The 125,763-nt window shown below is 38.3% G+C and overlaps 1 protein-coding gene and 2 pseudogenes across 3 annotated transcripts; all 3 read left to right on the top strand.

Moving 5' to 3' along the window:
• The first annotated feature begins 9,432 nt into the window (after window positions 1-9,432).
• On the top strand, window positions 9,433-105,585 carry SMC5 (structural maintenance of chromosomes 5). Of its 3 annotated transcripts, none has more exons than XM_036117910.2 (25): window positions 9,433-9,740; window positions 14,187-14,328; window positions 21,691-21,743; window positions 36,590-36,752; window positions 37,949-38,083; window positions 39,827-39,967; window positions 41,294-41,455; window positions 42,402-42,473; window positions 61,625-61,880; window positions 63,682-63,836; window positions 67,081-67,194; window positions 69,871-69,965; window positions 70,587-70,719; window positions 72,656-72,829; window positions 72,916-73,085; window positions 84,374-84,497; window positions 84,847-84,969; window positions 96,274-96,399; window positions 99,118-99,162; window positions 99,566-99,661; window positions 100,094-100,198; window positions 100,418-100,537; window positions 101,767-101,946; window positions 102,029-102,124; window positions 103,234-105,585. In XM_036117910.2, the coding sequence occupies exons 1-25, from the start codon at window positions 9,544-9,546 to the stop codon at window positions 103,375-103,377; spliced, it is 3,321 nt and encodes a 1,106-aa protein (XP_035973803.2). In that variant the 5' UTR covers window positions 9,433-9,543; the 3' UTR covers window positions 103,378-105,585. The 3 variants fall into 3 exon arrangements, with proteins under 3 accessions (XP_035973803.2, XP_077918123.1, XP_077918124.1); XM_078061998.1 differs by lacking the exon at window positions 9,433-9,740 and adding an exon at window positions 35,970-36,024 and having other exon boundaries at window positions 14,249-14,328; XM_078061997.1 differs by lacking the exon at window positions 99,118-99,162.
• Window positions 15,593-16,507, top strand: LOC118551839 (complement component 1 Q subcomponent-binding protein, mitochondrial pseudogene; annotated as a pseudogene).
• LOC144380126 (circadian locomoter output cycles protein kaput pseudogene) lies at window positions 75,843-80,270 on the top strand (annotated as a pseudogene).
• Window positions 105,586-125,763: the final 20,178 nt, after the last annotated feature.

The following is a 125,763-nucleotide window of genomic DNA, read 5'->3' on the forward strand; positions in this document are numbered from 1 at the left end:
GAACAGACTCTATATTTACATTCACTTCCTACCACTGCTGCAACAAATTACCATGCTTTTTGTGGCACAAAAGAACACATTCATTATCTCATAATTCTGGAAGTCAGAGTCCTGAAAATGAGTCTCATGGAGCTAAAATGAAGGTTTCGGCAGGGATGTGTTCTTTCTGGAGGCTCTAGCAGAAAATCCGTTTCTTGCCTTTTCCAGCTTTTAGAGTAGCTTCCCGCGTTCCTTGGCTTCCCGCATTCCTTAGCCGCCCTCCAGCTCTGTTCTCCCTCTAACATCTGCTTTCATTTTCACGTCCCCTCTGATCCTGACTGTCCTGACTCTCTCTTTTAAGGACGCTCATGATTATATGGGTCCTCCTGGATGACCCAGGATAATCACCCCATCTCAAGCTCCTTACCTCAATCACGGCTATAAATTCCCTCTTGCCATGTGGGGTAACCTATTCACAAGTCCCAGGGAATACGATGTGGGCATCTTTGGGGAGCCATTATGCTGCCTACAGCAATTCTCTTTTGCTGTTAGGTCAGATTTCTTAATAAAGCCAGTCTTGGTTTTCCTTTTTTAACTTCTCTATCTGTTCAATTTTCCTAACTGAATTAGGAGGTTAGGATCTCCAACATAGTGCCTCAATAGAAGAAGTAATAGAATCGTCCTTGACTTGTTCCAGAATTTAAAATAATATTTTTAAACATCCCATCATTGGACATGAGTTTGCTAAAGGGTTCTGGAGTCACCGTTTCCTGGTTAAAGGGAGTTTTCTTCTACTCGTATTTTCCTAGAAATTTCGACCATGAATGTGTGTTGAAAACAATTGAATGCTTCTTTTTCTGCTTTGATCTTTGTCCCATAATCTTTTAATATGAAGAATCATAGTGATTTATTTGATTTGCTAGTATTTAATCAACCTTGAATTCCTGTGACAAACCCAAATATGTCATGATATATTTACTTTTATTAACATGGCTATGTATTTGCGCATATGTCCATGAGTAAGATAGATAGGAAATTTTCATTGCCATTAATTTTCCAAGAAGTTTGGGGATTTACACATGGTGAGACTCATAAGAGGAGCCGGAAAGTCTTCCTTCTTTTTCTATACTCACAAAGTGTGGGTAGGATTTGAGCGGAGCTTCTCAACCTGGGGCGGGCGGAGGAGAGGGGGCAATTTTACCCCTTAGGAAACATTTACCAATGTCTGGAGACATTTTTTGCTGTCGAATCTGGAGAGGTGCTACTGACTCTTAGTGGGTAGAGGCCAAGGATGCTGTTGACTATCCTACAACGCACAGGACAACTGCCTCCTCTTTCCTCAAAAAGAAATTTATCTTACCCAAATGTCAGTAGTGCTCAAGTTGGGGTTTCTTCTCATTCTGGAATAAATGATTACTATCCTGATTTGTAATTTTGTGTTTTTTTCAGAGGGGCTTCAAAACTTAGGTAAGCTTCAGGGCCCCCACAGAACCTGGATCCTGTGGGAAAAAGAGAGACCACTGTGTAGAGGACAGGGGTGTGTGTGTAAGAGAGAGCAACAGACAGCGAATAGCTATTGAGCCAAAGTCAATACTGGAGAGAGATGGACAAAAGAGAGAAATTTTGTTTTGACATAATTCTCAAACAATCAGTTACTAGAAATTGGCCGCATGTAATAATGTCAAGAAACTGAAGGAAAGTAATTAGTGTGGTATATAGTCTAGCAATTTTAATTCTTGGTATCTATCCTAGAGAAATGCTAGCACCTGTACACAAAGACATGTTTGAGGATGTTCCCTGAAGCAATGTTTGTAAAAATGAAAAATTGGAAGCAATCTATATGTCAAGTCTGTAGAGTAATGGATAAAGTGAAATATAGTCATACAAAAACCCTACAGCAGTTAAAAAGGAACAAGTTTTATCTATGTGTCACCATGGATATATCTCAAAAATACATTTTTGCATGAAAAACAAAATTGCATAACTATTCTTACCGTATTTTATTTATTTTTATTATGTTCAATTAGCCACTTGTATATTAATGTTAATACATTTATATGCATGCATGTAATATATTATGTCTTTACATAACACATTTATGTAATGTAGATAAAATGCATGTAAATATAAAAATGGCCTTAAAGGACATTACATTACACACTGAACATGTGTATAGGGCAGTTAGCTCTGGGGAATAAGAGACACAGCAGCAAGATTGAGGAAAAGATGTCAAATGCACACTAATTTGATCTGTGTTGTTCTAATTTTTAAGAGGAGAATGTATGCATGTGTTTCATGTGTAATTGTTTAAGAAGTAGGTAATAGAAAAAAAGACGATAAAACCATGCCTAATTGTTAACAGTGTTAATTCCTTTTTTTTTTTAATGTTTTGAAAACACCTTTAATCAATCCCTTTTGGATATTTAAGTTAATTCTAGTATTCTGTTGAAATAAAACATGCTCTGATGAACATCTCATCTTCCCATCTCTGAATATTTGCTTAGGGTAAATTCATAAAAGGAAAATACTGACTCAAGAGGCATGAACAATTTTGGTGCTTTCATCTATATTTCTAGATTATACCAAAAAAACTTGCTGAACTGATTTCCTCTAACATCAGCAATTTTCCTTTTGGTGCCAGAATGACAATTTTGTTCATCTTTCACCAACATTGGATGAAAGATTATCATTTTCAATTTTTGACTAATTTGAAAGGCTAATTTTATATTTGCTTTGTAATAATTTGCACTTTTTTATACTTTGTGTGAATATTTTCAAATATTTGTGGCCATTTTAGCTCATTTTGTGATATTGCTTGTTTTGTTTTTCTTTTCAAATTTTTATTTAAATTCTAGTTAGTTAACATACAGTGCAATATTGGTTTCAGGAGTAGAATTCAATGATTCATCACTTACATACAACACCCAGTGCTCCTCATAACAAGTTCCCTCCTTAATGCCCATCACCATTTAGCCCATCCACCAACCACCTCCCTCCATTAACCCTCAGTTTGTTCTCTATCTCTGAGAGTCTCTTATGGTTTGTTTCCCTTTTATCTCCCCCCCCCATATGTTCAATTGTTTTGTTTCCTCAATTCCACATATGAGTAAAAGCATATGGTACTTGCCTTTCTCTGACTGACTTATTTTGCTTAGCATAATGCCCTCTAGCTCCATCCATGTCGTTGCAAATGGCAAGATTTCATTCTTTTTGATGGCTGAGTAATATTCCACTGTGTGTGTGTGTGTGTGTGTGTGTGTGTGTGTGTGTGTACACACCACATCTTCTTTATCCATTCATCAGTCAAAGGACATTTTGGGCTCTTTCCATAGTTTGGCTATTGTTGATAATGCTGCTATAAACATCAGGGTGCATATACCCCACTGACTCAGTATTTTTGTATCCTTTGGGTAAGTACTTAGTAGTGCAATTGGTGGATCATGGGGAAGTTCTATTTTTAACTTTTGAGGACCCTCCACAACAGTGTTCATTCTTTTTTAAAGATTTATTCATTTATTTTAGAGAGCAAGAGAGCAAGCGTGAGTGGGTTTGGGGCAGAGGGAGACAATCTCAAGTAGACTCCCCAACAAGCGTGGAGCTGGACTCAGTGCTCAATCCCATGACCCATGAGATCATGACCTGGAGCTGAATGCATGAGTCCAAAGCCTAATTGACTGAGCCACCCAGGTGTTCCTGTTAATTCTTGATTGTAGGAATATGCATACATGGTTGTTGGTTTCTGTTTTGTGTTTTGGGGGTTTTCAAAATTCATAAAATAATAACAAAAACACAAATGCAATTTCAATTATAAAAAGAATGTTATGGCTACCAATCAAAACGGTAGAAGTGAGAACTTAAAATCAACAAGTTCATGGGAGAGTTTACTTTATACTTTATGGAGCTGATTTCAAAAGATTTAGCATGGTTCTGACAGTTACCAACTTTCTTTCTTTTGGGAAGCATCACAGTGTGAGGGAAAACACTCGCTCTCCCCTGAGATACCTCTGACCTAGCCTGGGCAAGGAGGACTATCAGTTCATTTTGCAAGGACTGGCAGAGAGGATTGCTCACAGTGCTTTAGCACCTTGTTCCTGATCTTTCTGAAATTGAAGGTAAATTCCTTCTGGAGCAATTTAATAACTGTTTTCCCATTTCATATCCTCAAAAGAAATGAAGGCACATTTAGCTATAGACATTCTATCGTGACACTTTACAAAGAACGTTTGAAACCTGATATTAATTCCTAATAATTTTTTCAATCTTTCAGTTGGTTTTTATGTCCGAGAGATGGAAATTTGAGAAAGATGCAAATCTGTTGAGATATTGATCCAGAATATAAAAATGAATTATGAAAAAGTCCTTAGAACAGTATCTGGTATATGGTACATGCTCTTAGTATCAGCTATTAATAATACTATAGCTATTACTCCAACCAATTCCAAGACTACTGCCACCATGGTAAGAAGCAGATGTTTTTATTATTTGTAGCTTTTTTGGGGGGCGCCTGGGTGGCTCAGTCATTAAGCATCTGCCTTCGGCTCAGGTCATGATCCCGGGGTCCTGGGATCGAGCCCCGCATCGGGCTCCCTGCTCAGCGGGGAGTCTGCTTCTCCCTCTCCCTCTGCTCCTCCCCCCTGCTTGTGCTCTCTCTCGCTCTCTCTCTCAAATCAATAAACAAAATCTTTTTAAGAAAATAAGGCTTTTCTATGATGTTAGAAACAACTTTTTTTTAAGTAAAAACTTTAGAGATAAAGCATCCTTATTTCTAGCAGAAGCTTGCTGTATGAGGTGTTAGTTCCCCTGGGGGAAGAGGGTTCATTCTCCTCAGAACCCCTCATCCCTCCTTACATCTTCCCTGTTCTTTTTTTTTTGGAGAGAGAGTGCGCACAGGTGCGGGTGGGGAAGGGGCGGAGGGGGAGGGAATGGGAGAGACACTCAAGCAGACTCCTGCTGAGTGCAGAGCCAGACCCGGGGCTTGATCTCACGACCCTGAGATCAATACCTGAGCTGAAGAGTTGGCCGCTTAACCAAATGAGCCCTCCAGGTGCCCCTCCCCAACTGTTCTTTAACAAGGTTAATTAGAAAGTGTTGGTGTGAGGCATTGGGGAAAAGAGGTTGTTTCTGGGTGCCAAGAAGATCAGTTTTAGCCTCTTTTTCCCTCCTTTCCAAACCATGAGGGCTCACTTTTCCACTTTATGAATTTGCCAAAAGCAAAAGCAGTATTTCCTCTCACTTGGTATATAAATGAGAGGAGATCATCCCTGTTATCCTGTAAGGCTTCTTACCAGAACTGGAGGAGTAAACCGTCTTAGTCATCGGTGGCCTCGGCACGGTCCTAGTCCGTGTATCTTGCCCCACCTTCTTGTACCATTATCAAGGGCTTGCGGAGTAAAGCTAAGAACAACAACACCGAAGATAGCATTCCAAGGGTCAGGTGGAATATATTTACAATCCTCGACCCTGCCCCTTTCTCCTGGTTTTTGTTTGTAGCAGTTTTAAAGTTTCTGGAGCACTATAAGGCCATCACTCAAAATAGCCCCTGGTGACTTACTCCTTGGTGAGTAGTTTAAATACAATTGCTCGGCTGCATCTATTAGCTAGCAAAAAACGGCGTGATGAACTCCCCTGATGAGTGGACTTCCAATCCTGGAAGTGTAGATTTAGCTCTTGTGGCTCACTCACTCATTCACAAGCATCAGGTTCCTGTTAATTGATATTCTATTTCCAGAGACCATCTCCGTCTGCCTCTCTACCCTCACCCGTTTCGCGACAGTGTTCACTAGTGGAATTAAAGAAACCAGGTGTGACAAGATATATGTGTATACTTTAATGGGTGCACGAAATTATTAAAGAATGATAAGCACGGAGCTAGTATAGTCAGCCAGAGCATCCCTGGTTCATGCTAACGTCCAGTCATAGAGTCCAACAAAAAAGAAATATTTAAATCAATTATACTATATCTGCTTGATGGAATACTATATGGTTACTTAAAACTATGTCACGGAGGGGCGCCTGGGTGGCTCAGTTGGTTAAGCGACTGCCTTCGGCTCAGGTCATGATCCTGGAGTCCCTGGATCGAGTCCCGCATCGGGCTCCCTGCTCGGCGGGGAGTCTGCTTCTCCCTCTGACCCTCCCCCCTCTCATGTGCTCTCTCATTCTCTCTCAAATAAATAAATAAAATCTTTAAAAAAAAAAAAACTATGTCACGGAAAAATATTTAATGGCATGGAAATACATTCATATTATTGAGAAAAAGAGGGTTATATATATGTATATATATATATATACATACACACACACACAATAATATAATTTGTGCGGCATCATCCTGGTTTTTTCTGCGGGGTGGGGGGGCAACAAAAGGAGCATATCATACATACACAAGGAAAAAAGATAAAACATACACCCAAACCCTAACAGTGATTAGTTTGGGTAGAGGAATTAGGAGTAACCTTTCGCTTTGTGTATGTTTTTTCTGCGTGCTCCCAAATTTTCTATACTTAACATGCATTGGTTTTGTAATTAGAAGCAAAAGCAATAGTATTTTCCTTTTTAAAAGGTGGTGGCACCAGCCAGAATGGCAAAAATTAACAAGACAGGAAACAACAAATGTTGGCGAGGATGTGGAGAAAGGTGAACCCTTTTACACTGTTGGTGGGAATGCAAGCTGGTACAGCCAATCTGGAAAACAGTGTGGAGGTTTCTCAAAAAGTTAAAAATAGATCCACCCTACCACCCAGCAATTGCACTACTAGGTATTTACCCCAAAGATACAGATGTAGTGAAAAGAAGGGGCACATGCACCCCAATGTTCATAGCAGTAATATCCACAATAGCCAAACTGTGGAAGAAGCCGAGATACCCTTCAACCGACGAATGGATAAAGAAGTTGTGGTTCATATATACAATGGGAATACTACTCAGCCATCAGAAAGGATGAATACCTACCATTTGCATCGACATGGATGGAGCTGGAGGGGATTATGCTAAGTGAAGTAAGTCAAGTAGAGAAAGACAATTATCATATGGTTTCCCTCATATGTGGAACATAAGGAATAGTGAGTGCGAGGACCAAAGGGAAAGGGGTGGGGGGGAACTGAATGGGAGGAAATCAGAGAGGGAGCAAACCATGAGAGACTCTGGACTCCAGGAGAAAAACAGGGTTACAGAAGGGAGGGGGTGGGGGGATGGGGTACCAGGGTGATGGGTATTAAGGAGGGCACGTGTGGTGATGAGCACTGGGTGTTATACACAACTAATGAATCACTGAACACTACACCAAAAACTAATGATGTATTATATGTTGGCTACTTGAACATAATATTAAAAACCAAAATAAAATAAAATAAAATAAAAGGTGGTGGCAGAGTATGACTGGCTGGCTGTTTAGAAAAGAACTCTTAGGTTGTGTGCATTTGTGGGGTCATCTTAAGTTCAGGGACTCATTCTCAACTTTCAAGTTTATAAGCACAATTTGATTAATTCACTAAAGAACTAATAATGGTACAAAAATGGGTTCCTGCCCTCAACTACCATTACTCTGCCTATGTTATTTTTCCATTAGGATAGATTCCCCCAAATGTAATCATTTCTTCAAAGACTTTGACTCTTCTAAGGTTCTTGAAGTACGGTAACAAATTACTTTTCAAACAATTTGTCACAGTTAAATAAATAAAATCTTTAAAAAAAAAAAAAAAAAGGGACGCCTGGGTGGCTCAGTCAGTTAAGCGGCTGCCTTCGGCTCAGGTCATGATTCCGGGGTCCTGGATCGAGTCCCGCATCCGGCTCCCTGCTCTGCAGGGAGCCTGCTTCTCCCTCTGCCTCTGCCTCTCTCTGTCTTTCATGAATCAATAAATAAAATCTTAAAAAAAAAATTGTCACAGCATTGCAGGGAATGACAGTATAGCACCCTCCTAAGCACTGCCTATTTTAACAATTCTAAAATTATTCTTCTGTAATTTGTACTTTATTATTTATTTCTAGTAACCATGGCGAGTTCATATGCTTTTTCCTCATCCTATTTTCTTTGATAATAACCTTTAGAGAGCACTGATTCCACTTGTGTGAGAGGAAGACTCGGGCACCTGGGAAAGGAGCACTGGTCCACGAGTCAGGAGTCAGGGTTCTACTGCACCCGTTTTCTAAATGGCCTCCCCACTTCCACGCTTGACCCCCTCCAAACAGCAACCAGAGTAATTACTTAAAAACTTTAATCAGATGATGTCTCTCTCCTGCTTAAAACCATCCAACGGCTTCCCAGCGCTTTAAAAAGAAACAGATCTGCGGTGATGGGCAAGGCCGTGCTATGCAACAGTGCTTCCGCCCCCCTTCCGGGCCGCCACACCGGCCTTCCCTTTGTTCCTCAGACGTCCCACCTGCTCCCACTCCAGAGCTTCCGCCCTTGCCCCGAACGTTCTTTCCTCATTAACGCACTTGGTTCCTTCTCACTTAGGGGTTAGCTCAAACATCACCTCTTCCGACGGCCCTTCTGTGCCTCCCCCATCACACTGGTTCTTGTTTATTTTTTTCCCAGAGCGCCCAGCACAGCCTGGAATGATCCCGATCCTTTGTTGCTCCACTGGTTCTTTTTCTGTGTCCCACACCAGAAAGTAGGGGCTCAGAGCCGCATCCCTGCCTGGGGCCGTGTGTGCCCCGCCCCAGCCTCCTGTAGGTCAGGCATTAATTATTAGGTGCGGGAAGGAGGCGCTGCGGGAGCCTCGGTGCACCGCTTGCTCAAGGTTAACCAGATGCGCGTGACCAGGTTTAAGTGGAAGCACGCACGCACTGAAGCCGGCGCATTCTAGCTCGTGGATTTCTAGAAACCTCGGGGCAGGAAGCCTTAAAAGGGAAGGAGGGCGCGAAGGGGGCGGAGAGTCTCTGCCTGCAGAGTTTGTGTGGTGTCGCCTGTTCGCAAGTGGGAGCGCACAGAGAACTTAGCAGGACGCGGAAGACAGACGCGGGCACAGGGCCGTTACTAGAGGTTTCTTTTTGGGACACCGGGACGTGCTTGAAGGCAAATAGGGAGCCAACGGAGAAAAGAGCCGAAGACAGGCGAGTCCGGATCCGCTCGGGCGGTGTCCGGACAAGGCTGGTCGGACGTCGCCCGCCTGCGGCCCCAAGTGCCACCGCGAACGCCTCCCTCCGTCCTCTGGCGGGTCGGCTTCCTGGGAGCGCTGAAAGGGCTTTCAAAGTACTAGATGCAATGGACATCTTTTTCTGAGTTAAAAAAAAAAACCCAACTCTGGAAAAATGCACAAACGCTCAGAGAGGAAGGTCGGAGAGCCGCCTACCCGGAGGCCGTCGCCCGCCCCCGCCCGCGCCCGCGCCCGCGCCCGCGCCCGCGCCCCCGCCCCCGCCCGCGCTCGCGTCGCCCTCGGCGGCCCAGGCGCGGGGCTGAGGGGCGGGGCGGCCCGGTGACGCCGCCGGGCCGGGACTGCGCAGGCGCAGGGCGGGCTCGCGGGCGGGGTCGCGCGCCGGGTAGTTCGCGCGGGAGCCGGGCGCAGGGGCCCCGAGGCTGCAGGTCGGTGGGAACGGAAGCGCCTGTGGCGCGGCGGGGAAGCCAGGATGGCGACTCCGAGTAGGAAGACGTCGACCTCAAGCTCCCTGGTCTCCAAGAGAGCTCTCCCGAGGGATCCCTCGTCGGAGGTCTCGAGCAAGAGAAAGAGCTCGGCCCCTCCGGCGCCGCCGCCGCCACTGCCGCTGCAATCGTCCAGGCCTTTCGTGGAAGGCTCTATCGTCCGCATCGTGATGGAGAACTTCTTGTGAGTGGCCGGAGGCCGCGCCGCGGCGGGGAGGCGAGCGGGCCTGCGGGCGGGGGGCGCCGGCTGCGCGGGCGGGTGAGGGACGGGAGTGGATGTGCGCCTGGCCGCGGGCTCTGGCCGTGAATTCAAGCCGGGGTTACCGTGAGGATTGACGTCTGTGTTGGGCGGCTTAGGTGTGCGCCTGGTGTGCTGCGGGCTTTTTATTCATTCAGGCAACGTTTTCTGAAGGCGTCATGCGGCGGGCGGTGGACGCGGTGGGGAATAGGTTTGTGCCCGCTGGGGGTCACGGCCTACGGAGGGGGCACCTAGCCTGTAATTCACAAAAGTGCGGGCGCCGGAACTCGGGAGGAAGCAACAGTTAAATCAGAGTAGCCGGATGCTGTGGTAGATTCGTCAAGAGTAAGCAGTTGCTAGGTGGACAAAATGGTGAAGGTTGTCGCGGATGGAGGTGGAAATGTACAAGAAAATTAGACCTTCCTCTCAGTTGTGCCTCCCAGCGGACCCTTGACCCCTCCAAATCCAGCTTTCCCCCCTGCTTCCTTTTCTGTCTCTCCAGACAACTAATAATCATCATAATCGTTTTAGAATTTAGTAAATCTGTTTTAACACAAATACTGTGTATCTAGCACCTTACGGGGTTTTTTTGGTCAGGGTCTTTTTTTTTTTTTTTTTTTAAGCTTACACACGGTAGCTTAGGATAACAGAATTGTGGTAACAATACCAATGTTTTTTTCCTCCCCAGGTAGCTACCATGTGCCAGGTATCGAAGTAGATGCTTTATTTACACAATACTCTCATTCTCTCCTTATAACAACTCTTCATCTCTCTTGATGAGATGAGCTCAGAAAGGTTCATTTACCCATGTTTATACTGCTAATAAGTAGCTGAATTGCTGTTTGAATCCAGATCAGGAAAGAGAAATAAAATCAAATGAGTTACTTGCCATAATAAAATACATGTGTATATATATGTTTCAGGATGCCTTAGGGGCAAAAATGATGAAGTGTTTAATTTCATCCCTATGAGAAAGGGCTTTGTACAGGAGGTTTACCAAAGTCTTAAAAGAAGGGAAGAGCCCTGTAGATGAAGGAACTGCCTGAAACCGTTGTATTTAGGAAGGGTCTAGTATTGGAGTATGGGTAGAATGTAGGATGTGAGTGACTTGGACAGAGGGGATACTGAAGAGGTAGGCAGCTACTGAGGATCTGTGTTTTCTATGCTGAGGAATTCCAGTTTTATCCTGTCGGCAACCAGGATGCATTTTTTTTTTTTTTTTAAAGATTTTATTTGAGAGAGCGAGAGCATGAGAAGGGGGTGGGTCAGAAGGAGAAGCAGACTCCCTGCTGAGCAGGGAGCTGATGCGGGACTGGATCCTGGGACTCCAGGATCATGACCTGAGCCGGAGGCAGTCGCTTAACCAACTGAGCCACCCAGGCGCCCACCAGGATGCATTTTAAGCAGGGAATGACATGTGATTTCCATTTCACACTGGAAGCCGTGTGAAGGATGATTTAGAAAGGGTACAAGACTGGAGGCAAGAAGACTTTTTTACAACAATGAGAGATGATCGGAGTTTGAACCTAGGAGTAGCAGTGGGAAGTGGTGGAAAGAAGATTTGACAGGATCTGGCTACAGATTAGGAGGCCTGAAGGTAAGAGAGTTATGCAGTATTTACCTCAAGTTCTGTCTTGGCTCTTGGTCAGATGTCCTTTTCAGAAGAGGGAGCAATTTGGGGAGAGTAATAATAATAAATGCTTTTTGTATCCTGCGATTTGAAGTTTCCTATGGGGTGTCTAAAAAAGAGATCTTCCATAAGCAATATTTTTAAGGGTCCGGAAAATGCAAACAGGTGAGCGATTTGGAAGTCATGCATATAGGTGATTCTTGAAATTGCAGAAATGGTTGGGCTTGCCCAAAAGGAAATATAAATAGGGATAGAAGGCCAACTACGGAGTCCTGGAGGAATGCCAACATGTAAGGGTGAGCAGAAGAGGAGCTGGGACAGAGAAGGAACTGCTCAGGGAGGTAAGAGGATAACTGTGGGAGACTATTCTCTAAGAAGCCTAGGGGTAAAGTGTTTCAAAAATATTATCTGCTACATTGGAGTTGGATAACAGGACTGCGAAGAGCCTATTGCATTCTGCAATTAGGAATTCTTTTACCCTTTGAAGCAGGGTAAGCACAACATTTTGCAAGTCCTAGAAGAATGAATGAGGCTGCAAAGTGCAGAGCTACCCTGTTTATTTTCATGAGAGGACGTGGAGTTTTAAGAATGAGGGAGGAGGGGTGGGCTTAGAGAACCAAAGTGGCCTGAGAGTAGTTACTGGAAGAATTCCTAGGAGTGAACCAAGTCCAGTGGGATTGGGAATGGAGGGAGAGGTTTCTAGGCTGACAGAATAGCTTGTGCATAGGCTTGCAGAATAAATAACCTAAAGATAGTCAAGAAACTGAAAGAAGTTCATGATGGGTAGAATTTGGAGGTCTGATTAGAGAACGGGAAGGAGGTAGAAAGTAGAAAAAGATGGTCAAGAGTGAAATTCTGAAGAGTCCTATTTTTTCTTATTCTTTTTCTTAACGAGTGATCTCAGAATTGCATGCCTACCAACATGACTTGGTGACTGATTGGATGATGGGGGCCAGAGGGGAAGGAGGTGATAGAATCAAAGATGATGCAAAACTGGTGCCTAGGTTTCTGATTTGGGCAATGGGATGAATGATAATACTGTTCACTAAGAGACCACAAGAATGGTTTGGGATTAGAAAGATAGCGGGTTTAGTTTTGAATGTGGGAAATTTGAGGTGACTGCAACATCCAGATAGTGTTCTGGAAGTGGTAATTGCATGTGTAGGTCATGTGGGCTGACTTTCAGCACATAGATCCCACCAGAAGTCATGGAGAGTATATGAGATACCAGGCAAAGTACATGGAGAAGAAGGTGGGCATTTGACAACAGCTCTTTTCAGGAGGAGCTCAGAGAAAAGGAAACCCACAAAAAAGGGAATTCCTAATAAATATAGAGTCAGACCAACTAATTTTTTTTAAATGTGGAGGCTTTGTTTTGTTGTTTGCTTTGTTGGTGTGGGTTGGTTTTATTTTGTTTTTTGTTTGTTTGTTTTTTTTTTTTTTTTGGCAACTCTGTTGATATCTATGTGTATGTTATAGGCCGGGAATAATTCTTCCTCTTTGGTTTTATTGTTATCTTAAACATCAGTTACATCACTGTTTTAGTAAAACAGTGGCACAGAGATTTTACAGCAGGAAATTCAAAGAGTTGAAAAGAACGGGGCTTCATGTTTTGGAATTAAGTTCCAAGGCTGGTCATTTTCCAGATGCCTGAAGTTCCCAAACTAGTTTCGTTTTAACCATTATATTAAAAGTTTCTTTATGATCCAGCTTTTAACAGAACAAAGCATTTGAAAAGATAAAGTAGATAGATGCTGTGCTGAGATACGGGGTTGGAAACCTGTCAGAAAATACTTGTTTACTCCCTGTATTTACTTTTATTACCACATGGCATTTCAAATTAATTTTTCTTTGGGTACTGAAGTGGAAGTGTGCTTGGCTAAATTATTTACATACCTAGCAGATGAGTAGCAGGGTAACTTTTTATCAGGATATTATTTATGGGTTCTAATTCAGGGTATTTAGAGACAAAGTAGAGGATTATCTGAGTCCGTTTATTTCACATTTTGCCATAGTTGTCCTGGTGACTAATAAGGACGAGGTGCTATTGTTACAGACAGTTAATTAAAACTGCTGGATAGCAGGCAGCTTTCTGGTTTGAGAATGTTATGAAAGCGCTTGGTGATGATGCGTTCTTGTTTCTTCCCATGGAATAACATTTATTTGAACATGGACTAACAATGGATCTTTTGGCGAATCTCTGGCAGCATATTAAAAGAAATGGATTTTTAAGAAATTAATAATAAAATGAAACCATTGAGTTGATATCTTCAGTTTTTAATTAGAATAGGAATTTGGATTGTTTCAATTAGTAAAATGTGAGAAGTTGCTATTAAGCATTTTAATTCAAGAGAAATATAAATGTAAAATTCACAGATTTAGGATGAGCCATGGCTTCTCTTACATAAAAGTAAAAAAAAATTATTTGTGCAGTGGTTTTGATAAATTTTTTCATGTGTTCTAATTATTAAAAAGGAATAAATAATATCAAACTTTGCTTCATTCAACAGACTTCTATTTGAAAAGGGCCTATGAAATCTTCTTTTCCCACTGATACTCTAATTTCAGATATGCATTATTTTCTCATTTCTTCCATTGATTTTTTTCTCTAGTTTATTAACAGTGTATAAATACATTAAAATGTAAGGTCACCTGGCTTTGAAAGGAATTCAACGAAGCTTGTAGATAACGTAAGCAAGAATAAATATTTTTGTAAAGAAAATATTCTTATGTCTTAGTAATTTCATCTCTTTATAATTCAGAACGTATGATATCTGTGAAGTATCTCCTGGACCCCATCTGAATATGATTATTGGAGCTAACGGCACAGGAAAATCTAGCATCGTGTGTGCCATTTGTCTTGGATTAGCAGGCAAACCTGCTTTCATGGGACGGGCAGATAAGGTGAGTTAACATAAGTACTTAAAAAAAATTCAGAGTTGTGACTTGCTTTTAGTAACAGATCACTTTCTCTCATTTCCTTGGGTATAACAAAGATGTCGAGCTTGAATGTAAAGAATGAAGTTGGTAGGGAGAGCTGCTGGGAGGAGTTGCCATTTCTAGAAGTATTTTGGACTATATACCCAGAGAATTCTTCAAGTATATAACACTTAAAATTCTTAGGAAAGGTGTAAAATGTCGTCTTAAATGTATTGCTGGGCTTGTGGAAAGGTGAAGTAAATTTACCAAGGGCAGAAGCAAAATTGTGTGGATCCAAAGACTTAAGCAAGCTCTGGAGTTGTTTCCCCAGGGACATTTGCTTGCTTTGCACCCTGAAGGCATTTGGTTGCTCTGAATTGGGGATCCTGAGTAGGGGAAGGCTAGAAGATAAAACTAGAAGTCAAGCACTGTGTTAGTAGGAAAAATAACACTGCAGAATGGGATATAGGGTTACTTACTTACCTGATTGTTAGCTCTGAATATAGTGGAGAAAAAAAATCTTCCAGAGAATTACTATTTTTATTGAAAAATAATTGACATATATTATTAGTTACAGGTGTACAATATAGTCAATATTTGTATACATTATGAAATGGTCACCACAATAAGTCTAGTTGCTGTCTAGCACCATACAAAGTTGTTACAGTATTATTGACTGTAGTCCCTAAGCTGTATATTACATGCCTGTGACTTACTTTATAACTGGAAGATTGTACCTCTTAATCTCCTTCGTCTGTTTTGTCCACCCCCCCCTTCCCCCCCCTGCCAAAAATCAGTAATTTCTAGAGAATAAGGGTGTGGGGGGTAGATAAAGTAGAAAAAAGGAATGTAAAGAAAGTAATAAAGATATGTTAGATGGTGGTCAAAACAACCCTGAAATTTAAGTGGTTTAAAAATATAGAAGATTAATTCTTCTTTTTGCTACTTATCCAGTATAGGCCGTTTGTGGTCACTTGGGTACCTAGGCTGATGGAGTCTTCATTTCAATACATAGTCCCGTGATTGCCACCTTGGGAAAGGGAACTGGCTATTACAATTTCTTCAAAAAGTCATAGATACTGACTTATATTTTCAGTGGACAAAGCCAGTTAAAACTCCACACCTTCCATCAGAGGGAATGAGCAAATGCAGTCCTACCATGGGCTTGCAGGAGAACTGGAGTTTTCATGAACTGCCGGGATGCATGCCACCAGGGCATTACCAGATTGCAGCAGAGATTTAAATGATTATGAGACAATATTATGGGGCCCCGCCCCTGTCAGCCACTGCGTTGCTGCTTCTGCCCTATGCCAAGTGCCTTGCATGCTGGGCTCCGTGGCCACTGAGTGCCGCGCCCGCCCCACTACCTCAGCCCGCCCTGCACACCCAGGGGCACAAAGCTTTTGTGGAATTGCTGAATGATGAAATTGAGGAGGAAAAGGAGATACCAAGCGTAAATCCCTCTCCAAGATGTCTGGAAGGTGGGAGCTGGAAGTATATGGCACACTTCCAGTTTTGTGGTTGAAGTTGTAAAGACTAGTGGCAAGAAGCCCCTGGTGCTGGACTCTGACTATCCAGAAGATGAGGCTGGGCAAGAAGAGGAGGTCCAGAGTGACATTTTCTCTGTAAGGGAAGTGAGCTTTCAGTCCATTGTTGAGTCTGAGTGGAAGGATCTGAATTACACACTCAACACTGATCCCAGGGACTGGCCTTGTTTGGTGGCCACCTGATGGATTTCCCGGCAGGTGGATAGGTGGGTAGCGCTTTTGCAGAGGAGTTGGTAGAGCTCAGCACAGCCCTGGAGCGCCAGGAATACATTTCTTTTCTTGAAGATCACAAAGGTTTTGTCAGGCTTTGGCTAGGGAACAACCTACTCTGAAGCTAGGCATACATGTATTTTGAAATAGTTTTCATCCTAATATCATGGAAAATATTTCAAATGTAAATTATTTCCATTGCCCTCTAATTTACTATTCCTTTATTCTCTACAAATCTGTTGTTCCTAGATTTTTGTATAACAAAATGATGGACAATAAAATTGGTCTATCTCCTCCCAATACAAAAAATATTATGAACAACTTTATGCTAGTAAAGCTTAAATTCTTAAAGTTGTGAATGTATAGGTTTCTACAACTATATAAATGGTCAAAACCGACTCTTAGGAAAAAAATCAGCTGTTAATTTTTTTTCTTAGAACACCAAAGATAATTATCCATTAGTTCTAACCGCAATCATTTCCTATTTTACACAAAGAATGACTGTACCAGAATATGACGGCACCAGAATACATCAAGGATAGAATGAGAAAATTAAAGATAGTCTCACTTATGAATATAGGAGCAAAAATCTCAAGAAAAAGAAACTTTAGTCTGTTGAATCTAATAAATAAACTGCATAATACATCATGACCAAATAGAATTTATTCAAGGAATGAGAGATTAAACATTAGAAAAAAATTAACATATCAGGTTTTATTTATTTTTTTTTTACATATCACATTTTAAAGGAGAACTGGATGATCCTCTCAGAGAAAAAGCATTAAATTCCACAGTAATTTATGATAAAAAAAACTCTTAGCAAATTAGGAGTAGAAGATGCCTACCTTTTAAATTACATAAAAGACAAGTGAAAATACACAGCAAATTCAGGAACAAGTCAAGGTTACCTAATAGCACTGCTATTCAGCATTGTACTAGAAGTTCTAGATAGTATAGTAAGGTAAGACAAAAGATACAAGTTGGAAAGAAAACCGTCATTTACAGGTTTTATGAAAGTTTGCAATGAAAACCACAAAAGAGACTCCAGATAAGCCTTCTGATGAATTAATCTGGAAATTTATCAGGATTGCCAGATATAAGATGATATAACAAAAATCTGTTGCATTTCCCTATGCTAACAGAAAAATGCAATTAAAAATAGATATTATTTACAGTGGCACCAAAAGTGCAAATTACATAGCAATAAATCAACAAGACATGTAAGACCTATATTTAGAAATTATAAAATTTTATTTGAAAATATTGGAGTGTGATTAGATGGACAGATATACTGTATTGGGCAGGAAGACCTATAAAAATGTCATTCTTCACATTGATATACATATTGAGCATCATTCCAGTCAAAATCCCAATGCTGTCTATAGCAAATTACAAGCTGGTTCTAAAATTTAGGTGAAAAAAGAAATGGCCAAAAATAGCTGAGATACTCCTAAAGAAATTCAACAAAATAGGAAAACTTGCCTTATCAGATACCAAGACTTAACACAGAGTTATAGTAAATGAAAACGTTGTATAGAATATTTAGCCATAAAAAATAATGAAATCTTGACATTTGTGACAATATGAATGGACCTAGAGGGTGTTACACTAAGTGAAATAAGTCAGAGAAAGACAAATAGCATATTTCACTTGTATGTGGAATCTAAAAAACAAAACCAAAAACCCAGAAATAGACTCAAATACAGAACAAACTGGTGGTTGCCAGAGGGGAAGAAGAGGTGGGTTGGGTGAGACAGGTGAAGGGGACTAAGAGGTACAAACTTCCAGGTATAAAACAAGTCATGGGGATGAAAAGCATAGCATAGGGAATATGGTGAATAGTATTGTAATAACTTGCATGGTTACAGATTATACTTACTATGTTGAGCATTATGTAATGTACAGAATTGTCAAATCATTGTTATACCTGAAACTAATAATATTGTTTCTCAGCTATATTAGAAACAAAGACCTGTGGTATTGGTGGGATATACATTAGACCAGCATGCTATGACAGAATGAAAAGCCCAGATCAAAACCATGATGAGTAGACTCTTGATTTATGATGACTGACATTGTAGATGAATGGGGAAAAGAAGGGTAAATAGTACTGAGACCGTTGGTTGCATAGGAGGAAAAGAAATTAAGTTCTGTCCTCACCCTTGAACACAAATCAGTTCCAAGTGGATTGAAGATCTAAATGTGATTGACAAAGGTTTTAAGAGATACTGGTGTGGAGGAGATTATCTTTGTGACTTTGGGTTAAATAAAAATTTCTTAAGTAAAAGTATAGGTTGAAAAGGAAAATACTGATAAAATTAAACTTCTCTCAAAAGACACCATGATCTCACTGATATGAGGAATTCTTAATCTCAGGAAACTGAGGGTTGCTGGAGTGGTGGGGGGTGGGAGGGGTGGGGTGGCTGGGTGATAGACATTGGGGAGGGTATGTGCTACGGTGAGCACTGTGAATTGTGTAAGACTGTTGAATCACAGACCTGTACCTCTGGGGGAAAAAAAAAAGACACCGTAAAGAAAAAGACAAGCCACAATTGGGATATAACCCATATAACAAAAGATCGGTATTTAAACTTTTTAATAAGCAAAACAGTTAACAATTAAGAAAGGACAAAACGTGCTCAGACACCTCAGAGAAGAGGCAGCTCAGACGGCCAATAAATACAGTTGCTCTTTGAACAACTTAAGTTTGAACTGTGCAAGTCCACCTATACGCGGATTTTTTTCACTAAATACAGTACAGTACTGTAAATGTATTTTCCATGTGATTTTCTTAGTAACTTCTTTTTGTACTTGTAAGAATACTGTATATAGTACACATAACATACAAAATATATATTAACTGCTTATGATATTGGTAAGGATTCCAGTCAACAGTAGGCTATTAGTAGTTAAGTTTCGGGGGAGTCCAAAGTTACATGCAAATTTTTGAGGGGGTTGGCACTCCTAACCGTTGTGTTATTCAAGGGCCACCTGTATCTGCAAAGATACTCAGCTTCATTAATTATCAGAGAACTGCACACTAATCCTGGCAAGATACATTCCTCAGAGTCACAAAAATTCTGGCGATGCCATGGACTTACAAGGATATGGAGCAGTGGGAACTGTGATGCACTCTTGGTGGGAATAGGAATTTGTAGTCTTCGAAAATGGCATTACCTAGTGAATCTGCAGATGCATATATCCAATCACTCAAAAATTCTACTCCTGGACAGCTCTTGTACATTAATACCAGGCAAAAGTATTGAAATATTTATAGCAGTATTGTTTTTAAATAAATCCTATTATAGTCAAATAAAATTGAATATTACATACCAGTGAAAATAATCCTTAGCTCACTGGTTAAATCTCAAAAACGTAATTTTAAGGAAAAATGCTATTTTGGAAGAATACTTGTAATATGAATTTATAGAATGGTCAAAACACAAAATAATGTATTTAATATTTAAGGAGATGTATGTATATAGCAAAACTAGAGAAAAGCAAAGTATGATCAAGTCAGGATTACATTAGTTGAGAGAGGATACAATAGTATTGAGTTCTACAGGGAATGTCAGAGACACGATTAATTTTCAATTCCTTAAATTTGTGGTAGATGCTTGGTTGTTTTACTGTTCCTTCAAGCAGTATATGAAGCTTATATATAATGTTTGGTGTATATTTCACATAAAATTATGTTCTGAAAAGGGAGTTTGAGAGTTGAGTTAACACACTGTAAAATAGTTGTAAAAGTTTAAATGATTCTTTACATTTTTCTAAAACTACTGGGAATATTGCAATATTATTAAAATGGTATTATAGGTTTCTTAGCCAGGCTTATAATTTAATTTAGGATTACAAGATTGAAGCATATACCCTTAAGATTACAAATAAGCCTATTCAAAATATGTGTGTATGTGTGTGTTTTTTTAATGCTCAATGGGAGGCATTTATGAGGTAGAATACTCATAGATACTGCTCTGTTAATTTATGACCTTAGCCATTTGTCTAGACTTCAGTTTTTCTTTATTTTAAAGTTAAGGGGGTTGGAGTAGATAACTTCCAGGGACCAGATTTTTATAAATATTGATGTATAGTTTTTTAATTGTTAAAAATCATTTATTAAATCCTTATCTCTAATGGTCTGCTGGATTGTGCTCCAAACTCTGTACAGTCAGAATGGATTGGTTTGTAACCATTTCCACCAACCTTCCATTTATTTTTGGCGTGAAGAAGACTGATCTTACACTTGAGTGGTAGGGTTTTTGAAGAAGGTTGTGGAGTGCAGGGTTTCTTAGGTAACAGATTGCAGACCTTTAGGTTTCCCCTAAAGAAATTCAGGAGCTGTACAAGTTCTCAGTGAAAATACTTTTAATGTTGTATTTATAGTTAAATCTTAATATGAAAATGTAACACTAGCATGTTCTGTACCATCCATATATATATATTTTATAATAAGAACTGCCTTGTGATTTTTTTTCTTACTGGTATTTTAATTGATGCAAGCTAATGAGCAGATAGCATTCCTACAAAAATGCCATTGTTTTTCCTGTTTATGAAGCAACTAAAACAGTAAAACAGAGAGGTTAAGTTAACTTGGCTAGAGTCAAGCAGCTTACACTTTTATGGCAGGATTGAGATTGGAACCTGGATGGTGTGTGTTAAAGCATGTACTCTTAATCATTAAGCTGTACTTTCTGGTTATGAGGGCAGACCTCCTTTGTCATCTTTCTGGGCCTCAGTTTCATCATTTGTAAAATGGATATAATACATACCTCCTAAGGTTGCTCATGAGTATTAAGAAAGAAAATTATAAATTGCTTAGCACAGTAGCGTATGGTAATGCTTAATCAATGTTCGCTTTTGTTTTTCTAATTGTTGTCATCACTGCTGTTACCACTATTAAAAAGATAACTATTTGCAAGGTGTGTTTTCCACTTTTTTTTAGAATTACTATTATAGCCTGATTGAAGATCCAATCTAATTTTCTTTAGGCCCAGGGTCTCTCTTCAAGTTTGTGGTTGTGTATGTATTCAAACTAGACTAAGTAGGTCTGTTTTACCATGTAAATTGTACTTAAATTGTATTTACTATATTCTTTTTAAGAAAATGACAATTATATCCTCATTAATGACGGGATGGGTAATATTAGAGTGATTGTTAATACTTAATCTATGTAACTCCAAAGAAGTCTCCAGTGGTAATAAGATCTCTATGATTAAACTGTAGAACCTATTTTCCCACTGGCTTTTTTTGCCTCTACTGAGAGTATTTAGTATAGATGCTAAGTACACAGACTCTGGAGCCATATTTCGTGGGTTCAGTTCCTTGCTCTGTATCACCTACTGGCTTTGTCACAAGCTTTGTAAGAGGCTGTCTGGCACATCGAACGCTCAGTAAATGGTAACTAATAGTATTGTTACTTGTGGGAGGAAACAATGGAAACCATTTCCCAAATCCGGGAAAGTGAGGAGAGTGGACAGAGAAAATAGTTATTGAAAGGATTTTAATTAGACAAATAATAATGACTTTGCTGAATCTTTGATAACCTGGGAATGTCATCACTCAGTGCACTTTGTCTTTTTTGTTCTAGGTTGGTTTTTTTGTGAAGAGAGGATGTTCCAAAGGAATGGTTGAAATTGAATTGTAAGTGTTGAAAGTGCTGAAACCCCTTTTTCCTGTACAATTTCTTTATGTTCATGCTTTTGTGATGACTTTAGAAAAGAGTAATAATACAGCATTATGGCATAAATATTAGAAATCATATTTAAAGGGTGTTTTATCCAGATAAGTTATTTTTTTATGCATCTTTTAAAATCTAAATGGTAAGATTTTTCTTTCAGTAGATTTCTTAAAGAAATTACCTCTCTTGGCAGCCATTTCTGATGTCTGAGAGTCAGTATTCAAGATGAAACCAGTTAACCATCTTCAGTATATATGCTTTTCAGTCTTTTAAACACAGATAAGCTCATTGTTTTAGTTGATTTTTGGTGAGTGGTGTTTTTTGGAGTGTTCATAGAAAGTAATGAAATTTTTGAGCTTAAGTGGCTTTTAAAGATCATCTGATATAGCGTCATCATTTTATAGGATATGGGGAAATGATCTTTTTACTCAAAAACTGTGGGAGAATGTTTTATTTATGTAATGATGAGAAGTAGGCAAAAAAAAAAAAACCACATAGAAATAAAACAGGTAAGATTATACTTAATTTATTAAAATATAATGATATTTTACTGAAAGATACAAAACCGAGACCTGAATAAATGGAGAAGTATACTATGTTCCTAGAAACATAAAGTTAATACTCATTTTCAACATTTTCAGTCCTTTCAAATTAATATGTAAATTTGATATAGTTCTAACCAGAGTATCAACAGGTAAGTTTACAAGTTGATTCTAAAGTTCATTTGGGAGAATAAATGTGCTGGAAAACCAAGAAGATTTGGAAAAGCAGAATTACGAATAAGACATCTGTGTACCAGATGTTAAAGTATACTGTAAAGCTGTTGATAATGGTATTAGTTCAGAAAATTAGAGTAGCAGGATGGAAAAAGTAGGGAGATCTAAATGTCTATGAGCATTTATTGTAAAGATAGCAGTTTAAATGTAGGCTATAAATTACTCGAATTGAGGCAAACTAATTGGCTTTTAATTTTTTTAAATAAATTTAGAGCTTTATCAAATACCTGACTCATAAATCTAGATATGTTAAAGGCTTAGTGAAAAAATATGTAACTTTGAAAATAATAGAAAAAAATGTATATTATTTTTTAAATCTTAGGAAAGGGAAAGGCTATTTCAAGCAGAATAGGATACCCAATAACCATAAAAAAGAAGAAGGAAATTTAGATTCCATACAAATCCAGCTGAAAATAATGGTACCACAGTTAAAAATGAGTGACAGATAGGAGAAAACATTTTCAGCACAAATAACATGTACATGTCTTAAAATTACCAAAATACCAGTGTCTCATGCAAGTCAGTAAAAATTACAAACAACTTATAGAACATAAGCAAAGAAATTTAACACCAAGTAAAATAAATGGCCAATATGTATAAAAAGTATACAGCTCATTAGTTATAACTCATCACTTTTGAAGGAAATCAAAATGAGGATTTTTTTCCTTTTTAGCAAAATTTTTAAATAAAACTTAGTAATATGAAGTTATAGAGAAGTGAATCCTGTCATGCACGTAGGAATGTAAGCAGTATATCTTATTTGACAATAATATCAGATTTTAAATAATCTTTGATCCAGTTACTATTCTAGAGAATGTTTACTCATTTGCACAAAATTAGCTTTTTCCTAATTTTAATAGTGAAACTTATGAACATCCCGAATGTGTATCATCTGATAAATGGCTAAACAAAATGTGATCTAGTCATACAAGGACATCTTACTCAGCTGTGGAAAGGAGTGAAGTACTGATCGATCCGACAACATGTGTGAACCTGGAAAGCATGATTTGTGAAAGAAGGCAGACACAAATACTATGTACTGTGTGATTCCACTTCTATGGAATGTCCAGAATTGGCAATCCATAGAGACAGAAAATAGATGAGTGGTTGTTTGGGGAAGAGAGAGTGGGGAGTGACTGCCTAACAGGTTTGGGCTCCTTTTTGGGGTGTTGAAGACATTTTGGAATTAGATGGTGGTGATGGTTACAGAACCATGTGCATATGTTAAAAACTGTTGTTGATACACGTATTCCTTCAACAGTACACCTAAAAATGGTTAAAATGGTAAATTTTATGTTATGTACATTTTACCACAATAAAAACATTGATTTGTACATATGAAATGGATTATATATTTTTTAAATTGCCAAAGTTGGGGCGCCTGGGTGGCTCAGTCGTTAAGTGTCTGCCTTCGGCTCAGGTCATGATCTCAGGGTCCTGGGATCGAGTCCCACATCGGGCTCCCTGCTCAGCGGGAAGCCTCCTTCTCTCTCTCCCACTCCCCCTGCTTGTGTTCCCTCTTTCGCTGTGTCTCTGTCAAAAAAATAAATAAAATCTGAAAAAAAATAAAAAATTGCCAAGATATTCTTGTGTTAGCCTTGGTGCTGTTGATAGATCACAGTGGTTTCTTAGATACTGCAAGTGAAACAAATATACTAAGCCAGGTATTTTTATAAAATACAGAGGGAGTATTAATATATAAGTTTCAAAGTCTTTTATGGATGGCTGCAGGTGTTAAACACTCCTGATTTTCTGCTCTGAATCACCAAGGCCCAGTTGTTTTCTTAGTTATCAAAGAGGTACACTTTTTGGTGTGTACTAGCTAGTAGCTATAATAATCTAACTGGTGACCATAAACCAGAGTTCTGTTGCCAGAACTACAGGGGAGGTTTCCCTTTCCCCAAACTCTTTTAGTTACATTGTGGTCACTTGTTGGGAATACAAAATGGCTTGTTGTTGAAATTGTTACTGCTGTTGAACAAATGTGTTAACTGGTCACATACTCTTTGAATGGAACAGTAGATAGAATAATCTCTAGCATACATTTATGTAGTCATTTTCAAATATTTGAGTACATATCCATTGAGGGGGAGGAGAGATAGAGCATTCTGGAATTTATGGTTAGGGGCGGGAGGGAAGGGCAGATAAATACATAGGTAAAATACATGCTACATTGGATGGTGATTAGTGTCAGGTAAAAAATTGAGCAGGGAGGGAGTGCCAGAGTGGAGTTTACAGTATTAAATAGGGTGATCAGAAAAGTTCTCACTCAGAAGACAGTACCTGAGCAAAGACTTGAAAGAGATAGATGTTGAGCATGGAGATACTTGGGGAAACAGCATTTCAGCATCTGCAGATGCTAAAAAAGACTGAAGTGGTACCCAGTGTGACTGCCTTGCACTGAACGAGAGAATAGTAAGAGATAAGGTCTAAAAATATCAAGGAGCCAGCTCATAGGGCCTTTGTAGGCCAGTGTAAGGACTTTGCATTTATTTTGAGTAAGCTGTGAACCCACCACAATTTGAGCAGAGAAGTGGCATAACCTAAGTGTCTTCTGTAGTAGTGTTAGCCTCCTTGGTTTTTTCTTTCCCCTTGATTTGAAAAAATTGATTTGTCAGTTACATTAGTCCTTTTCAGTGAATGACTTCTGCATTGTTGTTTCTGTCTTACATCATGGTTTTCTGTTTCACTATTTTTTATACTCACCTTTACTAATTCTTGAAACTTTTTTTTTGTTTTTTCCCTAATTTCTTGAAATGGCTATTTTTTTGTACAAATTTTTAGTCTTTTGTTTTCCCTCATGTAGAAAGTTAAGGTTAAAAATTTCCCTCTCAATATTGCTTGAGCTCTGTCTCCCAAATTTTGGTATATAGCATTTTCCTATTTTTCAGTTCTATTCATTTTCTTTGAGTTCATAATTAGAAGTTGTTTCAAATTCTGATGTAGTAATTTTCTTGTTATATTTTAGTATTGATTTCCACTTTGATAGTTCTGTGGTAAAAAATATATATATTATAAAAATAAAATTACACTTTATATTTGTTACTATACACATTATGTATTATAACTATATGGGCCTATATATAGTAATATATATAATATATAGTAATACTATATATAGTATATATAATACAATGTATAATACATAGTGGAATTATATATTGCTGTATTATACGTATAGTGTATATTGTATGTTTTACTATAAATCTGTGACCTTATAGTAACACATAGTTTAATATATAGTAATATATTTAAACATGTGGTCATGTTACCAACCCTTTGAAATTTGTCAAGGCATCCTTTTTGTAGTGAGCTTACATAATTGTTACCCACTGGGTTGAAAGAATGAGTATTCTGCTCTTGTTATGTGCAGTGTTCTCTGTCCATTCAGTTCAAGCTGATTAACTATATTGTTAAAGCTTGTATGTTTTTGCTGATTTCAGTCATCACATCGATTCTTTAATTACTGAGAAGGGTGTATTACATTTTCCCTCTATGTAGATGTGTCAATTACCTTTGTCCTGTCAATTTTTGCTTTATGTATTTTCAGGACATTATTAGTTGCAGCTAAGATTCAAATTGTTTTATCATCCTAGTGAAGTTGAAGTTTTTGTTGTTATGTACTGACTTCTTTCTTTTTTGATGCATTGCCCTTAGAATGTGTTTTAATTTGCCATTAGTGTAGTTTGCAGCTTTCTTTAAGTGTTTTCCAGATTATCTTTTTTTATTCATTTATTTCAAGTTTTTTTATACCTTTTGTATCTCATTTCAACAAGTATAGCGGGGTGTTGTTAAATAGCCTTTTAAATAGTGCATATCTGTTACATTTATTGATTGACTTACATATTGGGACTTATTTTTACTGCCTTATTCTATGCTTTTTATTCTTTTTTCAGTATTTCTTTTCTCTCTTACCCTTGTTTGGATTTTTGTTTAATTTTTCTTTACTGTTTTGGAAATTACTCATTCTTGTTTTAGCAGTTGTTAGAATTAACACATACACTTGAATTTGAGTCTAGACTGAAATGGCTGTATCTTCCTATTGAATAAAGACCTTAGAGTACTTTTATTTGAATAACTTGTCTGAACTATTTTAATTTTGTCTTTTAGACATAATAACTACTATTAATTTATATTGTCAGTGTTTGTTTAGAATTACCTCATGTGTTTTTGGTTTGTCTTTTTATTTTTTCTTGCATTTTTGTTATTTCCTTTGAGATCACTTTCTTGTCACCAGAGGATATTTTTAAAAGTTTTCTTTAATGAGGATCTTCTAGTGGAATGCTCAGTTTTTATTTGAAAATGATGTTCTTTTGCTCTGAATCTTGAAAGATGTATTTGCTGGATATAAAAGTCTACATTGATAGATGTTTTCTCAACACGTACAAAGTGTAATTCCATTGTCTTCAGATGTGAATCTAATCTTTTTTTTTTTTTTTTTTCCAAGATTTTATTTGACAGAGACACAGCGAGAGAGGGAACACAAGCAGGGGGTGTGGGAGAGGGAGAAGCAGGCTTCCTGCTGAGCAGGGAGCCCGATGTGGGGCTTGATCCCAGAACCCTGGGATCATGACCTGAGCCGAAGGCAGACACTTAATGACTGAGCCACCCAGGCACCCTAGATGTGAATCTAATCTTAGTTTCTTTGGTAGTATTTCTCTTTTTCGCAAGTGACTTTTTTTTTTTTGTCATTAGTTTCATGTGGCTCAAGTGGCTTTTGAAATCCTCTCAGTTTTTGGTGTTATATGATGTGAAACTATAAATTTAGATGTGGCTTTATTTTTATTTTGCTTGGGATTTAATGAGCTTCTTAAATTTATGGTTTGGAAAATTCTTATCTACTTCTCTTTCTATATTGCCACTGACCCATTGTGTCTCCTTCCTTTCTGGAGCTCCTATTAGATAGATATTAGGTTCTCTTAATCATCCATATCTCTTAACATCCTTCATATTTTTTCATCTTTCTATGTCTTTGCACTGCATTCTAGATCCATTTCCCTTTGGTTCTTCAGATCAGATATAAGTAAATATTTTCAATCTTCTATTTCTTGAAATATAGGGAATATACTTATTCTATACTTGCCCATTAATTCAGTATGATTCTACTTTGTGATTTCTGCTAGTTCTTACTCTTTTTTTCATTTTTTTTATTATTTTATGTTAATCACCATACATTACTTCATTAGTTTCTGATGTCGTGTTCCATGATTCATTGTTTGCGTATACCACCTAGTGCTCCATGGAGAACGTGCCCTCTTTAATACCCATCACCAGGCTAACCATCCCCCCACGCCCCTCCCCTCTAGAACCCTCAATTTGTTTCTCAGAGTCCATAGTCTCTCATGGTTCGTCTCCCCCTCCGATTTCCCCCCCTTCATTCTTCCCCTCCTGCTATCTTCTTTTTCTTCTTCTTTTTTTTTTTTTTTAAACATATAATGTATTATTTGTTTCAGAGGTACAGGTCTGTGATTCAACAGTCTTACACAATTTCACAGCGCTCACCGTAGCACATACCCTCCCCAATGTTTATCACCCAGCCACCCCATGCCTCCCACTGCCCACCACTCCAGCAACCCTCAGTTTGTTTCCTGAGATTAAGAAGTCCTCATATCAGTGAGGTCATATGATACATGTCTTTCTCTGATTGACTTATTTCACTCAGCATAATACCCTCCAGTTCTATCCACATCATTGCAAATGGCAAGATTTCATTCCTCTTGATGGCTGCCTAATATTCCACTGTATGTATGTGTATATATATATATATATATATATATATATATATATATATATATACCACCTCTTTATCCATTCATCTTTTGATGGACATCTTGGCTCTTTCCACAGTTTGGCTATTGTGGACATTGCTGCTATAAACATCGGGGTGCACATACCCCTTCGGATCCCTACATTTGTATCTTTGGGGTAAATACCCAGTAGTGCGATTGCTGGGTCATATGGTAGCTGTATTTTCAACTTTTTGAAGAACCTCCGTACTGTTTTCCAGAATGACTGCACCAGCTTGCATTCCCACCAACAGTATAGGAGGGTTCCGCTTTCTCCGCATCCCTGCCAACATCTGTTGTTTCCTGACTTCTTCATTTTAGCCATTCTGACTGGTGTGAGGTGGTATCTCATTGAGGTTTGATTTGGATTCCCTGATGCCGAGCGATGTTGAGCACGTTTTCATGTGTCTGTTGGCCATTTGGATGTCTTCTTTGGAAAAATGTCTGTTCATGTCTTCTGCCCATTTCTTGATTGGATCATTTTTTCTTTGGGTGTTGAGTTTAAGAAGTTCTTTATAGATTTTGGATACTAGCCCTTTATCTGATATGTCATTTGCAAATATCTTCTCCCATTCTGTCGGTTGTCTTTTAGTTTTGTTGACTGTTTCTTTTGCTGTGCAAAAGCTTTTTATCTTGATGAAGTCCCAATAGTTCATTTTTGCCCTTGCTTCCCTTGCCTTTGGTGATGTTTCTTGGAAGAAGTTGCAGCTGAGGTCGAAGAGGTTGCTGCCTGTGTTCTCCTTTAGGATTTTGATGGACTCCTGTTTCACATTTAGGTCTTTCAACCATTTTGAATCTACTTTTGTGTGTGATGTAAGGAAATGGTCCAGTTTCATTCTTCTGCATGTGGCTGTCCAGTTTTTCCAGCACCATTTGTTGAAGAGACTGTCTTTTTTCCATTGGACATTCTTCCCTGCTTTGTCAAAGATTAGTTGACCATAGTGTTGAGGGTCCATTTCTGGGCTCTCTATTCTGTTCCATTGATCTATGTGTCTGTTTTTGTGCCAGTACCATACTGTCTTGATGATGACAGCTTTGTAATAGAGTTGGAAGTCCGGAATTGTGATGCCACCAGCTTTGCTTTTCTTTTTCAACATTCCCCTGGCTATTCGGGGTCTTTTCTGGTTCCATATAAATTTAAGGATTATTTGTTCCATTTCTTTGAAAAAAGTGGATGGTATTTTGATAGGGATTGCATTGAATGTGTAGATTGCTCTAGGTAGCATTGACATGTTCACAATATTTGTTCTTCCAATCCATGAGCATGGAACGTTTTTCCATTTCTTTGTGTCTTCCTCAATTTCTTTCATGAGTATTTTATAGTTTTCTGAGTACAGATCCTTTGCCTCTTTGGTTAGATTTATTCCTAGGTATCTTATGGTTTTGGGTGTAATTGTAAATGGGATCGACTCCTTAATTTCTCTTTCTTCTGTCTTGTTGGTGTATAGGAATGCCACTGATTTCTGTGCATTGATTTTATATCCTGCCACTTTACTGAATTCCTGTATGAGTTCTAGCAGTTTTGGGGTGGAGTCTTTGGGGTTTTCCACATAAAGTATCATATCATCTGCAAAGAGTGAGAGTTGGACTTCTTTGCCGATTTGGATGCCTTTTATTTCTTTTTGATGTCTGATTGCTGTGGCTAGGACTTCTAATACTATGTTGAATAGCAGTGGTGATAGTGGACATCCCTGCCGCGTTCCTGACCTTAGGGGGAAAGCTCTCAGTTTTTCCCCATTGAGAATGATATTTGCTGTGGGTTTTTCATAGATGGCTTTTATGATGTTGAGGTATGTACCCTCTATCCCTATGCTCTGAAGAGTTTTGATCAAGAAAGGATTCTGTACTTTGTCAAATGCTTTTTCTGCATCTATTGAGAGGATCATATGGCTCTTGTTCTTTCTTTTATTAATGTATTGTATCACATTGATTTGTGGATGTTGAACCAACCTTGCAGCCCAGGGATAAATCCCACTTGGTCGTGGTGCATAATCCTTTTAATGTACTGTTGGATCCTATTGGCTAGTATTTTGGTGAGAATTTTTGCATCCATGTTCATCAAGGATATTGGTCTGTAATTCTCCTTTTGAGTGGGGTCTTTGTCTGGTTTTGGGATCAAGGAAATGGCCTCATAAAAGGAGTTTGGAAGTTTTCGTTTCTATTTTTTGGAACAGTTTCAGAAGAATAGGTATTAATTCTTCTTGAAATGTTTGGTAGAATTCCCCTGGGAAGCCATCTGGCCCTGGGCTTTTGTTGGGAGATTTTTGATGACTGCTTCAATTTCTGTAGTGGTTATACGTCTGTTCAGGTTTTCTATTCCTGGTTCAGTTTTGGTAGTTGATACATCTCTAGGAATGCATCCATTTCTTCTAGATTATCTAATTTGCTGGCATAGAGTTGCTCATAATATGTTCTTATAATTGTTTGTATTTCTTTGGTGTTGGTTGTGATCTCTCCTCTTTAATTCATCATTTTGTTTATTTGGATCATTTCTCTTTTCTTTTTGAGAAGTGTGGCCAGGGGTTTATCAATCTTGTTAATTCTTTCAAAGAACCAGCTCCTAGTTTCGTTGATCTGTTCTACTGTTCTTTTGGTTTCTATTTCATTGATTTCTGCTCTGATCTTTATTATTTCTCTTCTGCTGGGTTTAGGCTTTATTTGCTGTTCTTTCTCCAGCTCCTTTAGGGGTAGGGTTAGGTTGTGTACTTGAGACCTTTCTTGTTTCTTGAGAAAGGCTTATATTGCTATATACTTTCCTCTTAGGACTGCCTTTGCTGCATCCCAAAAATTTTGAACAGTTGTGTTTCCATTTTCATTTGTTTCCATGAATTTTTTTTAATTCTTTAATTTCCTGGTTGACCCATTTATTCTTTAGTAGGATGCTCTTTAGCCTCCATGTGTTTGAGTTCTTTCTGACTTTCCTCTTGTGATTGAGTTCTAGTTTCAAAGCATTGTGGTCTGAAAATAGGCAGGGAATGATCCCAATCTTTTGGTACTGGTTGAGACCTGATTTGTGACCTAGGATGTGATCTATTCTGGAGAATGTTCCATGGGCACTAGAGAAGAATGTGTATTCTGTTGCTTTGGGATGGAATGTTCTGAATATATCTGTGAAGTCCATTTCGTCCAGTGTGTCATTTAAAGTCTTTATTTCCTTGTTGATCTTTGGCTTAGATGATCTGTCCATTTCAGTGAGGGGAGTGTTTTTCTTTGTTTTTTGTTTTTATTTCACTTATTTTAAAGATTTTATTTATTTGACAGAGAGAGACACAGCTAGAGAGGGAACACAAGGAGGGGGAGTGGGGGAGGGAGAAGCAGGCTTCCCGCGGAGCAGGGAGCCCAATGCGGGGCTTGATCCCAGGACCCTGGGATCATGACCTGAGCCGAAGGCAGACGCTTAACGACTGAGCCACCCAGGCGCCCCTGTGAGGGGCTTAAAGTCCCCCACTATTACTGTATTGTTGTCGATGTGTTTCTTTGATTTTTTTATTAATTGGCTTATATAATTGGCTGCTCCCATGTTAGGGGCATAGATATTTACAATTGTTAGATCTTCTTGTTGGATAGACCCTTTAAGTAGGATATAGTGTCCTTCCTCATCTCTTATTATAGTCCTTGGTTTAAAATCTAATTTGTCTGATATAAGGATTGCCACCCCAGCTTTCTTTTGGTGTCCATCAGCATGGTAAATGGTTTTCCACCCCCTCACTTTCAATCTGGGGGTGTCTTTGGGTCTAAAATGAGTTTCTGGCAGACAGCATATCGATGGGTCTTGTTTTTTAATCCAATCTGATACCCTGTGTCTTTTGATTGGGGCATTTAGTCCATTTACCTTCAGGGTAACTATTGAAAGATAGGAATTTAGTGCCATTGTATTGCCTGTAAGGTGACTCTTACTGTATATTGTCTCTGTTCCTTTCTGGTCTATGTTGCTTTTAGGCTCTTTGCTTAGAGGACCCCTTTCAGTATTTCTTGTAGGGCTGGTTTCGTGTTTTCAAATTCCTTTAGTTTTTGTTTGTCCTGGAAGCTTTTTCTCTCTCCTATTTTCTTCCTTTTTTTTTTTTTTTTTTTTTTTTAAGATTTTATTTATCAGAGAGACAGAGGCAGGCAGAGGGAGAAGCAGGCTCCTTGGATCAATGTGGGACTCGATCCCAGGACCCTGGGATCATGACCTGAGCCGAAGGCAGACACTTAACCGACTGAGCCACCCAGGCGTCCCTCTCCTATTTTCAATGACAGCCTAGCTGGATATAGTATTCTTGGCTGCATATTTTTCTCATTTAGTGCTCTGAATATATCATGCCAGTCCTTTCTGGCCTGCCAGGTCTCTGTGGATAGGTCTGTTGACAATCTAATGTCTGTTGACAACCATTGTAGGTTACAGATCTCTTCTCCCGAGCTGCTTTCAGGATTTTCTCTTTGTCTCTGAGACTCCTAAGTTTTACTATTAGATGTCAGGGTTTTGACCTATTTTTATTGATTTTGAGAGGGGTTCTCTGTGCCTCCTGGATTTTGGTGCCTGTTTCCTTCCCCAAATTAGGGAAGTTCTCTGCTATAATTTGCTCCAGTATTCCTTCTGCCGCTCTCTCTCTTTCTTCTTCTGGGATCCCAATTATTCTAATGTTATTTCGTCTTATGGTATCGCTTATCTCTTGAATTCTGCCCTTGTGATCCAGCAGTTGTTTATCTCTCTTTTTCTCAGCTTCTTTATTTTCCATCATTTGGTCTTCTATATGACTAATTCTCTCTTCTGCCTCATTTATCTTAGCAGTTAGAGCCTCCATTTTTGATTGCACCTCATTAATAACCTTTTTGATTTCAGGTTAGATTTTAGTTCTTTTATTTCTCCAGAAAGGGTTTCTCTAAAAACTTCCATGCTCTTTTCAAGCCCAGCTAGTATGTTTAAAATCATCATTCTGAACTCTAGTTCCAACATCTTACTAATGTCCATATTGATTAGGTCCCTGGCAGTCGGTATTGCCTCTTGTTCTTTTTTTTTGAGGTGATTTTTTCCGTCTTGTCATTTTGTCCACAGGAGAATAGATGAATGAGAGGAGAAAATGCTAACAGGGTAACAACGTCCCCAGAAAATATACACTAAACAAATCAGAAAAGACCTGAAACCAGGGGAAAAGAAAGGGAAAGAAAGAAAAAAGAAAAAAACAAAAACAAAAAAATCCAGAATATGATCAAATATGATCAGGCTGGTGCATAGATCAGTGCCACACACTAGATTTTGGGTGTATTTTGGTCTGTTAGAAGAAAGTGCCTCCCAAAATTTTAAAGAAAAACTTACATGTGTACAAAAAATAAGGGTTAATACGATTAAGGGATGGAATATGACTGTAAAGATGAAAATCATAAAAGATTTTATAAAAGGAATTGAGAAGAAGCTGGTTGAAAAAAGAAAGAAGAGGGCTTAAAAACAAAAAGGGAGATAATGTGATCAGGCAGGAGACTAGAACCAAGCCATACCCTAGAGATTTAGGGTATATTTGGATGTTAGAAGAAACTGTATCCCAGAGTTTTAAAGAGAGAACAACTTGTATATATATGCCAAAAATAAGGGCAACTACTATGAAGGGATAGAATATGAATCTAAAAATGAAAAAAAAGATTTTTTAAAAAAGGATTGGTAAGATGTTGGTTGAAAAAGGGAAAAAGAAAAATTCAAAAAAAAAAAAGACCATTAAAATAACTTTGAAAGACTAAAGAATCATGGTAAAAAAGCCATGGATTCTATGTGTAGTATTCCCCTAGCGCTGGAGTTCTGCTGTTCTCATTGATCGGTAAACTTGGTCTTGGCTGGCTGTTCTCGCTGATCTTCTGGGGGAGGGGCCTGTTGCCGTGGTTCCCAAATGTCTTTGCCGGAGGCGGAATTGCCCCGCCCTTGCCGGGTCCGGGCTAAGTAATCTGCTCGGGTTTGCTCTCGGGAGCTTTTGTTCCCTGCAAGCTTTCCGTGCAGCTTTGGAGGCGGAGAGTGAAAATGGCGGCCTCCCAATCTCCAACCCGGAGGAGCCGAGAACTTGGGACCCCACTTCTCAGTGAGCCCCCAGAGAAAAGCAGTCAGTCACTCCCGTTTCCCCGGTCTCCGGCCGCACTCCGTGCTCACCCAACCTGTGACCGAGCGTTTCTATCTCTGGCACCCGACTCCGTGTGGAGTCTCCAAACCCAGCACATCCCTGCCGTGCGCTCCTGCACCGCTACTCCTGGGGGAGGAAGGGGAGTCTCCCCGGATCTGCCGCTTGTTGGGTCCCTGTTGGAGGAGAGGTGGCCCGACTGTGTCGCAGATCACAGTTTATGGCAACCCCGAGCTCCGAGCCCACTCCTTGGCTCCGTCTCTGCAGCCGGCTTCCCCGCTCAGATCCCTGGGAGCTCTGCCGCACTCAGGCACCCCCGGTCTTTCTGTGACCCCGAGGGTCCTGAGTCCACACTGTCCCACGAGGGTTCCACCCCCTGCTTAGCCACTGGAGCGACGTCCCTGAGCGGAGCCGACTTCTAAAAGTTCCGATTTTGTGCTCCGCGGCTCTATCACTTGCCAGTAGCGGCTGATGGAGGCCCCCTCCCCCTGCCGTCTATCCTCCGAATATCACCTGGGATTCACTTCTCTGCACGTCCTACCTTCCAGAAAGTGGTCGCTTTTCTGTTCAGAGAGTTGTTGCTATTCTTTTCTTCGATCTCCTGTTGAGTTCGTAGGTGTTCAGAATAGTTTGATCCCTATCCAGCTGAATTCCTGGGACCAGACGAAATCCAGGTCTCCTACTCCTCTGCCATCTTGCTCCCTGCTAGTTCTTACTCTTGATGGTTTGTTTTCATGTATGTGTGTTTCCAATAAGCTGCCCCTTTATCTTTGAACTTTGTTTTAATTCTTTAAGGGTAAAGGTAGATTCCTGCTGAGGGAATTTTCACTAACTTATGCAACAGACCATTGGATACTTTCAATCCAGGATCAAAATATACACAATTCTCAGTTCGTGCATTTTTGAACCTTAGGTATGTTATGTAACTAACTTCAGTATACTAATCTGTTTTAGATTGGCTTGTGGTTATTAACTGTCTTTAGGAGAAATTGGTTTTTTTGCAATTCAAGCCATAGTTTGAGACAGGCAGTTTACCTGTCGGTGGTGATGGTGGAGTAGTTCTAGTTTACCCTTACATTGAGGGTATAGTCTTTTGGGGATTATTTTTATTAGACTCTCTACCTTGGGTAGTTTGGGGCCTTATCTGTAACCCTTCTCCTGGGAGATTATGAAAATGAATGTGTAAGGTTATTTGGTGGGACAAATGGTCCCAAGGGGAAAAGCCAGTTTCATTTTTCAACTTCTGGATCTCCACCTGCCCTGGGATTTAGGCCAGATTTACTTACTTTCATGCTAACTCATAAATGCATTTATGAACATTTTAATATTTCATTATTTGTAGTTTATAGCAAGAAGATCAGAAAGTACTTCATTAGTCATTCTGCTGGAAATGAAAATTTAAAACTACCTTTTTTTTAAGTTCTAAAATCTTAATGTTTGGAGTGTTCTAATTATAGTCTGTATACACAACATTTACAAGTTATCATTGTCATTTAGCCATTGAATACCAATAATTTATCTTTCTACCACATGCTGCTGATTCCCAGTGAAGAAGATGGATGGGAGGTGTGGAGCAGTAGTACTTCTAAAAGCAAGACCTAAGTAAATACCCTTCTTTCAGATTCTGTATTGCTTAATGTTCCTTTAAGAGGGTGTATGATATAGTCCCCTCTGAATTCAGAGTGGAGTACATGACAAGGAAGGCATGGGCTTGTATGACCGGGCTAGTTTTGATGTCTGAACTGCTTATGCAAGAATTGGTTTTCATTCATATATTTTCCAAGTAGAGGAAGTTTCAGCATTTAATTTTATATATACCACCCCATTTTGAATTGCAGTCAACGCATGTGATTGGAGAATAATAAAGGATAAATAAGTCCAGATATGTAAATCCTCTGTCAGCGTTTGGAAATTAGTATTGGCTTTGTTTTTAACAGTTAAATAATTGTGATGTTGAATAAGTGGTAACTTACATGTGGTTAAGTATGTATTATTACCAATAAAATATCAAGGTTTCCTTCTTTGGAGGGGCCAAAATATCAAAAGGAATAAAAGTTATAATAATCCTGTCTGGAAGCCTTTGTTGCAAGAGAATTTTGGAAATTATATTTCTAAAATGATACATGTATTTCGAACATAAAGATTTTTAAAATTATTTTTTAACTAGGTTCAGAACTTCTGGAAATCTTATAATCACCCGTGAGATTGACGTGGCAAAAAATCAGTCTTCTTGGTTCATCAACAAAAAATCTACAACCCAGAAAGTAGTAGAAGAACAAGTTGCAGCCTTAAACATTCAAGTGGGCAATCTTTGCCAATTTCTACCTCAGGTATGAGAGAATTAAATGTACACACGGGAAAATTTTGTGTGTTTCCTCTTCATGCCATAGAAGAATGTAAATACTTTTCAAGGGACATTGTAATGGAGGCTATTTAAAGTAAGCCTCATAATGTTAATACTTTCTAACAGTCCTTTGTAAAAGGTAACATCTCATCTCCTAATCTTACAGTAATTTGGAAGATTTCAATTAATAAAAAGTTGGAAGTCTAAACTACAGAAAATGGTAAAGGAAATAAAATTATATTGTTTTTAGGTAGAGTGACTTGCGTGGCCATGTGCTACAATTTGTAGGCACTTAAAATTTTGTTAATGAACAACTTCTTACTCGTGTTTTTGTATAAAATACTTGATACACTAAAACTCTTAAATCTATAGGTGTGCATTCTAAACCTTTGTCATATTTTAAGTTTAGTAAAAATATGCTGAAAATGCACATTAAATGTTAAAATTCTTTGCTGTCTAGTGACTGAATTATAGTTCATTTTTTTCAATTCAGAAACAGTGACTTGATTACGTATGTCCAAATTCAAGAAAAGTTTAAAATTTGAAAGCATTGTTAGCTGATGCCTGATATCTCCAGAAGTAGATGTTAAAAATATCCTTTTTCTTAACTTCTAACATTCCAGCTGATGTGTGGTAGTTAATGATCATTTCAATCCAGGGAACTGTTTTTTCTTTTATCCCCAAGCTATTTATTATATGTCTATAAACACTTTACCCTAGAAATATTGACCTAGAAAATTTTAAAAGGGTCTCAGAAAGATGACAGTTCATACTCTTAGTTTATCTTTATCATTTTAGGGAATAATATATGAAGGACAGAGTTTATATATATTGCACATCTTACGGTTTTTTTCTTTTAAATGAGTTTCATCTTAACAAGTGTGATCACTGAGTGAAATATGTTTTGAAGATATTTATGAATGGTAATAGTTGCGGAGTGCCTGGGTGGCTCAGTCAGTTAAGCGTCAGATTCTTGGTCTTTGCTCAGGTCATGATGTCAGGGTCATGAGATCAAGCCCTGTGTCAGGCTCTTTGCTGAGTGCAGAGTTTGTTTACGTTTCTCTGTCACTCTCTCTCTCTCCCTCCTCCCCATGCTCGCTGTCTCTCTCTCTCTCTCGCTCCCTAAACAAATAAATCTTTAAAAAAAATAATAGTTGCTGATATTTAAGTTTTATGCTCTAGGATAAAGTTGGAGAATTTGCTAAACTGAGTAAAATTGAACTCCTTGAAGCTACTGAGAAGTCTATTGGTCCTCCAGAAATGCACAGATACCATTGTGAACTCAAAAACTTCAGGGAGAAAGAAAAACAACTAGAGGTATTTATAAACAGACAACTCATTTTTATGTCCCTCACTGGTTTCCGTCTTTCACAGTGTGGTAGAGTGAATAGTAGCTCTGATTCAAGTGACTTCATATATTTATGATTTTTTTTCCCCACCTAGGGTTGTATTGCTGACATTAATTAAACTAAGTCACAGTAAATGAGAATTGGGTTTGAAAAAAGTTTGAAAAATTTGACTATCATTTCATCAAATATATGTTATTAATTGAATTTCTAAGGAACCAATGATAGTATTTTAAAGTATTTCTCTCAGGAAGTTTCAGTAGTTATTCTTTCAGCATTTCTTAAACACCTGCCATGTGCCAGGACGGTACAAGGCTTTGGGTAATATAGCAGTTACCCTGTAGATTTTGATGTAGTGTCTCTGTTGAACAATTCTCATATTTTTTCAGTTGTAGGAGGGTTGACTTTGTAAGAGAGCTTTGTGTTTAGTTGCAGTGTTGTTTTTGATGTTCACCTATAATAAACATACACATTACAATGTTCTTTTATAGCATATCATTTGAAAAGGTGTTTTGTTTAATGAATCATTTTCCATGTCCCAGCCACTAACATAAATTCAGTAAATTTTCATAATAAAATATCTTATAAACAAATGCTTTCTCTTAAATTGTAACTGTCCATAGTTAATAATAAGCATATTATTATAATTTAATATTTATTAGTGACCAAAGGAGTAGTAATTACTTTATACTGCTTTAGATACTCTGTCAGTCTTCTTACCCTTTCCCCAGTGGAACAGTCTGATACAGTAATCCCCCATTATTCACACTTTTAGTTACCTGCCATTTCAGTTACCCACAGTCACCTGCAGTCCAGAAGCAGATGATCCTCCTGGCGTACGGTCACAAGGTCAACAGTAGTCTGACGTTATGTCACAGTGCCTCACTTCATCTCATCACATGGCATTTTATTATCCCATATCATCACTAGAAGAGGGGTGGCAACTGTACGATAATATATTTTGAGAGAGAGGCCACATTCACATAACTTTTATGACCATTTATTGTTATAATTATTCTCTTTTGTTCTTATTAGTCTCTTACTGTGTCAGATATACAAATTAAGCTTTATCATAGGTATGCATGTTTAGGTAAAAGCAGTACATATATATATATATAGGGCTTGGCACTAAGTGGTTTCAGGCATCCTCTAGTGGTTTGGGACTATATTCCCCACAAATAAGGTGAGGGACTACTATACTCGATCTGAAACACTCTGAAATTAGTGCTCTCCTCTGAAGGAATGCAAACACATACCCTACTAGGTTCTGAGTACATCTTTGCATTTGTTAACTCACAGTCTAAAGGCCAGATTTTAGCTTCCTTCATCTCATTTCTAAGTCCTTAAGCCATGGGTGTTCATAACGTACTAATCGTAATAATACTACTTTCATTTGTATATCACATTAACAGCTTTTGTTGAACTTGCACTTAAAGTAAGTACGTTGCTTCTACCCTTGAGGTGAGTGGGGCAGAAATGTGTCTTGTCTTTAGGCAGGAAGAGGCTAGGCTCAGAGATGTGGTGGGGCTTCCTCACAGTCACACAATTAATAAATTGCAGGGCCTAGACCAGAACTCAGGTATGCATGTTGTACAGTTCTTAAGAACTGTGAAATTCTTCATTGTGAAATTTTGCTAGCATTGTACATTTTCATCATTATAGAGTTTGACCTGTTGTCTTTTCAGTTAAACTAATCGTTAAATATTTGTTTTAGACCTCATGCAAAGAGAAAACTGAGTATCTAGAGAAAATGATTCAGAGGAATGAAAGATATAAACAAGATGTGGAGAGGTTCTATGAACGTAAGCGACATTTAGATTTGATTGAGATGCTTGAAGCTAAAAGGCCGTGGGTGGTAAGTCTTAATTATTAGAGGCAAAAATAGTGATGCTTTAACTAGCAGAAAGGCTATAAAGAAGGCACTAATTGCTCTGTATTCAAATTAGATGCTTTTGTTCATTTTTGCCTTACATATCATAATAAAATTGGTGTTATGATACAGCTGTGTACTGTTACTCTTACTGTGTAACAAATAACAGTTGATTGTGCTCTTAATTCTTCCAGGTTTGAGTCCTCAACAGATAGTTTGTTTTATAAGATATCAATGATCTAAATATGTTTACATATAAAAATTAAATCTTTGAGTGTCCTCAGGTCACAGAGCATTTACTTGGCATGTACCACTGATAAGTTCAGGTACAGATGTAGCTGAAAGCTGTGGACTATAATTCTTTCCTCCTGCTTCCTTGGTTTATTGAGGCTACTCTTTCCTTTTAATCGCTCTGCAGTGTATAGTTATTAGTTATGACCACAGTTTGAGCTGAAGAGTCCATTCGCTCAGTGCATCTCTTCATGATGGGCGGAACAGAATAAGGAAGTTTTATGTTTGTTCCAGGGTTAGGATGGAGGTAATTGTTAATAGAACATGTGGCTGTATTTGTGGCCTTTCTCCACCACCCCTTCACCCTACCCTGTCCCATCAGTCCATAATTCTTAAACTTTTTGCTTTTCAGCTTGTTTTGACTACATTTTCCTATGCCCATTATTCTCTTAACCTACTTTATCTTTCTCCTTTAAAGTCTTTTGGTTTATCCTTTTCTTTCTGAGATTGATTTCAATCTTTTTTCATTGTTTTTTAATTTATTCTAATGTTTGTAATCTTTTCTTTTCTTCGTCCCATTCCTTCTTACTATATGCTCTCTGAGCACTCTTACTTTTGTTTTCTAGCAAATATTTATTAAGTCTTGTGACATGACAGGCATCATTTTTACCCGCATTTTTGTTCTCCTTTTGACCCATTTTTCCTTTGTTTTGTTTTTGCATTTTTACTTTTCATAACTGAGTTTCTTTTATTTATACATTCTCATATCCCTTCTTTATTGAGAGACTAGAGGAAGACCTCATTTTAGTAGCAATTACTGTGTAAGTTTCAGAACCATGGAAGTCGGAGTCCAGCCTAGTGATAGAGGTAAATACTGAGTACACGGTTCTTGATAAGTCATTGTGGTATTCACTATTTCTTAAGTTGTTTCAGAGGGTAAATTTTATATTAGTAGACCTGCCGAAAGGATATCAAAACAGTCTTTTCATAGATTTGGTTTCTGTCTGCACCTTGATTTTAGGAGATGTGTTAGTTTAAGCTAGTAGTACATTAACTTTTCTTTCTTGAATTAATTGCAAGGAATATGAAAATGTTCGTCAGGAGTATGAAGAAGTAAAACTAGCTCGAGACCGAGTGAAGGAAGAGGTGAGAAAACTTAAAGAAGGGCAGATCCCTATGACCCGTCGAATTGAAGAAATTGAGAGGCAGCGTCACATTTTGGAGGCTCGAATCAAAGAGAAGGTACTTTTCTGGCTCTGCTTAGGATTTTCTGTATTTTAGCAAGTACAGGACCTACTCTGCAGGTTTTCTAAGTTATTTTGTGCATTCACTTGTAGCTTTCATTCCTTTTTTAACTCAATTCTACCACCATAGGGCTTTCAGGGTCCTAATCGTCACTTTTTGCAGGTTGCTACTTAATAGGAATTCCAGCATACAAAAGAGAAAACTGAAATGTGATTTTTTTTTACCCCCCAAAGATTTTATTTATTTGAGAGAGAGCGAGCGAGCATGAGTCGGGGGCAGAGACAGGGAGAGGGAGAAGCAGACTCCCCTCTGAGCAGGGAGCCCGATGTGGGGCTCGATCCCAGGACCCTGACATCATGACCTGAGTTGAAGGCAGATGCTTAACCGACTGAGCCACCCAGCCGCCCTGAAATGTGATTATGTTTTAATGATAAGAGGATTCAGAGTAGTATTCCTGGAAACATTGAATTTCTTTTGTGAATTTATCATTGAAAACCTGATGTTTCTTAGAATAAATAGTATAATGGCATATGGAATATTCCATTTATTAAAAAAATTATTTAAAAATTTTAAACTTAAAATTTTTATGGTCATGGCTTTTGACCTTTAGAGAGATTTTGGGAGTCCCAAGATTTTGAGAACAGTTTGAACTATGGACCCTGCTATCCTAATAGAATGGTTTCTAGGATCAGATGAAATACCACAAGATAATAAATGTGAAGGGATAAAGAAACATGTATGCATCCTGCTATGGCTATTTTTAATATCAATGAATAAGCATTTATAGATTTGCAAGTAAGTTAGTATTTTTGTTGGTAACTATAAATTTGGTATGAAAGAAATGAAAAGCATTGTGGGTTAACTTGATATTTGGATGGGTGGGACCACATAATTTGCTTGCTTGAGATTTTAACTAAATTCTCCTTCTGGTTCAATTTTACAGGCAACAGATATCAAGGAGACTTCTCAAAAATGCAAACAAAAGCAAGATATTATAGAAAGGAAAGATAAACAGGTAAGATTTTGTATTGAAATTTTTACTATGCTAATTTAACCTAACTTCTGTGTTCAGGTCTGAATTGTGGGACAACTTTTTGTTTGGAAATTGTCTAAGGTCCTGCTCAGTAGAACAGTTGCACAGATGATAATGAGGAAAAATTCTCAAAACTACTCCTAGTAGATAGGCACTGTGATCTTTGTAACTGAGTGGCTATAGTTTAACAGGGTGATGGTAAAATTGGATTTAGTTATCTCAGTAGCAGAAGTTAAATTTTAAGAGATTTATTCTGTTGATGTTAAGAGTAGGACGTTAAAAAGCTGATTACAAATTCTTTATGCATAGGTGGGGCTTGATGGCAAAATCATTTTAAGATGGCTGTGCAAGAAAGTAGACTTCTTAGCTAAGAGATCCCCAACAGTATGTGGGGTTTTGTTCTTCAGAACCATTCAGAAACTAAAGTTTGAATTACCTGTCTTAGGGATAGACTCATAACTTGAAACATTCCCGGTGGTTGAAACACTTTGTTCATCTTCCATTTTTCAACCTCACCCCTTTTTCTGTGCCTTTATCTTCAGATCCCAGGTGCCTCTCATTTAATTTCTCCAGAGAATAAACCTCAAATTTCCGTGGCAGAGGCTAGGCCATCAGTGCCGAGTGCGCACGGTGTCTGTGTGGACGGGGTGCAGGAGCAGCGGGGTAGGAGGTGTAGGGCAGGGCAGTCCTGTTGTGTATCTTTTATACTTGTTGACATCTCTGAGTTTTTGAGAGGCTCTGGCATTGGTTTTTTGTTTTGAGAGGGTCCTCCTTTCCCTTTTCTGTCATCGTCTTTCACACTGTGGGTCCTATAATAGGGTACTAAATTAGTTGTCCCTCTGCTGTGTTTCTTCTTCTGAATGCTGTTGAGGTCTCCAGTCGCTGACGTCTCCTCCCTTTTTCCCTCTGTCCTCGTGGGAGTGAACCCTTTGTACTCCATTTCTAATACTTAGAGTTTAGGAGGGAAAAGGCATAAAGATTTCATCTTTAAAACCCTAAGCAGGAATACAGGTTGATAACATGTGTAACACTGAATCATCTTTCTGTTTCTGTCGCACATCGTACTTGATATTTTAATACATTACTGGATTCAACTAGAAAATCTTCTATGTACAATTTTTTGCACCATGTGAGATTGGCCTAAAATTTTATTTTGTTTCATCCTTAACTGGTTTTTCAGTGTCATGCTGACTTGTTATGTAGTTTAATACTCCTTGGACTAGAATTTTCTATTTTTGCCTTAGCATATTTACCAGGGCTTGCACTTTCATAAGTTATTTCACTTTTAACTTTTATTAACTTTTAATAAATACATTTCAGGGCATAAATATTTTTATTTATCTGGTTATCACTTGGCTGCATCTCGTGTGTTGATAAGTGCTTTTATTGCTTTTCTGTTTAAGATTTCATATTGTCAGTTTTTAACATTTTCATTCATTTAAGGTTGTACAGGAGTAATTACTGTTTTAATTTCTTTGGATAATGGAATTTCAAAACCTGAATGTAGAGTTCTACTTCTGTTCCTTTATGGTTAATAAATGTGGACTTTATGACTTTTAGATATTTTGAGATCTCTTTGGACTTTCATATTTGGTTTTGTATATGTTCTGTATGTATTCAAAAAGAATGTATATTTAGTCTATATATTTATATGTATGAATATATATAATTATGTATATGCTAGAACAGGTTTACTATACTTACGCAGATGTTTCACATACTTTTTTACCTACCCAGTTTATCCATTTTTAAAGTGACCTTTTGCTGTGAGGTTTCTCTATTTTTCCTAATAATTATATTTTTGCTTCCTATGTTTTAAAGCTCTACTGTTTTGTTATTTCTGCATCATGTTTTGATTTATCTGCTGTGAGAAGTATGTACTGGGTTTTGTTCTGCAGTTTTTGTCATTGTGGTGTCATGACATGTCATCAGGAAGGGAATTTCACCACGTCCGTTCATGGTGGTTTTCTACTCACTGTGCTTTTAGTTCGATTCCTCCTGCCTGCTTTCCTTTCTCCTCTTTTCTGTTGCTGTTGATAAAGGTTTTATTCCATTTTTTCCCCTAAAGTTACATATTCTAAGCCTATTCTGTTGACTACTCTTAAAGTTTAAGTAACATGTATTTTTTTTAAGTAAGCATTTTTATTCTTCCATTTAGTTCAGATACTTTCTCTTCCTCTACTCCATATCTGTACCTTCAGAAATTTTACTTGTCATTTATTTAAAATGTTATTTTTTTACGGTCTGTGCTTATTTAGACTTAAGATGTTTTATTGATCATGTTACTTGTTTTATCACACTTCTGCCTCTTAGGAGGTAGCCTTTTTTCTTGCTGGATATTTTCTGTGGGTGTTTTAGAGACACTCTTTGGGTGATGAACTTCCTGAGTGCTTGTATGTTGGAAAATATATTTTTTTGCACTCATTCTGGAATATTAATATTGCAGAATTTTAAATTATAAATTCTAAATTATTTTTTCTCAACACTTTGACAGTCTTCCCTCTGTGTCCCGTGAGGTCCAGTATTGTTCCTGAGAAGTAGCAGATATGAGAGCTACGCAGAGACCGTTTTAGACCCTCAAAGAAAAAAGAAAGGAAATTGAATTTGATTCTAAATGCAGTGAGAAATGGAGAAGGCTTTCGAAGTTTTTAAGCTGGAGAAGAATAGTATTTCATATGCTTTAAAAGCACTCAGGATTGCCTTATGGAGAGGGGACTGTATGGGACAAAAATAAAAGCAGAGGGTTCCGTTAGAAGGCTGCTAAAGTAGGTGAGGCAAGTGAGGATGCTGGCTTCTCATAGGGTAGCAGTGGACAAGCAAATTTAGAAAACTGAACCACAAAATTTGCTCGGAGTAGATTGAAGAATTGTGGAAGAATCGAGGATCCCATCTCATCTTTTGACTTCACAATTGGAGGGATAGTGGTACCTTTTACTGGAATGAGGATTGCCGGGAGAGGGGAAATGAAGAGTTCTATTTGACTATATAAAATTTCATCCTTTTACTTTAAACCTGTATCTTTGAATCTAAAATGTGTTTCTTGTGGCTCATGAGTTTTTTTTATTGAAGTAAATATTAACATAAAACATTACATTAGTTACAAATGTACAACACTGATTCATTAATTCTGTGCACTACTCATTGCTTACCATGATAAGTGTAGTCACTGTATTATCATACAGTGTTTTTCCAATATTATTGACTGTTTTCCTTATGTTGTACTTTTCATTTCCATGGTTTATTTTATAACTGGAAGTTTTTTATCTCTTAATCACCTTATTTCACCCATCCCCCCACCCACTTCCCCTCTGGCAACCAGCAGTTTTTGTACTTGAGTCTATACGCACGCGCACACGCACACACGGACACCATTATATACATACACATGCACACACACCACATCTTGTTTATACATTTACAGATGGACACTTAGGTTGCTTTCCTACTTAGCCTATTGTAAATAATACTATAATAAACATAGGGTGCATATATATTTTGAAACTGGTGTTTCTGTTTTCTTCAGGTAAATACACAGTAGTGGAATTACTGGATCTTACACTATTTCTATTGTTTAAGTTTTTGAGGCACCTGTATACTGTTGTCCACAGTGGTTGCACCAACTTATATTCCCAACAACAGTGCGCAGTGGTTCCCCTTTCTCTACATCATTGCCAACGCTTGTTTATTGTCTTTTTGATACTAGCCTTTGTGACTAGTATAAAGTGATTGCTCCTTGTGGTTTTAATTTACATTTTCCTTATGATGAGTGATGTTGAGTATCTTTTTTCTAAAAGACTTTATTTATTTTATTAGAGAGCAGGGGGAGAGGCAGAGGGAGAGGGAGGGAATCTCTAGCAGACTCAGTGCTGAGCACGGAGCCTGATGTGGGGCTCTATCTCACGACCCTGAGATCATGACCTGAGCTGAAATCAAGAGTTGGATCCTTAACTGAGCCATCCAGGCGCCCTGAGCATCTTTTTATGTTTCTGTTGGCCATCTATATATCTGCTTTGGAAAAAAGTCTGTTCAGATTTTCTGCCCATGTTTTAATTGGGTTGAGTTTTTTTTGTTTGTTTTTTGGGGGGTTTTTTGTTTTTTTGTTATTGAGTTACATAAGATCTTTATATATTTTGGATATTAACCTCTTATCGGATGTATCATTTGCAAATGTCTTCTCTTATTCACTAGGTTGCCTTTTTGTTTGTTGATGGCTTCCTTCACTGTGCAAAAGCTTTTTATTTTGGTGTACCAGTAGTTGTATTTGGTACACCAGTAGGCCCAATAGTTTATCTTTTGCTTTTGTTTTTCCTTGCCTGAGGAGACATAGCCATAAATATGTTGCTAAGGGCAATGTCAGAGAGATTATTGCCTATGTCACCTTGTAGGAGTTATATGGTATTCAGTTCTCACATTTAGATCTTTAATCCATTTTTAGTGTATTTTTGTGCATGGTGTAAGAAAGTGGTCCAGTTTCATTCTTTTGCATGTAGCTATGAAGTTTTTCAGCATTTATTGAAAAGATTGGGTTTTTTTTTCCTTTTGTATATTATTGTTTCCTTTGTTGTAGATTGACCGTAAAGGTGTGGGTTTATTTCCAGGCTCTCTCTACTGTTCCATTGATCTATGTGCCTGTTTTTCAACTGGTACCATACTATTTTGATTACTATAGCTTTGGAGTATACCCTGAAATCTGGGATTGAGATACTTCCAGCTTTGTTCTTTGGCTATTCAAGATCCTTTGTGTTTCCATACAAATTTTAGGATTATTTGTTCTGTGAGAAATGCTCTTTATTTATTTTTTATTTTTTATTTTTTGCTCGATATTTTGATAAGGATTGCATTGAATCTCTAGGTTGTTTGGGATAGTTTAAACATTTTAATGGTATTCTTCCATGAGCGTGGTATATCTTCCCATTTGTTTGTGTCACTTGGTTTCTTCCATCGATGTCTTATAGTTTACAGAGTATAAGGCTTTTACCTCCTTGGTTAAATTTATTCCTAGGTATTTTATATTTTGGGGGTGCAGTAATAGATGGGATTGTTTTCTTTATTATTAGTGTGTAGAAATGCAACAGATTTCTTTGTATTTTGTATCCTGCAACTTTATTGAATTCACTTATCAGTTCTAACAGTTTTTTTGGTGGAGACTTTAGGGCTTTTTATATGTAGTATACCATCTGCAAATAGTGACAGTTTTCCTACTTTTACCAATTTGGATGTCTTTTATTTATTTTTCTTTGATTGCTGCAGCTAGGACTTTCAGTATTATGTTGAATAAAAGTGATGATAGTGGATGTCCTTTTCTTGTTCTTAATCCTAGAGGAAAAGCTTTCAGTTTTTCATCATTGAGTATGATGTTAGATGTGGGCTTTTCATACATAGCTTTTATTATGTAGAGGTAGGTTTCTCTCTAAACATGAATGGATGTTGTATTTTGTCAAATGCTTTTTCTGCACGTATTGAGATGGTGATATGATTTTTATCCTTCCTCTTGTTAATATGTATCACATTGATTTGTGAATATTGAACCACCCTTGCACCCCTGGAATAAGTTGCACTTGGTCATGGTGAATGAGTCTTTGAATGTATTGTTGAATTTGGATTGTTAATACTTTGCTGAGGATTTTGCATCTATATTCATCAGATACTGGCCTGTAGTTTTTTGTTTGTTGGTAGTCTCTTTGTCTGGTTTTGGTATTCTTGTAATGCTGTAGAATGAATTTGGAAGTTTTCTTTCCTTTTCCAGTTTTTGGAATAGTTTGAGAAGAATAGGTATTTACCTTTTTTTAAATGTTTGGTACAATTCACCTGTGAAACCATCTTGTCCTGGAATTGTTTGCTGGGAGATTTTTGAGTAGATTACTACTAGATTCATTACTAGATTTTGGTCTGTTTAAATTTTTTGTTTCTTCCTGATTCAGTTTTGGGAGATTATATGTTTCTAGGAATTTATCCATTTCTTTTAGATTGTCCAATTTGTTGGCCTATAATTTTTCATAATATTTCTTATTTCTGTAGTGTCAGTTATTTCTTTTCCTTCATTTCAGATTGTATCTGAGTCCTCCCTTTTTTTTTTCTTGATGAGTCTGACTAAAGGTTTATCAATTTTTTTATTGTTTCAAAGAACCAGCTCTTGGTTTCTTTTTTCTTTTAGTCCATATTTCATTTATTTATGCTTTAATCTTTATTAAATTTCCTTCCTTTAGCTAGCTTTAGGCTTGCTTTGCTCTTTTTCTTGCTCCTTTGAGTGTAAGGTTAGCACTTGTTTGAGATTTTCCTTGTGGAGATAGGCCAGTGTTGCTATAAAATTCCCTCTTAGAACTGCTTTTACTGCGTCCCAGAGATTTTGGCTCATTGTGTTTTCATTTGCATTTGTCTCCCATGTATTTTTTTTTAATCTTCTTTAATATCTTGTTTAACCCATTCATTGTTAAATAGCATTTTGTTTAGCCTCCATGTATTAATGTTCTTTCCAGATTTTTCTTGTAATTGATTTCTCGTTTTATATTGTTGTGGTCAGAAAAGGTGCTTGATATGATTTCAGTCTTCTTAAATTTGTTGAGACATGTTTTGTGGCCTAACATGATCTCTTTTCTGGAGAATGTTCCATGTGCACTTGAAAAGAGTGTGTTTTCTGTTTTGGGATGTAATGTTTTGTGTATATTTGTTAGATCTATCTAATCTAAGTGATCAAAGCCACTGTTTGTTGTTTTTTTTTTTGGTCTGGATGATCTATCCATTGATGTAAGTGGAGTGTTAAAGTCCTCTATTATTGTATTGTCAATTTCTCACTTTGTTAATATTTATGAAATAATTTAGGTGCTCCTATATTGGGTGCATACATATTTACAATTGTTATATCTTGTTGGACTGATCACTTTATCATTATGTAGTGCTCTTCTTTGGCTCTTGCTTCAGTCTGTTTTATTGTCTATTTTATCTTATATTCTTTTGCTACCCTTGATTTTTTTTTTTTTCCCCTGCTTCATTTGCATGGGATATCTTTTTCCATCCCTTCACTTCAGTCCATGTGTCTTGAGGTCCGAGGTGAGTCTCTTGAAGGCAGCATATATATGGGTCTTGGTGGTGGTTTTTTTTTTTTTTAATCCATTTAGTCATTCTGTGTCTTTTGATTGGGGCATTTAATCCATTTACATTTGAAGTAATTATTGATAGGTAGGTACTTACTGCCATTTTGTTTATTTTCTGTTTTTTTTGTTTTTTTTTACTTTCAGGTTATTTTTTTTATTAACATATGTATTATTTGTTTCAGGGGTACAGGTCTGTGATTCTTCAGTCTTACACAATTCACAGCTTTTTGTAGCTCTTCTGTTCATTTCTTCTTTTGCTCTCTTACCCTATGGTTGAAAGCTTTCTTTAGTGTTATGCCTGTATTCCTTTCTGGGTTATTTTGTGTCTATTTTAGGTTTTTGATTTGTGGTTACCATGGGCTCATACATAACAGCTTATGTCTGTAGCAGTCTATATTAAGTTGCTAGTTGCTTAAGCTTGAGCACATTCTAAAATCACTGCATTTTTACTTCCCCTCCACATTTTATGGATATGATGTCATGCTTTACATCTTTTTGTTTTGTGTATCCCTGACAAGGTTTTGTAGCTATAATTGATTTTACTTCTGTGTTTTAAAAACTGGCTTTAAAAGTGACTGATCTACTACCTTTAATGTATGTTTGCTTTTACCTGTGAGACTTTTTTCCTTTAATAATTTTCTTCTAATTATGGCCTTGTCTTTGCACTTAAAGAGCTTCCTTTAAATTTAATGATGAACTCATTTAACTTGTTTGTCTGGGAAACACTCTCTCTCCTTCTATTCTAAATGATAACCTTGCTGGGTAGAGTATTCTTGGTTGTAGGTCTTGTCTTTTCAGCACTTTGACTATATCGGTGACACTCCCTTTTAGCCTGCAAAGTTTTCTGCTGAAAAATGAGCTGATAGCCTTAGAGGGTTTCTCTGGTGTGTAACTGTTGTTTCTTGCTCCTTTAAAAATTCTCTCATAAAAATTAATTATTATGTATCTTGGTGTGGTCCTCCTTGGGTTCATCTTGTTTCCTAACCCAGATTAGGAAATTTTTCAGCTAGTATTTTTTAAAATAAGTTTTCTGCCCCCTTCTCCCTATAATGTGAATGTTACTATGCTTGATGATGTTGCTGAGTTCCCTTAATCTATTCTCATTTTTTTAGTATTTCTCTTTTTGGTATTCAGCTTGATTGCTTTCTATTACCCTGTCCCCCAAATCACTGATACATTCTTCTGTGTCTTCTAATCTGCTGTTAATTCTCTTAGTGTATTTTTTTATTTCATTATTAAATTCTGATTCTATCTTATATTTTCTATCTTTGTTGAAGTTCTCATTGAGATCGTCTACTCTTTTCTGATGTCCCAATTTCTATGACCATTATTTTGAATTCTTTATTAGGTACATTGCTTATCTCCATTTCACTTAGCTCTTTTACTGTGATTTTCGTCTTGTTCTTTCATTTGGGACATATTACGGTCTCATTTTGCCTGACTCTGTGTGTGTTTCTCTGTATTAGGTGGGTAGCTACATCTCCTAGTTGTTAAAGTCATGGCCTTGTGTAGAAGAGGTCCTGTGGTACCGTGTAGCACTTGCCCTCTCTGGTCTCCAGAGGTGCCCTCTGTGTGGGCTGCATATACCCTGCTTTTGTGGCCGAGCCACTGTTGCCTTCAGCCTAGCCGACTGCCATGACCCACATTACATGCTGTGGGTGCACTAGGCAGGGTTTGGTCTCTGTGCTGTTGAGAGGCCTGAGGTTGCCTCAGGCTTGTTGGTCGGCAGGGCTGGCCATCAGCCTAGGAGTCTCCCATTAGCCTCTCTGCCATAGTTGCAGGAGCATCAAAGGGCACAGCTTGCTCCCTGCACAGCCAGCTAAGAGTCTGGGCTGCTGGAATTGCAGGTGTGCCAGTGTGTGGGGTCATCTCCCCCCCTCCCCAGGCAGGAATCACTTTGGAGTGGCACCAGTACCTGCTCGGGCTGCCTCCAGGGTGTGGTGAGGCAGGAGCAGTGGTTTGGATGGGTCAGTCGTCGGGGGAGTGCTTGGATGGAGCACATGCTGCTAGCAGGATAGATGGGGGAGAGTGTTAGCGCTGGCTCCTGCAAGTGTCCGGCTATGTAAGCTGGTGGAGTAGAAGAGAAGGGGCATCTGCCAGCACTTTTGTTCCTGGAGAGATCTCCTGAAGATCCCTGTTCCTTCACACATTCTAAGATTAGTCAGTAAATCCCCTTCACTTATACCCCAGGTGCTTTTCAGACAGCTACTTCTGTGCTGTGTCTTACACAGAGTTACTTGTTTTGCTGAGTCTTTAAGGGCAGCAGCTGAGTTTCCTATTCCCCTCTGGCTCTTTCAGATTTAAGTCCCACTGATTTTTCAAGCCTCATGTTACAGGGATTCATCTTCCCAGTGCAGGCCCCTGCTGCCAGCTTTTCCTGGTGTGGGGTCTGATCCTCTAACTTCTCCATGTTTGTAGTGTCCTCCCCATTTGTGGTTACTGCCTCCAGGGCTTTACTTTCCAGTAGTGTCTCTGTCCTTCCTATCCTTTTCCACGTGGCCTCCTCTTCACAGTTGACTGTGGAGGATCTGTTCTGCCAGTCTTTAGATTGTTTCCAGGGTTACTTGTATAGTTGTACCTGTTACCTTGTTGTGTCCATGGGAGGAGATCAACTCAGGATCCATCTTCTGTATCCATTTTGCCTCTCCCTGCCTTTAAATTGGAGTGTTTAATCCATTTACATTTGATGTGATTCCTGGCGAAGGTAGCATTTACGTGAGCCATTTTGCTAATTTGTTGTCACTGCGTCTTAGGACAACAACTCCTAGTTGTTAAAGTCATGGCCTTGTGTAGAAGTTCTCTAGTTCTCTAGTTCTCTATTATTACTTTATGTTAAATATTTTCTGTTGTACCATTTTAATTACCTTGTTTCTTTTCTTTTTTTTAAGATTTTATTTTTATTTATTTGACAGAGCGAGAGCAGGAACACAAGCAGGGGGAGTGGGAGAGGGAGAAGCAGACTCCCCGCGGAGCACGGAGCCTAATGCGGGGCTCGATCCCAGGACCCTGGGATCATGACCTAAGCCGAAGGCAGACGCTTAACTGTAGTTTTTGAGCTATTTTCTTAGTGGCTGCCTTTAGAATAACAATATCTTAATTTATAACAATCTGGTTCATATACCAAATTAATTTCAGTAGTGTGCAAAATTTTGCCCCTATATAGCTCCATTCCATTCCTCCCTCCTTTATGCTGTTATTGTCATACAAATTGTATTTTAATTATTATAAGCCTATCAGCACAGCTTTTATAATTATTTCTTCATATAGTTTTGTTTTTGTAACAATGTTTGATTCTCTGACACCAACCAAGTGTCTTACAATTCAATTCAATTCTGATACTAACCGCCTGGAATTAGGGCAGATTAAGGGCTTGGTCCCACAGGACAGCCCTTGCTTCATACATAAGTCTCAAGGACCCAGGACACAGGCTGCCTGCACTTCTGCCTAACTTGGCTTCAAATTCAGGGGTTCCCGCAGCCCCTCTTCAGGTTTGGTATTTGCTACATCAACTCCTAGAACTCAGGAAAATATTATACTTAACAATTGCCAGTTTATTATAAAGGATGCAACTCCGTAACATCCATATGGAAGAGCTGCATAAGACAAGGTATGGGGATGGAGTGTTCAGAGCTTTCATTCCCTCTTCTGGGTGCATCACCTTCCCAGAATGTTGACCTATTCATCAAGTCAGAAGCTCCAGAACCTTATCATTTTAGGATTTTTTTATTAAAGTTTCATTATGTACGCATGATTGATTAAATTTTTTGGCCATTGGTAAATGAACTCAATCTCCAGTTCTTTCCCCCTCCTTGAGGTCAGGGGGTGGGGTTGAAAGTTTCAGCCCTCTAATCCATGTGGTTGATTCTTCTGGCAACCAGTCTCCATTCTGAAGCTATCTAGGGGGCCCTTCCAAGAGTCATCTTATTAGCATAAAATCAGGCATGGTCCAAAGTGCTTGGGTGCTTGGTATGCAAAACAAAAGATGTTCCTGTCACTCAGGAAATTCCAAGGGTTTTTAGAACTCCAAGCCAGGGACTAGGGACTAAGAAAATAAATATTTTTTATTAATACCATAACAGTTGTCTTTTAAGTCAGATAAGAGAAAAAAAGTTACAAACAACAGATACAATTTTACTTTTTTTTGTATTAACTGTGTAGTTATCTTTACTGGTTCTCTTTATTTCTTTGTATAGATTCAAGTTACTGTCTAGTGTCCTTTCATTTTGGCATGAAAGACTTCAGGATTTCTTGTAGGGTACATCTGCTAATGACGAATTCTCTCAGTTCTTGTTTATCTGGCAATGTCTTAAGTTATCCTTTGTTTTTGAAGAATAGTTTTATTGGATAGAGAATTTTTTTTTTTTTTTTCCCCCAGCACTTTGAATATGTTGTTCCACTGCTTTCTAGTTCCATGGTTTCTGATGAGGAGTCAGCTTTTAATCTTATTGGGGATCCCTTGTACATGATGAGTTAACTTTTTTCTTTCAGCGTTTTTTCAGCAGTTAACTATTATGTTTTTCAATGTGACTCTTCCTTAAGTTTATCCTACTGGGAAGTTATTTAGCTTCTGGGCCATGCAGATTAATGTTTTAGATCCAAGCTGGGAAGTTTAGGGTTATTAATTTCCTCAAATATTCATTCTGCCTCTTTCTCTTTTCTTCTTCTGACACTCTTGCATAGTTTGATACACAATGGTATACTTTGATACACCTTTTAATCACTTTTTTCTTTTCATCATACTAGATAATCTCAAGTGACCGATCTTCAGGTTTCCTTTGTTTTGCCTGTTCAAATCTCTTTAGCCTTACTAGTGAATCTTTTATTTCAGTTATTGTACTTTTCAACTCCACAATTTCTAGTTGGCTCCTTTTTATACTTTCTTCCTCTGTTGATACTCTCTATTCAATGAGACATTGTTCGCTTCCTTTCCTTTAGTTCTTTAGACATGGTTTTCTTTAGTTGATTTAGTTCTTCAGTAGGTTTAGTTCTTTAGTTGATTGACTTTACTTTGTAAGTCTATTTCTGGGCTTCCTCAGGGATATTTTCTATTGACTGCTTTTTTTCCAGTGTGTGACCCATACTTTGTTTTTGTTGAAAGTGTTGTAATTTTTGTTGAAACTGGCAGTTGAAGTAGCATGATGTAGCAACTTTGAAATCAGTTGTCCTTCCCTCCCGAGGCTTGTTGTTGCTGTTTGTGTAGTTACTTTCCTAACTAATTCTTTGAAATTTGTATTTTTTGTTGTATGTGACTACTGAAGTCTCTGCTGAGTTTGTACTGGTCAGATATTTCCTTAAATGACTGTAACCAGGATGTTTCCCTGTCTTTGTTGAGGGTCTCTTCATGCATGTTGGGTCACACCTTCAACACACAGCAGGGTAGTGTTTTAGTATACTGTGTACCAAGATTCAGTAAGTGCTCTCTGAATTGTTGCAAGCTTTGGTTAATATCCAATGCTAGTTTACAGCTCTGTTTTGGGTTTTACTTTCTCTTTGCGCATAGCCTCAAGGAGAAACATTCTTTGTGTGCCCTTAGCCTCTGTGAGAGCTTAGGGCCTCTTCCAGTCTTGAGCATGTGCACAGTCCTAGGCATAGATACTGTCTACTCATACATGTAGCCTTCTGGATTCCCCAGAAGTTTCCCAAGTCTCCTACGGGGTGTCTCATTCTCCAGCTTAAGTTTTTTTGATTAGCTTATTGTTTGCCACAACTGTTATTCCTCATGAAACAGCAGTGGTATTAAACACTTGCCACTGATTGTTTTTAACAAATGCCTTCAGGGTAAAGGCTGCAAGCTGTGGAGTCATTTCAAATAAAGATAGGCCTTGTAGTAAGGTTTTCCAGGAAGTGCAGATAGATCAGATAATGGTAGTTTTCTGAGAATGAGAACCTGAAACCTTTTTAACTTTGTTCTGACCTCTCCAGTGTTACTATGTTGCTGATTTCACTGTGATTGTGGGCTGTTGATTTTCAAGGCTGCCATGGAACTGGGGAAGGGAATGGGGACATGTTCAGAATTCCACAGGGTTTGCTGTTTTTAACCAAGATTGAGGCATTTTTCTTGAATAAACAGTCTCTAAGTAATTATAAGCCTTTGATTAAATTTCAGAGTTGCAAAAAAGTTAATTTTGACAGTTTTTGTCAGTGTTTTCATTGCTTTTATGGAGGAGAGGATTTTCATAGTTTGATTTTGCCATTCCTGATGACATCCAAATCTTTTCTATATCTACAGAAAAATGTTGCTGGGATTTTAATAGGAATTGCATTAAACGTGTGTATCAGTTTGGGGAGAATTGAAATCTTTACTGTGTTGAGTCTTCCAATCTTTGAACACGGTATGTCTTCATTTATTTAGATACTTGATTTCTTCAGTGAGCGTTTTGTAGTTTTCAGTATTCATGTCCTCTATGTTTTGTGAGATTACACCCAAGAGATTCTTTTCTCTCCCTCTCTGAATTGTTTTTAAAGAAATAGAGACCTTGGGATTTTCTGCATAGGCAAGCATGTCATCTACAAATGGAGACAGCTTTAGTTTTTCTTTTCTGATTTATATGCCTTTTATTTCTTTTCTTGCCTTACTGCGCTGGCTAGAACTACCAGCACTGTGTTGAATAAGAATGGCAAGAGTGGACATTCTTATCTTGTTCCTGATCTTAAGAGGAAAGCAACTGGTTTTTTACCATTAAGTATATTGTTAGCTGTAGGTTTTGTATAGATGTTTTTTTAATCAAGTTTGGGAAGTTTCACTCTATTCCCATGTTTCTGAGAGTATTTATCATTGAGTGTTGGATTTTCTTAAGTGCTTTTTTTTTTTTTTTTGCATCTATCAATATGATAGTGTCCATGTTCATCTTTAGCTTGTTAATATGATGCATTACATTGTTTTTTTTTGTTTGTTTTTTTACCATCAAGTAATCTTACATCCCTGAAAATACTTCTTGGTTGTGGTATATAAATATACTTTTATATGTTGTTGAATTCTGTTAATAAAGGATTTTTGTGTCTATGTGAGGGAAACTGTTCTATAGTTTTTGTACTGTCTGTCTGCTTTTGGTGTCAGTACCAACTAGCTTTATAAAATGAATTGGGAAGTGTTCCCTCCTCTTCAATTTTTTTTTTTTTTTTTTTTTGGAAGAGAATGTGTAGAATTGGTGTTAATTTTTCTTCAAACCTTCCGAATAATTCTCAAATGACACTATCAGGGTTTTTGAGATTTCTTTTTTGGGGAGTTTTAAAATGACGAATTTTAATAGAGAGCTATTCAGATAATCTATTTCATATTTAATGAGTTGTGGTAGCTAATGTTTTTTGAGGAATTGGTCCATTGTGTCTAAGTTTTCAAATTGTGTGCATAAATTTTCTTACTATCCTTTTGATGTTTGTAGTGATACAATGATAACCCTGTTTCATTCTTGATATTGGTAATTTCTGTCTTTTTTGGGATGGGGGGGCAACCTTTCTAGAGGTTTGTTAATTTTAATTGCTTTTTTTCAAAGAACTAGCTGTTTGTTTCATAGATTTTTCTGTTTTTCCCTTTTCAATTTTATTGATGTCTGTTCATATCTTTATCATTTCCTTTTTTCTGCTTGATGTGGGTTTATTTTCCTCTTTTTCTGGGTTCTTGAGGTGGAATCTCAGATTATTGAGACTTTTCCTCTTGTGTATATACTTAATGCTATAAACTTTGTTCTCATCACTGCTTTAGCTGTGTCCACCAATTTTGATAGGTTGTATTTTTATTTTTAATGAATTTTTTTTCCCCTTGAGACCACAGTTTATCTTCTCACCAATTGATGGACATTAAGGTTATTTCTGGTTTGGGGCTATTACCAGTAAACTGCCATGAATATTCTTGTACAGGTTTCTGTATAAATATGTGCTTTCATTTTTCTTTGATAATTTCCTAGGAGTAGAATATCCTAGGTATACAATTCACTTTTGAAGGAATTGACAAGCTCTTTTCTGAAATGACTGTTAATTTATTGTAGTTGTAATTGATAAAGTTGACTTTTGATGGCTTGGAATTTTTTAAAAATAGGTCCTTCAGCATAAGTAATTAGAGAAACACTGCTTGGAGTAGCCTTAGTTAGATTTAGGTAGCTTTATTTCCAGTGTTGGTGTCATGGTTTCTAGATCCATGGCTTTATTCCATCTCAGTTCGCTTTTCGGTTTATGGCACCTACATCCTGAAGTAGATGCCTAAGAAATAAGAAAAAGAGTAAAAGGTCTGAATCCTTGCATTTTTGAAAACATCTTATTCTATATTCAAATTTTGTAGACAACTTAGCTAGAACTAGCCAGAAAAGAATTCTAGATCAAAGATAATTGCCCTTTGGAACTTTGTCCCACTGTGTGCTAGCATCCAGCAGTGCTGCTCAGAAAGCTGATGTCTCTCTTACTCCATTTCTTCAAGAGTGCTGTTGTTCACCATGCTGGCTTGTTGGGGTGTGTATATGTCCATGAGTGTATTTGTGTGTATTTTGGTCTCTGGAATTTGGGGTGGCTTTTTTTTTTTAACTGTAGGTGCTGTGAAATTATAAAGTAGTGAGATTATGTATGTCTTATTATGTATGTATAAACCAGTTATTTACTAATTCATTGTGTTTTTATACTCTGATTTCTTCTCCTCCCTCTCATGAGATATAAAATCTTCTGGATTATGTCTCTAGTCCTTTCTTCTCTGAGATACTCTGTTTCTTTGTATTTTTGTTCTATCTTTAAGAAAATTATTTGCATTCCAGATTATTTATAGACCAGGTACAGAGGAGTTTCCCCATATTTAAAGATGGAATAATGGCACTCACTTCATGGGGTTGTTGTAAGAGCTGAATGGGTGACTATATGAAAAGGACTCTAACAGTAACTGTCAGCTATGTAAATGCTAGAAAGGATTTTGTGCAGGAGATTTGCTTCACACATCTGCTTCACACGCACAAACTCTCCTTACATTGTACAAGATAAAATGGAGTGAGTACAGATGGAAATAGGGTGATAGGTTTTAAAGCAGGAATAGTACTCTGTTCATAGTACTGATTTTAACTATATGCTATTAATGAAGTATGAGACAAAGTCCTTAGCTGAGTGAGTAGAGGGCCTGCAGCAATAAAGGACTGAGGAAGGGTGGAGGCCAAGATGTGAACTCCTTTTAGAATGAGCACACGTATTTATTAGAGAAATGTAATAGGTTTTTCTAGTAGTTTTGAGTTCCTATTTAAATTTTGTGGTCATAACTTCAAAGTGAGATGTGTATTTGGAGACTTAGGTCAGCTGCTTGGATACAGGTACATAGAAGGTATATAGTTAGGTTTAATAGAGACTGTGCTTTTTTTCCTGGCTGATGTGACATAGGAATGGTGGAGGGTCAAGAGTCTTTCCAAGGGAGTGGTTCTTGTGCTGGGTTGTAGAACCTCAACAGGTTAAAAAAAAGAAAGAAAGAAATGAAGGGGATGATGGATTGTGAAAAGATAGAGTAGGGTCACTGGATTGCAGGACTCTGTGGAGTCAATAGTTTGGATACCACAGTAAGTAAAATGGAAGTAAAGGGGACTGGCAGAATAGAATTGTAAAAATGGTTTTCAGGTGTACGATTTTTGGTGCTTTACATGATCTGAAGTATAACCATAGGAGAAGGTAGCTGAGGAGGGGTTTAGGAAAAGATGGTTAAAGTTGAAGAAGTCCAGGAACACAGAGGCCAAAGAGTTAGATTGTGGGACTTCAGCATATGGAGAGAAAAACAGTGAGTGGCATGCTAAAATTATCAATGAATGGAGGAAGGATATTGAGGAGGTATTAACATAGCAACAGAGATAATGGGTGGTAAAACCTGATAGCACAGCCTTCAAGGGACATTAAGTGGGGCTCAGTTAATGGAGGAAATAGTACAGTAGGGATTAATGAGGATTAACACCCTCCCCACCTCTGAGTTCTGAAGCTGTCTGAAGGATTGTGGCAGGAGGTCACCTTAGAGAGGATACTAGGGAGAAGTGTCTTTCAGGAATAGCCAACTGTCAGAACAAGAGAGAACATTCATGGAAACTGAAGATGATAGGTGATCTAGGAGTTTGGACCTATGATGTCTGAGCTAAAACCAGAATAGGATGGGATTAGTCTTGGAAGTGTCTTGGGTGAAAGCTGCTCATGAATTAGAGTTCAGAAAACTTACCTGGAAGGATAGGGATGACTGGGCTGCTTCCTAGTTTTTCAAGTCAGACAGACCTAGTCGTACAGATTTCTTCAGTAGCCCAGTGATATTTGGTAGCTTGGTGGGTCTCTGTTTTGCTGGGAGTACAAAGGTTTTGTTTGCTAAATTTCTTGTCCCTTTTTCATGGAGCTGGACTTCTTCATGTGTTTGGTGTTTTGTTTTTGTTTTTTGTTTAAGATTTTTTATTTATTTATTTGAGAGAGAGCACAAGTAGGGGGAGTGGCAGGGAGAGGGAGAAGCAGGCTCCTTGCTGAGCAGGGAGCCCGATGCGGGGCTCGATCCCAGGACCCCGGGTCATGACCTGAGCTGAAGGGAGATGCTTAATGACTGAGCCACCCAGGCTCTGGTGATTCTTAATTCTATACCTATTTATTCCCTTTGCCTTGGACTTCATGGGTTTCCTGGCTGGACACTGTGGCTTCTTGTCCCTTTCCTTCTTTTAGGTCCATTGAACATTGTCAGCTTTCAATCACAGATACGTATTTTAACTTTTTAAATAATTCTTTCTTCTGCATGTTTGGTATAGGAGATGGGATTTTGGGTATTTCAGTTCATTTTCTTGACACTGTCAAAGTTAAATTTTTAGAAAGGAAAAATTGATATCAACCCAAATGTCCAACAGTAGGGAATGGGACAAAATGTGTTATATCCATATAACCAGACATTTAGATAACAAAATTTTATTTTGCTAAGGACATGGGAGAAATGAGAAACTGCTCTCAATACATTTTAGTGATGCCATAAAACTTTATGTTCTATAGAAAGATATAAGTAGGTATTAAAATGTAAAGGTTTAAGGATATTAAGATTATAAATGATTATTAAAAGTTAGTGTACTTTCCATATTTTCTATAATGAATTTGGTCCTACTTTGATAATGGGGAGGGTGGAAGGGTAAGTAAATCGGACTTGGAATGAAAGGAAGCTAACAAATTATGTGATTTGTGTTAACAGTACAAAATTCTATTTTTGTAAAAAAATAGGGTTGTATAATGTGTATTTTCGTGTATGTATGTATGTGTATCTTAAAGTCTTAACTCTTAGGTAGACTTTATAAGGTTTTGATAAAAATCCACTGGCATCTTATATGATCTGGGTTTTTTAAAAATAATTTACCTTGAATATGTCAACAAATCTAAACATATAGTTGGAGGAGTAATCTCAAAATACTAATTTCAAGTATTAGTAATTCTGTTCAAAGAAAATAGTTTCAGGGGCACCTGGGTGGCTCAGTCAGTTAAGCATCTGCCTTTGGCTCAGGTCATAATCCCAGGGTCCTGGGGATCGATCCCCGTGTCAGGCTCCCTGCTCAGTGGAGAGTCTCCTTCTCCCTCTCTCTCTCCCCCTGCTCATGGGCGCTCTCTCTCTCTCTCTCTCTCTCTCGCTCACTCTTTCTCTCAAATAAATAAAATCCAAAAAAAAAAAAGTTTCAGTTTAAAATTAAGAGACATAATCTTCATTGTCATTTCTATTACTGCTTTATTGAAAGTTTGTCATATACATGTGAATGCTGTTTTAATTGTGGTCTTCTGGTGTGTAATATGAATTTCCTGTCAGTATTCAGAAATCTGTGAATTGGCTTTATAGATATTTTGTTTATTGAGCATATATTTAATAAGTGCTAACTATATGCTAAGCACTACTCTCGGTACTTAGGATATGTTAGTGAACAAATAAAGATAGCAGGTGGTCTGGTAGGAGTAACACTCAATTATAGCAGAGTACCTTTTAGTGAGAACACCCATGCTTAGGTTGTTCGCATTTTAAATACTGTGTTGCTATAAAAGCCTTACAAAGCAAGAGAAAAAACAATCTCCAGTACCATCCTTCTTTTGTTTTATTAGATTGAGGAACTGCAGCAGGCGTTAACCGTAAAACAGAATGAAGAACACGACCGCCAGAGGAGGATAAGTAACACTCGGAAGATGATAGAGGATTTGCAGAATGAACTGAAGACCTCAGAAAACTGTGAGAATCTTCAGCCCCAGATTGATGCCATTACAAATGATTTGAGACGAGTTCAAGATGAAAAGGCATTATGTGAAGGCGAGGTAATTGATAAGCGAGGAGAGAAGGAGAGCCTAGAGAAGGAGAGAAAGAGTAAGTCTTATGAAACTTAGGGTGAAGAGATGTTTGTAAAATGGAGATCTGTTTCTGTTGATGGGCTTTCTTCTTCCCATGGTACCGTGTCTTCTTTAGCTACTCACATCCCCTTGTTGAGGAAGCTCAGCTTGATTTTTCCAAGTTAGTGCCTTAATCACTTACAGGTAGCATACACCGTGCTTTGCCTCTGGCTACCATTGCCTTATGGATGTCAGATTGTGACAGTTGATTTAATTCTCTAAAAATGGTTTCCTTTGTTTTCTTCACAAAGTCACTCACTGTTATTTATCAGATCAAATTTAAGCTCTTCATTCTAGTCTTCAGAACCTTCCATTAGCTTTGCCCCTTTGAAACCTATCCAATTTCATCTCTGCTTTTCTTTCCTGTGGACCATGAAAATAGATTTATAACATTATTCAGATAGAAGAGGTCTTAAGTTCTGTCCACTCAGTGTATACGACTAAGATCAGTGAAAAAGAAAACAACCTCAATTTTATATTTAGCAGAGTGCCCTCCACCTCTTTCAAACCTCCACACCCACTCTCAGGTGTGTGCATTTTTAACTCAGCAGTTTTTTCCAGTAGATCTTCATTTATATTTTTATTATGTTCTTATTTCACCATGCCTTGATTAATCTATTTTAGATACTATCTTTTGATATTTTGTAATTTGAGATACAGATTTTGGCTCATAACAATTCCCATCCTATTTGAATTCCTCAAGTGGGATTATTAATATTAGTTACTAATCATTAACCTTTATGATTATCTTTATATTTTGTGTCATTAAATAGTTGTATTGCTTGAATACACACTTTGACTCATCCTTTTTACTTTCTGCTCTTCTGACATTCTAAGTCCTCTAATTCGTACTCTGGTTTTTATATTTTCAAGGCTGAAAACATTTTACTGAGAACCACATCAAGTTTTATGTGCTATGTTTATGAGTTAATTCTAAAAGCTAGAAATATTAAGTATTGTTGTTACAGCAGTGAAACTTAGTTCACAGCAGAGCCAGGTAGTGCATTTTGATTGGATCTCCTTTCACTGATAGCTATTTTTTTTTTTTAAAGGTTTTAATTTACCTTTTTAAAAAAAAAACAAAAAACCGTTTGCTTTAACATTTCCTTAAAAAAAGAGTAGGCATTCTCTTGAGGTCTGGAGCCTTCCATCCACTTCCTTCCATCTAAATGGATTGTTTTCAGAGCTGCCTGTGTGGCTGTTGTCTGGGATTTGTCGGGCTTTGTCACAGATCCTTTTCTGTGTTGGGTAAAGCTATTCCTGAATTCCGTGGGCTTTTTGTTTTTCTTACATTACTTAGTATTTTCTTACATTACTTCCTTACACATCTTTAGGTAACCTTGTAAGAAGAGATATTTGGGGATTAATTTCAGAGTCTTTGCATCCCTAAAAATACCTTTATTTCCTGATCTGCTTTTCTTGGTTTTGTTATATATGTGACTCTAGGTTGAAAATAATTTTTCTCTCAGAATTTTGAAGGCCTATTGCAATCGTCTCATGTTAGGAAATGTAGTGTTTCCTCACTCTTTTTTTTTTTTTTTTTTTTACATGACCTGTTTATTTTTGTGACCTGTTTAATTTTGGTAGCTTAAAGATCATGTTTTATCTGAAATGTTTGGAAATTTGATAGCCGTTTGTGCAGGGTGTTGCTTTCTCACGGTGGTGGGTACTTGCTGAGTGGTGTTGCTAACTTGTGGATCTAAGATACCCTTTTGTATTACTAGTGGATTATTTCACGAAAGTTTTCAGAGAACTAATACTTTATTTTCCTTTTTTAGGTGTGGGTGATAATATTGTACGATTTGACAATCTTATGAATCAGAAGGAAGATAAGCTGCGACAAAGATACCGTGACACATATGATGCTGTTTTATGGCTAAGAAGTAACCGGGACAAATTTAAGCAAAGAGTCTGTGAGCCTATAATGCTCACGGTAAGAAGTTTTGTTCATCTTGGTTGTATCTGTTAGTTTTATAATTTATAATCCTTTTATAATCTATAAACTTTATAGATTTTTGTTGTTTTAAGAATTCCTAGTCTTATTAACACCTTGGTTTTCCATTATCAGACTTGTGGCTACTGGTTGCTGAATCCATACCTGAGTTGTGACCAATAAGTCTTTGAACTTTGTCTAGAAAGAGAATGAAACTGTTAGCTTATTGACCAAGAATCATGTAGAAAATTAGTTTGGTTAGCTAGTTCCTTCTGGCAGTTGTTATTCTTAGGTTACAGCAGGCCATAGATTAAATGCTGCCCAAGGGCTGGAAACTGCTGTAAATAACTATGTTGATGGGGGGAACCAACAGAAGAAAGAAGAGAAAGTCACCTACAAGTAACAGAGCATTCTTAGGATTCTGAGAATGCAGCCAGCAGTCTGTTGACCTCATAAACCTTTGATAGATAGCTCTTTTTGATGATCATGGGTCATTAAGAATAGGGTAAGCCATATTGAGTAAATCATTTAATGAAGTGTGGCCATGGAATGGCTAGGAAGATTTCTATCTAAAATATTTTAAATAATAAGTTTGGCCATGGAAAGAGAAAATAAAGTAAAAACCAGTCTTTGGTGATGATAAAACTTACCCAAAAATGACTTAAGGATTGTTATTGCTGGATGTTTTTTTTTTTTTTTTTAACTTTAGAAATGAATGCACTGTAGATCCTTGCAGGATTCATGAAAACTTCTATCTTCTTTAATTCATGTTTGTATTATTCTTTAGTTAAAATCATTTCATGTAGTTGTCTTTTTTAATATCTTAGATTATATTAGCAAAATTAATATGCATAATACTGTATTCTCTTCTTGCTCAGGTATGTATTATTAGAGTATTTTTGCCAGATCAAGAAGGGAATATCTATTTTGGATGCAGACATTATTGTTTTGATTAATCTGGTAAGGACTGAAAGAAAATATAAGAAAATATTTTGAGCCTTAAGAAATTATAATGCAAGTAATTGTGAACAGATTTTTATTAAAATGTCAACCTCAAAATTATAATTCACAACCTTAGTAAATTTGCCATCCTTTTATCATTTGGTCTCCTAGTAGTAGTAGCCTGTCACCAAAAGGGATTACTAGCTGGCATATATTTATATTTCAAATTAGATTTGAATCTTTGAGATAAAAAGATACAGTCTTGCTTGCTTTTTATCCTTTCTGGAATAACCCTTTACCTTTCCTACCACCTTTCCGACTGTGTTCCCCCACCCCAACACACATACACTTAATCTTTCAATATCTAGTTGAGATGTCACCAACGTAGACAAGTTAGCAGTATATAAACTTAAAATTTTAGCCATATAACTTGTCAACTAACAATCCATGTCCATGAGTTATTTCTAACCATTCCAGGCTATAGTGGGAGAAGTGTGCAAAGATGTATTTATAGGTCCGTTCCTCACAGCAGTGTTTATAATAGCACAAATAATGGTGGGGCAAAGAACAAAATTTCCAAAGAAATTGATTGGTCATGTAAATTATTCTGTATCCATTAAATGGAATACTATGCAGCCATTAAAAATGTCATTCTAGGTCTGTTACTATAAGAGGACATTTATGACCGATTAATGAATTTATAAAACCGGTTCTAGGATAGGATATATAGGAAGATTTCATGTTAAAAATCTGTACTGTGAGTCTGCCATCAACCACCAGATCACCTTGGAGCGCTATGTTCCCTCTGTCTGCCTCTCTCTGTCTTTACTATGTTGTGAAGGAGTGGCCTTGAACTTTGCCAGATATTTTCTTTACCAATCTGACGAGGGGGAGCATGCTAAGTAGTTGATGAAGCTTCAGAGCCAACAAAGTGGTGAAGTCTTTCTTCCTTCAGGATGTCAGGAAGCCAGACTGAACGCAGTGCAGTTTGCATGATACCTGGCGAAAAAAGTGTGACGCGGTCACTTCTGGAAGTGCACAAACTGGGCAGGGACAGACATGACCCCTACTTGTGTGACTTTTAAAAAGGTGACTTCTGCAGTCACATTGGGGTTATTTTACCCTTTCTATAAGTTGTAGCTTAACACCCACTTTTCTTTCATTTGTACTATTCCTTCTAATGAAGTAACTGATACCAAAAAAAAAAAAAAAAAGTCGAACGATAGAGGCTAAATTTCTGTAGTGTTTATGTCCAGGTATTTTATGTGACTTTGTTTTGTTTGCTTGTGTATCAGTTTTCCACTTTTTTATGCTAAATGATATTTTATAGTTTAAAATAGTAATATTTGCCGATGTTTGTATGACAAGCATACTAAGTTTATTAGCTCTCTTAATCCACATTTATTCCTGAGATATAGACTGTTTTACTGTACCCATTTGGGTGAAGAACTAACTAAAACTTTCAGAGATATAAGTGGTACGTGATTTGAAGCAACATCTGTCTGACCCCAGAGTCTTAGCTCTTAACTAGTATGAGGTATTTTATTTATGTATGGTACCTAAAACCCTTCTCTTTCATAAATGTTTTTTTCAAGAAAGCTGATTTCCATCTGCTGAAGATTATCTATCTCCCCCCTAAAATTCCATAAGAGAGCACTTTTTATATACCTATTATAGAGCTTTATTGTGTTGTTTTTTTTTTTTACTTGTAATCTGCAGAAAGTAGATTGTAGTCATCTTGAAACAATTTGTTATCTTGACCTTACTATTTTCCATAGCGTTGAGCCTCACATGCGGAAGTGCCTGATTTGTTAATATTTAAAAGATAAATCCTAAAGCTTATGCTCTAGTGGTACAAGCATAGGATTTCTCTGGAAAGCACTGTTAAAGTTGTGTTTTAATTCTTTGTGTTTTTGTACTGATCAGTTATTGCCATGTATGACTTCCTCTTGAAGATTAAGACGACAAATATTAAAGTTTGGGGATAGATGAGAAATACACTCTTAGATTACAGTCTAAGCCTATTTCAGATGTTTCCTAGTGAGTTGACTATAAAAGGAACATAGTTATTTCTTAGTAAAACAAAAAACAAGATGTGAATAAGCACCTGATGCATATCAATTTTGATTAGAGGGTACTAAATTAAGTAGAGGTTTTTAAAATGTTGAATCTTCAATACCAAATTCTCCCCCCTCCAACTATTAAATTTAATCGGATTAAATAAATCAAAGTAAAATTATGTTCTAGTAATCAGTTTGGATTGGATTTCATGAGAATTAACTTATATTTTCTTTCTGTTTAGATCAATATGAAAGATAATAAAAATGCCAAATATATTGAAAATCATATTTCATCAAATGACTTGAGAGCTTTTGTATTTGAGAGTCAAGAAGATATGGAGGTTTTTCTCAAAGAGGCAAGTAACCAACATAATACTTTGATTCACCTGGTGCTAATCTTCTGGTACTTAAGTTTTTAAATTCAAACTAAAGCAAAAAATAGTGACTGACTATACCAGCAGTAACTCTTGTGTAAAATCATTCAGTTTTGTGAATTTCTTTATCTCTGTCATCATTGGGGAATGAATTTGTTTTGCAAGGAAAAAACAGCCCATAATTTCATCTGTAACATGTTTTGAGTTGGAGTTAGTAAGAGTAATTCTGTCATACCGTTTTAAGAAAAAAACCATAATGATGGACCTTTGGTCTTAGACATCCTTTTTGAAAATATATTGGAATGAACTCAGTTTTTCTTTGATGGGGAGTGTGGGAATCAATATGTTGTTGCTTTTAAATAAAACCTCTTCGAAAAGAATGAGAATTCTGTATCGGGTTACAGAAACACCACTGAGAATCTAAGCCACTACAAGGCAATGTGACTTAGTAGGTAGGAGCACAGACTCCCTAGATAGGCTGCCAAGATTTGAATTCTGGCTTTGCTACTAAATTGGGCAAGTTTCCTAAATGTTTGATGCCATAATTTCCTCATCTGTAAAATGTAGATATATTATCTGCTTCAAAAGTTGGTTGTGAGGACTAAATTGGTTAATAAATGAAAAGGTGTGTAGAACAGTGCTTGTTTACGATTATTTTTATTACATGTGGTTATCTGTAAAGTATGTATTGTTAGCTCTTGTTATTGTCAGTAAGATTTCTTTCCTTTTGTGTATGTCACCTTCTTTTAAAAGCCCTAAAGATTAGGTTTAGATTCTGTTTTGTTTAAATCTTTGCTAGCAGGTATAAATGAGGACAGGACCCTGAATCACCTAAGTGGTCCTCTATTTCTGTGGTACACTAGTGATTGGAAAGAATCCTTTTTCTGGCTTTTACCATATTGCCCTCCTTCTGGTTTGGGGGTTGGCAGGGAATAGGAATATATGGTAATTGCATAAAAAGTTGCATGTATAAAATTATAGAATGGACTCCAAAAAGACAGTTGTTTAGTTTGGAATTATTTAAGCTTATCCAGTGAGTTTTTGGTCTGGTGTGAGAGCTTTTTGAAGAAGTAGGTTACTTGGATTATAAATCTGATATGGCATGCTGTGAAGGGCATTCAGTCAGGTGGAATTAGGTGCTTTCTGTTGGAAATGGCCTGCTTAGCCTACACTGAGTGCCTTTTTTTTGAGTCAAAAACTCATGCTTCCTCTGTGCTAAGGATTTGAATCCTATATGGATAATGTGACATGGGTTCCTGAAATTTTGACCTTTATTTTTGTAACTTTCCATAGCTTCTCAGCAGGACCAGAACTTCCTCTCACATGTGTGACTTTGTATTTTAAATTGTGAAATTTATTGTATATAACTGCCTCCTGTAATATTATCTATTAGAGTACCATTTCCCATACTGCCATGTATAATAAGTATTATGTCTGCTGTACAATTACCATAGAGGCCCTTTATCAGGTTGATAAAGTTTCCTTCTGTTCCTAGTTTGCAGAGAATTTATATTTTTCCGCATCTATTGGCATGATGATATGGCTTTTGTACTTTATTCTGTTGCTATAAATTAGATTGGTTTTTGAAACTTTCCATCAGTCTTGCATTTCTGGAATAAACTCTACTTGGTCATGTGTACTGTTCACCTATTGTACCATCAACCACTATAGATAATACACAAAGAAAAATACACAAATATTTAAAATTTTAAATCTTTCTTTTTTCTTGAAGTTGCATTTTCATTGCAATTTCCTCACAAGATTTTATCCTAATGTAACAGCAAAACTCTACCATAATGGGACCCCCAAAAATTGTGAAAATCTGAGATCATAGTATTGTAATAATAAAGGGGGGGGAGTGTATATTTTAGTCTGTACTGTCACATAGGACAAAAGTAAAAGTAATGAAACTTACACAAGCTGGCGATCACTTTCTAACCACCACCACCAGCAAGTGCCTTCCCCAGAGGAGCTTAGAATGTTTGGGAATAGGAGGCTGGTTTGAGGGACAGGGGTCAATTCCATTAGATCAAATTTTCATATTCCTGCAGTTCGTTGCCTTAGAATTTTTCTATATATTTTTATGCTTGAAAGTCATATCGATCACACTGTCATATACATCTTTGCAACCAAAATAAATACATTTAAAATTTTATTTTCTTAAAGCTGTGCTAAATTTCTTCTGCATTGAGTTTAAATTAATTTATGTAATTGATCAAAATATAAATATATTTAAAAATTTGATACTAAATGCGAAGTTTTTGAAAAAAAGTTTCTGTGTACTAATATTTTGTAAAGGATTTTTGCATATGTATTCATTAGGGATATTGTTTTTGTCAGGTTTTGGTATCAGGATTATGCTGGAATCATAAAATGATTTGGGAAATGGCTGTTGCACTTCCTCCTATTTTCTGAAAGTTTTGGTATTACTGCTTCCTTAACTGTTAGAACATATTTCTTTTACTATTTTCACTGATAAATTCTTTCTATAAAAATATGTAATTATAGTGTCATTACCACACTGAAAAATTTTCTTGAAAGTACCATTAAATACCCAGGTTCTGATCATCTTATGAATACCCGTAGGAATATAACTTTAAAAATCATTTTGACTGATAGTATATGGTAATTAAAATATTTTCTTTCCCTTATATTCAGATTCGTGACAATAAAAAATTAAGAGTAAATGCTGTTACTGCTCCCAAGAGCTCATATGCAGACAAAGCACCTTCAAGATCTCTGAATGAGCTAAAGTAAGTCTCGAAAATATTTTTAGAATTAACCTGTTACTTTGGTTAATCAATATTCATTTAGCTCTTAAGTATATTTTATCTCACATAAATATGTTAGAGGCTATATGATTCCCTTTTAGGATCTCTACTTAAGTCTAAAATAAGGAAAAATCTAGGAACAGACAAACCATGAAATACTTACTATATAGTGGTGATGTTTCAGATCAGTGGAATAATATTGGACTGTTTAATGAAAGATATTAAAATAGTTGGTTAGGTATTGGGAAAGTAAAACAAATCATCACTTCATAATGCAGAAGTAATTTCCAGAAGGACTAAATAGAAAATTTGCAGTTATAAAACAGCTGTAAGTGAACGTCTTAATTCTGAATGTAAGTAAACATCCTAAGTATAAAAGCAATGCAAGAAACAAAAGAGATTATAAAGTTTGTAATCATGAATATATTAAGCTTTCCTGACAAGGAAATAAGTCTCAACATTAATCACTTAATATTAAGTGATTTTAAAATACACACACATTTTTGCTGTACTATTATATTTTATTATTTGCCACTTATTAACTATCAGATTTCTGTGAATGATTTTCTTAAAGAAAAATCTAGTAAATGCTTTTCGTTTCAGACAGTATGGATTTTTCTCTTACTTGCGAGAGTTATTTGATGCACCTGATCCGGTCATGAGTTTCCTTTGCTGCCATTATCATATTCACGAAGTTCCGGTAGGAACTGAAAGGACCAGAGAAAGAATTGAACGGGTAAGAAAGTACTGAATCAGTACCAGAACCTCATTTTGCTGAAACTTCTTAGCATAAAAAAATCAAGCAAAAATTAAGAGATATTTAAAGAAGTAGGTCATTCTGTTTTTTTAACCACACAGAAATTCTTTGTATTTTACATTTTTAATATACACAGAACAGTGACTATTGACTAATACTATATGATGGGTGTAAGTGATGTGGAGTTACCGAGAGTAAATGCTTTATATTTGTATTTATTGAATACATTTGAAGTCTGAAAAGAGATACCTGGCACTCTTACCTCATTCTGTATTGCTTGACAAATCTGTGTTCAGACATTTTATTAATGGTTTAATCATTTAAATTCTTGTAGTCTAGATTGTTTTTCAGAGAAATTATAGGTTAGAATGGTAGGCTGGGATATAGAACTGTTTTGGTAAGCCCTTCCTTTCTTAAAGCTGCCCCTGAAGACTATCTCCCTTCATAGGACCTCTTCTCCTGGCTAGCACAGCACACACTTGTAGTTCCTCTATTCTGCTAATGCGGGGAGCTCTCTCCTCATACAAGCAATCTCCAAGACTCACACTAAATTCATTGCTTCTATCACAAGCAGAAAAAGGAAAGAAATCTCTTCATCCAAAACAGGTTTTTCTATAACACCAGTTTGCATGTTTTTCACTTGTAAGCATCTAGGACCCAGTTAGAGACCCAACTACTAGTTGTTATATTGAATTTATTAGAAAATGTGTTTTTAAAATTTTAACACCTAGTGTTACCAGTATCCCTAGGATGATTCATTTGTAATTTAGGGACTCTTTATACTTTACTGACAGAAGATAGAAATGAGGGCTGATTAGCAACCCATTTTGCAAAACAAAAACAAAACTCCACCAAGCTAATTATAGTAAAAGTTGCATGTGTCATTGATTAAAAATGACATTATGGGGAACATTTGAGGAAATGAATATTAGGACTCTCCATGTGGGTGTACCTCTCTTCTATCATTTAGAAAAGAGGACAAGACCATTTTTGGACTTGCCCTCATTAATTTCTAGGACTCTCCCCTTTGGTTAAATTGTCCGCTGCCAGCCTTAGGTCATGATGTCCTTTTTGTTGGGAGTGCCCTTACCTCACTGTGTCTGTCAATTTAAATTTATTAGAACTTGAGTAGCCTAACATCTTCTAGCTTTTCCTTCATTCCAAATTATTCAGCAATTTGTGGATGCCAGATTATACCCTGTTAAACTTAAGTGTGCTTAAATAGGTCTTTCTCTTCACTTAGACTATAAACTTCTGGATAGAAACAAGCCACAAGAGTATGAGTAGTGAAGCTTCAGAGATCAGGAAGAACCATATATGAAAGCCTACTCTTCATTACTATTCAGAAATACATAATGTTATTGTGTTTAGAATGTGCTTTAGTTTTTCGAACTTTTTGTTTCAGTTCTTGAGAGACAAGCTCTCCAAAAAAATGCAAAAAAAAAAAAAAATTGAGATCCTTGAAGTGTTTCCATTAAGTATTCTTCCAAATACACAGGAATTAAGTATGATTATGTATCTGTGAACAGTATAACTGAGGGAAGGTGAGAGAATAAATGACTTAGTTGAGCTACCGCAGTTCTGTGTCCTGGGCAGCTGTTTCCTGGTATCTCTTCTGTAGGCCCAACAAAACTCCAAAAGTACACTTACTTGGGAGAGATCATATAGTCAAGTAGAAAAATAGCCACCTTTGCTATAGTTGTTTGGGTTTTCTCCCTTCTCTCTCCTTTAGTGTTCTCCAAAATAATAACCTAAAGTGTATCAGCCACCCTTTTAGAAAAAAAAAAAGTATGTCTGTTTTGACCTAAAATTCACTTGATCTATATTTTCCAATGCTTCGGTCCTTTTAAAAATATTTTAATTACTATTAGATGTACACTAACATTTGTTTGACATTGTTTGACTTCTGTGACAGGTAATACAAGAAACCCGGTTAAAGCAAATGTATACAGCAGAAGAAAAGTATGTGGTGAAAACTTCCTTTTATTCAGATAAAGTTATTTCTAGTAACACATCCCTAAAAGTAGCCCAGTTTCTCACAGTCACTGTGGATCTAGAGCAAAGAAGACACTTAGAAGAACAGCTAAAGGTTGGTTATTTTGACTATTAAAGAATAAACTGAATTTGTAATACTTTAGAACTGTTTTTAAAACAATAATTTTGATTATTTTATAGGAAATTAATAGAAAATTGCAAGCAGTGGAAGCAGGGTTGATTGCCCTACGTGAGAGAAACAGACATCTAGAACACAAAGACAATGAACTTAGACAAAAGAAGAAGGAGCTTCTTGAAAGCAAAACCAAGAAAAGACAGTTGGAACAAAAAATTAGTTCCAAACTAGGAAGGTATCATTCAGCCTATTTGGGCGGGGGTGTGTGGGGGGTACAGGGCACTACGAGGATATTATTATTAGTTATACAGCCATACCTTGTTTTATTGCACTTTGCAGATACTGCGTTTTTTGGTTTTGTTTTTTAAACAAATTGAAGGTTTGTGCAGCCCTGTGTCCAGCAAGTCTGTTGGCACCATTTTTCCAATAGCATTTGCTCACTTTGTGCCTCTGTCACATTTTGAGGATTCTCATACTATGTGTTTGATGATCAGTGATTAAGACTCTCTGAAAGCTCAGGTAATGGTTAGCCTTTTTTAGACAACGCTGTGTCACACTTAGTGAACTACAGTATAGTGTAAACACGATTTTTAATAGTCACTGGGAAACCACAAAATTCTTTGGATTCACTTTATTGCAGTGGTCTGGAACCAAATCCACAATACCTCTGAGGTGTGCCTGGACTCTGTCATGATGTTGCAATTCCCACAAACACGTTTTATCCAAAGAACGTTGTCTGTAGGGCAAAAGTTGGTGAATCTTAAGTGTCGTGAGTTTTCCTATCCCCGGATTAGCCGTTTTTATCCCTGGACGCTTTTCCGTGCTTCAAAGTTACTGAGGACCTTGAGGAAGTTTTGTTAATATGGTTTATGTCATTGATATTTACCATATCAGTAATTAAAACTGGGAGTGTTTAAAATATTTATGAACAACCACGGTTTTCTAAGCAAAATATGTTTACCAAGAGGAGTGGCATTGTTTTACGTTTTTACCAGTCTCTCTAAATGAAGTTGTTTATTTCATATCTGCTTTTACTTTCAGTCCGTTGTGAGGTGTTGCTTTGAAATATATGGAGAAAATGTGACCTCACATAGATTTGTAGTTGGAAAAGGAAGGAGTACTTTATGATAGACTTTTCAGATAATTGTCTGTGGTCTTGTTTAATACTACATCAAAACCTGCCAAGATGTGGTTTGTTGAAGTTCACTTGCAATGTGGAATCTGATTAGATTACTCTTGAAGTCCATTGCACTGTAAGTGGATCTTTTAGCCAGTGATTTTGTTACATCATGCATTGGTCCTTTAGATAATGTTGGCTCACCAAGCTGCATAGATCTTTCAGATGTTGCCACATTTTATTGTGTAATATAAAAAATCTTTAAGAATTGGGAAGCTGTCAAGCTCACAGCATAGATACAAATTTTCCAAAATTTTAATTGGCACGTGAAAGTTGTTTATTGGCAGTTGTTTTTCTTGAAGTGATAGGCTCACTTCGTTCACTTTTGGGCGGGGGGGGGGGGTGGATAAAATCTGCCAAATACTTAAGTCTCAGTAACCATAGTTTGTCTTTATTCTTTTAAATAAAAATGGTATTTCACGAAAAAGTATCTAGGCCAGCTCCCAACTCAGTCACACAAGTGCCTTTCCTTGAGGCAACCATTGTACTTTGGTTGCAGTGTAAGTACTGTGTGCTTTGTATTTCATCACACTGAATATTAAAAAGGTATATACTCAATTACCACTGGGAGGTGGTTCAAGATGGCAGTGTAGGAAGACACTGAACTCCACTCCTCCCACAGACAGAGCAAATCAACAGCTACAGATGAAAGCGTTCCCTCTGAAAAAGACCTGAAAACTAACTCAACAGCTCTTCTGTAACAGAGATAGGATCTCACCTAGAACCCCACCCCTAGTGTGGTGACCAGCACTTGGGAAGGATATCACAAATATGGAGTTTTTCCTCGGAGGAGCAAGGAGTTTGTGCCCCAAGTCAGGCACCCCCACGCTTGGGACCTACACCAGAGAGATGAGTCCCCAAAATGCCTGGCTTTGAAAGCCAGTGGGGCTTATACATAGGAGAACAGTACAATGGTAGGGAACAGATTTTGCTCTTTAAGCGTTCATGCAAAGACTGACCACAGGACCCTGTGCAAAAGCAACAGTGTGAAAAGTGCTTAGGCCATCTGTGGAGGAGATTTCATTTCTCGTCTTAAAGCATCTGCCCAAGGGGCAGGAGCCTAATGGGAATCTGTCCTGGGACACAGGCACTGGTGGGCACCACTTTTGTACTCTCCCTCTAACCTGCTCGTGGGTGATGGCACCCCCAAGTCTCTGCCAGAGCTAGGCGCCCAAGGGTCTGAAACAATCTTCTTGGCAGACTACTGTCCCTAGGGTACTGCATAGACAGCAGTCTGAAACACTCTGTGAAAAAGACCTATTTATTTGTCCTAGAATTCAGCCTCAGGGGCTTCAGGATTACCAACACATCCAGAGGCTACGAAATTGTTCTCAGGGAACAGGGTCCAGGAGATGCCATCTTTGGGCTCTGTTGGCCTTGCTAAAGCTCACCAGTACCTTCCAGAAAGGAGCTCCTACACTCATCTGGAGCCCTGATTTTTCCAACAGTTTCCTAGGGGACACTTCAGGATGCCTGGTCTGTAGACCAGCAGGGTTTATGGTGGTTCCAAAAGACTGTATATTTGCATACCTTAAAAGCATGCTGCTTCTCTTCTGCCTGAAACTAAGAGCAAACTGAGATCCCTTCCTCTGGAACACTCACAGGACTTGGCACTCCCTCAACAACTGGGATCTGTCAAGAATAAGTCAGGCTGCTTAGACCACAAAGGTTCATGTCACCACCAAGAGCTAGAGGAGGAAACCAACACAGCGTCAAGCAAAATGAAGAAACAGGAGTGTGTTCCAAATGAAAGATAAAATATCAGAAGAACTGTTATGAAATGGTGTTAATTTACCTAATAAAGAAATCAAAGTGATGGTTATAAAAATGTTCACCGAACTTGCAAGAGGAATGAACACAGCAAGAACTTTAGTAAAGAGGTAGAAAGTATAAGAAAGTACCAAACAACTTCACAGAGCTGGAGAATACAACAACAATTAAAAAATACACTGGAGGGGTTCCAACAACAGACTAGATGAAGCAGAAGAAAAATCAGTAATGTGGAAGACAGGGTAGTAGGGTTCACCCAATAGCAGAAAAGAATTTTTTTTTTTTTTTTTAGAGAGCGCATGTGTGTGAGCAGGGGTGGGGGTAGAAGGAGAGGGAGAATCTTAAGCAGGCTCCACACTCAGCGCAGAGCCCAACACGGGGCTCAGTCTCATGACCCTAAGAATCATGACCTGAGCCGAAGTCAAGAGTCCGACACTTAACTGAATGAGCCGCCCAGGTGCTCTGAAAACAGAATTTTAAAAAGTAAAAATAGCTTAAGGGGCCAATGGAACAACATCAAGCAGAATAACTTTCACATTATAGGAGTCACAGAAGGAGGAAGAAAAAGCAGAAAACATATTTCAAGAAGAAGTAACAACTTCCCTAACCTCGGGAAGGAACAGACATCCAGATCCAGAAAGCCCAAAATCTGTTCTGCAGAAGAGCACTGATTTTTTTTTTTTTACTGAAAACAAATCACTGCAGAGTCAGACGCCAATGACATTTGACAGGACTGGAAACCTACGTTCCTCAATAATGAAGAATTTACACAATGTTTGAGGCTTTTGATGTTTTTAAGCCATCATGACTGATGGAAGCATATTTGTGTCAGAGAATATAACCTCATTAATATTTACCATTTGATCTTGTGGATCAAAGTATTTTATCCCAGAGAGGGAACATTCACTGGTATAAAAAAATATTCTCTACCCCTCTGCTGGAAAGTGATTCATTAACACTTGAATATTTAAAATCAGAATTCTGTTGTCATATGCTTTGAGGAACAGTAGACCAAAGGAGTCATGTACTTATGAATATGTATAATTTATAGGAAATCTCAAATCACTAAACAATGTATCCAATTCAGCACAGAATGGTTTCAAAGAAACTATACAAGACACATATAGGCCCTAAGATGATCAAGATCGTATTGTAGCTACTGTCAGATTAGCTACAATTTAGTTCATCAAGGATGTGTACTGTTGAAGAGCTTAATGAGTTTTAGACATCTAGACATAGTTTAGAATTTTATTGCTAGGTCACAAGGAACTACCTATGATAGGACATTTGAAGTTATGTGAACATTCAGGTATGATTATCATGTGATGGTCTAGAACATTTGCCAAAAACGTCATGAGCACTTAATGCAGTATAGGAAAAGCATATCATGTTGTTATAGGTTCCTGAACAAAGGACCACAGTGGATTTGGCTTCAGACTCATTGTATCATTGATCTTCAGTGGAATTCAAGGCCAGAGTTTATTGTTGGTACTCACATCATCCTAAATTATGCAGAAGTTAGGGCTGCAATATGATGAGTACTTGGCATTGAAGAGTCTCTTCCTGAGACAACTGCTGACAAAAGCCAAGATTCTGGGTCTGATAATTGTATAGACATAGTCAAGCCTCAAGGAAGCATTGGAAAGGTTTGATTATAGCCCAACCCCTTCTGCTTCCTTCCAGAGCTCAAGAAAATCATCTCACACAGCAGTCTCAGACCCTTCCTCGACACCAACAGCGACCCAGCAGACACTTGCGCTCCTCCCAGACACCATAGAGCAGCTCCTGAAAAGATGGTAACAAAGGAGGTCATTGTTCAGTCCGTCTTCAGCACAGCCGGTGATGTCTCAAGCTGCACATGTACCGGCTCCTTAAGACTGGTCTCAGTCTTTAGCTCAATTACGAGCCATGCAGCATCTGAAAGACCAGTTGGAGCAACAGACACGGATGACAGAGGCCAATACTCATCAGCCCCAAGAAGAACTAAGAAAAATTGAAGAACAGACTTCACATGGCCCATGGTTAAGGGCTGCAGATGTTTTCACAACAGTCTGGCCCTGGGTTGAATTTTGATTCCATTCACCTTTCTTCTGGAAATTCATCTAAATTCCAGCAACTTGTACCTATAAATATTAAGGACCAGGTTATTCACACTAACTGAAATTAAAGTGGAATGAATACTGGACACCTTGGCACATTCAGCATATGATTCAACAGCAGACTTTACAAAGCCCATCAAATCAGAGTCAAGAGAATGTACTGAGCTGGCCCCGTCAATAAACCCCTCCTTCCAGTCGGACACAGAGCGCTCTTAGAGCCCGACTGTATGAGGATTTCATAGCTGGAAGCATGGTGCAGATTCCATCTAGTATGCCACAAAACAGAACCCAGACGGCTGCAGTAGCGACATTCGTTCAGGACGCATAAGATTTTCTCAAGGTCAGCAACTTGATGATTAGTGATTACATTAGTAGCTGCTCCCGGAGCTTGGGGGGTGGTCATGGTGCTGTGCACTGTGCTCGTGGGTCAGGCGGGGCCTGCCTGCCCTCCTGCGGCTCCACAGCGGTCACAGACGTGCTCAGCCCCACAGCAGAGGTCCCAGGAAGGGCAGCTTGGTCTAGTCCAGCAACCATCTCTGGCTCAGCTGACCCAACTACTGCAGCAGTTTTTCCAGACTTGAAGGCTTCCCGTGGAGCAACCTTGAAGCCAGCTTATCCTCTCTGCTGCATTTCCACTACACCAGGGCCCTTTCCCTCAGTCCCGGCGCCAGGAGCATCTGAGTCGGCACAGGACTGAAAGTTTGACCTGTTCTTCTAAGGTTCAGCCACAGTGGGCCATATGCCTCCTCGGACCTCAAGGGAGGAAAGGGTTGGCCATGAAGAGTTGCTCGGAGGATCTGAAGCTAGGATAAGTCCTAGTAGTTTCACGAGAAGTAGTATTGAATGTTGTGGAATTCTAGTTCCTGGAATTACTTAGCAGGGAAAATGCTGCATTAAATGCTACATTAAACACCAGCCGGTGCGAGACGAGCACGGGGCCATAGCCAGCTCTCACAGTGTTGGACTTTCCCAGCTATTTTTGATGGGGAAAGTGTATTGCCAAATATTAAGCTTAGATATAAAACATGGTCTCCAGTCAATCAGAAAGGCACTAACAGTATTAGTAACCTGGTGGTTCTATACCTGTTTTCAAGTATTACAGGACACACCACTGTCATGTTAGGGGTTTGCTTACAACGATCCCATGAAGATAGTCTAGTACACACATTAGGCCCCTTCCCGAGCCCCTCTCCCTTTTCAGGGAATGATGAATAGTAATTAATGTCAGACTCTTGTGTGGGTACAAATTGTCTATGTACAGATGCTGTAAGTACTATGGATATATCTGGATAAAAGAGAAAGCTAAAAAAAATACTATCTCAATAGCTGCAGAAAAAGCATTTGACAAAATAAAACTGTCAACAATATGGGCAAAGAGGGAACATAGTTCAATATAATAAAGACTATACATGACAAGTCAACCCCCTCCACTTATATATGTAAGTATAACCTTATACTCAACAGTGAAAAGCTGAAATTTTCCTTTAACATCAGGATCAAGACCAGGATGCCCACTCTCCCCACCTTTATTCAGCATAGTGTTAGAAATTAGGATTTCTGAGCAGAGCAGAGTAGGCAAGAAAGAGAAATAAAAGGCATCTAAACTGGAAAGAGGTAAAACCAGCACTAGTTGTGGATGACAGGATTTTACATAGAAAACCCTAAACACTCCACCAAAAGAAACGTCATAGCACTAATCAACAAATTCAGTAAAGTTGCAGGGTACAAAATCATCATATAAAAATCGGTTGCATTTTCATATAATAACAACACACTCAAAGATGAATTAAGAAAACAGTCCCATTTATAAAATTGCACCAAAAAGAAAATGCTTAGGAATAAATTTGACCAAGGAGGTGAAAGACCTGTATACTGAAAACCATAACACACTGAAGAAGAAATTAAATTTGACAAATAAATGGAAAGATTTTCTGTGCTCATGGGTTGAAAGAATTGATATTGTTAAAGTAGCCACGTTACCCAAAGCAATCGATAGATTCACTGGAATTCCTATCCATTTTCTAATTCCAGCAGCATTTTTCGGAATTAGAAGTATCCTAAAAATTTATGGGGACACAGAAGATACCAAATAGCCAAAGCAATCTTGAGAAGGAAAAAGCTGAAGGCATTATGCTCCCTGATTTCAAGCTGTATCACAAAACTGTATTAATCAAAACAGGGTATTGACATAAAAGCAGACACATGCATCAGTGGAACAGAATAGAGAGCCCAGAAATAAACCCATGTATCTATGGTGAGTGGCTTTGTGACACAAGAGGAAGAATAAATGATGAAGAAAGGATGGTCTCTGCAATAAATGGTGCTGGAAAAACTGGACCACAAGCTTACACCAAACAGAAAAATCAACTCAAAATGGATTAAAGACCAATATAAGACCAGAAATCCTCAAACTCCTGGAAGAAAACAGTAAGTTCTTTGACATGGGTGTTGGCAGTAATTTCTTTGAAACTGACTCCAAAGGCCTTGGCAACAAAAGCGAAAATAAACAAATGGGACTACGTCAAACTTCAGAGCTTCCGCACAGTAAAGAAAACCATCGCCACACCAAGAAGGCAGCCTCTGGAATAGGAGAAAATATTTGGAAATCATGTATTCGATGACGGTGTAATAGCTAAAATGTAATGATTTCATACAACTCAATAGCAAAAACAAAAACCCAATCTGATTAACAAATGGGCAGAGGATCTGAATAGAGGTTTTTTCAAAGACGATCTGCAGATGGCCAACAGGCAACTGAAAAGGTGCTCAGTATCACTAATCATCAGGGAAATTTAAATAAAAACCACAGTGAGATTACCACCTCACACCTGTCAGAATGGCTATTATCAAAGGACAAGAAATACCGAATGTTGGTGAGGATGCAGAGAAAAGGGAACCCTTGTCCACTGTTGGTGGGAATGCAAATTGGTGCAGCCGCTGTGGAAAACAGTATAGGGGTTCCTCAAAACATTAAAAATAGCACTACCCCACGATCCAGTAATTCCACTTCTGGGTATTCAAAGAAAAAGCACGGATTTGAAAAGATGTCTGCGCTCTCCTGTTCATTGCAGCATTATTTACAAGAGCCAAGACATGGAAGCAACCTCAGTGTCCATGGCTGGATGAGTGGGTAAAGAGGAAGTGAGCTGCACACAGACACACGCCCATGTGTGTGCCCAGGCTGCACTACTACTTAGCCGTTATAAAGAAGGAAATCTTGTGACGTGAGTGGAACTTGAGGGTATTATGCTAAGTGCAATAAGTCAGAAACACATACCATATAATTTCACTTACAGTGCAATCTAAAAAACCAGTGAACAAACAAAAATGCATAGATACAGAGAACAGATCAGGTGGTTGCCGGGGAGGGGTAGGGAGCAGTGTTGGGGGTTGGTAAAATAGGTGAAGGTGATCAAGAGGTACAAACGTCCAGTATAAAATAAAGATTCGGGGCGCCTGGGTGGCTCAGTCGTTCAGCGTCTGCCGTCGGCTCAGGTCATGATCTCAGGGTCCTGGGATCGAGCCCCGCATCGGGCTCCCTGCTCCGCGGGAAGCCTGCTTCTCCCTCTCCCACTCCCCCTGCTTGTGCTCCCTCTCTCGCTGTGTCTCTGTCAGGTAAATAAATAAAATCTTTAAAAAAATAAAGACCCATAGGAAGGTAATGTATGGTGTGTGACTGTAGTTAATTATACCGTATTGCATATTTGAAAGTTGCTAAACGTAGATTTTTTTTTTTTTTAATTTGACAGAGATACAGTGAGAGAGGGAACACAAGCAGGGGGAGTGGGAGAGGGAGAAGCAGGCTTCCTGCCGAGCAGGGAGCCCGATGCGGGGCTCGATCCCAGGACCCTGGGATCATGACCTGAGCCGAAGGCAGACGCTTAACGACTGAGCCACCCAGGTGCCCCCCTGAGAGTAGATCTTAAAAGTTTTCTTTACCAGAAAAAACTTTTATAACTATATATGGTGACAGATGTTAACTAGATTTTTGTGGTGATCGGTTCATGATATATACAGACATCAAATCATTGTTGCACACCCGAAACTAATATAATGTCAGTTATACTTGAAGTTAAAAATATGTAAGACTCACGATTTAATAATTTTTACTGTCATCAAAAATATTAATTGAATTTGGCATTTCTGAAATTTTTGAGTACATAGCAGTGAAGAATCTCGTGACTGTGAGTACACTCTGGTGCTACTACGTAGATTCGTTCCAGAGCACCAGAAGTTTTATTCCCCATTGCTTTTATACCATCAGTGCAAACATCACTGCAGTGAACGGGGCAGTTGAGGTCTTCTTACAGCAGTGAAAATAGTTCATGATTCCCCTGAAAAGGTTTCAGGGATTCCCACAGCCTCTGGACCACACTTTGAGAATGACTGACCCAGACATATAACCAGAGCAATGGGTCCACTGAATTTGGATTGGTGGGAGAGGTACAGGCAGTGAGATTATCAATCCAGGCTGTGCGTTTCTCACCAATTCTGAAAGAGAGTGATAGGGAATGGGGAAGATATGCTGATTTTCACAGAAGAGAGTGGGCATTGGGGGTTTATCCCACTCCTTCAACTGTAACATCCCTTGTTACAATTGGAAGTATGTCTGCTTAGCCTTAATGGTCACATATTCCACAGAATTTTATACAAAGATGTGAGTAGTCTAAATCTTATCCTAAAGGAAAACTGTTAGCTTACTGAGTACCCAGGCAACCATTCTTAAAACTGATTATACGTTTTATTGTATTTGGATATTTTGTAGAAACTAGGATATATAGGAGGGGATAAAAGCTATTAGGGTGTTCATTCTAGGGGAAAAGAACATGGCTTCCAGTTCGAAGGTTTTTCCCATGGCCTATCTCAGACCTTTTTGTTGTGATTTTTTTTTTCCTATAAAGATTTAGATATTAATGGCATAGTCAATCTTTGATCATAAATGACTGCTGATTGCCTTCAGTTAAGGTATCTGATTACCTTGACCTAATGTAGTATTTTTAAGCACATTCCTAAATTGAATCATACATGAAATGCATTAAGGGAATTTGTTCTTTACTGGTTTTTTGTTGTTGTTTTTAAGCAAACAGTTGGCCATTTACTATTAGTGAAAAGGTAATAGTGTACCTTGATTGCTTAAACCTACTATTTAGTCTGGCTGCCTAGAAGGTTTTCATCCCTAAGCCTCTTTTCAACCTTCACCTTTGGCCTCATTCCTATCTTCATCATCTACAAGATACTTAACCTTTCCTGTTCGGCTGTCCTACTGGACCCACTGTCTAAAACTAAACTCTCTCTTCATAAGTAATGTGGATTTTTTTAGTGAAAGGGCCTTTCATACCCATCACCAGCCTGCTGTCTCATACCTATAGTTAATCACCTCTAGTTACAAAACTCTTTTCCTTGAGATTGAATTTCAACTTTTTGTAGTCTCCTTTCACTCGACCCATTTCACCTCACCTCCCTGGCCTCTCCTACTCTCTCTCTTCCGTGTACTGTTCAGGCCCCTCTCTACAGCATCTGCTGAACTTGTTCATTCTTGTATATTAGTGTTTCCAAACTGGGTTCTTGATTTTATCCTGGAGGCAACATAGTGGGGTGGAAAGAACTTGGACTTTGGTGTTAAACACATCTTAACCATGTACTCTACATAACCTTAGGTAACTTAACTTCTGATCCTTAGTTTCTTCACCTTGAATAGCAAAATAGTAGTAACTTTTAGGGTTGTATTGTCTTTTCACTATATATTTTTAATCTGTTAATCAGATCTCCCCAGTTAAGCTGCTTTAGGTAAGGGGACTGTGTGTGAACATTAACAACAATGGTTAGTAACTAATATTCATCCATCGGTTAAAGGCCCAGCACTGTACTAAGTGTGTTACATATTTTACCTTTTTTTAAGTTTTTTTTATTTATTCATTTGAGACACAGAGATAGAGAGCATGAGCAGGGAGAGAGGCAGAGGGAGAGGGAGAAGCAGGCTCCCCGCTGAGCAGGGAGCCCAATGTGGGGCTCGATCCCAGGACGCTGGGATCATGACCTGAGCCGAAGGCAGACGCTTAACCATCTGATCCACCCAGGCGCCCAATATTTTACCTTTTTTAAATTTTCATCATAGCCCTTTAGGGGAAGTACTATTATTTTTTCTAATTTATAGATAAGGAAACTAAAGTTCAGAAGAGTAACTTATCTAGTTATACTGTTCATTAGTGGCAAAGAGGAGATTCAAATCCATCTTTCTGACTCCAGATCCTACACCGTTACCACCATCATTACTTAAACTGTGCTGGGCACATAATATCTCAACAAATACTTTTTGATCCTGAGTGGTTACATAACAAGATTGTTTAATCTAGAAGCTAGTAGTTTTTATGTCTGAGTAGCATTGCTAAAAAGTCCATCAAACGGTAGGAGACCTAAAGATTTGGGCTCAAACCTTGTGTTAACTCTGATTTCTACATCATTATATGTTTCGTACAGTTTAAAGCTGATGGAACAGGATACTTGCAACCTTGAAGAGGAAGAGCGAAAAGCAAGTACCAAAATCAGAGAAATAAATGTTCAAAAAGCAAAACTTGTTACTGAATTAACAAACTTTGTAAAGGTAAGGCATTTTCTTAACTTTAGTCATTTTTTTAATAGCAGGTAGATAAGTAAATAGATTTAAAAAACTATTGCTAAGAGTTTACTATCAATAATTTTAGCTTTGACATTTTTCATTATAGGTCAATAAACTGGTTAAAAGCACTCATTAAGCTAAATTATTATATTCCAGGTGATTCAATTAAACACACAGAAAAACATTTAAAAATTCTCTTGTAAGAAATAGTTGTAAAAAGAACTATTCGAGCTATCAGTCGCATTAGAAAAATGTTTTTCTTATGGTTTATTAATTTTTAAAAACTTTTTTTTCTTGTCAAACAAATTAAACTTTTAGGGGTTTTTGTTCCTAGATTTGTACTTCTTTGCATATACAAAAAGTTGATTTAATTCTTCAAAATACTACAGTGATCTCTGAGAAGAACAAATTAGAATCCGATTACATGGCTGCTTCATCACAACTCCGTGTCACAGAGGTACAATTTTTGCTTTTATTTTTTTATGATGGGGTTCCAGCCTCAGACCAGTTTGAAAACCTGTATCATCACTTGGAATATGCGTTTTGTTATATGCTCTTTAGTTTATAAATGTAATGCATTTTGTGGATGAGGAAGTATTATTTGAAACACTGTACTGTGCATTTTATGTTATTTGATTGGGGGAGGTACGGTAATAATTAGAGTATCTTATGTAGTCCCTTGACGGGCAGAGTCTCCTGTCTGTTAACCCATATAAACTATAGTCACACTATCAAGAAGTAGCAGCCAGTAGCTTTCATTGCAGTTTGTACATCTTGTAAAATAAACTGCAGATGAGTTACAGTCCTCACCAAGAGTGGCCTTAGTGTACAGTTTTGGTGATTTAATCTTCTGTTAATATCGATCTATGAAAGGATAAATATTAGTGTGCAGGGAGTGAAATGCGATGCACTAAAGTTAACGAAAATCCCAAAGAAGAGCTGGCGACAAAGTGCTAGTGACAGTGGCATAGTTTTGAGTCTTCCAAATCCTTTCCCAAAAAGAGAAGAGCAACTAGGCTAACAACCACCAACCCACGGACACCATACACAACAAACTAAGTTTCAGAGTAGCCCTGTTGGTGTACTGCCGTTTACTCTCCCACTAACCACCCAACGGTAGCAGTAGACCGTTCAAGTTAAGGGCACAGTCCCCAGCAAGCCTGCCCTTCGGTCTCTAGCCCCGCTCCCTGGAAGGCTCAAATATAAGTCGAGATAATCCTCGGACTCAACGCCCCAACCCTCTGATCACATGATTTGTCCTGCTGGCATTGTCCCTTCCCCTCTGGAGTCATCTCCTAAGCTTAAACGTAGGTATGACCCAAGGGGCGGGCTCGCGAGTAACCCATCACTCAGGAAAGTCCTAGGGTTTCAGAGTCTCCTTCCCCAAAAACCAGGGGCCAAGGCCTAATTCTTTAACTCCAGAATGTCAGTGGGGAAGATGAAGCCCGCAGCAGCATGACTAGCGTGTTATCAGCGAGTATGTGGTAAACGGGGCGGGGTGGGGCGGGGGGAGCTCGGAGAACCCAAAAATGCGGGCACCAACAGGTTCTCCTCTCTAAACGAAGGAGGCCCCACTAGGTGTGGAAAGCTCAGCAGATCAGTTTGAGCACAGCTGAAACTGGGAGGCGACTCTGTAGGCTCTGGAAAGGTCGGATGGTGCTGTGGTGGTGCATGTCCTGTGAACTCTCAAGCCAGACTAAACCACGTTGCAGAAGCACGCTGCTTACTGAGAACTAGAACCACGGGGTAGACGAAGGGCACGGTAAAATTGGTCCTACGTGGTTCTAAGGCTGCCAGCGCGGCTGACACACAGCACTAAAAATGGGAGAAGAGACCATAAACATTAAATAGAATATACTTCCTGATTGTCTGATAGGTATTATCAGGAAATAAAAGGATATTACTTCAAAGTGGGTGCTTTGGGAGACAGAAATAAGGGAGAATTTCAACATTGTTTATAGTGGAAACCAACAGACAGTATTCCAAAACAGATATAAAAGGACATAGGACATTATATAAGGTATTTGTGCAAATTTTCCTAAATACCAAAAGATATACAAAGAAAAGGAGAGGGAGATAAAACACATCATATCACCAAAGGTTAGATATTTATATGCATAGATGCCACAAAAATAAATATGACATAAAATGGCAGAACTAAGGCCAAACATCAGTCTTGTCATTAAGTATAAAAGGATGTAACATCTTTTAAAAAAGGATTATTTCCAAGTTCAATATGGTGCAGAATGTGAGAGATACCTCTATAAGAGATTGAGAAAGGTTTAAATAAGAGGACAAAGAGCCCAAGGAATTTTTTTTTTAATCACAGAGACCCAAAATATCAGAAGTATCTATATTTATGAAATCATGATGATACTTAAAAAAATACTAATATTGGTCACCTTTGGAGGATTTTGGAGAACTAGCCATTATTTTGAAAAATGTAATACTTAGGATAAATAAGACAAGTTCCTCTTTCCAGAAGCCTTTCAAATAATAAATGCAGAAGGGATTAGAGTAATAGAATACCACCACTTTGCAGCTGCTGATCAATCAGTGGATCACATGAGCTAACATCACAAAATAACCAGATATTTATATGTATACCCACAGAAAAACATAACATGAAATTGTGAAAAAATTTCAATCTGATTCAGCCTCTGGCACAGGCTGTGTCGACTTTGGCGCTGCCACCGTTTTACACTGGGGGGTTCTGGGGGATTCTGTCGTGCGGGGCGGTCCTGAGCATTGGACAGTGTTTATAAACACGGCATCTCGGGCCTTCACCTGCTAGACGCCAGCAGTACACGCCTCCCCACTCGTGATGTCGTGATGACATTGCCAGATGGACCCTGGGGGGCAAAACTGCTCCCATTTCAGAACCACTGCTCTGAAACTACCAGTTTCAAGGCTTCAGAATTATAATTAGATCTCAATTTAGATGATAAATTGTCATCAGAAATATTTGATCCTATTTTGATTTTGTAAACCTTACCGTTGAAAAAGTAAATTCATGTATCCAAGTTGTTCTAACTAAACATATTCTAATAGCTGGAGTATTGGATTTTAATTTTAAATTAATTTAAAAATTTAGTTTCTCAGTCATATTAGCCACATTTTAAGTGCTTAATGGCCACGTATGACTTGTGCCTACTTTACTGGATAGTGCCATTATCTAAGAAAAGGAAAAAAGGAGAGAGAGAACCTAATTAAGTTAAAAAGAACTTAAAAAACATATTAACCAAATACAGTGATTGGACATAATTTAGATCCCAGTTTGAACAAACCAATTGTAAAAAAAAAAAAAAAATCTAAGAAATGAAAGTTTGAATACTGACTCAATAATATTAGAATTCATTGACAATATTTTTAGGTTTGATAATGTGGGTATGGATTTTTTTAAGTCAGAAGTACATTGCTGTAATATTTATGAAGAAAATAGAATGTCTGGAATTTCTTCAAAATCCTCCGGGGAAGAAGGGAGTCTAGAGAGAGTCTACATGACACTGTCTTGGTCTCGAGTTTAGAATTGTTGAAGCTGGATGATAGGTATATGAAGGTTTACTATACTGTTCTCTCTACTTTCATGTATGTTTGAAATTTTCCATAATAAAAAATAAAAGGCTTCTGTCCTTGGCCATGATGAAATGATAGGGGCCATACGTGCTCTCTAAAAGATGGGACAAAATATATGAAACAGTGGTTTTCAGACATTGGCTAACAGGCAGCACGGGACAGTGATTTTTGAGGGAGGGGAAAACAGGGCAAGGTGGTCCCTGTGGTGGCCTCGGCTTACTGCCAGGAGAGTCCCAAGCCACAGTGCAGGGAAGAGGAAGCCAGGAGGAAATAGAGCACAGCACTACAGATCTTACGATGGTCAAAGGGTATTAGGAGAGTGGTGAACAGCTTTCAGGCAGTAAATTTGACAGTTTAGAAGAAATGGGCAGACTCTTTAAAAGCCCCAAAAGTCCCTGAAGGAAGAGCTAATTAGAATAGCCCTATATTTACTAAAGAAATTAAATTTGTATTTAAAAACCTTCCCACAAGGAAAATTCCAGCCCAGAGGCTTCACTGGTGAATTCCAAGGAAAAGGAAGAATTAATAGCAGTTCTACCTAGAGTCTTCAAAAGGTGAAAGGGGTGGGGGGGTGGGGAGGGAATACTTCTTGACACATTGTGTGAGGCTAGCATTCTCCAGTATCAAAACCAGACAAGACTACAGAGCAGTACCTTTCATTAACCACAGATGCAAAAATTCTTTTAAAAAGTTAGCAAATGAGGGGCACCTGGGTGGCTCAGTTGCTTAAGCATCTGCCTTCAGCTCAGGTCATGATCCCAGGGTCCTGGGATCGAGCCCCACGTCAATTTAAAGATTTAAAAATAAAATCTTAAAAAAAAAGTTAGCAAATGAAATCCAACAGTATATCGAAGAGTAATACATCCTAACCAAGTGAGTTTATCACAGAAATTGATCTAACATTTGAAAATTCATCAGTGTAATCCATCATGTGAACAACTAGAGAAAAAACACATGATCGTCTTAGTATATACAGGGAAAATACTTGCCAAAGTCTAGCATCCTTTTATAAAAACTTTGTGTATCTAGGAATAGAAGGAAAATACCCAAAACCATTAGCTCATATCATACTTATTGATGAAGGAGTGGAAGCTTTCCCCTAATGATTGGAAACAAGGAAAATGCTCACTAATCAGTTCTGTTCCACATTGCACTGGAGGATCTAGCCAGTGCAGTAAGGAAAAAACAAAAACTTGTCTATTGCAGACAAACATACGTCTGTGGAAAATCTTAACGAATCAGTGCTATCAGTGAATTTAGCAAGGTTGCAGGATACAAGTCAATATAGTTCAAAATCAGATGTGGCTCCCTGTACTAGCAACAAACAATTGGAAAGCAAAGTTTAAAAATACTGTGTGGGGTACCTGGGTGACTCAGTTGGTTAAGCATCCGACTCTTGATCTCAGCTCAGGTCTTCGCTTGGGTTTTCTGGGGGTTTTTTGTTTTGTTTTTAAGATTTTATTTATTTGAGAGAGAGAGAGAGAGAATGTGTGCACAAGGAGGAGAAGCGGCAGGCTTCCTGCTGAGCAGGGAGCCCGACGCGGGGCTCAATCCCAGGACCCCAGGATCATGACCTGAGCTGAAGGCAGACGCTTCCAGGCGCCCCTTAGCTTTGGGTCTTGAGTGGAAGCCCTGTGTTGGCTCCACGCTGGGAGTGGAGCCTACTTAAAAAAACAAAACTACTGTGTACAATAGCATCAAAAGTATGAAATGCTTAGGGATATATTTATAAGACCTGTATGCTAAAAACTACAAAATTTTGCTGAAATTAAAGTAAGACTTATGTAAATGGAGAGAATGATTGTGTTCATGGATCAAAGGTTCAGGATTTGTTAAAATGCCAATCCTCTCCCATTAGACATTGACGAGCTTATTGGAAAATGCAGTAGACTTAGAAGAACTTTGAAGAAGACCAAGTTCAATGACTCACCTTCCTAATTTTGAGGCTTATTACAAAGCTGCAGTAATGAAGCCATCATTGTAGTGGTGTAAAAACAGACGTATACGGCTCAGTGGAACTAAATAGGGAAACCAGAAATAGACTCACACGTATATAGTCAGTTGTTTTTTGGCATAGATAACGGAGGCAATTCAATGGAGAAAGAAGAGTCTAACAGATAGTGCTAGAACAATTGAATAGTCATGTACAAAAAATGAGCACAACCCTTACCTTATGCCATATATAGATGGGTCATAGACTTAAATGTAAGAACTAAAGCTAAAAGCTTTTTGAAGGAGAGATAAGAAATTCTTAGTGATCTTGCTTTGGGAAAATTGGAAGACAAAAAGCATGAAGTTTTACTTCAACAAAATTAACTTGCTTTTCAATACGTGCTGTTAAGAAAAGGCAGGCTACAAACTGACGGGGAGCATATGTTTGCAACACATAACACCTGACAAAGGACTTGTGTCAAGATGAAGGGCTGTTACTGGGGGCCATATCGAACCTAACATCTGCTTATATTAAGTCCCTTCAAGCTGATAGTATTTGCATTTTCAAAGGATTAAAAAAAAAATACATGACATTCTGTATGGGGCCCTCGACACCTAAAATACTTAACCTACTGGCCCTGTATAGAAAAAGTCTGCTGGCCCTGAAGGATACTCTAAAATGAACTCTTGTACAACTATCAATACAAAGATGACAAACAGCCCAGTCAGAAAATGGGCAAAAGACTTTAACATGATCTTCACTAAAGAAATACACAGACAGCAGATAAGCACATGAAAAGATGCTGAACTTTAGTAGGGAAGTGTGAATTATAATGAGCTACTTACCATAGACCTGCTGGCATGACGGACTTTGTACGGAAATGTTGCTGAGGACGTAGAGACTGGAACTCACATCCGTACGGGTGGATTTCAAGTGCGTAACCACTTTGGGAAACCACTGGAGAGATTCTTAAATGCTAAACATATAGCTGCCATAGGATCCAGCCATTCCTCTCCTTGTATTCACCCGAAAGAAGGGAAGGTATATGTCCATGAAAGACTGGTACAGGGATGTGTGCTAGTTTTGTCATAGTTTAAAACTGGAAACAAATGTCCAGCAGCGGTGAAGACACAAATTCCGGGATATCCACACAACAGGGCATTACTCGGCCGTAAAAAGGAATGAATTACTGAGACACATAACATGAGGGATCCTAATTATGCTGGGTGCAAGAAGCCAGACCAAAAAAATCTGATTCCATTTATATGAAATTCTACAGAATGTAGAATGCCCTGTGACAAAAATCAATCAGTGGTTGCCTGGGGCGGGGGTGGGGGGGATACAGTGGGGTAGATTACGGAGGGGTACGAAGTGTTGAAAGGGATAGGTTTGTTACATTGGGGGTGATGGTTTCACTGTTGTATGGGTTCATCAGAACCTACCAATTTGTGTACTTGACATGCAGCTTATTCACCAGTTACACTTCAAAGCTGAAAACATGTTTAAAAACTTAGCTTATCATTTGTTTCACTAAAGTCTTTTTTCCAATATTTCCAAGTATGAAATTTTAAAGATACACCAGAGTAGGAGGAGTAATAGAACTTCCTTATGTCCCTTCTCCCTAACAAATGTAACACTTTGCCATGTTTGCTGCAGATTTTTAAAGCTTGTCCTGTATGTGAAATCCCCTTGTGCCTTGGTCATCCATTCTTCTCCCTTCCCAGAGTCATCTACGCTCTGGCAGGGTCTGTGCGTTAGACCTAACTTTTCAGAAACATTCCTGTTGCTTAATAGTGAACTGTAGTAGTATCTTTTAGTGGAAACAGCCCTGATAGGTGTTAGGAAATTGAGGACCGCTCAGAGGAGTGGGAACATTATTCTGAAGTCAGCCTCTTCAAACTCGGCTTCCTGAAAAAGTGTATGGCTAGGAAAAATTGGAAGAAACGTGATTTTGCCGGCTGATAAGCATCTTAGAGTAGTGGGCAAGCACAGACATGCCTCGCCAGAAGGAGCTGAAGGTCAGGTTTGATATGCTAGGGTTGGTGACTGCACTTAGAGCAAAAGCCAGAGGCTCGGAAGATGGGAAAGTCCTTCCCTCAGCCCTCCCGTCCAAAACAGAAAAAAGAAGAGGAACAGGAGCACTTACTGTCATTCTGAACATGGTGAAGGGGTCCAGCCAAAAGAAACCAAAGGTAGTACCCAAGTGGGGGGGGAGGGGCCGTGGCGTGTGAGCGAAGGCCTCCGCCCCTCGTGTGTTCTGTTGGTGGGTAATCCTGGAGCCCGGGCTGCAGTTCTGTCACGGAGCGAGCCTGTGGGCCTGGCTGCTCAGTACAGGCGGCGACAGTTCAGAAACTGACCCGTCGCGCCAGGACTGTATGGAGTGAGTCCAGGCACACAGTGCAGTATTGGATCCTTGTGCATGAAGTTTTATTTTTGAATTAAGCATGAATGAGCTTAAGAAAACTAGAGGTTGGTGTCATGTTTACAGAAGTATCATGAAATCATGATGGCTTTGGGGTAAATCTTCTCCCAACTTCAGCCCACTCTCCACATGGAGCTGCTCTTCAGCAGCCTTTGTTCACAGGGATGTGCTAAGATTTGGTGTCAGCGCACAGTTTTTCTCCTGTGATCCATTTTGTGAGGAGCCGCAGGAATAGTAAGATTCTGAGCAGAGTGGACTACTCTAGAGAGTAGCAAAGCTTCTGGGGAGGAGGGTTTGTTTTCGGTTTTTGAGTCACTCATTTTTTTATAAGGACAGCCACCTTACACTGTCTAGAGAAATAATCTCTGGTTAGCTGCTTGTCCCTTTAGATTTGGTACCTGGAAATAGCCGCTCCGTTCGCAGCCTCTTGACCACACACAGACCCGTGGGCGCATGGCCCTGGACAGGTTTTCCCCTCCTGCTCTTACTTGATGCCACCCGACTGTATTGTGCATTTCCTCGGCAGTGTTTTGCACCATTCTGTTTCTCTTTTTCACGAGTTGATGTGAAAATTATTTTCTACATCCCTTCTGGAAGGTTCTTTTATTTCCTGCACTGTGTCCTCAATCGGTGTTGGTTGCTGACCACAGTCCCTCACCACGCTTTTGAAATAGTGAATATTGAGTGAAAGAATATATAGACTACGTCTGTCATTGTTCACTTTCTCTTTGACTCTTTTTTCTTCTGTTTGCTGTCCTTTACCCACAGGTGCTCTTACTATTCCTCTGGCTGTCCTGTGCCATTTGAAACAAGGAGAAAATACTGTTTTGTTTTGTTTTTTCCTACTCTTCCCACATGGCTTGTTGCACTAAGGAACCATTACTGCCACTTCCCATTTTGTCCTTGACACTGACCGTGAAAACAAGTTTGACATGTTTCAGTAGGGGTCGTATCCATGAGGGAACTTCAGGGATGACTGACCACCACGGGGTTTGATACGTCTTCGGACTGTTGGAAGGCCAAGAGGGTGACAGGGTTCCAGGACTATAAGATGTCCTCAGAGAAAGGCAGGTGTGGTTGTGAGTGTTGCTTTGTGAATTGTGTCTGGAGTATCTTTAGGACAAGTTAGTAAGCTGACTGCATGTAAGTCTACATATGAAGGTGGATACAAAGAGAGAGACCTGTTAGTTGGTTGAGGTTTTGTTTTTTTGTTCTTTTTTTTAAGCCGTGCACTGCTTTCCTAACCCCACTCCATGTCTCTTATTTATCTTCAGTCAGAGGTATTAAATAAAATACCTATCTGCCCTGCAGGGGTATTGTGATAATTCCATTTAATATATATCAAGGTGCTTAGTGCACTGCCTAGCGTGAAACCAGGGTTTCCTTAAAAAGTATAGGTTTGCATCAGAATATTAGTTACAAGAATTAGAAATTGTTTAATGTGTTTATCCTCCCACTGAATTTAGAAGTTCTTGCTTTCATCTAATGTTCTCTTCTCTGGCTACCTGCTTACCTCTATCCTGCAACACAAATTCAGGAGACTTTTGTTTATTTAAGGGAGATAGATTTGGGGAGAGGTGGGGTCACGTAACAAGTAAACAGTATTATTGCCATTACTTAATTGCTTACGATCAGAATTCGTAATCTTGTATAGTAAAAAGTCAAGACGCTTACCTTTTTACGTTTCAGATTTGACATTAAAATTTCAAGTTGATATTAAAAGATTACTTTTCATATTTCTAAAATATATATTCTGTATGGTATGTACTAAAACTTATACTTAACGTTTGAATTTGAAATCCATTAAATTGGCATGAAATTTTGAGGCTTATATTTGTATTAAAGGAAAATTAAGGAAGTAATGTTTTTATTTACAACTAGTGTTTTAGTAAAAGTTCATGCTACTTAGAGCTCACATTCCTTTCATACAGAAAATTGTTTTCATTTGACTAATTGTTAAATAGAATACTTATGGTGTTAATTTTAGGTGTAACATGCTATTTATATTTAGTTAAGAAATTCTGTAAACAATTCCGATTTGTTCCACTAGAGGGCCCTCTTAGAGAAGCTTTTCCTTGTTCAATGTCAATATGCACCTTTCAGGACCAATGAGCTTTCTCAGAATTTCCGGGAAAAGATGATACTATTCTTTCAGAATATGTACCCACAGAGTAGTCCTTTCTGAGATGTTGGTGGGGCATAGTTTGTAAATTTGCCTTTTTTCTCCCCCTTAGGTCTCCCACAGATAAAAAGTTTCTGTTGTCCATTAACTGTTAAAGGCTAGACTCTAAGCAGAATTATTAATAAAGCCTTTTTTCACTAGTCTGACTTTACAACATTATCTTAGATTATGGTTTGCTCCCTTTCTTTCTGCTCCTTACCTACCCTCCCCACCCTGAGCAGAAAAAAACTCAGCAAGAATTGTGATTTGGGGGGGCTTGTAATCAGCTATCCAGGGAACACATTCTGCTTCTCCTCTAGTCATTGCTTACTTGTTGGTGAAGACCATTCCCCTGTCAGAGCTTCTGTGACCACTCTGGCCTTCCTTCCTGTCCCCCCCCCCCCAACTGGCTTTGCTGTCCTCTGTCCAGCCCTCTCCGAGGGGCATGGTGCTGTAATGAAAAGAGCAGGAGTTCTAGAAGCAGGTGTGGATGTGAATCCTGACAGCCTGCAACTAAGTGTGTGAGCTTGGACGAGATGCTTTAATTCTTTTTTTAATGTGCAAAATGGGGAATAATATCACTGTACAGTATTGTGAGAAATAAGGGAATCGTGTGTGAAGCACACAGCACATAAGCTTTCAATAAATAGTAGAGCTGTTTCTTTAATAATAATTAAATTTTCTGTGTCTTTCTCCTTTTTCACCTTTCTATGTTCAGTGCATAATAAAATACTGACATTTAATGGATTCTCAGTAATTATCTGGTGAAGGAATGAATGGGTCCATGAATAAATGATAACTATATGGAAGATCCTTGGACAACCACCAAACACTATTTAAAGGTTCTCTTTACATTCAAGTGCTGAGTTTTCAGATAGGAAGCCTATGTATTGTGTATTTCAAATTGTATTAATTATATATAGCTAAGTTAAACTGTTTCAGAACAAAGCAGATTTAAATTTCAGAGCTCAAGGGGCGCCTGGGTGGCTCAGTCGGTTAAGCATTTGGCCTTCGGCTCAGGTCATGATCCCAGGGTCCTGGGATCGAGCCCCATGTAAGCCTCCTTGCTCAGTGGGGAGTCTGCTTCTCCCTCTCCCTGTGTGTGTGTGCATTCTCTCTCTCTCTGTCAAATAAGTAAATAAATCTTTAAAAAGAGATAAATTTCAGAGCCCTTAAGGATTAATGTCATATGGAATGCTGATGTATTTTAAAGTTTAAGTTCAAATTTAGTATTTGTCATGATTTTTGAGGTATGGCTTTTAGATGATTTGCTTCTTGAAATTCAGTCATTGATATACAGGCCTACCTCGTTCTACTGCTCTTCACTTTTCTACCCTCAAGATAGGATATAGTATTTCGTTAAATCTGTTATGGTGACCTGTGATGAGTGAGTGGCTTTGCTGAAAGCTCACATGGTGGTAATTAGCATTTTTTAGACATACTGCCATCGCACACTTATTAGACTACAGTATAATAAACGTAGCTTTTACACAGTAGGAAACTAAGACATTGATCTGACTTGCTTTGTTGTGATGGTCACTTTATTGAGGTGCTCTGGGACTGAATCCACAGTGTTCCCAAAGTTCACCTGTAATGTGTCTTTTGATAAAGTAGTCCTCTGACAAAATGGTAACCTACAAATTGTCAAAAATTCTTTATCTTGCAATAGCAACACTTCATTGAGCTGGATGAAAGTCGACAGAGATTATTGCAGAAATGTAAGGAGCTGATGAAGAGAGCTAGGCAAGTATGTAACCTGGGTGCAGAGCAGACGGTTCCTCAAGAATACCAGACAGTAAGTATAACAAGTGTATAAGGCTGCAAGGTCACATGCTGCCTACGTTCTTGGTCAGCTTCAGGTGTGTTAGGCATTGTAACGGGCCATGAGAAACAAAGTGCTGCCAGAAATACAGAATAGTCCCCCCATTTTTAAACTGAGTATGTATGTAAAGTAATTGTGCTTAATGGATTTTCTTTACTATATTCAAACTTGGACATCCATCAGTCTTGGCTTAGTCCTAAAGTTATTAAAGCACGGGCAGCCCCTTACACAGTTACCAGTTCCAGAATATCCATTCTTCCAATAAAACGCTTTTTCCCCCAGGCTACCTTTAAGAGGTAGGGTCAGGAGATAGGGTGTAGTTTTTTATGGAAACCTAGCACTGGTAATTGGTATATAAGAAATGGTAAATAGAAGTGATAGGTTTTAGAAAAAGGTAAAATGAAGATGTTTTTCTGGAAATGAGGGTGTTTATTAAGGCTCAGTGAGACCTGAATCTTTAGGGCTAACATCTGTTGGCAAGAAAAGGAGAAAAGAGGCTTTCCTTCTTTCCTTTCTATTTTCTGTGCTGACATAGTGTTCAGTTAGTAAAAGGAGATTCTGCTTTGTATTCCACGTTCCGCCATTAATTTTGTGGCCCTGTGACCCTGAGTGTTATCTGACAAGTAGGGATCATACCTTGCCTAACATACCCACTCTCAGAATAATGTCAAAATAAAAGAAGAAAATAGAAAATGAATTTTGAGATAAAGTATTTTATCTTAATTTCAATAAATAATGAAATGTCTATTTCCCTATTTCAGTAGTTAATGTCTACTCTCTTTCAATAGCTAATGATATGTCTGGAAAAAAAAGTTTGGATTATAATTTTCAAATCCTCAAAGACTTCACTCTGTTACATCAGACACAGACACCCTAGAGAGGGGTTCTATTTAGGTACATAGTAGGGATTTAGTAGGAACATATATAAGAAATTGAGTGGCTGTTGTTTCTAAAAATATATTAGCACTTCTCCAGATTACATGGAATTATCATAAAATAAGTAAAAGTACAATATCTGTACTATTTTTTTTTCTTTTCGGAGAGTAGTATGATTCTACCCTTGATAAGTTATATGGTTTTTGAAAGAAACATATTAGAAGATAATTCATGTATTATGAATGTTACTGATCGATCAGGCATTGAACAAGACCGATATTTCTCTACTGAAGTTTATATTCTAGTCTGGAGGGTGGGGCAGATGAACGAATTAAAAAGCAGAGAGACAAATGTCGGCTATGAAGAGGTGCTAAGAAGAAAAATAAAACTAAGTAAGAGGATCATGTCAGGGAAGCCTCCTTCGAGAAGATACTATTATAGAGGATTCCTGAATGGAGAGAAGAAATTAGCCAAGTGAGAGTTTGAGGGAAGAGTCGTCCAGGCAGAGCAAACAGCTCCATACAAAGCCCCCGAGGCAGAAGTACATGTGGCACATTTCACATGAGTCTCAGTCCGGCTCAAACAAGATCATCCAGGCACGAAGCACAGTGGAAGTCAGAGCACGGAGGGTCTCGTGGAAGGAGTGCGGGCTGGATGTGGAGACGGAACCCGCTGGAAGATTGTCAAGAGGAGTGATGGGACTGACCGGAGCATGTAGTGGAACACTCTGACTGCCAGGTGGAGAATCCAGTAGGGACACAAGACTGAAAGCAAGGAGACTGCTGAGAAGATGATGGCTTTGGACCAGGCCAGAGAGAAGAGGGGCATGGATCAGGGTGGGAGCCCTGGAGAGGCAAGTTTACCGATATGGGGATCTTTTCAGGACAGTCAGCAGGGCTGGCTAACGGATGTGAGGGCAAGGGTGAGAGAGAGAACCAACCCCTGTGTTCTGCCATTGACTGAGACGAAGAAGGTTGAAGGAGAAGTAGATTTGCTCCAAGTGGTGGGGAGGGTGGGGGACAAGAAGATTTCTCTTTGACCATCTACAACGGCAGATGCCCATTCGGGAGTCCAGTGAGGATGCTGAGCACGTGCTCAGCCCCGGGGGAGAGCTCAGCGGACAAGCCACTTACTGTCTGAAAGCCTGTACAAGTTAAACTGCTTTCTGAACAGATAAAAGACATAAGATTAAAATACTAGATTCATGTCATATTTCAGGATCTTTGTCAGGGTGTCAAGACTGATTCTGTAGCTCATACCGTATGAGCTTTGCAGGTTGTGCCGGCAAACCAATGTACCGCTTTCCTCCCAGATGAGAAAGCGTCTGACTGGTCTCTGTGGTCTGGACTCAGAAGGCAGTACAGTTGACCCTCGAACCACATGGGGCCACGTGTATGTGAATTTCTTTTTCAATAAATACAGTCCTATACATGTATTTTCTTTTATGTTTTCCATGATAACATTGCCTTCTCTCTAGCTTACCGTAAGAGTACAGTATATAAAATACGTAGCATTACAAAATACGTGTCACCTCGCTGCTGATGTTCTCGGGAAGGCTTCCAGTCCGCAGCAGGCTCTTGGTAGCCATGTTTTGGGGGAGTCAAAAGTTACACATGTATTTTTGACTACACAGCAGGGGTCAGTCCCCCTCACCCTGTGTCGTTCGAAGGTCAGCTGTGCTACAGCCAAATTCTGCCATCAGAGTAATTGGGTTCTTAAGATGCTTTTGTCATTCTTCATAAGTACAGTATAAAGTTCTAACTTCTTGCTCTCTTTCAATGCCCCACATATTCTGGACCCATTCTACCAATTCAGCAAGTACCCACCATTCCAAATGGACACAACTCCTCACCCCCCATGGTATGCCGCGCTTTCTTTTTTCCAAGCTCCTCTTTCCCCTCTGTCCTGCTTTTCCGTAGCTCCTTGAAGGCCCAGAGACTTCTGGGAAAGCGGGGCCTCTCACTTCTCTTAACTCCCTGTAGCTCCCCTGGCATGAACTGGTATTTCCTGTCAACCCCATGTCCTTGTAGGATAGAACTACTTACTTTAATACTCAGCACCAATACTCAGCCTTAAGATGTTCTCCGTGTTAACTAAGCGTAAGCTTTTGGAAGGCAAACAACCCTGTTTAATTCCTTTGACTCCTTGTATGCTAGCATGCTGTTGAACACATAGATACTTACTCAGCAGAATATTTAACTGTTCAAATTAAACTGCTTTTGCTGGACTATTTGTAATTACAGACCATTTTTTTCTCCTTTAGGCTTTCCAGGATCTTCCAAACACATTGGATGAAATTGATGCTTTGTTAACTGAAGAAAGATCAAGAGCTTCTTGCTTCACAGGACTGAACCCGACAGTATGCTTCCTTCCCTGTCGCCGACCTCAGGCCCCGCCACCCCCTCCCCACACACACCGCGCACGCGCACACGCTTCTCTCCAGTACCCGCCTCCCACTCTGTACTAGAGCTCTTGGTAATAACAAGCTAGACAGCAGGAACAATGTGCTTTAAATGCCAGATTCTGAATCTATTAGAATTTTAAATAGACTCTTCCTAAGGAACACACTGTTCTGTGCCTTTCCTTTATAAAAAGAATCATTGGGCTAACCTGAAATACTGCAGTGTCTATTTTTTCAAGGATAAAAAACACGTTCAGTAGAAGAACATAAATTAATTGCATACAAACAATGCAACACAATTGGCATTTTCTGTTAGTGTTTTAATTGATGCAAAATTTCCCGTGATGTTCTCCTTTGGTGGATTTGTCTTAAATAATTATTTCCTGCCAGGTGGTTGAAGAATACACAAAAAGAGAAGAAGAAATAGAGCAATTAACTGAGGAACTAAAGATAAAGAAAGTTGAACTGGATAAATACAGGGAAAACATTTCACAGGTAATTATTTAACCTTTAACTTTTTTTTCTGTCACGTGCTCATCGTTTATCATATGGGGATGTAGAATAATGCAAACTGAAATGACATGCTTCTAGGAACAAATGCAGCGTCTGTTCTCATGACTAGATTGATACTGATACTGAATTCGTTTTATGGACAGTTTTCTATGAATATAATAATACTTTTAAATTGTGCTTTTATATTGAATTTATTTGCAGGTAAAAGAAAGGTGGCTTAATCCTTTAAAAGAGCTCGTAGAAAAAATTAATGAAAAATTCAGCAATTTTTTCAGTTCTATGCAGTGTGCTGGTGAAGTTGATCTACATACAGAAAATGAGGTAATATTGCATTTGAATCAAATGTTTCCTGGCAAGTAATTTTAATTAGATGCTAAAAGTATGTGTAAATTGTTTATTCTAGAGTTCTACCTGTGAAAACTTCACTTACTAAAAAATTGTTCAGAGGAAGGAAAACACCTATGGGAGTCCCATCAGGGTCACTTTTTTTTTTTTTTTTTTGGTGACATTTGAGACAAGCCTCACTAAAACTCTTTATATCCAGATAGGTAATGGTTATTCAGCTATGAATGATTTGCTTTATAAATCTACCACTGTCCATGTTAGAAGAGTCCTGAAGACATTGGCAAACAACTGAAACACAGCATAGTATCAGTGGTTTCCTTTTTTAAGAGTACACAGGAATGAAAATATTTGGAAATTTGATACTAAAATTCCTTGAGCTGTAAGTTAATGCACTGCCAAATGGTAGGTAAAATCATTTCCATTCAGAAATGTGTAAAGTGATGAACCTGGGATTTGCTTTAAAGTCATTGAAAAAGAGGAGAGGATAGAGTTAGAGATGAAACAGGATTGGTCCTGTGTTGATCATAGTTGAAACTAGTTGGTAATATACTGAGCTTATTTTAGTGTTCTAATTTTCTGAATGTTGAAAAATTGCCCTAGTAAGTTTTTTCTTAGGACAGAAATGGAGACAATAAAAGATCCTTTTCCTTCACAGCTCAGCATCTTTGTACTTTAGCTTGTATGCAACTTCGCATGTATGTTACGTACGTAGATAGAAAGCAAGGTAGTGCTTTAGGAACTTTGCCCCGTGACTCCTTCACCTGCTTGATGCGAGACATAAGGGTAGCCAACATCATTTCACTTTTCAGTCCTGGTAAGATGGTAGATTCTGCCACAGTGATGTCACCTACAGTCTTTGGGCTTGTTACAGGTAGTAACAAATGTCATTTATGATATACTGCCCACGTGCCAGGCACTGTGCCAAAGCCCTTCTAAGTTTTGTTCTCCTGTTTCATCCTGTCCATTACTCTATAAAGCAGGTACTTTAATCAACTCTTTCTTACAATTAAACTCAAACAATAAAGTATCAAAGAACTAGTTGCTATCTCAAAGCCTTTAGGGATCTTCAAGGATCTATTCAGATAAAACTTTTATCACTAAAGTTTTTTACTCTTCTGATGGATTTATTCAGTCTATTTTCAAATAGTAGTATGAAATTGCCGGAGAAAGCGGTAACCTGTCAGCAACGTTTTAATGTTCTACAGGAAGACTATGATAAATACGGAATTCGCATTCGAGTCAAGTTCCGCAGCAGTACACAGCTGCACGAGCTGACCCCACACCATCAGAGCGGCGGGGAAAGAAGTGTTTCCACCATGTTGTACTTGATGGCGCTTCAGGAGCTTAATCGATGTCCATTTAGAGTCGTGGATGAAATCAATCAGGTGTGGTGCTTATTCTTTTACTTGGGCTTTATTGTAGCTTATAATCGATTTAAATGTAATCATTGTTACTGTCATTGTTTAGGGAATGGACCCGATCAATGAACGGAGAGTGTTTGAAATGGTTGTAAATACTGCTTGTAAAGAAAATACATCTCAGTACTTCTTTATTACACCAAAGGTAGGTAGTAAGTCATCTAAAAGTGCTCATGTACTCAGAAGTCCCCTGTGGCCTCATCACAGAGTATGGCCCGATACATCAGTATGAGCAGAAACACTCCCAAAAAAGATTACAGTAATACTTATATAAAGGGGACAAGTTCCAGTGACATACTTCATCAGAAACCTTATTATTGGAAGAAGAATGTAAGAGGCATAGAATTATGTTCTAGAACCAAGATTTCCTCCCTGCTTTTGGCACTTACTCTTCATCTAGAGAAGTTCCTCTTTTAGTACTTTTTAAAAGAGGCAGGAGAATACGAACCCTCAAATTCTGGCGCTCCTCATTTCCCCAAAAAGACCATCTGGTCCCACTGCCCAGGTGCAGGGGAAATTTTAAGTTACCCTGACCTCCCCTCTCCTCAGATTAACTTGGATAAAAACAGAATTATCCTTACAAAGAATTTTCCATTCTAGAGCTAGAACCATTACAGCAGGAAATGTTCTTTTGTTACGTCTTATGCTGTGGCTAATTTGTAAGACCAATATACTCAAAGATGTGTTTATTAATACTACCGGATTTTCTCTTTAAACTAAGTAGCCATGAAAAATTTCATTGGAGTGCCCATCTTCAATGTGCATTTTTATTGAATATTATCATCTGTCTTCTTTGCCCAGCAGATTCTCTCTGGAAGAGCCAGACCTGTTAATACTCTTATTTACCAAACACCCTGGCCTATAAGCCCACCCCTCTGGCACACACTTCGCAGGCTTCCGATCTTTCACAGACCATTCAAGTTGTGCTTGTGAAGTATTTGTGGATAAATGAGTTCAAGTATGGATCCTAGGACAGTTCTGAAGGACATACTTCCAGGGTCAACCTGGGCAGTTGTAGGATCTTATTTGGCCTGGGAATGCTGACCAGGCCTCTGTTGAGGATTCTTTAGGCCAGGTGTCAGCTGTGGTAATTCAAGTAAGGATCACGGTCTGGCGGGGTGTAGCTGTTGAATTGCCACCTTCCTAAGTGTTTCATTAATATTAGAAATAACATTTGACTTGACACATGTAAGGTTGGCAAATTGTGCTTCTTAATGTATGGCATCATAGGACCGTTTCTTTTCACACTTACAGCTCCTGCAAAATCTTCCTTATTCTGAAAAGATGACCGTATTGTTTGTCTACAATGGTCCTCATATGTTGGAACCTAACAGATGGAATTTAAAGGCTTTCCAAAGGCGGCGGCGCCGTATCACGTTCACTCAGCCTTCTCAATAAAAGTAAAGGGCGAGAACTTTGGAGTTTTTTTTGGTTAAATCCTGTTTTTAAGTATGGCTCACCTGAATAAAAGGAGATTCATTAAGACTAAGAGATGGGTCATTTTTAGAAACCTGCTGTTCTATACAAATGGGTTGATGGACACCGTAGTAACTTCTTTCTGTGGAACCTCATCTGATAGAAATTAAGTCTTCAGTTTCTGTTGAACTTAAGTCCTTGGCCCACTGACCATGAGTCATTGGGTTCCCATGGTAAAAGGTATTTACTGTTTCACATCACAGGTACGGGGGAGGGGTTACCCATCACAGGAAGTGTGGTTGACCTGGTAATCCTGAGCTTTAATTCCAGAGGAACTTTACTTACTTTCAGAGTCTAAAGGGGACTCTACATCTCAAATCATAGTTTCCTCCCAGTGTTATATTTAATTTTTAAAGAATTGATATGGAAATGTCTAGACTAGTGTATAATAATAATTTATGACAAATCTATTCATTCCTTCCTATTAAAAAGGATTACCTTATCTCCACTAGGAAATGGAATTTTATGGGCCTTTAAAAAAATTTACAAAACTTGACACCATAATAACTGTATTGGTATCTCTAGGGAAAAACATACTGGGCTTCAAAAATGGTAGCGGAATGTCTTTGGAATGCCACAAGATGGACGCTAGATGATGCAACGTGCAACCGAAAGATTGACAGAAAAAAAAATCAAGTAATAAGGGTTTTTAAGGAATAACCCTGTAAAGTGTGTGTGGGTTTGGTTTGGTTTTGATTTTTTTTTTTAATTTAAAGTCAATTGTATTTTACATCTTCAATTTCTAAAAGCATTTTTATAATTATTTTTAGTAAGATTTTTTTCTTAAGATTTCATATACTGGTTTCTACAATTTATATTTGAAATTTCTCAGTGTTATGTCAAGAGTGAGGCAAGCACTGATTTGTTTTAAAACATGTTTCTAGAACCTAAGCTTTTAGGTCCTTCCTTACAGTGTTGCTTCTACCCCATTGTCTTTAAAAAAATCTAGTTTAAACTGAGCAGGAATTAGATGAGAGAATCATTTGTTTATCTCTGAGTTACACTAATTAACAGTGCCAAAACAAATTCTATTCTTCTAAAAAATAAAGCTTGTGAGATAGTGGACTAATCCAAGAACATGTCTCTGAACAGCGAATTGGATCTGTGCCAGGAATGACAAAATTATTTTTTTTTGACTTGACAGCTTGAATAAATTGAAGAGTTGCATTTAATTTGGGTTTTGTAGATTCTTATATTCTTATTAGGTCAAAAAATAATGAATCGTAAGTCTTTATCCTCTCACTTGGACATTTTCTCTTGTAATTTTTTCTTGAAAAAAATTTTAAAAGAGCCTTCTCTTAGCCTAATGCATGTATTATGAACATATTTTAAAATAACATTTTTACTAGTGTAACAACTCATGTAAACATTGAAAAACTTGGTAACCTATTAGTAAGTGGATGTTTTTTAATACTTTGTTTTCCACCAAAATATCTTTACTAATATGTGCTTACTGTCATTTGTTTATTGTCTGAGTTAGTGCTGGTCATCTTATTTCTGCGAAACGATTATCAGTGTGAAAAAGGAGCTTGAAGATGAGGCATGTTTGGGAAAAAAAAAAGGTCAAGTACATTTCAGTTTACATATGGCAGTAATTACTCCATACTGTGTTTGTAAGCATTTTATATTTCTCTACTGGACAAAGTTAATACTTAGTTTTACATTGGGTTTTGAGCTGTAAAGGAAAAATTATGTATCATTTTAACATACTAATAAGTCTAACACATTATATTCTCAGCCACTTAAAACTTCATATATTTTCTGCAGAAGTTGATTTCTAATTACATACAAATTGTAAAAACGCCAAGTGGAAGTCTGATTTGATGAATATATATTTAAAACATGAAGGTGACAGGTATTTTTAATGAGAAAATCTTCATTGATTTGCCTAAGGAGAGTCTCTATTCACAGATTTTTAGTGTTCATAGTAAAAGTAAAGATTTTTTTGCTGCTTTGATTGTTTTTTGGACATGTGCTTATTTTTTTGGTGTATGAATCTTTAGTATGTGAAAAATGTAATTTTGTCCTGCTATAGTGTGTGTCTGCGTGTGTGTGTGTGTGTGTAACTGGGGAAAAAAGTCTCTGTGGGAAATGCTACTTTGTCGGTAATAAATGCATATTTTCATACTCTTTTGGTGTATGTTATTTTAAGTAAGAATTGGTTTTACACTTTCAAACTGATTAAGAGAGTCATTCTGGTTTCACACTTACTGAAAAACAAGTCTGTTCAGTGTGCCTTTGCTGGTCTGTCCCTGGTTAAAAGCATATAAAATTTAGTTCCTTGTCTGCCTGCAAGGGAATTACAGTCTAATAGCAGCAGTGAACACAGCGAAAAAGATTTAAGCTGTCTCAGGAAGCCAAGATACAACATGAGTGTAAACATTTTTAGATTGAAACCCTAGATTTGCTAGAAATATTCACAATCTTTTTGTCTTCATCCATTAAGCTGCTATCTTGACTCAGTTTCCTCATTGTGAAATGAGGATAATACTTCATTCACAGTTGTCGAAGGGAGCAGGTGAGGTAAGGCACTATGGCACCTGGCATCCTATGGACACTTTATAAATGTTTGCTTTTCCTATTCTTTTCTCCAGCTTTATTGCAATTTTGTATTTAAATTTTTCTAAAATATATTTTAGAGAGAGCACAAGCACCAGGGGCAGAGGGTAAAGGAGAGAATCCCAACCAGACTCTGTGCACTGAGTGCAGAGCCCAATGTGGGGCTTGATCCCATGACCCTGAGATTGTGACCTGAGCTGAAACCAAGAGTCCCAGTTCTTAACCGACTGTGGTACCCAGTCCCTCCTTGTATTTTAAATCTTAAAAAAATGTAGTATGTATTTTATACATCAAGGTCCGAGAATTCCCTTTTAAGTGCAGTTAATGTAGCATTTTTATTAGCGTTAATGTAGCGTTTTTATTCTATTTTATGGATTGTGTCAGTTGTTCCAAGGACGTAGACACCTGTAGGTTTTGAGTGGGCCTAAGTACAGATAAAATTGTGACACACCTTCATGATATTTGAACTCATTCTAATTCCTTTATAGTCACACCATATATTTTGGAAAACTTGTAATTAATACAATTAATACGATTCGCAAATTTGGGAGATTTGACTCTATTGACAATTCAGGCTTATTTTTTATTGCTGGTGGAAAATTTGCATTTTGGGGATTTTGGGTTGTTGAGATCTAAGTATTCACTCATCGCTCCAAAATAAGTTACTGGTGAGTGGTTGGGGTTAAAAAGCTGGCTTTTAAAAAAAAATAGGCAAATCTTCCAAACAGAACAGACAGGGCAACACTGCTTGGCTCCCTTCTCAGAGGATTTGGTGAAGCTGAACTCTGACTCTGGGCCCTGGTGGCATTGGAGAAACTGGGGCATAGGTTGGCTGTTCTGGGGCAGATCAGAAACATGAAGGATGTCCTGCCACAAATACTTCCTTACCTATCTGATCATGCATTAGTAAAGTTTAATTTCCTTTGGCCTCTTGGTGTCCAGGGCCATGTGTTAAAAATGACCCCTTGGCACCCTGTCCCTTCAACCTCCACTCTTACCATTCCTGCCAAATATTCATTAAGGAGTGGGTTGAAACCCATTGTTTCAGAGTAAAAGATTCAGGACAAATTGTCCAAAGAATGTTGTGATAGAATAATTTTAAATTCTGTTCATATTATTTAAAAGTCTTCATTTAGTCCCAGTGAGCTCTGTGACATGTTGCACTCTTTGCTTTCAAATATTAGCTGTTACACTTGGAAACAATCCCCCAAGTGGCTTAGATCATCCTCCTCTTTTCACTGTCTTAAATCGTGAAAAGGAATCATTTGAGTGATTTAGGCTAGCACCACTAAGCCTAAAGTTATTTTGTAAACTAGAGGGAATAATTTGTTTATAAGCAGTATTATACTTTCAAAGTGTTTCCACCCAACAACCCTGTACTGTAGATTAACAGAAATTTAGCAGCAGTATTAAGACTTTTTCAAGCTTTTACGATCAGTAAATGGCACAGGCAGGGCTGAAGAAACATTTTTTTCCAGAACACTGTACTGCCTTTTTAATAAAGATACCTTGCCTTTTTGATAATTGGGAGCTGTACCATAAACAGTTGCTGGTTACGTAATGCACTTCGTTATGGCTAAGACAGTGCTGTTCCAATACGCCCCTGAATTAGGGTACAAGTTCTGTGGTAACAAAAACCCAGATATAGCTTATACAGGATAGAAGTTTATTCCCTTCTTAGCATAAGCAGTCTGGGATTCCTCACCCACTTCATATTTTGCTGCTGTGCCATTCTCAAGAAACTATGGGTTCTTTCTCATGCTCCAAGATGACTGCTCCAGCTCTTGCCAACACTGGTATCCCAACAGTGAAGGGAGAAGGAGGAAGATGTGGCCACGCCCCCACTTTTTTTAAAAAGTCTTATTTGAGAGAGGATGAGAGTGAGAGCATGAGCACACACAGAGGGGAGGGAGAGAGAGAAGCAGACTCCCCACTGAGCAGGGAGCCCGATGTAGGGCTCTATCCCAGAACCCTGGGATCACGGTCTGAGCTGAAGGCAGACGCTTAACGACTGAGCCACCCAGGCGCCCTGACAGGGCCACTTCTTTAAGAGTACTATGTGCAAGAGGCCCAAGTTACTTTAACTCTTGTCCAGGCCTTAGTCACATGGCCTGCAAGAGACTTGACTATGCTAGCTTTAGCTATGGGTCTATGTACCTAGTTAAACACCAGCCACTATTAAAAAAAGAGGGGGGGGGTGACTATAGGGGGACAAGCAAGAGTCTCCTTTCTGGGATACTCACAAGTCTTGGAACATCCTTAGTTTTGGGAGCTGTTAAAAACCTAATAGGCTGCTTGGACAGGCACAAATACATGAGAGACAAGAGCTAGGGCAGGATTGAACAACAGGGTTTATCTCCTACATGAATTCACTTCAAGACTAGGAGAGGTGGCAGCTTCATCTAATGCCTAGAAACCAACAGAGAGTCAAGTGAAATGAAGCAACAGAAAAGTATGGTGCAAATTAACAATGTAAAAACTTGGGGGAAAAACAACAACGAAATGGCAATAAGTAATTCAAAGTAATGGTCATAAAGATGTTCACCAAACTGGGGAGAAGAATAGATGAACACGGTGAGACCTTTAACAAAGAGATGAACAATATGAGAAAGTACCAAATAGAAGTCACAGAGCTGAAGAATACAGTAACTGAACTAAAATATACAGTAGAAGCATTTAACAGATTACATGATGCAGAAGAAAGGATCATTTAACTCAAAGACAAAGCAGTAGAACTCACCCAATCTAAGCAGCACAAAGAAAAATGAATGAAAAGAGGAAAGATACCTTAAGGGACTTACAAGGCAACATCAAATGGATTAATGTTCCCATCGTAAGAATTCCAGAAGGAGGAGAGGGGCAGAAGTCTTCCTTGAGAAAACAATGGCTGAAAATTTCCCTAACCTAGAGAAAGAAACAAACACCCACATCCAGGAAACCAGAGTTCCAAAGAAGATGAACCCAAAGAGACCCACACTAAGACACATTATAATTAAGATGTCAAAAGTTAAAGACAGAATCTTAAAAGCCAGAAGAAAAAACAAGTTGTTAATGTACAAGGAATTCCTCATAAGCCTATTGGCACATTTTTTTTCAGCATAAACTGCAGGCCAGAACAGAGTGGCAGGATATATTTAAAAGAACTAAGGGGGGAGGGAGGGGAATCCCTTCCCCAAATACACTATTCAGTAAAGTTATTCAGAATTGAAAGATGAGGAATTTTCCAGAAAGGTAAAACTAAAGGCTTTCATCACCATTAAACCAGCCTTACAAGAAATGTTAAGGGACTTCTTTAAAACCTAAAAGGAAGGGTGCTAATTAGGCACAATATATAAAATTAACAATATATAAAAGAATAAGTCTTACTGGAAAGGAAATATATAGAGTAAAGGTAGAAGATCAATCACTTTTAAAGACAGTATGAAGGTTAAGACAAAGGTAGTAAAAGTAACTATGATTACCGTAATTAGTTAAGGGATACACAAGATAAAAAGATGTAAAATGTGACATTAAAAGCTTAAAATTTAAGGGAGGGAGCTGAACTCTCGAATGCATTCGAAGTTAAGTGTTACCAACTTAAAATACACTGATATAGATTTAGGTTGCTATATATAAACCCAATGATAATGACAAAGCAAAAACCTACAGTATATACATAAAAAGAAAAGAATCTAAGCACACGACTACAGAAAATTGATCAAATGGCCCAAGAAAAGAGCAAGAGAATAAAGGAACAGAAGAACGACAAAAGAGCCAGAAAACAGTAACAAAATGAAACAGTACATACCTATCATTAATTACTTTAAATATAAGTGGACTATATTCTACATTTAGTAGACAGTGACCAAATGGATTAAACAACAACAAGACCCATCTCAGTGCTGCCTACAAGATACTTTTGATGTAAGGATACACACAGAGTGGCAGTTAAGAGATGGAAAAATATATTCCATGCAAATGGAAACAAAAGAGAGCTTGGGATTTACATTAGACAAAGCAGAATTTTTTTTTATTTTTATTTTATTTTTAAAGATTTATTTATTTGACAGAGAGAGACACAGCGAGAGAGGGAACACAAGCAGGGGGAGTGGGAGAGGGAGAAACAGGCTTCCCGCTGAGCAGAGAGCCTGATGCGGGGCTCGATCCCAGAACCCTGGGATCATGACCTGAGCCGAAGGCAGACGCTTAACGACTGAGCCACCCAGGCGCCCCGACAAAGCAGACTTTAAAACAAAAAAGACGTTAAGAGAAAAAGAAGGGCATTGCACAATGATAAAGGAATCAGTTCTGTTTTTTAAGGTTTTACTTATTTGACAGAGAGAGAAAGAGAGAGTACAAGCAGGGGGAGCGGGAGAGGGTGAAGCAGGTTCCCCAGTGATCAGGACCCTGGGATCATGACATGAGCTGAAGGCAGACGCTTAACTGATTGAGCCACCCAGGTGCCCCAAAGGAATCAGTTCAATAAGAGGATATAACATTTGTAAATATTTGGTACCCAACATAGCAGCATGCATATGCATATTATATATATATTATTAGATGGAGAAACAGATAGTAAATACAATAATACTTGGGACTTTTTTTTTTTTTTTTAAGATTTTATTTATTTATTTGACAGAGAGAGACACAGCAAGAGAGGGAACACAAGCAGGGGCAGTGGGAGAGGGAGAAGCAGGCTTCCCACTGAGCAGGAAGCCCGATGCTTGGGACATTTTTAATACCAACTTACATCAATGTAAAGATCATCCATATAGGAAATCAATAAGGAAACACTGACCTTCAACAACACATAAGATAGACTTAACAGATATATACAGAATATTCTATCCAAAAGCAACAAAATATCAGGATACATCATATGTTAGACCACAAAAACAAGGTAAGAACTTTCAGAGGACTGAAATATCAAGCATCTTTCTGACCACAATGGCATGAAATTAGCAATCAATTACATGAAGAAAACCAGAAAATCCACAAATATGTAGAGATTAAACAACATGATGATGAATAAATGTGACAAAGAAAAAAAATCAAAAGAAATAAAAAAATACCTTTAGATAAATGAAAATGGACAGAAATACAGTTCTAATAGGTAAGTTCAGAGCAATAAAAGCCTACGTAAAAGAAATAAGGAGACCCAATGAACAACCTAACTTTTATACCTCAATGAACTCGAAGGAACAATGAAGTCTCAAGTTAGTAGAAAGGCAGACATAACAAAGATTACAGCAGAAATAAATGAAATAACAAAATGGCAACAAGTACATGCCTATCAATTACTTTAAATGTAAATGGACTAAACGCTCCAATCGAAAGATAAAGGGTGGCAGAATGGATTGAAAAAAAAAAATTGCTGCCTATAAGAGATTTACCTCAGACCTGAAGTGATATTCAGACTACAAGTGAAGGGACGAAAAGCATTGAATGCAAATGGAAGTGAGGGGAAAGAAAGCCAGGGTAGCAATACTTTTATCAGACACAATAGACTTTAAAACAAAGACTATAGCAAGAGACAAAGAAGGAGAGGGAAGGGAAAGGATGGCGGAGGAGTGGAGGACCCTATTGCAACTGGTCCCTGGAATTGAGCTGGATATCTACCAGACCATCAAATCAGCCTGAGATATAAGAAGATATATTTGGATCTCTACAAACAGAATATCGCAGGCGGTTGGTTTCGAGGTATGAAGCAGGGAACCATGATTCCGCAGGCAAATATCGGAGGATAAATGGAAGAGGGAGGGAGCCGGGGGATCCTGCACTGCCAGTGCACGAAAGCCTCCCGAGCTGGGGACCGGGCACAAACTCACAGACCGGTAGTGACGGGGAAAGGGGTTTAGGGCAGCCCCCCAGACTGAAACCCTGAGCTGCGGGGCCACACATGCAAACTGGGGGCGGCTGGCGTTCTAGAAACACAAAGGGCAGAGACATGCCCTGACCTGGAGGCAGGACTGGGAGCGCTGCTGAGGGGCGCACAACCCAGGACGCTGCAGTTTAGAGCAGCACAGACAGAAACGGAGATAGTGTGCCCTGGAGAGCTCACTGAAGAACAGACTGCGATCTCTCTGCTCTGAGGCAGAGGGCTGGAAACGCTCTTTTCTGCTCTGACTCTCAGAAGAGACACGGAAAGCCACCAGGGAAAGCCACCAGAGAACAAAAGCCCCAAAAAACCGGTTTTCACTGAACCCATCCCCGCCCCCACAGGGGGCAGGGCAACTCTGCCCAAACAGGGTTGCCTGAGTAACAGCTCGGCAGGCCCCTCCCCCAGAAGACAGATAAGAGGCCAACAAGAGGCCAACAACCCTAAGTTCCCTATAAAACAGGTGCATCTTGCTTGGGTTGTGGTCAATAATTTGCACTCTGTACCTTCCCTCAACCACCCCTCAACAGAATGACTAGGAGGAGGAACACCCAAAATAGGAAAGACTCAGGGACTATGACTTCTGCCACAGATTTACAAATGAGTACAGATATAACCAAGATGTCGAAGATGGACTTCAGGGTAACAGTTATGAAGATGATAGCTAGAATGGAGAAATCGATTAATGGCAATATACAGTCTCTAAGGGCAGAAATGAAAGCTGAACTGGCAGAACTTAAAAATGCTATCAATGAGATCCAATCTAATCTAGATACTGTAACAACTAGGGTAAATGAGGCAGAAGAACGAATTAGTGATGTAAAAGACCAATTGATAGAAAAGAAGGAAAAAGAGGAGGCCTAGGAGAAACAGCTCAAAATTCATGAAAACAGAATTAGAGAAATAAGTGACACCATGAAACATTCCAATGTCAGAATTACTGGGATCCCGGAGGGGTTGGAAAGAGAGAGAGAGAGGACTAGAAGATATATTTGAGCAAATTATAGCTGAGAACTTCCCTAATTTGGGGAATGAAACAAACATTCCTGTCCTAGAGGCAGAGAGGACCCCTCCCAAGATCAAGAAAAACAGACCAACGCCCCAGCATGTAATAGTAAACCTCGCAAATCTTAGAACCAAGGAAACCATCTTAAAGGCAGTTAAGGGGAAGAGATTCCTTATGTACAGAGGGAGGAACATCAGAATAACGTCAGACCTATCCACAGAGACCTGGCAAGCCAGAAAGGCCTGGCAAGACATATTCAGGGTACTAAACGAGAAGAACATGCAGCCAAGAATACTTTACCCGGCAAGGTTATCATTTAGAATGGATGGAGAGATGCAGATCTTCCAAGATTGGCAGAAACTGAAAGACTATGTGACCACTAAGCTGGCCCTGAAAGAAATATTAAGGGGGGGTTCTATAAAAGGAGAAAGACCCCAACAGTGATATAGAACAGAAATTTACAGAGACAATCTGCAGAAACAAGGACTTCACAGGCAACATGATGACAATAAATTCATATCTTTCAATAATCACTCTCAACGTGAATGGCCTAAATGCTCCCATAAAATGGCAAAGGGTTGCAGACTGGATAAAAAGACAGGACCCATCCATATGCTATCTACAAGAGACTCATTTTGAACCTAAAGATACATCCAGACTGAAAGTGAAGGGATGGAGATCCATCTTCCATGCCAACAGACCTCAAAAGAAAGCTGGGGTAGCAATTCTTATATCTGACAAATTAGATTTTAAGCTAAAGTCTGTAATTAGAGACACAGAAGAACACTATATCATTCTTAAAGGGTCTATCCAGCCAGAAGATCTAACAATTGTAAATATCTACACCTTATGTAGTTGGGAGCAGCCAACTACATAAGCCAACTGTTCAACAAAATAAAGAGTCATAATAATACGTTAATTGTAGGAGACCTCAATACTCCACTCTCAACAATGGACAGATCATCTAAGCAGAAAATCAACAAAGAAACAAGAGCTTTGAATGACACACTGGACCAGATGGACCTCACAGATATATATAGAATATTCCACCCTAAAACAACAGAATACTCATTCTTCTTGAGTGCACATGGAACTTTCTCCAGAATAGACCACATACTGGGTCACAAATCAGGTCTCAACTGATACCAAAAGACTGAGATTATTCCCTGCATCTTCTCAGACCATAATGCTTTAAAACTGGAACTCAATCACAAGAAAAAATTTGGAAGAAATTCAAACACTTGGAAGCTAAAGACCACTCTGCTCAAGAATGTTTGGGTCAACCAGGAAATCAAAGAACTTAAACAATTCATGGAAACCAATGAGAATGAAAACACATCGGTCTAAAACCTATGGGATACTGCAAAGGCAGTCCTAAGGGGGAAATACAGAGCCATCCAAGCCTCACTCAAAAAAATAGAAAAATCCCGAATTCACCAACTAACTTTACACCAAAAGCAACAAACTATGCCTAAGCCATGCATTAGAAGAGAAATAATTAAGATTAGAGCAGAGATCAATGAATTAGAAACCAGAAACACAGTAGATCAGATCAACAAAACTACAAGCTGGTTCTTTGAAGGAATTAATAAGATCGATAAACCACTGGCTAGACTTATCCAAAAGAAAACAGAAAGGACCCAAATTAATAAAATTATGAACCTAAAGGGAGAGATCATGACTAACACCAAGGAAATAGAAACAATTATTAGAAATTATTATCAGCAACTATATGCCAATAAATTAAGCAACGTGGAAGAAATGCATGCCTTCCTGGAAACATATAAACTACCAAGACTGAAACAGGAAGAAATTGACAACCTGAATAGGCCAATAACCAGTAACGAGACTGAAGCAGTAATCAAAAACCTCCCAAAATACAAGAGTCCAGGGCCTGATGGATTCCCTGGGGAATTCTACCAGACATTCAAAGAAGAAATAATACCTACTCTCCTGAAGCTGTTTCAAAAAATAGAAGGAAAGCTTCCAGACTCATTCTATGAGGCCAGCATTACCTTAATCCCCAAACCAGGCAAAGAAAGCTAGGGTAGCAATTCTTATATCCGACAAATTAGATTTTAAGCTAAAGACTGTACTTAGAGACACAGAAGGACACTATATCATTCTTAAAGGGTCTATCCAACAAGAAGACCCCATCAAAAAGGAGAATTTCAGACCGATATCCCTGATGAATATGGATTCCAAAATTCTCAACAAAATCCTAGCTAACAGGATCCAGCAATACATTAAAAGGATCATCCACCACGACCAAGTGGGATTTATCTTTGAGATGCAAGGATCATCCACCATGACCAAGTGGGATTTATCTTCGAGATGCGAGATCTATAAAGAATTTCTCAACATTCGCAAATCAATCAATATGATAGAACACATTAATAAGAGGAGAGAGAAGAACCATATGGTCCTCTCAATTGATGCAGAAAAAGCATTTGACAAAATACAGCATCCTTTCCTAATTAAAACTCCTCAGAGTATAGGGATAGAGGGAACATTCCTCAGTTTCATAAAATCCATCTATGAAAAACCCACAGCGAATATCATCCTCAATGGGGAAAAGCTGAGAGCCTTTCCCTTAAGATCAGGAACACATCAAGGATGCCCACTCTCGCCACTATTGTTCAACATAGTACTAGAAGTCCTAGCAACAGCAATCGGACAACAAAAAGAAATAAAAGGTATTCAGATTGGCAAAGAAGAAGTTAAACTCTCTCTTTTCGCAGATGACAGGATACTTTATGTGGAAAACCCAAAAGACTCCACCCCCAAATTACTAGAACTCATATAGCCATTCAGTCATGTGGCAGGATACAATATCAATGCACAGAAATCAGTTGCTTTCTTATACACTAACAATGCAACTGTAGAAGGAGAAATTAGAGAATCGATTCCATTTACAATAGCACCAAAAACCATAAGCTACCTCAGAATAAACCTACCCAAAGAGGTAAAGGATCTATATTCTAGGAACTACAGAACACTCATGAAAGAAACTGAAGAAGACACAAAAAGATGGAAAAACATTCCATGCTCGTGGATCAGAAAAATAAACATTGTTAAAAAGTCTATGCTGCCCAGAGCAATCTATACCTTCAACGCCATCCTGATCAAAATTCCAATGACACTTCTCAAAGTGCTGGAACAAACAATCCTAAAATTTGTATGGAATCAGCAAAGACCCCGAATCACCAAGGAAATGTTGAAAAAGAAAAACAAAGCTGGGGGCATCACGTTGCCTGATTTCAAGCTATATTACAAAGCACTGATCACCAAGACAGCATGGTACTGGCACAGAAACAGACATATAGACCAATGGAACAGAACAGAGAGCCCAGATATGGACCCTCAACTCCAAGGTCAAATAATCTTCGACAAAGCAGGAGAAAATATGCAATGGAAAAAAGACAGTCTCTTCAATAAATGGTGCTGGGAAAATTGGACAGCCACATGCAGAAGAATGAAACTCGACCATTCCCTAACACCATACACAAAGATAAACTCAAAATGGATGAAGACCTCCATGTGAGACAGGAATCCATCAAAATCCTAGAGGAGAGCATAGGCAGTAACCTCTTCGACATCAGCCACAGCAACTTCTTTCAAGATACATCTCCAAAGTCACGTGAAACAAAAGCAAAAATGAACTTTTGGGACTTCATCAAGATAAAAAGCTTCTGCACAGCAAAGGAAACAGTCAACAAAACAGAGAGGCAACCCACAGAATGGGAGAAGATATTTGCAAATTACACTACAAAGTGCTGATTTCCAAGATCTATAAAGAATTTCTCAAACTCAACACCCAAAAAACAAATAATCAAGTCAAAAAAATAGGCAGAAGACATAGACACTTCTCCAAAGAAGACCTACAAATGGCTAACAGACACATGAAAAAATGTTCATCATCATTAGCCATCAGGGAAATTCAAATCAAAACCACAACGAGATACCCCCTTACACCAGTTAGAATGGCAAAAATTGACAGGGCATGAGACAACAAATGTTAGAGAGGTTGTGGAGAAAGGGGAACCCTCTTACACTGTTGGTGGGAATGCAAGTTGGGAAAACAGTGTGGAGGTTCCTCAAAAAATTAAGAACAGATCTACCCTATGATCCAGCAATTGCACTCCTGGGTATTTACCCCAAAGACACAGATGTAGTGAAAAGAAGAGCCATATGCACCCCAATGTTCATAGCAGCAATGTCTGCAATAGCCAAACTGAGGAAGGAGCATAGATGCCCTTCAACAGATGAATGGATAAAGAAAATGTGGTCCATATATACAATGGAATATTACTCAGCCATCAGAAAGGATGAATACACAACTTTTACATCAACACGGATGGGACTGGAGGAGATTATGCTAAGTGAAATAAGTCAAGCAGAGAAAGTCAATTATCATATGGTTTCATTTATTTGTGGAACATAAGGAATAGCATGGAGGACATTAGGAGGAGGAAGGGAAAAATGAAGGGGGGAGAAATCAGAGGGGGAGACAAACCATGAGAGACCATGGACTCTGAGAAACAAACTGAGGGTTTTAGAGGGGAGGGGGGTGAGGGGATGGGTTGGCCCAGTGATGGGTATTAAGGAGGGCACGTACTGCATGGAGCACTGGGTGTTATATGAAAACAATGAATCATGGAACACTACATCAACAACTAATGATGTACTGTATGGTGACTAACATAACATAACATAAATTTAAAATAAAGAGACAAAGAAGGACATTACATAATGATGAATCAACCCAAGAGGATGTAAGAATTTTAAGTATCTACATGCCCAACACTATAGTACCTAAATACATAGAGCAAATATTAAATGGACATGAAGACAGAAATTAATGGTAATACAATAATAATAGAGGACTTTAACATCCCCTTTACATCAATGGATAGATCATCCAGGCAGAAAATCAATAAAAAAAACAGTGTCTGAATGACACATTGGACCAGATGGATGTAACAGATATATACAGAACATTCCATCCCAAAACAGAATATACATTCTTTTCAAGTGCACAATGAATATTCTCCAGACAGATCACATGTTAGGCCTCTAAACAAACCTCAATCAATTTAAGAAGAATGAAATCATACCATGCTGATCATTCAGCTCACTACACATGGTAAAGAATTATAGTCTGGGGCACCTGGGTGGCTCAGATGGTTAAGCGTCTGCCTTCGGCTCAGGTCATGATCCCGGAGTCCTGGGATCGAGTCCCACATCGGGCTCTCTGCTCCTTGGGAGCCTGCTTCTCCCTCTGCCTCTCTCTCTCTCTCTCTCTGTCTCTCATGAATAAATAAATAAAATCTTAAAAAAAAAAAAAAAAAGAAATCATACCATGCATCTTTTCTGACCACAACCATATGATACTAGAAATCAATCACAAAAAAAACTGAAAAAAGCCAAATATGTGGAAGTTAACACATTACTAAGTAATCAATGGGCCAATGGATCAATCAAAAAAGAAATAAAAAAATACATGGAGACAAATGAAAATGAAAACACAGGGGTTCCAGATTTTTGGGACATAGCAAAATCAGTTCTAAGAGGGAAAAATATAGCAATATAGGTCTACAACAAGAAATAAGAAAAAGCTCAAATAAACAATCTAGCCCTACACCTAAAGGAACTAGAAAAAGAATAAGCAAAGCCCAAGGTGAGTAGAAGAAAGGAAATAACAAAGATCAGAGCAGAAATAAATGACAGAGACAAAAAAATCAAAAATCAATTAAAACCAAGAGCTGGTTCTTTGAAAAGATAAATGAAATTGATAAACCCTTAGCCAGACTCATTAAAAAAACTCAAATAAAATCTGAAACAATTGACATCACAGAAATACATAGGATTATAAAAGAATACTATGAAAAATTATAGGCCAACAAACTGGACAAACTAGACAAAATGGATAAAGTCCATAATTTTCCAAAACTGAATCAGGAAGAAATAGAAAGTCCAAACAAACCAATTACTAGTAATGGAATTGAATCAGTAATAAAAAAAAAGGACCAGATGGATTTACAGGTGAATTCTACCAAACATCCTATAAACTGTAGTCATCAAAACAGTACTGTCCCGACACAAAAATGACAGATTGATCAACAGAATGGAATAGAGAACCTGGAAGTAAACCCACAATTATATGGTTAATTAATCTACAACAAGGGAGGCAAGAATATACAATGGGGGAAAAGACAGTCTCTTCAATAAATGGTGCTGGGAAAACTGAACAGCCACATCCAAAAGAATGAAACTAGACCACTTACTAACACTCTACACAAAAATATACTAAAAATGCATTTAAGGCCTAAATATGAGACCTGTAACTGTAAAACTCCTTCAAGGTAACACAAGTAGTAATTTCTCTGACTTCAGCTGAGTAGCAACATTTTTCTAGATAAATCTCTTAAGGCAAGGGAAACAAAAGCAAAAATAAACTATTTGGACTACATCAAGATAAAAAGCTTTTGTTAATGGTGAAGAAAACCATTAACAAAACAAAACAAAACAAAAACTGAATGGGAAAAAATATTTGCAAGGGCTATATCCAATAAAAGGTTAACATCCAAAATATAGAAAGATCTTATACAACAGCAAACCAACAAACAATCCAATTAAAAAATGGGCAGAAGACCTAGACATTTTTTGGCAAAGAATACATACAGGTGGCCAATACATGAAAAGATGCTCAACCTCACTAATCATCAGAGAAATGCAAATCAAAACCACAATGAGATGTTGCCTTATACCTGTCAGAATGGTTAAAATAAAAAACACAAGAAGTAACAAGTGCTGATGAAGGGAGAAAAAGAAATCTTCATATACTGTTGGTGGGGTTGTACATTGGTACAGCCACTGTGGAAAACAGTATGAAAGTTTCTCAACAAATTAAAAATAGAAATACCGTATGATCCAATAATTCCACCACTGGACATTTACCCAAAGAAAATGAAAACACTAACTCAAAAAGACATCTGCACCCCTATATTTATTGCAGCATTATTTACAGGAGCCAAAATATGGAAGCAACCTAAGTGTCCACTGATAAATGGATAAAAAAGAGATATGATCTATATATATATATGCGCACACACACACACACAATGGAATATTGCACAGCTGTAAAAAAGGATGAGATCATGCTATTTGCAACAACATGGGTGGATCTAGCAGAGAAATAAGTGAAATAAGTCAGAGATAGATACCATATGGCTTCACTCATCTGTGGAATCTAACAAACAAACAAAAACCAAATGAGTAAACAAAGAAAAAGCAAAATCAGGTCTATAAATACAGAAAACTAATGGTTGCCAGAGGGAAGGGGGTGGGGGGAATGAGCAAAATGGGTGAAGGGGAGTGGGAGGTACAGGCTTCCAGTTATGGAATGAGTAAGTCACAGGAATAAAAGGCACAGAGTCAGGGATCCCATGATAGCGCCGTATGGGGACAGATGGTAGCTACGCTTGTGGTGACCATAGCACAATGTATAAACTTGTCAAGTCACTATGTTGTACACTTAAAACTAATGTTATGGGCACCTGGGTGGCTCAGATGGTTAAGCGTCTGCCTTCAGCTCAGGTCATGATCCCAGGGTCCTGGGATCGAGCCCCGCATCGGGCTCCCTGCTCCTTGGGAGCCCGCTTCTCCCTCTGCCTCTCTCTCTCTCTCTCTCTGTCTCTCATGAATAAATAAAATCTTTAAAAAAAAACACTAATGTTACACTGTATGTCAACTATACTTAAATAAAAAAGAGGAAATCAAATAAATAACATCAGAAATGAAAGTTATGTGACAAATGGTACCACAGAAGCACAAAGGACTATAAGGGACTAGTACAAGCAAATGTATGAGAAAACACTGGACAAAATAGAAGAAATGTCTAAGTTCCTAGAAAGATATAACCTACTAAGACTGTATTATGAAGAAATAGAAAATCTGAACAGACCAATTACTAGTAAGGAGATTGAATCAGGAATCAAAAACCTAACACAGGATGAGACAGCTCCCCCAGTGAATTCTATCAAACATTCAAAGAAAAATTAATACCAATCCTTCTCAAACTCTCCCAAAAACTAGAAGAGGAGGGAATGCTTCTAAACTCATTTTAGGAGGCCAACATTACATGGATACCAATATCAGACAAGGACACCACAAGAAAAGAAAATTATAAGCCAATATCCCTGTGAACATAGATGCAAAAATCCTCAACAAAATATTAACAAATCAAATTCGACAGCAGCATTATTTACAAGAGCCAAGACCAAGTAGGGCTTATTCCAGGGATTAAAGGATGGTTCAACATCTACAAATTACTTGACGTGATAGACTACATTAACAAAATGAAAGATAAAAATCATATGATCATCTGAATAGATTCCGAGAAAGCATTTAACAAAATTCAACATTCATTTATGATTAAAAACTCTCAACCATGTGGGTATAGAGGGAACGCACCTCAACATAACCCAGGCTGTGTATGACCAGCCTATAGCTAATATCATACTCAATGGCGGAAATCTGAAAGTTTTTCCTGTAAAATCAGGAACAAGACTGGGATTGCCTGCTCTAGCCACTTTTATTCAATACAGTACTGGGAGTCCTAACTAGATCAAGTAGGCAAGAAAAATGAAAAAGGCATACAAATTGGAAAGGAAGAAGTTAAGCCATTTGCATATGACATGATATTATATACAGAAAACCCTAAAGACTGCATCAGAAGCTGTGAGAATAAACAAATTCAGTAAAGTTGCAGGATATAAAATCAATACACAAAAATCTGTTGCATTTTATACATTAATAATGAACTATCAGAAAGAGAAAGTACGAAAACAATCCCATTCATAATTGCCCCCAAAAGAATAAATTTAGCCCAGGAGGTAAGAGACTGAAAACTATGAGACATTAATGAAAGAAATTGAAGCGTGCACGTGCACACACACACACACACACGGAAAGATATTCCATGTTCATGTGTTAGAATAATTAACATTGGGCGCCTGGGTGGTTCAGTTGGTTAAGCAACTGCCTTCGGCTCAGGTCATGATCCTGGAGTCCAGGGATCGAGTCCCGCATCGGGCTCCCTGCTCAGCGGGGAGTCTGCTTCTCCCTCTGACCCTGCCCCCCCTCATGCTTTATCTCATTCTCTCTCTCTCAAGTAAATAAATAAAATCTTTAAAAAAAAAAAAAAAGAATAATTAACATTGTTAAAATGTCCCTATTACCCAAAACAATGCAATCCCTATCAAAATTCCAATGGCATTTTCTACAAAATTAGAACAAACAATCCTAAAATTTTATGGAACCACAAAAGATGCTCAGTAGCCAGAGCAATCTTGAGAAAGAACAAAGCTGAAGGCATCATGCTCCCTAATTTCAAACCATATCACGAAGCTATAGTAATCAAAAACAGTAGGACGTTGACATAAAAACACATACATCAGTGGAACAGAAGAGAGACCTCAGAAATAAACCCACTCATATACGGTCAATTCATTTAAGACAGAGTCAAGAATATACAATGGAGAAAGGAAAGTCTCTTCAATAAATGGTGCTGGGAAGACCAGACCACTTTCTTATACCATACACAAAAATTAACTCAACATGGACTAAAGACTTGAACGAAAGATCTGAAACCATTAAACCCTCCCCCCCAGAAGCAACAACAACAACAACAACAACGGCATAGGTGTTGGTGGGGATATTTTGAATTTGACACCAAAAGTAAAAGCAACAAAAGCAAAACTAATCAAGTAGGGCTATGTCAAACTAAAAATCTACATAGCAAACCATCAATAAAATGAAAAGGCAGCCTGTCGAATGGGAAGAGATATTTACAAAGCATGTACCTGATTAGGGGTTAATATCCGAAATACATATAAGAGCTCATACAATTCAACACCAAAAAGAAACAATTGGATTAAAACATGGGCTGAAGCTGTAAACAGGTATTAGAGACGATATGCAGGCGGCCAACAGACACATGAAAATATGCCCAACATCATTAATCATCGGGGAAACGCAAATCAAAACTCCAACGAGAAATCACCTCACACCTGTTAAAATAGCTAGTATCAAAAAGACAAGAAATAAAGTGTTGGAAAGGATAGGGAGGAAACGGAACCCTTTTGCACTGTTGGTGGGAATGTAAAATGGTTCCTCAAAAAAATAAAAATAGAACTACCGTATTATCTAGCAATTCCACTTTTGGGTATTTATGCAAAGAAAATGAAAACACTTACTCAAAAAGATGTCTGTAGCCCTATGTTCATTGCAGCATTATTTGCAATAGCCAAGATATTAAAACAACCTAAGTGTCCATCAATAGATGAATGGACAATTATATATATACACAAATGAATATTATTCAGCCTTTAAAAAGAATGAAATCTTGCATTTACGACAACACGAATGGAACTTGAGGGCACTTTGCTAAGTGAAATAAGACCGAGAAAGACAAATACACATGTGGAATCTTTTTTTTTTTTTTTTATAGATTTTATTTATTTATTTGACAGAGAGAGACACAGCAAGAGAAGGAACACAAGCAGGGGGAGTGGGAGAGGGAGAAGCAGGCCTCCTGCGGAGCAGGGAGCCCGATGCGGGGCTCGATCCCAGGACCCTAGGATCATGACCTGAGCCGAAGGCAGACACTTAACGACTGAGCCACCCAGGCACCCCCACATGTGGAATCTAAACAAACCAAAAACCAGCCTCATGGATACAGAGAATGGATTGGTAGTAGCTAGAGGTGGGGGGTGGGGGATAGGAGAAACGGGTGAAGGAGGGCAAAAGGTAAAAAATATTAAATAAAAATAAAATAAATATAAATAAATAAAAGTAAAAGAAACTTAGTCTATAAAGATGCTTTAAATTGTACCCCAGGTGCGCCTGGGTGGCTCAGCTGGTTGAGCGTCTGACTCGTGATTTCAGCTCAGGTTGTGGTCTCAGGGACCTGAGATCAAGCCCTGTATCTGGTCTGCGCTCCGTGGGGAGTCCTCTTCTCTCCCTCTGCTCCTCCTTCCACTCACACCTGCTCTCGAAAATAAATGGATACATCTTTAAAAATAAAAAAATAAAATGTACAACAAAGATATTTTGAAGCTCAGTAAATGGCATGCAGATTGAACACTACTGGAATTGAGAGGGTATGGGATCTGAGAAACGGGAAGGCTTCGTGAAGATAGAGAATTTGGGTATTCATGGGGGGCCTTCCACAGAGGCAAACAGAACGGGCAGGCAAGTTATCCTAGGCTGTTAGAGACATGGAAAGATATTCATGTCATTAAAAATATACGTTATTTCCAGCTGATCCAAGACAATTCTGTCACATATAACTCTTAGGAATTTTGATTGGAAAAACCTTAGTTTATCATGGATGAGAGTTAGCTATTCTAGTCCCCCACAACCTTGTTTACAGGATACATGAAAGTAAGTCTTAAGTAATTGGGCCAATCATAGACATTTGGTATGATTTTATTATTATTTTGTGATTTCATAGATATTTGTTAAGCATTTGTTACAAGTAAGCATCCAACTGTTCTTGTACTGTGTTTTCTAAGTATAGTGAAGTTCTATCTAGCTTTTACCATTTTGGGTGATTTGATCATTCTTTGCATGAAAGGTTCACTTATACCATATGTGATAATATTCCTTTAATGGACAAACAACAAGAAATCCTTACACCAATTTCCAATCAATAGTTTGTTAGGGACTCAAGCTTTGGGAACCATCTCTAAGAGCAAAGCATCTACAACTTGCTGGATTCTTAAACCCAGTTCATGAAATAATAGGGAGTATCTGAGCATTTTAGCTAAGCTATTAATATGTATCTCGAATACCTTTCATTTCTCAGTGAGAGCCCATTTCTAACATTCATCATGTTAATTACAAGCTATCAATTTAATAAAAACCCAATTCTGACACTCTGTGCTAATTAACAAAGCATCTGTCTGGTTTTAATCAACGTACAGATAGTAGATGCACTTTTGATAGCCTCTCTGGGGTGGGCTTTCTGTTGGAACGCTCAGGTGCACCCTGATTAGGCCAATTGACTGCACTGATAATTAATACACATGGCATCACTGTGCCCAGGCAGGAACATTTGAAAGGAATTTTACATTTACTAGTGGGCCACGGAAGTGGTGGAAAATCGCTTATAAAGGTAGGGTGGGGCTAGATAACACAGAATAAGGCACAGAATTTTCTTAGTTACGTTCTTGTTGTTGTTGTTGTTGTTGTTGTTGTTACAGCAAGATAGTAACACAACCAGAACTTAAATCCAGGATGATTCATTTGACCATCAGTTTCGGGGAAAGGAAACAAGGGCACGCCAGAAAGATACAGAAAGCAGGTAGATGCATAATAAAACCTGAACAGTTGCTGTGCTAAGAATAGAAGTAGAGAAGTAGAGGGAAAGCACAAGAGCTATTTATACAGAGAACCCATGAAAATATTGATTCTGCTTCCCATTTGTGTCATGTTTGGTCTTTCACGTATCTCCTTGAATCTGGAGAGAAACTGTAGAAAATGAATATTATCTCCATTGAAGTAGGTGATCCAGAGCCATTAGATGGACTTGTCCACACTCACGAGTCTAGTGCAACACTGGAGCTGGGACTCGGAGGCAGGGGTGCGCTGAGGGGTACAGGGAAGGGCGAAACTCGAGAAGCAGGCAAGCCGAGGGGTAAGAACGCGCATGCGCTGTTGGTGACGGGGCCCAATGGTACTGGCCTCAGTGGTGAGCAATTTAGCAAAATCTATTCAAAGTAAGATCCCTTCCGACGTAGCGAGTCCACCCACTGGAACGTAGCCTACCTATTCTCCCCTTGTATTTCTAAGCATGTGTGACGGTATGAAGCTCAGTGTT

The sequence above is a fragment of the Halichoerus grypus genome, chromosome 14 (genome assembly GCF_964656455.1).
Source record: "Halichoerus grypus chromosome 14, mHalGry1.hap1.1, whole genome shotgun sequence".
Classification (NCBI taxonomy): Eukaryota; Metazoa; Chordata; class Mammalia; order Carnivora; family Phocidae; genus Halichoerus; species Halichoerus grypus.

Bases quoted from the DNA above. Each gene is read 5' to 3' on its own strand.
- SMC5 (XM_036117910.2), top strand. From the start codon at position 9,544: ATGGCGACTCCGAGTAGGAAGACGTCGACCTCAAGCTCCCTGGTCTCC. The intron at 14,329-21,690 runs GTGAGTTAACAT...TTTTTGTTCTAG, and splicing joins TCATGGGACGGGCAGATAAG to GTTGGTTTTTTTGTGAAGAG. The intron at 39,968-41,293 runs GTAAGTCTTAAT...ATTAATTGCAAG, and splicing joins AAGCTAAAAGGCCGTGGGTG to GAATATGAAAATGTTCGTCA.